The sequence below is a fragment of the Patagioenas fasciata genome, chromosome 1 (genome assembly GCF_037038585.1).
Source record: "Patagioenas fasciata isolate bPatFas1 chromosome 1, bPatFas1.hap1, whole genome shotgun sequence".
In the NCBI taxonomy this organism is placed as follows: Eukaryota; Metazoa; Chordata; class Aves; order Columbiformes; family Columbidae; genus Patagioenas; species Patagioenas fasciata.
Window position 1 is genome coordinate 65,455,001 of NC_092520.1, and position 105,212 is coordinate 65,560,212.

Here is a 105,212-nt window from a genome sequence, read left to right on the forward strand (position 1 = left end):
CATGATAACCCAGCTTGACACCTCCCTTTGCATGCAGAATTTGGTGGGAAAACATAAACCTTCCTCATACTGTGCTCTAATTACCTGATTTATTTTTTTTCTTAGAAAAAGCTGAACACTTAGCAGCTCTTGCTGAGGTCAGCTGGAAGTCGTGGTCACTGCCTGCCTTTGTAAATGAGGTTATAACAGTCAACAAGCTCTGTCAAAATATCAGAGGAAACAAATGACATAGTGAAATGGTACAGTGTCACTCAACTAAATGGTTAATCCAGCTGACTTGAACCATCTCAATGACATGAAAGAAGAAGAGAGTTTTTTACCCTAGTAGAGACCAATGCATTCAGAGTTCCTGTGGACTAAAAGCTACCCCTAATTTGCATTTAAACCCAGAATAGGAAACCACCCACAGTTGTAGTGAAATGCTGGCTACAGATTTTGCAGAAGGCAAGGAGCCAACTACACTCAAGTTTAGGAGCAGCCTCCACCTCTTGCCTCATGGAGAGCTGTCAAAGGAGGAGGTGCTTTATGGTGGCAGCTCTAAATCATCTCTGTCTTCAGTAAACAGCTGGAGTGCACATCCATCTCTATACAGAGAAATTATATTAGGAAGTACTTCAGGTTTCTTCTACAGAAAGCACAGTTGCAAGATCCTGAGGTTTGTAGAATTTAGCAAAATGTCTGGTAAATCTGCTACTGCTGTTCATATGCCCTGTGCCTATCTTTATAACTTTACATTAGTTTTGATACACATTTAGATGCCACTGTTAAGATTCAAGTGACTCCCTAAGTTGAAATATGATTTTTTTAACATTGAACAGCCCAGGATACATTTGCAGGGGAGGTTTTATATGACAGTACATTACGCTCACAAAGGCACTGATAACAAAACCTTAAAAATTTTATTTCTCTTTCATCAGAAATATTTACTGAAGAAATTATGTAAAAATGTATTACCTGTAGTACAGTAATTAATCAAGCATTCAGTGCCCAGTATTCAAGGTGATATTCTTACACGTGATGTTTACATGGAGCCATTCATATTTTCCAGGTAGAGAAGAGTGATCATTCATACTGGGTTTCTTGTGCAAGTATCTCTTCACAAATTGGCATTCGCTCTTCATACGCTTCTCTGGGATTTACCTTCCTCATGATCATTACAATCAGAGCATTTATTTGCTAGATTACTTAGGGAAAGAAAACAGAAAAAGGTCTTGAATCAGAGCACATTTTCTTTCATTTGCAGAAATGCTCACTATGTACCAGCTTTGTATTTAGAAAAAAAAGAAGTGTTTCTTTCTAGTGTGTTAATCTTCTCATTTTTATTCCCCATCCAAGAACCCAAATTATAACTTATAACTGGAAGGCCAGTTCATACTGTCTTACCCTTCTGTAATAATTCACCCGTCTACAAAAAATGATAATGTGGCCCAGCAGAACAGCATTTATACCTCATTTGTAGAGCATAAATTATATAGTCCAGGGTATTGCACATTAGGTTTTCAACCCCATAATTTAAAACTGAACATAATCAATAAAATTACAGAGTCTACAACTCTGTCTTTCCAGACCATATTTGCATATTGTCGGTGTTACTGTGTGTTGTAAAAATCTGCACACAGAAGAAATGCTGGTGCAAGAAGACAAGTCAGGTTGCTGTTCAGGAGCAACACCATCACAGGCTGTCTTAGGAAGTTATGCAACAAAAAAGTGGTAAGGCCATGTAATGTGATGTGTGTGACAGTGGGACTGAGACAGATTTAATCACTTTCATGCTGCCTGTTTATGCAAATGAATCAACCAAGGCCTGTAATATTAGCACTGTGGGCCAAACTACTATAAATATTTCTGACAAAATGAGCTGGGTAAAGAGATAAAGCTTTACTGCTTCCTGCTTTTACTTTGACTTCGATATGCTAATAAATGTTAATAATATGTTAAAATGCAGAGCTTGGAATAAAAAGGTGTCCCCTCAGCTCTCTAACAGACAGGAGAGGGACAGTTTCGCATCAAAGACTGTGACTTTTTAAGATGTGCTACTCAGATATATGTATATTAAGATGCCGATGATTTCCAGGCATATGAGGGAAGATGCAAAGGGGCAACCACATCCTTCACCACTGCAGAGTCTGGAGGCTGTAGACAGTGGCTAAAACAGATCTCAGGAGCTACTGTCACAAACCTTTAGAAACACAGATGAAAAGGAGACATTTCAAGCATGCAGCTATTCCAACCTTGTTTATGCTCATGCAGAAATCAGTACACATCTCTGAAGTGTTGACTGGGCACACCGGTGAGGCATTTCACCTAAAGCAAGTACCAGAACATAAAGCCTTAGCTGCGGTGAAGTGTTAAATAACCATCAATACTTCACAAGTGTTTGAAATACAAACCTATGCTGCCAAGTCCTGTCACTTTTGGTTGATTCTGGCAAAGGAGCTTCCACCTATCTTGGGAAAAGAGGTCTAAATATCTGAATTTCTTCCTGCAAAGGAAAAACAAGGTCCAGCACCTACAGGGAGGACTTTGTATGCCAAGTGGGGTTCAGTTTGAGTCTTTCTATTACCTATTTTCATTTCAGATGTCTGGCAGCTTTAGATCTGAAGGAAGCATCGGTCTCTGCTTCCACAAAAACATAGATTTGTGGTGGGTATTTTAACTATCTTGTGTGGCAAAAATGTAATAGAGAACAAGGGGGGTGGTCAGTAGATCGAGAGAGGTCCTCCTTCCCCTCTACTCCGCCCTGGTGAGACCCCATCTGGAATATTGTGTCCAGTTCTGGGCCCCTCAGTTCAAGAAGGACAGGGAACTGCTGGAGAGGGTCCAGCATAGGGCAACAAAGGTGATTAAGGGAGTGGAGCATCTCCCTTATGAAGAAAGGCTGAGGGAGCTGGGGCTCTTTAGTTTGGAGAAGAGGAGACTGAGGGGTGACCTTATTAATGTTTATAAATATATAAAGGGTGAGTGCCACAAGGATGGAGTCAGGCTCTTCTCAGTGGCAAACAATGATAGGACAAGGGGCAATGGGATCAAGCTGGAACACAAGAGGTTCCACTTAAATTTGAGAAAGAACTTCTTCTCAGTGAGGGTGACAGAGCACTGGAACAGGCTGCCCAGGGAGGTTGTGGAGTCTCCTTCCCTGAAGACATTCAAAGCCCGCCTGGACACATTCCTGTGCGACCTCACCTAGGCGTTCCTGCTCCAGCAGGGGGATTGGACTAGATGATCTTTTGAGGTCCCTTCCAATCCCAAACATACTGTGATACTGTGATACTGTGATACTGTGATACTGTGATACTGTGATACTGTGATACTGTGAATCAAGTGCCAAGAAAAATAAAAAAGAAGAAAGGCCAGCAGCAGTCTAATCTGCTTTTGCTAAATCAACAGCTTAAGCAACATTGTCTGCCACTCCTTTGGAGGCTTACCCCTGCAAAAAACACTGTAAACAGCATACAACCTGTTCCCACAATGGTGAAAAAGAGGATATTTCGCAACGTGTTCTCAGTACCTTGAATAAATGCCCTGCTATGAGGGATACGGTCCATCATTCAGTGTGCTTGTGTACCCCTGTGAGCAGCTGGTACCCTGCCTGGTATTGGCAGAAGCAGATGCCTGGCTCCAGAACAGACTTTTTCCACAACACATACACAAACACACAGACATTTATGCCTGCTGTTAGTTATTTCTCCATTGTCCTCTTAACTGCACCCTTAACCCTTCAGGCTACCTGCACATCTTCATGGACCTGTTGGAGAAGGTCCAGGCGAGGCCACAACAATGCTCAGAGGGATGGAAACACCTCTCCTACGAGGACAGGCTGAGTTGGAGTTGTGCAGCCTGGAGAAGTCTCTGGAGAGACCTTATTATGGCGTTTCACTACTCTAAATGAGTCTAAAAGAAAGACGGGGATGGACATTTTAGCAGGACTTGTTGTGATAAGACAAGGGGTAGTGGTTTTAAATTAAAGGAGGGAAGATTCAGGCTAGACACAAGGAAGAAACTTTTTACAATGAGGGTGGTCAAGCACTGGCCCAGGTTTCCCAGGGAGGTGGTAGATGCCCCATCCCTGGAGACATTCCAGGTCAAGCTGAACAGGGCTCTGAGCAACTTGATCCAGTTGCAGACGTCCCTGCTCATTGCAGGGGTCTTGGACTAGATGACCTTTGAAGGTCCTTCCAACCCAAACTATTCTATGATCTACCACTGCCCTCATCTACCACTGCACCACAAGAGTGTGCTCCAAAAATAACTCGCCATAGCTGTCCCATGGTAACATCTGCTCCATAAGCACCAACCCACAGGCTGATCTGTAGATACGATTCACAAGGAGGTACTGATAGTACAGCACACATTGGCCCTTCCACCTAGGTAGTGCTACAGAGCTGTGTGAAGAGGTTGGTGTACTAATGGTTGAGAGAAAAGCAGATTTTCAATGCTTTTTTCTATGTTTTCATAGGATCTAATGAAGTGAATGTGAAGATAATAATGCAATAGACCTTCTGAAAAAGACATTATGTATTCACCCAGTATACTTTTTAACAGAATGAGCTGCATTCTGCCTCAGAAAATAAGTAGGAGGTTTTTGCAATGGCTTTGTAGGAGACTTGTAAGGGCTGTCTGTCACTTGCTGAAAGGAGCTCTCAGAGATCAGTAACATTTTAGGGTAAACCACCCTGTACAAAAAGAGAAGTGAGTCTTTTTTGAAACTTTGCATAAAAAGGAACTACCATCACACCGAGAGACTGAAACAGCTTTATTATTTGACTCCTCAAAGCAAAATCTGCCAAGATTTCTAAATGGCAGACAAAAGGAGGGGAGCATCTGCCAGGGAGAAGAGCACAGCACAGTGCAGGTGGGATCTCTTCCCACAGCCCCAGCAAAACAGGTAGACATGTGGTTAGAGAGATTGCTTTGTCAAAAGCAATTTTTCAGGAGTAAGCCTCAGTACAAAGAATGGGGAAAATGGGGATGTACAAGTTCAGATGCATCGTGTCCCAGGAAAACACATGACACAACCAGCAGTGCAAAAATCAGCAGGTGACAGAACTGTCATTTCTTAGGTGTTGTGGGTACACCTGGGTTTCAGGGCCTGGTGGTTCTCAGGAAGGGGAAATGGGTGCATTTGTCAGCACACCATGGGGCTATATGCAGGCAGGGTGATATCCCTGGTAGCAATCCCCCATGTGGTGAGGACTAAGTTCCCTGGTAGGCTAGAAGTTTTCTTTAAGAACCAGTTAGACAAATACCTGTTGGGAATGACATAAATACAGGCCATCCTGTCTCAGGCACAGTGATGGACTAGAGCACCTCCCAAGGCCCAGTCTGGTCTTATTTTCTGTGGTTTCTGTGTTAGTACCCAGCTAAAAAATGAAGTGGTAGAATTTGGAAAGTTTATAATATCTACAGCTCTATGGAGAATACAAGGGAAATAGATGAAGGCATAACAGAGGAATAATTCCCAGAGAAAAATGAAGAAAACAAGTGTGGTTTTGCACTATTAGAGAAAAAGACAAGTAGAAATAAAAAGACAATGTTCTGCCATTGTACTGCCTTTAAGAGATCTGTTTACCATGAGGAACTCAAAGGTGCAAAAATCCCCCTGTGCTGCCAGAGCCATAACAAAGTGGCTGGAAATGGCCCTATCTCAGTTTCCTGAGCTGCAAGACTGGTTTGCACAGAGAGACTGAGCCTGCAAGCCTGGATATGTTCCAGTCCAGGTGATGCTGGAGCCAGAGCCAGCAGCTGAGTGAGGCTGCCTGTGGGGATGGGATGGGTGGCTTCAGAGCCAGCCAGGTAGCTCCAGGGATGCTCAGAGCATGGGTGGGTACTGCTGGGGGCTCAAGGGGACATCCCGTAGCTGTCTGGCACCTTCATATCCGGAAGTGGTTTGAGGAACCTCTGTAATGTACTGTAATTTCTATCCTCCAAAGGGATAGAAAAAGTATGTTTTTGTGAATTAGAGCATTTTCTCAGCTAACTACAGAACATCTTAGAAAGTTTCTAACTGCATTATGTTGTCACTTAATCATCAATGTGTTTTGTTCTGTTGTGTAAGAATATAACTGTGCTTTGATGGGGAAGGAAGAGAGAAATGAAGTAATTCCGGTTGGTGGGGACAGGACTCTCTGTGTGGGATGAAAAACCATTTCATAACAGTAGCAAATGCTACTTGTTTTGGGCATCATTTTGAGTCAGGGAAGTTAAATCATAGAAGTATCTTTTCTGGGGGAAAAGAAATTAAAAAAAAAAAAAAAGTCTTTTTCTGATAGATCATATGGTGCTGTTGAAAATAGTGAGGCTGAAGACAGGCATTTTCCATTGGGTAGCAACCCAGCAGCACCGAAGCACTGAGTCAGAGTGACATTTTTTACAGACTTTCAGACAAAATCCATGGAAATTGCTCCAGAAATTGCAGAACTCCAAGCTTATCAATGCCCAGAGCACTTGGGAGATGGACACAGCCCATGGCTGAAGACCAGCTTCCTTACAGTGGCAGCAAATCAGTGTTTTATGTCAGTAGTGTTTGCTTTCTAAGGTAACCGACGCCCATAAATTCAAGCTTGTGAAAAAGGGTACTGAATGAGTTGGGAGCCTACCACTTTGCGTTGACTTTAGATCTTGATCTACGCCCCTGACTCTGGGGTTGTTTTTGTCTCTCCTCTCTCACATTTGTACAGGCGGAGGAGCACAGGGCTGCAGGGGATCTGCTGGATTGCTGAAACCAGTCCCCATTGACTGCGACAGAGGCTTTGATTGAAGGGCCATTTCCCATGCCCTCCACACACAAATGTCCTGTTGCAAGCTTGAGACCTGCAGGGGAAGACCAATCGTGATACCTTTAATGCAGCAGAGGAAAAATTAGGAGAAACTGAGAACATTTTCAGTTCCTGCAGTCACAGGATATCTGATGGATACTTCAGGATAGATCATACCCTGTATTGTGAATGAGGAACACAGTCTGCCCTTCCCTGTCAAACTGTTCAGCAGGATAACACCTTTCTGACCCCAGACCACAAGCTGCCTTAACTCTTGGTATGTGAACTGGACACACTATGTCTGCCTCAGCAAGTAACAAACTCAATAAACGTGGGTTTGTAGAGTAACACCATTGATGCTGAGGACCTATCATTGACAAGACATAATTCAGGGGGTAAAAGTGCTAGTCTGATCCCCAGGACCACATGGGGGCACGTTAAGGTGTGCAGCTGAGACACATCAGGTTTAATGTCCTTTGGGGAACTCCATTCACACTCCCTGAGGCTTTACCGTGATGTAACCCACACTGCAGTGAGTGGGGACCACCAGGACCACCACTACAAATGGCCATCAAGAGCACCCATCTGTGCAGTCTCTCCTACACCCTCAGAGAAAAGTGTGTGTGCAGGAAACAGCTGGTGGGAAATTATGCCTTTAGATGGTAGAAAGGAGTTTCTCTTTTGCCTTACAGGTCATCAGAAAGGAATATTAGGTGAAAGGTTGGTACAAAGAAGCAGCAGAATAACATCAGCTCCTTTTGCAGGTATCAGCACATCAGAGACCTTCTGTCTCCAGCAATTCTCCCTTTATTTTTGCAGCCCTTGCCATGAAAAGTGGCTAGGAGGGACAAGGAGCTCTTTGATGAAGAACAAACCTGAAAGCTCAGAGCAGTTAAAAAAGTCTCTCACTACTCATAAGAGCTGAGTCTTGACAAGCCCTTCTTCCTTCAGACTCAGAAGACTTCATCAGACACCAAACTTCAGGGAAACGAACCTGTATAGGTCTCCTTCATTTTATTTTTAGAGAAGAGAAATAGGCCACACATCTTTTAGAGATGTGCTTAGTGTCTGTCACTTACTGAGACCACAGTCTTGCAAAAGGAACATGCTTTAGACTGAGGTAAGCCACACTCAGCCAGTGTGGACTGGAGCCTGGAAACTGTGATGCCCTCTCCAGCCCTGGCTTTTAGAAAGAAAGAAATTCCTGACACACTTATAATAGAAATATTATAATAATAGAAATAATAGAATATCATAATAATTTTTAATAGATAATAATAAAAATAAAATAAATAATAGAAAATAGCTGACTGTTCCGTCTCCTCTTAAGTAGGAGTCAGTGCTCAGATTATTCCTTATTTATATAAATACACCATGTGGTAGGATTACACAGCATCTAAAAGTGCAGACACAGATGCTGATGAAAAGAGTGACTGAGTTTGTATGAGAGAACTGTGTTTGTCAGGAGACTTCAGACTGACTCAAGTTCAAGGAACTAACATTAAAGAAAGAAAAAGGAACCATTTTTTCTGCCAAACTCAAAAGGAACATATGTGTACAGTTTTTAGTGCTGTTCTTACATCCAGTACTAGAAACCTTCCTTTATTCATTCATTAAATCAGTGCCTATTTACCACCACAACTGATTGAAATGATCCTAATGATAAATGGCTTGTTACACAAAAAGTGATTGCGGGAGAACTAGTGACATTAAGAACATTTCAAAATTTAAATTATAATAAGTCTTCTTTCCTGTAAAGTTATTTCTTTCAGTAATCCCTTCTGACTTCAGTATCCCCTGAACTAGAATTATTGACATTAATACATTTTTTACTATTCAAATTATGGTCCACATTTTTTCATAGCTGGGTACTTAATTTAGTAAAGGAGACTAAATTAACATCCATACAAGATAATATTCAAAATTTACAAGAAATCTTTCCATGGTTGGATGAGGCAATAAAAAAGCTTAATTGTTGAAAGTTACTGGTTGAAACAACAATAACAACAAACAAACAACAATGAAAAACACACACACACAAAACCAAACCTTGATGAAAAATATGCCTTTTATGAGAATCCGGAAACTTCTGTACTTTTCTATTCAAAAGCCTGTCACTCTCTTTTTCATATCTTCTGGTTATTCTAAAAATCCTGGATTTCATCAAGAAGAGAGGAATCATAACATTATCTGAAGAATGTAGAATTTGTACATCTAGTTTCCTATTTTATCATTCACAGGCTCACATAGGCAAAATTAATAAACTCATTGATGTCTTTTTAAAAACTAATGGCTTCAGAAGACTTGGATCTATTTGATTTATGGGAGACAATGAAGGTTTATTTAAGAGAACTAATTATACCTTATTATCTGTAATGAGTGCCTTCCCAATTAATATTTTAAGTGCAGAAATTGCAAGGTAAAAGAATTTAAGCACAGAAGGAACGTGGTTCTGAGTGGCAGCCCTAGTCCATGGCTGCTACTGAGCAGGTAGAGAGGGCCAGACCCAGCAAGTCCTTACTGAAGCTACCTTTGCAAATTATATCGCTGTCTATCTCTCCATATCTGATATGTAATGCTAGCTTTATGGGAAATGTAATGAGACTTGTAGTGGACTTCACCTGCCTTTTAATAACACTGTGCTCAGGAAAAAGTCATTATGAAAGGCAAAACCATTATTATGATGGGTTTTACATAGGCAGGTGCTGAAAGACAGTAATCTAGGTAATACAGCTATTTATTAAAATTGAAAAAAAAAAAATGTTAACCTGGAGGAAATGTACTTTCAAGGCCTAATCCTAGAGATTTTTTCATCCTGCACAGAATCTACTAAAGTCAAGCTATCCGTGATATTCAGAAATAGGTCACTTGGTGATGTTTTAGTCAAGCATCACAAAAACAAATGCAATGAAAGAACATGACTGTGTGCTTCCACACCCACCTCTTACACTATTTTTTTTTAAATGGCAATTAATCCATTTCCTTCCCAAAAGAGATGCTGAGAAAGGATCACAAGCAGCTACCAAGCCTGTGGTATGGACCCAAATCTTACACTCCATCGTGGCCCAGAAATATGGTATGTCCCAAGCAGTCCATGTGAACTGTGGAATAGCAGCTCCGTATTCCCTCCTTTGGGCCATAGGAAAGGTTTAGATGGGCCACCAAGCTACTTCGCCCCTTATTATTGAAGAATGTAGCACAATACCGCTGCCTTCTCCAAGTATATCTCTTTTCTTCATTTTATTTGGTTAATAACGAGATGGTCTGAATTATGAGTTTGAGAGCTAGGCCAAGATTCAGCTTTTGGCAGAGCAATTTCAAACCATCTCTGCACTGATAGAACCAGTTTGTATAAAAATGTAGTGCTTGAAAAACACAGCATTGCTGGACTGTAGCAGTATGGTGGGTATGTTCTGGTAAAAGAAAACAGCTGAAAGGCCACCAGAGGGGGAAAGCTGCATTTGAACACCAGCAGCAATTCACCTTCCTGTATCACCTTTTGTGCATGGAAGTGTCTTGGCAACATCAGGGGAGATACAGCTCATGTTGTGCTGGAGAGGATCGCTGGTTTGACCCTCACACACAGGACAACTTCTCAGGTGACAAGGTTTGGAGGATAGCACAGCATCCACGGCATGTATCCACACCATTCCTTCCTATAACTCCAAAATCGTCTAGCTCAGGGTTTTAGACAGTTGGTTCAACCAAAAAGGCTTCCCTTACTCCTGCTCCACATCTCTTACCATTCTGCAGGCACTGTGCAAGATGTGTGAGGACAGATCTAGCAGTTTTAAGATTGCTTATACAACCTTCATCAACGATTTATTTATCTGAAGTTCTTTATCAGTCATTTTAGCACCAGAGATGAAGCCAGTTCTCCTGTGGGCAAACTTCAGTTGAAGATTCACTGAAGTATTTATGGGATGAGATATTTACTTCATTTCTGGAATATGCAAAAATATGCCTCCCGTAGTATGGAAAATCAGCAGATACTCCAAGTGCCTGATTTGATCAAATGCACTGAACATTTATTTAAACCACACAGATTGGCATAGTATCTATGGTTGTAGTCGCAATAGCTGCATCTGTAGCATGCTTACAGATATCACAAATTATTCAGGATGAGAATGAAGTAGAAACATTTATTTTAAAAATTTTGTAATTATAATGACACACCTTGTGCATTTTTGGCCTGTATTTACTGCGTTTCCTATAAACTCAACATGTATTTTCTGGTTTTCTTTGCTAGCTGCTTCTTCTGTCTCTGGCCTAGACATAACTGGCTTGCTCAGCTGCAGAAATAGCTTGTGTTCTCAGGTTTCTAGGATCTTTTCCCTCAAACAAATGCACCTAAGCTTTGCCTTTTAACAACAAAAAAGGAAAGAGGAGGCCTGAGGCAAAAGTAATCTACAGAAGATCAGAAGTGCCCAAAAGAGTGCTAAGATACAATTTTTTTTTTCAATAGACAAATCCTTTTTTTCCCCAACATTTTCATTGTGGCTCTTTATCAAGTCAAAAAGTTACATAAGGTGATAGATTTCAGTATTATTATTTTTCTTGACAGTTCCAGAAGAAAGCAAAAACTCTGAGAGGCAGCGAGGGGAGGACTCTCTAGTTTCACCTAAGCATTATTGAAAATTACTTTAACCAGATCCAGTTTTAAAGGTTTTATTGCACAGTTCTGTCACTCTTCATGAGAAAGGAGAAATAAAGGAGCAGACTGACTTGCAGCCAGATGGCTCCTGATCACATTATGGGAGCCATCGGACATTGATTTGACATAGGTAGGTACAAAATAGACTCTGTGAAACGACTGTGTCAGGACACAACAGCGCAAGTTAAGGCCCAGTACCCTACCACATTAAGAAATCATGCTCCTTGTGCTTTACTCAGTATAGATCTGTTGTATTTGATACCAGAAATAAATAGATTTTAGTGGAGAGACATGAAAATAAATAGCAGGCACTCTGTTGGGAAATGTCGCATCCCTGGCAGTGGCCCTTAAGGAAGATTTCACACAGAGGCAGAAAGGGAGAGGTTGTACCTTCAAAAGCTGCATTGAACAGTGGTAATGAGTAACACACATTTTCTCCATACTCTACTGAGACAATTTCTTCCTACCAGGAAAAGACATTTTATAAATACATTTAGACTTTTTTTCTTTTAAATACAGTTGTAAAGATAAATCCAGCATAGCTGGAGACACGAGGAACAACGGGATCTCCCGACACCATCCAGAGAAAGCTATCCAACTTGATGTTCCAGCAGGGAAAACACTGTGTACTTAACGCACATTCCCTCACTTGCTGTTATTGCAAGCCATTATTAGCTTTGAGAGAGAAAGTGGTTTGGCTGCATATTTCACAGTACAGTGACTCCAGTCAATTGGATTCTTGAAGCAGGCTTTCTAAAAAGTATCATTACTTCCTCTTGATTTTTTTTTTTTGTGTCTGTACTCATTAACAAAATATATGAATAAGTACCCTGGGATGAAGAGAGGGGGAGCTGCAACAACAACAATTTGCAGAACACCACAAGGTTCAAACATCACTGCTACCTTTTTCAAAATCAGTAGAGACATGCCTTTGGAAAGAGGCCAAAACTGAAGGTATATAACAGACCTTCCCAAAGCCTTTGGTATGTTCCAAGTGCAGTAGGCATGTCTCAAGCTCACACATAGAGGTACACCTGGATTAAACCATGCCAGGAGAGAATTGCCCTCACTGTGTAAATCAGATCCATCTTCTCATGAGCCCACTCCACTCATCTGGCCATTCTGCAAGCAGGGTGACCATCAATGTCCCCATGCTGCAATGAGGTACATAAGGCACAATGAAGTCCAACTGGAGACAGGTAATTGGATACCATATAGCAGTGGTAGGGTTTGAATGTTGAAATGAAGGGTGTGGGTGGTGCCAGTCTCTTGCCTACCATAGGTAAAATAGAAAACTTCCTGAGCCCATCCTGCATGACATGTAGCGACTGCTTGGTCTGGTTGGAAAATGTTAGCATAAACAAAGGGCTGTAGGCCAAGGAAGACTGATAATACTTCTCCATAGTCTCTCCACCTTCATAATTAAAAGGGGAAATGAAAAAAGGATTTAGATTGTATTGAAAGAAAAGGCACTGGGGAGCAGATTCAATTTTTGAGTCATCACAGAAATTCTCTAAAATTCAATTACAGTGATGTAGATGTGACATAGGATGTACTATTATAGTACCCCAGAGAAGGTCAATAAAGTATATTGTAAGGTCTCCATGAGATTTCATCATGACTATAATATAGGTGAGTCTCATTATTTCATGTGTTTTGCAGCTGCTCTAACTGAATTTTCAGGGGTACCATCATATAATTATCAAAGATGATTACATTTTATGCCCCCAGATCTTGCAGGTTATGTCTACAGGGAAAGAGTTCAAACCTATTATATAATAGCAAAGATATAATTAGACTCTGGAGAGTGAATAAATAAATCACACTAAGCAAAAAAGAGCAACATATCTATCAACAGACCAACACATTTATAGCTGAAGTTAATGTCATATGATGAAAAGACCAATTTAAAGTACTGCAAATTTGCAGATATTTCACAGAACCTTGACTCTTAACCACTTACCAGTAAAATATCTCCATTCCTTTAGATACAAAATCTGTCTGGACTGACTGATGTTTTCATTTTCTGTACAAATACAGATGGGCCATAATGACTTAATATTTCACGTGTGGGCTAGATTTTACCTCCAGCGCTTACTGTGGATTTGCAAGTGTACAAAATGTATTTATGTTTAAATTCACAGTAAGTTCACAATGAAAAAAAAAAAATGAGAGAGACTGGCGGTAGGATTATTTTGTCTAGCCACGGGTGCTTACTGCCATCTGATATGCCCTAGGTGTCCAGGGCACCTGAATGGGATTGTCAGATAAGACACAGGAATTGAGAGAGGTCTGCTCCCTTGTGAAACAGCAACTCCAGGGTGTGTGGGGAGCATGGTGAAATCTAAAATGGCTCTAGATGTCATGATGTTTTAGCACCTTTATTTTTTCCTGAGATGTTATTTAGCTGGGGAGTTTGAGCCAGTGCCTGCCAAAGGACCCAGGTGTTTTGGCCGCTGGGACAGGTCCAGAGAAAATTTTAATCATCAGCCTCTGTGGGTCAGGGATTTTATCTGGAACTGTCCATTTATCCATTTATAGCTTTTGTGTGATAAGGGAATAAATTTAGTATCGTTGATTGTGGTAATCTTGTCTTGAGAAGACATGGCGGGAACAGGAGGGACAAGGAAGAACATGCAGAAACTGAAAAGACCTACCGATCAGTGAGTGGAGAGAAATGTGGGTGATGCTAGTTGTCCCTTCTGACAGCTTGACAATAAAGGGGCCAGTTGATATCAATTTGTGATGTTAGGCAAGGGAAGGATGGTTAGAGTTTCTGTAGCAAATTCAAGGAACCTTATAGAAAATGCATCTTTTGTGATGAGACGTAGATTCCTTTGTGAGTTTAAGGGGAGTACAGCTGGTGCTGCTTGGATGAGGCATTTCTGAGAAAACTACTAATTAATCATTGCTAGTTACATCCAGACTGTTTACATTTCAGCTTGTACTACAGGATAACTCTGTTAAAGTAGAGATGTTAAGGGCAGTTCAAACCATTTGCACTATAAGCTTGAACTACTGGGGTTTTTATGTCTCAGAACACCACTTTTGCCTCTGGTACTACTAATATGTGGATAAAACCTACACAGGAATATCCATTCTTTTGTGAAGTGTGTAGTGATGCTGGGCCAACTTTAAGGTTCCCAGTGCCACCTCACTACTCCCTCTTTTGGCACTGGTTGTGGTCATTATTGGAATTATGTATTTTACTTCACCACTCTGCAGAGCCACCTGCGCTGCTTCCCAAGCCCACGCACTGCCCTGGTTCCCCACCTTTCAATCACCTCTCACCACGGTGGGGACCTGCATCTTATGACTCCTCCCCATGTTCTCTCCACTAAAATCTCATCCAGTCTCCATTTTTCTTCCCATTCCTAGTCTTGCTGCCCAGCTCTCAGTCCCAGTTTTTCTGTCTCTCCTCAGTCTTCAATGTTTCCTCACCAGGTTTTTCTGTAATCTCCTTTGCATGTCCACCCCTTGCCCACTCTGAATTCAAATCGTCCTTCTTCTAGGCTTCCTGAGCACTGGCAAAGTTGTTGAAACTGTTGAGTGTGGTCTTCAAGTGCCAAAACACTATTATCCTTATTGCCTACCGAGAGAACAGAACTTGAAGCGTGGTGCACCAGAGGGGATGGAAATGCCTACTTTAGCCCAAAACAAGAGGGTAGAAGAACATACAGGAAGACCCAAAAGCACAAGAGCAAAGAATGTTTCTCATTTTTTTAGGAAATTAACAGGCTGGAAGTGATTCGTAACTCTGAAAGAGGAATAATCCTCCTAGTATTCCTAGAATGGCTTTCCAGCAAGAATTTCAAAATATGCCAGTCGTTAACTAAGCCTAACAGGGCTGCTGCAAGGAAAACATAGGCTTCACCAAGCCAGCAGATCACAAGTTGCAGACATAGGTGCAGAACCCAGAGTTCTTGTTTCGTGGGGTACTCTAAAGGACTAACTCAGAAAAAATACAGTGCAATATTTAGCATTTTTATTCATGTCAAAGAAGCATAGAAAATTGCCTGTAATGTTTACTTGGGTATCATATTACATGTTCCCTTAGTGTGAAAATAACGTGTGTATGTGTTTAAATTAAATGATGTATTTGTGCATGCAAATCAGGTTTCTTACACGTAGGCAGAAGTCTGCTCAGATGTTGTATGTGCAATTTAAGAAGAGCTTTGAACATTTTGCCCTGTATTTGCCTGAAGGAATGAAATCCAGTACATTAAGATTACATTCCTCTGTGCCCAGCCTTAGCAGTGCACAGAGCATGTTGGGTCACTGACTCTGTAAAGCATTTAAATTAACTTTTCTTAACAATTACAGTCATTAAGTCTCTCCTAAATTACAAATTAAGATCATCTGGATGCATTATAGAAGCAAAGGTGGTGTTAGCGGGGGGAGGGAACAAGAAGTTTAGCAACTCTTCAATTATTCATAATTTTACAGACAAGTTCGTGTTTCTGAGGACTAGGCTGTACTGTTGCAGTGGGTGTGTAGGGTGAGGCATCTCTGCAGTACGTTCTGACCTTCGATTCTGCTCCCGCTGCTCTCCCTGCTTGTTATGTAGCCTCTTCAGCTGTCTGTCGGTCTTTGTTAGGTGCACCAAAGTGCTGGTGTGAGTTTGCCGTGGCTTAAGCCTCTTGTATCTATACCATTTGTTGATGGCCTCTACCTTGCTGCCTCTCAGGGCACTTGGCTGACTGGTGAACAGGTAGATTGCTCCAGATGTGAGTCATGACATGGACCAGTATATAAAGCATTACTGTAAGGAGGGAATTTGGCCTTAAATACAAGCTTGAGCCTCAGATATAGATACAGCCATTAGGAAAATAATTTTTGTGTGTCCAACATATACCATAAATACAGTCCAGATATCCTCTGAACTTCTCAACTAGACTTACATAGTATTTGGCCAGCAAAGAATTAATTCGACCTGATGGGTTTTGTGATTAACAGAGTAAAGCTTCTGAGTAGTATTGTGATAGGAAGGACAAGGACATGGGAACATTGTGAAGGGAGTGAGGGAAAGAGAGAAAACGGCATATTGCAGACAGAGAATTACATTTCAGATCATTAACAGCAAAAAACTGCTTTCTGCCTTTGAAGGATATAAAAACAAGGGAAGAATTTCAGACCCTGGATAAACTGTAGAAAGAAAATGTCCGAAGGAGACCCATGGAAGAATTTAACCAGTATTTACATTGTGAGAAGTCAGGAAGAAAGTAAATCAGCTAGCGTGGGCACCGCATGAGGGACACAAGTGACATTTGTCAGTCCAGCCTACATTACTGTGCTCCAGGCAGGACCTCATGACTCTCAATCTCCCTTTCCAGGTATAACATTTTGTGAACAGGTTTTCAAAGTCAATTCAAGATACAAGCAGAGGAACGGACTGGCTCGTATATCTTCAGGCACAAGACCTTAAGACATCTGTGCAGGCTGCCAACACAGAGCTGTTTTCTGCTGTCATTGAACAGTAGCCGCTTCAACAGTAGCTCATTGACTTCATGGATACTATTTACATGCTCACTAATGGTACTGAGGAGTCTTCCCCAGAGCAATCAAGACCATGGGCCAGAGAAAGCATACAAAAATGCATTGGTTTAAAACAAAATATTTGGCTGCTGCCAACACCTCAATGCAGTTTTCTCTGTCTCCATCCATTAGTTTAAATGAAAAAATAAAAAATATAAAAGACTTTAACAAGCAAGCAGTGAAAATCCTTGGAAGAGGCTATAGTGTAAGCCCCCTGTTTAACTCAGGCCCTATATACCAAGGGAATACTTCAAATACTGTTTCGTTGGCTGTGTTGGAAAGGGAAATAAACATAGATGCTTCTCACACACCTACATACACCTTCTATCCTGAGGGTTTTTTTCCAGGAATTAGCTTTTAAAATAATCCTGTAAAAAGCTTTGGATTCTTTTTGGGAAAGGATCCCAAGCAGCTCAGTTGGTATGTTGTGAGAACTAAATGCAAGGTTGGTTGTTGTAGGTTCTTGTGGGTTCTGGTCTAAGAGAGGTAACAAACTGCTTCAGGACAAACAGAACTGGGACCCTTCCTCTGAGCAAGCACATAGTCTTACAGTTCAGCTTTAAAATGAAAACAAGAAGAGTATTTGGAGAACAGCTTCTCAGTGGGTAGTGAATGGTGCAGGTGATGGAGTCAGCTTGGCCTCCAGACTTCCCGCTAACCTGGAATCATCAGCACTCATACAGAAGTATTATCACACAACTGGGTTTGGTCTTTTTAACCAGCTGACATTTAGAATTTATTATCTATGTTGAAGGTAATATACCACAGTCATACATTGCAGGTGATACAATACCATATTAAAATATTAATCAAATCTGCAAACCATCTACATTCGTGAAGGCAAGTAATAAGCCAAGGAAGAAGTTATAAACAAAATGGAAATTCATTGCAATATCTTTGAAAAATATCCTGTGAGCCAAAATATACTGTACTTGGAAAGGTATCCTAAATATTTCCTCTTAATACAAGCTTCCTAATTAAAAGATGTATTACATATATTAAGAGTAATGAAAGTGCAATTGATTTTAAGGGATGTGAATTTAAACTCTCCTGTCACTCTGAGAAAGAGCATGGACACCAGCTGGGTAATGAATGGAATATGATATTCTGCTAGACCTAGAAATTTGTTTTGGCCAAACTTATGAGCTAAGCCTCTTTGATTTTTTCCACCATATAAATGAAAATTTGTGACATCATTTTGGTCAGTTTTACCCCTAAATTTATGATCCAAATTTCTGTTAGACTTTGAGTTTGAACCAATGGCTCAAATCACCACCAATTTAGAAACTTAATTTTACAAGGTACATATAATGTTAGAGCTGTTCGTTCCCTGTTTATAGTTTTTTATTAAATTGAAGTGATTATTGCATATCAGAAAACTCTATTAGCATCCAAATGATAATAAATGCTTAAAATAAAGCTCTGGTTACCCTTTCTAGTTACCTTTCTAAGTAGTTTCTCGAAGTCAGATGACTCCAGTGTTTTATTCAACACATACATACAACAATCACACTCCAAGATGAGACTCCCCAAGTTTATACCAAAAGCAAGGCATTTACTGACTCAGGGCATGCTTGAAATACCTGTCAATAAGTCTCAGAACTTAATTAATTTTCTGAGGGGCTAAATGACCATAGTATCCTACAGCTGTTTGAAGAGGACAATTAAATAAAGAATTCCCTCACGTAGCTCCCCATAAGCGTAACAGTGAAATACATGCTTTAGTATGGTGGTGACTACTGCTCTTGCCAGGTGTCAGGGCTTGCTGTGGCCAGTTTAAGTTCCAGACAAATCCTGAGATAAGGTCTGATCCATCAAAGGTGGAGGCTTCCAGATAGGATGGCCCATCATTCAGGCACCTCCAATGCCTACTGCTTCTTGGCTTTCCATTCAGATCTTGTAAATTTTAGTGGTATAACAAACACACTCTTTGTACTGCTTAAAAGCACCAGATAAGTGCTCCTTGGCAATAAAGTGTGAAGCTTTTGGATTCCTGGGTGTGCTGCAGGGCTTTGGTTACCTGTTTGGACAGGACATCTTATGACTCTTGCTGAAGTTAATCAGGAGTGAAGTGGTTTTGAGTAGTTTTGGTCTTATATCCTTATTGGTGTATTTTCATGTGCAAACTGAGTATAGAAAGTCACCAGATGAGTGTGACAGTTCTGGAGACTGATAGGAGTTACTGACTCCTACTGACTGGTAGGAGTTACACAAGATAAGACAAAACTGGGCATCTGGGGCTGAATGTAATGAGTTACTCAAATCACTTTGCAAGTGAAAACCACAGTATACTGTTTAATTATATGCTAATGTACTGTGTTTTTTACTAGATTTGGCTTCATTTGCCATAATCCCTGAACAAGTGAAGCTCCTAATCACAGGAGTTGTCAAAGGTGGAGGCAAAGGGACGCAGGAGGAGAAGGAGAATTCTCACACTTCAGGCAGCTGAATACTGTCTTGGAAACACTGCCTCTGACACAAACTTGTCCCAAGGGTCCCTGCCTTCTTATCCTGCTTCCCATAAGATGCACAATACAGACCTGACGGAGCGATAAGCTCTTGTGCTGGCTACCACTGAAGTGACTGCAAGACATTCTGGAATGCATCAAGTGTTGTATGCAGTGATGTAGCCTGAAAAATGAGTCCTGAGGCATTTGAAATCAAACATCTGAAATTGTCGGGCATATTTGGTCATCTTTTCTTCTCTGTTTCCCTCCTTTTTCTATTAAATCAGGCTAACACCAACCATTTTAGAGAGAAATTGAAGATACAATCAATATTGATTGTAAAGCTCTGGAATATTGAATGTTTTACAAGAAACATCCATAATATCTTGGCAACATCCATAAGAAAGTTAATACAGGTGTAGCAGGGCTTGATGTTGTGTCATTAATAATGTTCGTGCTTACACATTGCATAAGGAAGAAAAAAAGGAACTGGTAAAAGTGCTACTTGTTCAATGTATGTTGGCTAAGGTGCGTAAATATCCAGTATGTGAGGATGGAGGTTGCACAGCCTTCATCGGGGCAATTCCCTGAATTCTGGCTTTGCAGCTTTAGTGTTGGTCTCGTACTGTGTCCCCTCTTCCCTTCACAGGGATGCACATGGGTACCTAGATGTCCAGCCGTGGATATGGACATAAGACGTCTGCAAATTTTAATTTCAGATAACCAAAAAAAAAAAAAAAAAAAACAACAACAAAACAACCAACCAAAAAAACAAACTAAAACCAAACAAAAAGAAAAGCACCAAAAAAAAAACCCCAACCATCATTTAAAATGATACTATCCTTTGTGTCCTTTGGTCATTCCCAATTTTAGCTCTCCCTCTCTCCTTCTGAAAGTTTTCCCTCATCTTGCTCTTCTTGCTAATTCTCATTGCCTTCTTCTCCTTTTGACAGAATCATAGAACAGTAGTTTGGGATGGAAGGGACCTTCGAAGGCCATCTGGTTCAACTCCCTGCAATGAGCAGGGACATCTGTAACTAGATCAGGTTGCTCAGAACCCCATCCAGCCTGGCCTGGAATGTCTCCAGGAATGGCTGAGTCTTGTTTTGAAACAAAGGCAGAACCTTATGTCCACAGACAGCCTAGGGAGAAAATCCAGATGTCAGGAAGTCAATGGCCTTGTTGACTGCAGCAAGTTAAAGTCCAAGACATTTTAGCATATGCAGAACAGCAAAGTTCACTTGTAATTTTAGATTATTTCCCGATGGAGCAAGAAGTGAAAGAGACAGATTTATTCATTAGCATCTACTGAAATAGAAGATGCAAGTTCAATCCCAGCTCTTCTTGAGTGTCCTACCTCAATTCAGTAGCGATTTCATATTTCCCTAGGAGAATCAGCAAAGTGCTTAAGCTTCCCATGTATCACGAAGTCCATCTTTCCATGGCATTTTGTCAGTGAAGTAGCAGACAAAAAGCAAGATATACATGTACTGATGAATTTTATCTGATCAGCCAGTCAACTTTCAGGATCACATACACATAACACCTATTTATACATGTGAAAATGAATTGGGAACTCTAATATGCTAATTAGCTCAGTTATACAAGCATCACCACTTTATATATTCTTTCTACACTTTCGAACACTTTCTACACCTTCAAACAAATTCAAAACATGCAAGGCATGAGCAAAGCATCAAAGTGAAAGGTGTTAGTTAGTTGGACTGAAAGTTAGTTTACCTAGAAGTGTTTTTTTGTTTGGTTGGTTGGTTTGGTTTGGGGTTATGCTGTCCCATCCGTTTAACCTGTCATTATCCCTTCCTTTGTTCCCTCCAACCTAACCATTGCCCTATGCCTTCCTATCTCTCTTTCCTTCTTTCCTCTCCTCCCTCCACTCACATTCACATTCATACCTCTTGTATTCTCCCTGTGCACCAGAGATGTGTCATTAAAACACAGGAGGAAGATTTCTCTTCCTTTCAAATCAGCACTACAGTGCAAATAACATTTACAAGAAATAATTACAGGGAAAGAATTTTGTCAATTTTCCACACCATTGGAGCATATTTAAAACAGGAAGAATGTTTGGAAAATTGAATAACTTACTTTCCATTGTGGAAATGCAAACAGCAGTTTACAGAGACTTGTACCTCTCTCAGATTGGGATGAATAGTAGCAAAATGCAAACTACCATTTTTCCTTTCTCCAAAATTTGAATCCTTAAGTCAAAATCTGGGTTATGTTAAGGTTTTCTAATGAAAGACTTTGCTAAATATTAGCATAGGCAAAATTGTTCCCTTTCTTCTGTTAGTAAGGAACTTGTAGTTTGACTTTTCAGAACTGCTATTGTCTCTGACAATTTGATACCAAAGGTAGATGCATTGATAAAGTTGGACTGTTTTGAAAAGACAGAGAAAATACAAGGTCAGCTGAGGTTGTCATCTTAATTTCAGACAGAACATCAGCATGTGTGTAAGTATGTACAATTTATATTTAGTATATACACATCCTAAGGGCTTCCCTAAAAGTTAGGATAATAAAGAAACTGTCTGACATGGGCATCTTATGTGCTGGATGATTTCAGCAGACAAATACTGAAATTAAGTAAGAAAGGCAAGAACATCAAAGGTGAAGATGGAACAAATCTCTCATAGCATTGCAAAAGTTTGGAACTACAAATAACAAATCCAGAAGCATCAGAGATTAATGTTCTTTAATACCCACAGTTCTCCCTTCTCCCCAAATAATATAACCTCACAAAATTTGACAAAGTTTTAGAAATACGAGTATGACAAGAAAAAGAAACAAACTGTTTGAGAAATGACTTGTCTAGAGAATATGCATCAAGGAACAGAACAAAACAAAACTATATGGAAAGACTTTGGTAAAGCAAATAATTTTACTATGGTAAGTATGAAAAAGAAGTAAATGCATAGAAAAGGACAACATATATGAAAAACTGAAAAATACAATGCAAAACAATACCTGCAAACAAAGATACTGTGGAGAATGAAGCTAAAAATCCAGATAGAAATGTAGTGGAACACATCAAATATCTACTCATCCCTGGTTTAAAACTTTATATCCAAAATCTAGCTCAAAAGGGCTTGAACTGCTGACTGTCCTGGCATCCAATCTTTTTATTAAATCAATATCAAAACTTCAACGAACATTTATAATGCAGGAAAAGGACTCTTAAGAGTACTCTTAATACATGCTCCTACAGCAATGTATCGCAAGTGTCCTGCACTCCAGCTGTTCCTGGCCCTTCAGCTTAACTCTTTCCTAGCATCTTCTCTTCTCTTGGCTTTTTGGACATTTGAGGAAGGATTGTACTTGGATCCATCCTTCTGTGTTCTTCAAAACCTCTCTGAGTTTTTGAAAGACCATGAAGAATGTCTTGTGTAGCATATAAAGCGTTCTTTCTCAGCAACAAGACAAAAGGTAGTTTAATTTGGTTATGGTTTAACTACTTCTACAGTAGTTGGTATGAGATCTTCCTTCTAGGAAAGGGGTCATGATTAATACATTTGGTAATTACATACATTCTAGAAGGCACAGAAATATGTATTTAATTATTTATTACAAACACAAGAGCATGGTTACTGTTGATGTTCGATCTAAGCTAACTGCTTTGTAATTTTCAGACTTTTGCTGCCTTCCTTGTAGAAAGACATAATTCTGAAAAATTAGAAAAATATTTAGACAAGCTAGCCTGGAATAGTCTGCCTAATGATTTGGAAGAAGGTCTCCAAATGCGACATAGGATTTTGTGACTATTGGTAAGCAGCTTCAGTTCCCAGATACCTCTGAGGATGGGGACTTGTAATGACTCAACTGGAGAAGTGAGTCAGGAGGATGTGAAGAATCTCTGAGAGATACCTTTTGGAATCAAACAAACTTTTCTGGCTGGAGGAAGACTTTTTCTGATTAGTTTATACACAAACCAGCACCCACACGTGTTTTCTCTGTCCTGATGAAAAACAAAACAAACCAAAAACCAAAAACCAAAACAAACAAACAAACCAACAACTAAAAAGGAACATAGTGCTTCACAGATAGAGGAGGCAACCGGTGAAGAACAGAACCTATATGCCAACCACACGGGGGCAGAAAGTGTTGGGAGAGAAGTGCTGGGGGTGGTGGTAGGTGCTGCAACAAACCTGACTGAGGAGACTGGGTGGATTAAGAAGGCAAGGAAGAGAGTTAAAAGCCCTGAATGAGCATACTCAGAGGTAGTCATCAGTTTAACATCAGTGAGTTCAGCCTTTGAAGCAAGTGGGATAGTAATGGAAGATGGAAGACCTTTGCAGGTATGTGCTTGCAATTTTGTGTTTTAGCAAATAAATATAAGCTCTGGGAAAGGAGCTCTTGGTCAAACACATCCTCAGAAGTGTTGCCTTTTCATTCCTAGGATGTCCTGTTCAGTTATTTTACTTTTCCTTTTTACACTACTTTCTCTCTGAGCCCTTAATTTTGAAACCAGGTGAATATCACGACTTCTGGGAGACAAAAGAGGTCTCTAGACTACTCCATTTTCGATATAAAGCAGATGATTTTCTGCCACAAAAGGAGAAAGGATCTCCAAGAACGAAAGTGTCCAATAATCCTCTCTCCTTTCCCTCCTCATGTCACCATTTCTGGATGCAAGTGTCTTGCAGCACAGCTGGACAAGAGAATTCCAGACCCTGCAGTAAAGGGAGAGGATGCAAGATGTAAAAGGGAGAATCCTGTCAGCCTTATTTAGTTGATGACAGCAATAAGAATGCACACAAGGCAAACACACTGTCTTTTTTAGATGCATAATGCAGGCAGTTTTCATACCGCCCTACCTCACCCGTGACTTGAGGGAAGACAGAGGCCTTCTGGATGAACCTAAGAGGTACCACAATCAAGTCCTCTGTCATGATACTGCCTCTGACACGACTGAAGGTAGGGTGGAAGGATGATTATGTGACAAAAGGTATTCATGTGCCACAGAGCCCTCCATCCTGATAGAAAAGGTAAGCAGTAAGAAGCCTCGTAAGTCGAGATGGTCGAGATCACAGGTTCTCACAGTCTACCCTTCCTTTCCTTCCTTGTGGTCACATACACTTATTTTGGCACTGTTGCTTGCAAGTCCCCTCGTTCCAGCTAGGTGCTCAGGGCAGGAATTTCAGATGTGTCAGAGAGGGTAGATGAATGATAATTGATGCCAGGCTTCAATGTGACAATAAAAAATTTTCATTTTGGAGGCCCTTTGACAAATGTAGGTCTTCTTTTTCTTTCATACTTACTTTTCCACTGTTACTGAGTCACTTAAGGATGAGCTTCTCTTTTTTTCTACACATCTCTTCACCACTGCAAAGGGTACATACTCAGCATCCCTGCTGAGCAGTTCCAATGGGTCAGCTGTCAGTCCTGGTAGGATGTGGACTACCAGACCAAACCACAGGGAGCCCACTCAGAGGTAGGACCTTAGGCACCTGTGCTACACTGTGATTGTAACCTACATATGTCCTGGGTGACCTGAGATCAGCAGGGCTGCTAAACAGCTGAGAACATATTCTTGTTGTTGCTTTTGATTGTCCTCTGCTTAGAAGACTGGGAGAAATGGAAGAATGAAAAATAACCTAATTTTGGCTAAAAATATAAACCATAAAATCCTGCGGTACCTCTCTGATCCATGATGAAAAACCATCCTCAGAAAAACATCTTGCTTCAGAAGTACTAGAACTAATGAATCCTAATTTCCTACAGATTTGTGTCCAGTGGGTCGACTGACTTGTGTGGTCTAAGAAGATGCATGCTTTTTGGGTGGCTGAAGAACATGTGAGGTCTCCCTCTGTGTGGATTTGTTGCTTTCTCAAAAGGTGTGTTCACATTGTGTTTTCCTCAAATCTGGGCAACAAATTAGGAATGACTGTTTTTACCCAGCTGTTAACTGTTAGAGACTTCTGAGGATGTATCTTTGTTGGCCAGTAGATTCAAAAGTTGTTGGGAAGGAACACAAGCATCACATGAGCCTTGTTTCCACAGGAAATGGGGCTAAAAACCTATTGTTCTCCTTTCTACTCCACACTTTCTTCTGTCTTTCATGGCCCTACTACCTTTGTCTGGGAACACTAAGTACGTACTGGAATACCAAGTAAGTTCGCAAATGACACTCAGCTGGGAGGTGCTGTTGACCCTCTTGAGGGCAGAGAGGCCCTGCAGCGGTACCTGGGCAAACTGGAGAACTGGGCAATCACCAACCACATGAAGTTCAACAAGAGCAAGTGTCATATTTTGCACCTGAGACACAGCAACCCAGGTTGTACATACAGACTGGGGAATGAGATGCTGGAAAGCAGCTCCACGGAGAGGGATCTGGGGGTTCTGGTCGACAGCAAGTTGAACATGAGCCATCAGTGTGCTGTGGCAGCCAAGAGGGCCACCGGTGTCCTCGGTCCATCCAGCACAGCATTGCTAGCCAGGCGGGAGAGGTGATTGTCCCGCTCTGCTCTGCACTGGTGCAGCCTCACCTGGAGCACTGTGTGCAGTTCTGGGCAACACAGGATAAAAAGGATATAAAGCTACTGGAGAGTGTCCAGAAGAGGGCTACGAAGCTAGTGAAGGGTTTGGAGGGGAAGCCATATGAGGAGTGGCTAAAGTCACTTGGTTTGTTCAGCCTGGAGGAAACTGAGGGGAGACCTCATTGTGGTCTACAGCTTCCTCACAATGGGCGGAGAAGAGACAGGCACCAAACTCTTCTCTTTAGTGATCAGTGACAGAACCCAAGGCAATGTCAGGAAGATGTGCCAGGGGAGGTTTAGGTTGGACATTAGGAAAAGGTTCTTCCCCCAGAGGGTGGTTGAGCACTGGAACAGGCTCCACAGGGAGGTGTCACAGCCCCAAGTCTGACAGTGTTCAGGAAGAGACTGGACATCGCCCTCAGACACATGGTGTGAACTGTGGGGTTGTCATATGCAGGGACAGGAGTTGGACTCAATGATCTTAGTGGGTCCATTCCAACTCAAGACATTCTATGGTTCTATGATCTCTTCTCAGGAACAGATGCACCCGTAGGCTGTAGGGAGATAACCTCATTCCCAGTTTATTCCATCATTTCACTTGTCATCTATTCCTACCTTCGTCCTTGTCTTTCATATAACCTAATCTCAGCAAGGAACTAAATTAAAGAACAATTCACTTGCTGCTAAGAGAAGCAGCCACTTTGGAAGGTCAGACAGGCTTTTGTCTGTCGTGATACCAACCATAACCTTTTCTTCTCTGCAGGTATGAAGGAAGCAACTTTCTATGTAGCTCCAGGGTCAGTCTTTGATAACTGGAACTATTGAATTTAATATTTTAGTAAAATGAAATTATGCCCAATTACAATATAATGCTCATTCATAACATGGATTTTGTTATGTGTTGATAAGAACAAATGCACCCCTGTTTCCAATGCACACATTTGCCAAACAGCATGGTGATAGTCAGGTCAGCTGTGGACTTACAAGAATACAGATTTTATGAATCTTGTATCCTAACAAGGCTGAAAGGTCTCATTTGAGAATTATTTTCCGTTGATCTACCAAGCACTATCAACTTTTCATAGTAGATGTTGGATGCTCACAAAAATAGATGTAATGTTGATATCTTTCTCCTTTATGACCTCTGAGTTAGCTAGTGTTAGTTGTACTCAGGCCATTTTCAGGTGTGTTGTTTTTTTCACAATTCATTTATTTTTGCTTCAGTGTTAAATAATGCTATTTGAATAGGTTATTTCACATTTTCCAATTTTATGGAACACTGTCTTTGCAGAAATAGTGCCATTTGCCTCAAGAACAGCTAGTTGACAGCCAGAATTTGCAACCTTTAGAAATTTCAACAGTATGAGAATATTTGTGCGTTGCCTTGGAAGAAAAGAATCAGTAGTTCAGAAAGGTAGCTATGGTATTTTCCATTTGACACACATTGAAGTTATTTCTTTAGAATTTGCCTGGCCTGCCCATAGGTCCTTGAGACTCAATGATTCTTGGGGTCTCTCATGTGGTCCTTCCCTGATGGAGTCCTGCAGGAGGTCTGGGGCTTCCCCAAACCTGATTCGGAGTGGTAGGAAAGTGAGGCAGGCTTCAGAGGCAAATGTGTGGGGATTCACCTCAAATTCCCTTAAAACCTAGGCATATGTGAAAAGAACTGTTTGATTTGTCATCTTCCCCCTTGCCTCGTCTACTCCCAGGAGCTTCCCAGAAGTGTTTCCCTGCTCCCCAGTACAGGGTCCGGTGCCCCTTCTCCGTACCAAACCTGCTGAAACCTTCTTTCAGTTCACCAGCAAAATCCGAATTCAGCAGGAGCAGGGAAGGGATGCGGGGCTCCTCCTCATCCTGTGGTGCACCTCTAGGTGGGGTAGGCGAGTTTCAGCAGCGAGCGGAGCCCGCTCCGGGGCTTGATGAAACTTCCCCGGCAGAGAGCGGGCGGGAAGAAGTTGTTGGAAGCCTCTCCGAGCTTGCGAAGGAAACCGGCAGCTCGGGGCTTTGGTGTGTTTGGATTCTCTGGGACCGAGTTTGGGACATTCATGACAAGCTCTGAGAGAACAGGAGACGCACGCTGGCTGTGCCTGAGTCTCGGCACCTGTGAGAGTCCGACCAAGGGGTTATCCTGAGCCCTGTACCCAGGGGTGGACCTCTTCTCCAGGCTTCAGTGGTGGTGAGTCCATCTGAGCAAGGTAGGCTGGTGTCAAGCGTCTTTGCTGCCTCTATCCAAAGCTGGCGTGGCACTGGTGCAGGAGCTGCTCCGTCCTGGGGATGTCACTGAGGGCTGTGGCTGGAAATCATGTCGGGTTTAGGTTTCGTTTGAACAAGATCTATCATTCAGTGGGTTTCTCTGCTCCTGATATCAGATTAATAATCCCTTTTTAAAATCTGAATGTGAGAAAGCAGCTACAGTTTCTGGTAGCATCTGTGATTAAAAGCTCACATTGAACGTGCTTCAGACTTTTTTATTATTAAAAGTACTGATGTTCTGATCAGTTCACAAACTCTAGAGGATCCAGCAGGATTTTTTTATTTGAGTGGATGTACATAATTCTCCAGAGGATAGTGAGGCTGCTGGTTTGGGGTTTGTGTTAGCATTGCAAACTAATTTGCCTGTACATTTGGGACTGTTACTATATTTTTGAAATTACTACTAATGCTGTGAGATATTGTGGTGTCGGTAGAGTTGAGGCTGACTGCATGCACATGTGAATATGTTTGTAGTGTGCCGATTTTTATTTCTCGTTTCCACAACCTCACCGAAAAAGGGTGCTGTGAGACTGAGGTGTGGAGATGAAAGCAAGGTGCTGCCCACACTAGGGAGCACCTGGGCAGCAATGGCATCTTATACCTGATCCAAGCACAGTGCACTGCAGCTTACGTAGTGCCAGACCAGCTCTGAAATGCCGAGTTCAGCTACGTCTGAGGGAACAGACAGCTCATCCAGGGCTGTAAAACCTACTCCAACAGTAAAGTGTCCTGTGTTAGCCTTGTACAACTGTGAAAGATGGTCACTGATACTCAGCTGAGTGTTTTTAGGTGTTGCTGCCATGGCTATAGAACTGATACAGTGGATTAGAAAAAAGTACAGTTAGACACTTGTAGGCCTAAGAGAAAAAGTGTTTTCATGTTTGCAACCTGTGGAGCTTTAGGTAGTACATGAAGGGGCTCTGGATAGCACTTCAGATCTGTCCCCCATGGGATAAGGGGTGAGATCCTCATTTAGTGCAATGAGCTTAGTGATCAACACTTCCTTGGGGTACCACCCAAAACCTCGTTATATGCCTCAAGCTACAAGGAAAACTTTCGCACCTAGGGCTGCTGGAATAGACGAGGCACATGGCTGCTGCTCTCACTTCTCTACAGTAGAGGAATGTAATCTTGTACACTGCAGTTTCAAAGGCTAGCTCTTGGAATGTTTTGGACAAATAGTGGAAATCTCTGGCAGGTCTATAAGAAAAAATATGGGAGATCCCAGATTTTAAAAGGATTGTACAAAATGTGATTATACAAAATGGAGTCAAACAGCATGACTATGATCAGGATTACTCAGTTCTTTGTTATTCTCAGTCAGAAATGTCTGAGACATAGAAAGTGAAAAGAATACAAATGAAACTAAAGGCAACACAGTTAAGAAATTAATTTTGAAATTACACAAAACAAGGACAACCAAATGAAAGAAATAAATTACATTCATCAGCAGCCAGTTTGGCTCTGCACCACTCAGTGGGAACAATTTCACTTTCAGGTAAACTACTGTGGACACGATTTCGCTAGAGATGTCTGACAAGCATGAAACTGTTACTAAAGCTTGACCCAGCTCTTTTGGTTGGCAGGGTACAGCACAGTTGTGTTGCTGTTTGCAGTAATATAGTCTGACCACAACAAAGATCTCAGATGAGAACGTGTCCAGAAAAAGCCAGCATGCCTTTTTTTTTTTTTTTTTTTTTGTATCGATAGCATTTACAGAAAAGTGCTGCCATAAATAGGTGGTTTATTTTTTCACATCAGATTGTGAGATGGTCTTTTTCAAGGGATTGTACTGAATTGTATGCAGTGGAAATCACCTCACTGAAAATGTTGAACTAAATGCATGACTGTGTCACAAAGGTGTTTAGAATTCCTCTGAAAATGGCTTCATGCAAACCATGTCAACTTTGCATGTAAGGGTGACATTTCTTGGAGGGCTGGAATATTTTGACAGAGTCTACAATTTCTAATTGAACCAACATAGCCGTGCTAGATAAATAGTCTAAGTTTCAGTTTTCAAAAAATAGCAGCATAATCTTTTGAAGATAAGATTAATATTAAGATAATGTTTTTCTCATGTTGTCATCAGTGGAGGAATTCCCCTCTAATATCCTCAACAGAGTTGTTTCCTTTGACCATGCTAGGATGGAACTGGGTTTCAGATTGTATCTACGCTGCTGCTCTTCTCAGCTTAAAGGGTAGATAAATTGCAACATGAGCTCCTGCCTATAGCAGAATAACTTGAGGGTTCCAGCATGACCACACCCTGCATGAGTCATTTATGAGGAGCTGGGGATAGATCAGCCTTTCCATTCACACCTGTTAAAGGCATCCCATTTCTCCCTCTGGTTATCCTCCAGACCAGGCCTTTGCTGTCTTCTGGTGCCCCCCTGACTCTGAAGACCTACAGTATTCTTTATGATGCAACCAGAAGATAACAGGTGCCCCTTTTTATGCAACAGCTCCTGGAGCAGCAGCTCTTGTTGGAGAAAAGCCTTTCTCCCTAATATGTAGAAAAGTTCTGGTCAGTGCGTTGGTAGGACAAGAACCTGTTTGCAAAACCAGAGACACTTTATTGTCATGTATTTTCCGAGAAGGTAAGTCCCTGTAAAGGATTAGATATTACTGAACAAAGATGGAATTGTGACATTTATGACTGGCCACCTTGACAAGTATTATTAACCTGTACCGATGATCGCTGTGTGGACTGTGCTTGGCCGTACTTTTTCCAGAAAACTAAAACCTGGCTTTATACAGCAAAAGACTAGGACATCCGAATACTATGTGAAGGCCAAGTAACTTGTTGTTCTTTTGTTTGATTTGTTATTCATCCAATTCTACAACAAACGAACTGAGATCCTGCGCTCACTCAGTCCATGGCAGAGCTCCCACAAGGGTGATGTGCCCAGCTCTTGCTGGCTCCGTGGCAATATTTAGTGATCAAACACAGCCTCCTGAACCATGTTAGCTTTGCACTCATTTCTTCTGACTTGGCGTAGCTTGGATCTTTTGGTTTCTTCCCAGTAGGGAAATCAGAACAAAAGTAGAGAGGAAGTTATTTTCAAATTCAGAATGAGACCATTAGAAACAAAAGAATAAAAGATAAATACTGTTTTGAAGCATTATCTGCTGTTGTCTTTTGAAGAAGTTAAAGCTTTGCCAGTGGATTTTCAAATCTCTGTGCAGATGGAGTCAAGGACAAATCTTCCTGATCTGACACTATCGAGTGCTGGTTTTGGACTATCAGAAGAGGCATCCTATGAAGTTAATCCACAATGCTTTAGCTGAATCACCTGCCATGAATCTAGCAACAGGTTTTACACTACCGCATTACCATATTGTCTGACCGTCTGCAGTGCAGAATGAATAGCAAAGTCCCTAGTGGATTTCATAGAGTTTATGGCATTTATTCTTTTTCAGATTTAGTTCTACAGAACTGAGCCTTTTTTTTTGACTCAGTGCCTTAAATTCTGCTTGTTTCCTTTTTGGGAGGGGAGAGCTGGTAAGATTTGATGTGGCAGAAGTGGCTGCCAGAGCTCTGTCAGTTTTATAGCAGAAAGGCTTTTTCAAGAAGTTAATGTTGCCCCATTCCCTGCCCCATAAGAAGCCTCTCCAGCAGTTTGTGGTATTTCAGCTGCCCCTTGCCTGACTTGCTGTGCACACGAGGCTTGGAGGGTCTTGATGAACCGACAATCCAGGGGCTTGCTCTGACAATAAATATGCGAGGGTTAAACTATGTTTTGGGAAGATTACTTAGGTATGGTATGGCCAGTGGTCACTATGGAGGAAAAACAAGAGTTCATAATGCTTAGTTTGACTATGCTTGTGGCATCCTGAAATGTTGATAGACCTGAGACCCTTTTGATCTTAAAGGCCAAGATCAACCTAGCTGCAAACCTCCAGCATCCAGCCCTTCCCAACCAACCTTCTGTGAGATGTTTGCTTCCCTACTGGAGCCTGGCATAGAAAGATATTTGAGCTCTGGTTAATGAGACTCTGGGTCATTAGGCTTTATGGTCAGGACATGGTGCTGCAAAACTTGGCTGAATCCAAGTCCAAGCCAGCTCTTTGGTAAGAAGAAACCCCAGAAAGATTTGCTTTTTTCCCCACTTTCCCCTGAGGTTGTGTTGTATATGAAACTCTGTTAGACCAGCGTTTATCCTCTGTTCAGCACTGTAGCAGGCTGGGGACCAAAGCAGAAACATATGGCCAAGTACTGAGAGAGCTTTTAATTCTGACAGAGCATCCATCTCTTCCTTTGAATATATCACAAAGAAAAACTACTGAAGTGCCAGTTAAGCAGCATGCAATTATTTGCAGATTGAGTGTCAGGATTTTTCTTTTCATTTTAAGCAAGAACCGTTTTAATAGTTCAGGATTAGATATTTACAATTATCTGGACTCACAACTGTATACACACTCCACGGCTTGAGAGATGGACCGAGGAGGGAAGCAGATCTGTATACTAAGAGCTGACCAACTGAGGCTTTATAGAAATTGGCTTCTGTCACTAAAAAGAAGGAGACAAAAAGGCCCTGTGCATTCAGATCACGCATCTTGGAAGAGAAAAACTGGGACTGCAAAAATATGAGGAACAGACAAGATCAAAGGCTAAAAATGGCAGAATCTGTTAAAATACCTGGTGCTGGTTTATAGCCTGCTATAGTTAGGAACTAAGAAACAGACAGCATTCTCAAACATGGGACTTAAATTTACCACTTATAACAAAAAGGGGTTTGAAATTACCATCCTAAAGTAAAACTTCTCTTCCTATCAAAGTCACCAAAAAAGATTTGTGATAGACCTCAAAGGAGCAGAGTTTAATCAGTGCCGAGCACAGTTTAATTCTGTCCCTGAAGGGCAGCTGCAAAAGAAAAAAATCAACAACAACAACAGAAAAGGCTGGGGAGATGTTCTCTTTTTGTCACTTGATATTTTGCAATTTCTTTCCTTGGTGGGTAGCTGATGACAATGGGTCCCCTGAGTCAGATGTACATGTATTTCCTAAAATAGCTGAGAATGATCTGTGTGCTGCTGCCCACTCCGTGGCCTGTGACAGGGGGGCAAGCGAAGCAGCACCACTTTCAGCTGGACACCCCCTTTCTTTTGGATCCTTTCCCACCTGCACAGTAGGTACTGCTCAAGCCTCACAGAATCACCTCCAAGCCACAGGAGTTTACGGGCCAGTGAATCCACATGAGCCGTGGCTGGTGTGAAGTCTGGCAGTCTGAAACCAGATTCACGAAGCGTTGAGTTGTGCCAGCTGCAGGAGGGCAGTAATTTCCAAAAGGGCAGGATGCATAGCTGAGGGCAGTAACTATCTCAGCTGTCATTGTTTAATCCATCACCAAGTCTGAGTGTCAGCACCCTCCAAGAGAGACAAAAGCAGAGCCAAGTATCCAAGCACTATGGGGCACAGATTTATTTCATTACATTAAAATACTTCCCCATGATGATCTTTGTCTCTTTAAATTTTCCATACAGAAAAAGCATGTGCTAACTTATTGCCAATTTGAGGGGTATGTTTTTGTGTTCATGTGTAGATCCTGTTGGTTTCCTTAGGATGTAAAATACAAAGGAAAAAAACATGGTTCTTGCCTTGCTCTCAATTTTCAAAAATTATTAGTTCCCATAAGCAGACCAAAACAGATAACAGATGAGATTGGCTAGAAACAAGGAAACCTAGATGCAAATACAATACGATATTTGAAGAACGTCTCTGATGTGGCAGGGTTATGTTTTCTATCATGGTTTCTAGCTGGTTGTGAGAAAGAAATACAGAACTAGCAGCTTATGTCATTTAATTGCATGAGAAAGGTGCAAATAATCCAGCTGGTGACCAAATGACAAAATTGGTAATAAATAAATATATAAGTAAACGAACCTACAGGGGCTTGGTCCACATCCTCATGAAGCCACCAGGAGACTCCCCAGTAATGTCAGCAGCTATTTGAATGGGACCTGCATGCCCAGTTCTGATTTTCATCCAAGGCCCAGATGTACACATGTGGCACTACAAAAGAGAAATAAAAGGTGCCTGTCTGTGAATGCTTTCCTGGCCCAGGCAAGGGGCCACCAGTTTTCATTGATCTCAAAATTGGCAAATGTGCAAGGTCACTCAGAGAAGGCAGCAGGTTCAGCGCACATCAGCCACACAGGTCCCAAGTAGCCCTTGCACCCCTGTTCCTCCCAGCCTGGAGAACTTTTCAATGAACTAGAAGCCACAGCTGGGCTGAACTACAGGGATTTGTTCATAGCTGTTCAGTACAGGTCTCCCAGAGCTTGTAGAAGGTTGTTTTTAACTTGCCTTAGGTGGAAGCCAGACTAAACAAACAAACGGTTATCTCTGGAGTGAGTTATCTCTGCATGGGGAAACAGCAGGAGCCCTTTGAGGAGGCAGTGAAGGGTGTCCTCAGGGGTACAGCGTATGGGTGAGGCATGTCCACATGTAGATGTGACATTTGGTTGCAGTTTGGTGACTGTACACATTTTCCACTCTCTCCTGCCCACCATGTCACCTGTGCCTCAGCTTTTAAATTTCAGTCTCCAGAGCAGGGAAAGATAACACAGGTTAAAAGAAACTAAAATCGCACCAGCTTGTCTTTCCACCAAGAGTGAATCTCTTCTTGTAGCAGATGGATTTCAGGTCCATGCCCAGGAATGAACAACAGAAGTCTGAGCAGCTGGGAAGCTGAGGTCTGATGTCTTGGTCGAGTGAGACTACAATTGCATGGTTTCTTCCTCTAGAAATGGGTGCTTGCCAAATCTCTTGTGTCATACAGAACACTTGTTTTTTTTGCTGCAGAGCCCAAAGATATCAGGCCTTCAATGTAAGGCAACAGACAGACAAATGCACTCAAAATGACAGAGAGATTTCTAATATTTACTCTCTTTGCGTCTACCCTCAGTGCTTGTATGGGCAGATCCATGGCATTGAGCACAGCCTTACATTGTTGGCAGAAGGATGTGGTTAAAAGCTCACTGTTTTTTCTAGAAAATGAGTATGTTGATGTGGTGCCAGCCAAATACTAGCAGAAATTTGAGAGTCTGTGCAGCTCACTTGTTTGTTGATACTCTACTTGTGAGCCATGTGCCTGTCCCATGTCTTTACTCTAGCCTTTCTCCCATACAATACTGAATCTGTCCCTATAGAGAGCATCAACAGTTTGCCACATTATATGAGAAATGTATAAAATTTCATTTTTCTTTGAAGTACTTCTTAACACTCCTCTGCGTTCAAGTAAAGCTGTCACTGAGTTCACTGAGGTTTGCCCACGCAAGGAGCAAAGGCTCCGTCCCCTAGGGAGTACGCAAGCCATTTTCTAGTAATTTGTCTGCTAAGATGACAGATTTCCTTATTATAGCACTGAAAACAGGAACTTCACTGTCTTCTAACAGAAATGACTTTACATGCTTTATGAAGCTGAGCCAAAGGCACTGCTCTTGTTAGCAGGAGTTGGTGGCTGTTTGGTTGGTCTGGACATGAGAATTATCTACTTCCCCTTCCTCTTTTTTTGTTTTTGTTAATGAAGACTTTCTACCTGACTAAAATACATAGCTGTATTTTTACCTTCAGGTCATGTTATCGGAAGCTTTGAGTCGGGGGTGGGAGTGAAAAAGTTCACTTACTAAGTAAGATTAAAGCAATTAAAGGCTAAGGCTCATATTTAATTTTCCCTCGTAGATGCAATTTTTCATGCAGTGACAGCATCAAAACCTTTTCAAGTTTTATAGCTATTTCACATTTGGCAGAAACAACAGGAAACCATCTGTAGCAAAGCAGGATTGTTGTAAGCATAATATTCAGTAATGAAAAAAAGATTAAAAGAAAACACTGTTATCTTTACGTGATAGCTTTGAAGGCACAAGGAGCAGGATGCTTGTGTTTGCCCGTCTATCTAGTAGCATCATAAAAATGTTCTAGATGAGGCAACTATGGAGAAAGTTGATTATTTCAGCAGAAGGAAGAAATCCAATAGGAAATTTGACTTTTGGTTTCTTGTTGAGATTTCCATGATCAATGTAAAGATGCCTGTGCAGAGGAGGCTGTATATGACTTCTTTTTTAAAATATTATAACTGATATGCCAGAGCCTATATGAACACACAGAACTTCAAACAGGGTAGTTTTTCTAGAGAAGGCGAGTAAGCCATTCGTGTTCTTAAACTTTAACTTCATGCTTGAAAGTCTTTTCTGGACCACAGAAATAAAAATAAATTGTGAGAAGTCAAATATCTTGTATTGACCTGTGTTACCTTACGGAAAAGTGTATTTATTCTTGCTTTCCTGTGTTTTATGGACTGGAAAGGAAACATCCAGACTGAGAGTGCAAAGTCATCAGTTGTGGATGAAAAATACCTTTTGCTGAAACTTAGTTTGTTAATTGGAGTGTCACATCCTAAGGCTGCAGTTTTAGGGGTGTTCATGGTAGCCACTGCATACCTCTGAAGTCCATGGTCAGTCCTGTAAAGTTGTTACAGTACTATAAGTATGCTAAAATTTATGGTAATGCAAAAATATTTGTCAGTATGTTTGTCTGACAAAGGGAAATAACCATTTTTTGAGACGCGCTCTAAAATTTTACCTGGGCTCTTTACTCAAAATATGTTGAAATTTTGACTAGTGAATGAGAAACAAATCAACCTGACTGTAATTTCTTTGTCACTGACAGTGTTTCACGTATTAATAATCACACCTAGTTTTAAGATAGCATTTCGCTGTGCAGAAGTCAAAATATGTCAGGGAACTGCAATATCTTCTTGTTATTAATGTCTTAAATTATAGTTAGACACCCTGTTTTTCCAGTTTTCAAGGCAAGTTATGAAGGCTTTTTTTTTTCAAGTGCTGAGCTGATGAGACATTAAAGGTTTCTTTTTCAAATAGTTTGGCTGTTGGGTTGCTCCTTTCACTCACACCTGCCCCTTGACTTAGAAATCGTCTCCGCCTCTTCAGCATCAAACACTGAATTTACATAGGCACAAAGAAAGCGTGGAAGGCCAACAGCTCACACGCCGTCATTAAGATGGGAATGCAAGACGAACAAAGCAGCACAACGGTAAGAGAAATATCACAATACCCTACCTTTCTGTGAGGGGCTGACTAACCAGGGCTTTCCCACAGGAGGGAAGGGTGCTGAGGATACCACAGGATTAGCAGATGCATGTAGGGCTGCTGGCAATGACTAAGCTGGCAACAGTGAGTGAGGCAAAGTTCTAGACATGAGTCAGGTTTGGAACTTGTTGTGGTTTGTAGAGGCTCAAAAAAGGCTTTGTACGACATCACTGCACAAGGCTGCCACTGTGAAGTAGCTGGTAGAACCGCTGTCTGCTTTGGAAGGGAATGCTTGCTTTCAGCAAAACGTTGTAGTGGAGCTCAGCTCCACGCGTTGCTCACCCACAGCACAGCCTTGGGTGTGCCTCCTACTTACATTATTTTAACGCCTTTGCAAAGTACTCTGGCTTATTAATTCAGTAAGTTCTTCTTAATCATCCAGGCATCCCTGAAGAATTTCAGAGGTGCACATAAGAAATGTGGCAAAGTTATTTCTTACAATTACGTGAGAAAAATAAGAAAAAAAAAAACCCAACCAACTAACAGTTGAATGATGTATGTGGTTACCACCTAAAGGAAGTAATTTTTTGTTTGTGCTTGTGGCTTTTTCTTCTGGAATTCTAAAACACAGAAGCAAAGAAAACGAGGGGGAGGCATGGTGTCTGGATTTGTTTTGTTCCTTCAGAACTTTCTGTTCATCCTTTTTAAAAGAAGTTTGGTGGAAAGACTTAGGTGGAAAGATTTGAGATGCTCCCTCAGTCCTGATGTCATGTTTTTGCTGTGTCTTTTAACAAACTGCAGATGTGCTTTTATTTGCTATTGCCCATGCCTATGACTGAACCGGACAAAAATTTAAAGAAAAGGTATAATTGCTGCATAAGCTGCCAAAACTGTATTAGTTTAATCAAAATGAAGGAAAGAGAAAAGCATCTGCTTTCCTCCTTGCAAAGCCAAGTGCAAAAGTGGTGCTAGCAGCTCAAGTTCCCCAGAAATACATACAGAAGGAAACCTGATATCTGTGGTATTTCCTCTATCATCACAGATTCTAGCTGGATTAATTTAACAAGTGATGCACACAGACCTTTGCTTAGCTTCATAAACATGACCATTTTTGCAGAACAGGTGAAAGTTCATAAACAGTCGTGTTTAGCTTTGCAACATTTCTCTTCTAGAGTTTTCACCCATTTTCGTGTATACAGATGAAACACTTTTCCTTAATCACAGAAGAGCATTTAGCAATGGGTGTGTGAAAAGTGCGTGGAACAGCAGGCACTCTTCGAATCTTTGATTCGGGAGCACTCTGAGGTGGGAAGCAGACACTTTCTATTAGATCATCTTCAGGAACTTAATCTGATGGAGGAACTCTGGTGTCTAGTGGATGTGTCACATGCTAAGTCTAAAATATATATCTTAAGAAACTTGCTCCCTTGCCCCTTCACCCCAGAGGTGCCTACATTCCTTAACACCCACGTTTCCATCCACTGAGTTCCTTGCGTGTCTGAACGTGTGCTTCTGGACATGCTTTACCTGGCCTGGCCTGTGCTGGATGAGCAGACCCACATACCACATCTAAGTCTTGCTGATGAGAATGGTTGCACTTTTACATTTAGCCCATGCTTATGGAGCTCAGTTTGGACATCTGGACTTGATGTGGTCCTCTACCTGGGGAGACCTGCTGTTTCTCCCACAATGGTGCCTCCAACCCTGGTTCTTGTGTGTTCTGGAAGAGGCATTTGTCCATCCCTTTTTTTTTTTTTTTTCATTGTTACATTTTCCTAGGCATTAGCGACTACTTGGAGAGCAAAAGCAAAATAATACTGCTGACTGGTGGCTAGGGTACTTGGCAGGATGTGTGGAGAAGTGGGTTCTGGGGAATACTCAATATAAGATATTCAAATTTTTGTCAGAGTAAGAACTGGAGCTCAGTTTCCAAACCCAATCCCAGGTGATACCCCAGTTGCTAGGTTTGGGAGTCATGTGTCTGAGTGAAAAAGAGAAAAATACTGTTTCATGCAAAGCAGAAACGTATCAACAGGAGGTAGCTGGACAGCCCTGTGAGGAACCCCATGCAGCTGCCTGCCTGGGGGCTTGGGGCTGTTCCCTCTCCTGGGAACCCACCCTTCCCGTCCTCAGCCTCTGAAGAGAAAGATTTCCAAACTGATGTTCAAACAAAGGAGGATGCTTTCTGTAGGCAGGCAGAGGTGTTGGCTTTGCGTCACCTCGTGGATAACGGGATTATTAAGGGCAATGAGATGAAGCAGCACTAGTGCTGTATTTTGTGACAGAGAAGTGGCCTGAAGGAGACATTCTGTAGACTGGATTTTGTGGGGAGCTTTGAGGACTGAATCACACAGCCCTGCCAGATTCCTAAGCCTTGCCAGGGTCATGGCCAAGGCATATCTACTGGCTTTTGAGGATCTCTGTTTTGAGGTATCTCACTCTCCCCAGGCCCTGGTTGTAGCAAGTATGCTGCCACCTCCCGTGGCTTCCACAGAGCACTGAGTCCATCAAGGCACTGCTTCTGTTGTGAACCTGGCCTGATGCCTGCTGAAACACAGAGCTTTCTCAGCCAAAAATGTGCTAGAGATTAGCACAAATTAGTTTAAAGCAGGGATGGCTAAGAGGCAAGTAGCTCCATAAGCACCAGCATGGATCAAGGTTTATTTCTGATGGATCAGTGTTTTGTGGCTGATTGCCAGCTGCAGTTCTCCCCATTGGGACATTTGCAAAGACTTTGCTGCCATGGGCATCTGTTGGTGGCTCACAAGGCAACCTCCTCCCACGCTGAAATGCACCAGGCAGCCCAGCCCAGCCACCTGCATCATGAAACCTCCAGGGAGTGGGTTCCTCCCTGCCCCATACTGGTAGTCAAGACTTCTGGGACAGGGGCTGGGGGTGCACAAGTATGCCAGGGAGAGTGGGTGGGAAATTGCATTATGACCACACAAGCACCATTTGCTTTGGAATCCAGCTAAAATTGGGTGAAACAATTTAAATAATTTTTTTAAAAATAGCACCATCCTGCAAATATCCAATAACCCTGTGGTTTTGGCACTCTCTCGAGAGACAGGAGTTCGAAGTTCAGCTCCCTGTTCCAAATTAAACAGAGGGAGTATTTGATGTTGTCCCATTTTACACAGTGTGTCGTACTACTCCACTAATAAATTTATCTGTGGAAACCTCTGAAATGTGCTAACCATACCCTATATGCAAGCCTTCAGTGCTTTTTGAAAAGAGTAGCAATGCTTTTTAACCTGTTCAAGAATAGCTATTCAGAGTGCAAGTAGAGAGCACTGCAGAGATTTAGGAACAAGATGTTGCAGGGGCAAATTTCAGTGAAGGGGTAATAGGTGATATGAATGTGGTCATCTTAGGTTTTCATTTCCAGGCTTTTGACTGGCTTTGAAATAAAAACGGCCTACAGCAACTATAACATTTTCTGAACACTGAAGGCAGACTTCAAAAAAATGCTTTTATTGTAAAGTATTTGTTTTTTATTTAGGAGACTTGCCTAACTGTGCTAATACACTTTTCTCTTAGTAGGCCCACTGATTTCAGCTGCTTATGCTGCTCCACTAGCAGGGGCAGCAGGATCTGGTCTTTATGTTTTGAAGACTAAAGATATTCCCTTTTGGAGAAGTTTTTTTTACGAGGCACATAAAGCAGGGAGAGCCATTTTGTAGCTCTGTATCCAGCTTTGGCTTCTTCCTACAAGAAGAGCGGATATATGGGAGATAAACAGGACCTCAAGGATTCAGATGAGGAGCTTTATATGTGCAACAGTCTGAGCAAGGAAAATGTACAGAACTGACACCACGTGCACAGGCAAACTCAGTCATTGTTTCCTTAAGGCTTTAGACTTACATCACCATGAGGTGTCAAGAGACACGGCAGTCCTATGGCTTTTTTTTTTTTAACAGATCTGTATGGCCAGTATGTCATGACGTAACAACAAAAAAGAAATTGGTTTGACATATAATGTATGAGGATTTGGGTCACTTTTCACTACATGTCAATGCTGCAGAGGAAAAGTAACGAACACAGCTTATTAGTATCAAACAAAAATGCTACCCTTTCCCTTTCACACTGGTGGGTCAAGCTTCAATGTAATTAAGCATAATGTAAAAATAATTCATCTGTCAATACCATCACTTATCATGAAAGGACAAATTCTCTGTAACGTATTGTTTTAATTAACTGTCACTTGCTCTCAAAGTTGAGATGCACTATAGACATTTGGCACTTAGGCACATACATAAGTTTTTGGAGATGTTTTAGAAAGCAGAGCCAAGACAAAAAACAACCCTGAAAGCAACCTGAGCGCACATGTGAACACAAGCACTTGTTATTCATTGAAAGCTTTGTCTTTTAAACAAATTTCCTGCTTGCATCCTTTTTGGGAGAAGAATTAGTTTTCGCTGTTCACCATTTAAAGCACATCACTAAAACATGCCCCCAGGTCTCGGCACAGTGTGACATTTTAGACAAGCTGTAAAGAAATGTAGTTCCTCAGTTGTTGTTGTGCACTTGATAGTTGTGTCTTCCAGAAATTCTATAACCCTTTACTTATGTCAAGCAAACAGTCATGGAAATAAATCATTTTCTGTTATAGAGTTTTGCTATAGAATACGTTGCTACAGCTATAAGCGTGGGGTTTTTTGCTGCTTGCACAGGGCAATGCATTTAGTCAGGCTAAGCCATTTTCAAAGAGCTACCCCAGACCAGGGCCTGGGGGCTCCAGGGGACTGCCTGGAACACGCAAGCTGTCCTCAACTCTTGGAGAGGAGCGCCTGTGCCAGGTGGCAGGAAGGGGCTCGTCGCACAGCCCTCTCAAGTCAATGACATAATTGTGTTGTTACCTTTCACTTTGCAAGATAATCTTGTCATTACCCACTCCGTCACGGGCAGAGGCTGATGATGGATGATGCCACATTGCCCTGGTGGCACTGGACCACAAGCAGGTGAGAGTGAGTTGCCTGGAATTTCACTCCAGGTGGCATCATTCCAATGCAGAGGTAGCATGTGCCCAGCATGCCTTTGTTGCCTTAAGTTTATGAGGGAGTTGAATGGCTACAAAAAATGGCTGCATGATGGAGGCAGGTAGATTAGAGGATCAGGATGCAGCCCCCATGAGGCTTGAGGGACAGATGCTCAAATCCTGTTTTGCCTCCCAGATGAGTGAAGAGCAGTGGGGACATGAGTGGTGGCTGCGGGAACAACACAGGGTGTGGGCAGGGGTAAGGGGTACCAGCTGCTTTCCACCAAGGCACTGCTTCAGCTGGAGCAGAGTGAGGAAAGGCAGTGAAAGGGGTAATGCAGAGCTAAGGTGAAGTCATTGGCACCACAAAGCACACAGGCAGAAGCTGAATGATTATGAAGCAGAGGACTGAATGGGCACAAAGAAAGTAAATGTTACGAGGAGGAGGAGAAATGTGGCATCTCTCTGGGGGTTTGAGAAGGAATTGCTGGGCAATCCAGGGCATTTGCTGCCTAATTCATTGCTGGTACTCTCATTAGGCCAGGGGGCCCTGATAGTGCCTGTCACTGCTTCTTGAAAATTGCAAGTTATTTTTAAGAGTCACACAGAAAGGGAACAGCTGCCTAAAGCCACGTATTTCTGCTTCCCTGTCTCGACTCCCTGTGAGATAGGCCAAGCTGAACTGGCCTTGCTTACATTTCTTTTTTTTGCAAAGCTGTGCTCCGTTCATTGCATTTGACTTTGGGTTCAAGCAGCATTCTGTAGCAGGCTGTCAAGAGCTGAAATGTCAGAATGAAATACTGAATGCTATTTCCTCAGATGCTCGGTGTCAGAAATTATGGAGGCTCCAGGCTAAGTGTCCGCAACAGATTCCCATGGTTGCTGCCATGGAGCCATGCTTGATTTTTCAATACATTGGTCATGGGCTGATGAAACAGATTTCTCTGAGAACCTCCTGCTGGCACCAGATAGAGGACATGATCCCCAAGGAAAAAAAAAAAAAAAACAACAAACAAAACCAACTAAACACAAAAACAAATTAAACAAAAAAACCCCACAAAACACCAAGAAACAACAAAACATCCCAGAGAAAAAAAGTATAAGTGGTAAATCTTTCAAACAGAACAGGATATTTGTGGCCAAACTCAGACTGATGCTGCAGCTTCACAGGCAGTTGTGTCAGTTCAGCTCAGGTGTAGATGTTTCTCCTCCCATTCTAGTGAGTAGATGTTGAACAATGTTGTATGGGCTCTCTTCCCACCCTCCCTTTTGCCCTATTTTAAATCTACTGCAAACTTAACCTGCTTTATTCAGATTTTAATGGCATGAGGTTTATGTGCTAGCTGGGACATGCAAGTACCTGGAGTCCTAGAAATGCTTATAATTTGCATTCTTAATAAAACATAATTTAAAATCCTAAATATAGAAAGTGCTCCATAGCTGAAATGGATTAAACCAGCTTTTTTTTCCCAGATCTCAACATCCCAAACATCCCTGTGAACACACAAATTTTGGAAGAAGTCCCCTAAAGGCCCGGCCCTGAGCTGCTTGAAAAAAGGAGAATCAGAAACCCAAATCTAGAGCTTTCTATTGAGTTAAATCCAGAACATGCTGATGGGTCCTCCCCAGTGGCAGAGCCAATCTGTGATCCTCAAACAGCCCTTAAAGATCCTGAGTCTTGTTGTTAATCCCATATTGCTTTCTGTTCCTGTGATCAAAGATAGGGATTATGAAATGCTTGAGAAGCGCAAATTTTATATTAGCCACCTTCTTTTTTCTATCAGTCTGATTTCAGAACATCTCTTCACAAATGTTTTTGAGTGCCATGAATTAATACAACATTATTCCAAATACCATGGTAATTCTTCACTCTGGAAAATGCTCCTTAGCTTACTCTGCTCCATGAATGGCATGGCCAAATTTATTTGTCCTTTGAATGATTCAATAAAACAAACAATAAATATCTTTGCAAATTGCCAGGCATTATTCTCTCTTTATGACAGACCTTTTCTGCTTGTGTCACTTCAAAGCCTTTCATAATTAGCAAAACACCTGCTAATGCTAAAGTTTCAGCAGCCTGAGGTCTGGGATATACAGTTGTGTTTCTCTGTCCTGACACCATCCTGAGCACTCTCTTCTTTCCCTCCTGTTGTTCACTTTGTATATCTCAGTGCTCTATGGCTTTGCCTCTCATCAGACAGGTTCAGTGTCAAATTAAGTCTTTACTACCAAGGATTTTCTTCCAGAGGAATTTAAGAGGCTAAATGAAAGTGTCTAACCACAGCTGGCTTAGAGAGAGGATGAATACACCTAAAATGAGGAAACCAGGCTTGTCTCAGAAACCACAGGCACAACACGAGCTGATGCCACAGTCCTTCTCGTCACCTCCCACCGAGTCAAAAACACCTCCTTTCAGTCCTCCACAAGCAGCCAGCATGCTCCCGCTTCCCCAGCAGCGGCGGCGGTGCCGGCACCCATCCCTGTGCCTGGTCCTGCAGCCTGGCTGCCGCAGGCAAGGGGAGGCTGTGAAGAAAACACAGGTGCCCGCACAGGCGGCCAAACCCATTTCACACTTGCACCCCATGCTGCAGACAGTCGGCCATCCCCAGCTCCCTCCCTGGGCACGCCCCCACGCACGTCTTTGTGCCCCTCTGTTTTTCCCATAAAGTGTCTGATTTTTTTTCTTTTCTGCTTTTTTTTTTTTTTTCACCTCAAAGTGATAGCAATTCCTGGTGCGTTTATCTTAGATGATGTGGTCGTTGTAAGATGAAGTACCTGCAGCAGCCAGTCTGCGGTTGATTTGAACGCAGGCGAGTCTCAACAATGAGCTTAAAGGAGGGTGTCAGGTATAAATCTTGCCTTCAAACAGCCAGGGTGCATTCCAGACTTCAGAGACACCTCTTTGTGTGGAGAGGTTGTTTTTTTTTTATACCTCCTCTTTCTTTTTCTTGGACCTGGAAGAGGATGAAAGTGGCGGGGTGTGTGCATTCGTTTAGGCTGATAATGAGAGTGGGGCTCACGGGCATGGTAATTTGGCAGCCTCTTCACTTCCTGTAACAGTTTAAAAAAAAATCATCCAAGGGCTGCTTAAAGACAAACATTTTTTTGTTTAACTACTGGGGGTTCATTTTCTGAACAGCCATGCGATTAATCTTATTTGTGTTAAAGAGGCAGGCTGCTTTTTGTAAGCGTTTCTGAGCTATAATTAATGAAGATCAAAAATGTTACAGAGACATAGTATTTAACTTTTCCTAGGTGCAACTACACAACATCTGCAGCAATTAGAGAAGCGAAAGAATAAGGCATTGTGTTAGGTTGTTTTTCCCTTCAAAGTGTCTTTGTTAAGCCTCTTTCCTGTGCACAACTCTTTAGTGCTCTGGCTGTGAACATAATTTTTGTTGAGGAGGCTAATCAATACTAAAACCAGAGCTTTTTTCTTTTTTTTTAACTGCACTGAGAGATAAACACATTGTTCAAAAATGTTATCAGCCAGGTTAGACTTGTGAGGGCTGAGCCCACAAAGTTAAGCACAGAACTACTTGTGTTGTCCTTTGAAGGACGAGACACAAACAAGAGTGTTTATTGCTTGCGTAGCAGATTTCGAGCAAATTCCTGTGCTTGTTAAAACTTCAAATGCATCACAGCAGTTTAATGATTTTGCATGTAGAAAATCCTGGATGTCTTTACAAGTAGGAATTCTGTAGCACAGATAATCTTCTAGCTATGCTGTTTAAAAAACAATTAGTTTTTAATAAGTAGTATTTTTTTTATCTCTGGCTGATTAAATGAAGAGCAACTCTGGAATGTATCACTTGAAGACATATGACAAGAAAGGTGCATTATTTTACCTTGGCACTAGCTGCCTGCTGCTCCATCAATCTTTCAGGTACTCTAGCAAAAGGAAAATCTGTTTTTCACTGTCCTGAATTTAAAACACTAATCACTCTAAGTGTGTCACTCAGATTTGTGAAACAATGGCGTGCTTTGCCTTTACGTACAAACAACAGGTGCATGACTTCATTACACTCAAGATCACTCACTTCCAACGCATGTGACATTTTACTAACACTTTGCGAAGAGAAGCTGCAGCTACATCGTTCCTATTGGTATCAGAACTGTTCTGGCATTGCTAAGGCAAAGCCAGATCTGTCATCTATGTGATCTGGGATAAGTCTGATCTCAAACATTGTTTGACGAACATGCAATCCTGGTGTGACCCCAAAATCAACAGAGGCACCATCTGATGTGTACTAAACCATGTTAAGAATTAAAGAGGATTTAAACTTTGTCCTTTCTTTGTGGGATGCAAGTGTCACCTGGGAGGTGATCTACAAAGAAGAAGTTACAACCTGGGGACCTCCACCACACCATATCTCTACCCTAGAAAAGTTTGTGCTACCTGATGCCAAGTGCCTCTGTCTCTGGTAACAATAAACTCTGTTTCTAGGAACTTGGAGACAAAAATGAGCAAGAGGTGCAAGGCAGCACTGAGTAACCTGCTGCTGTTTCCCACCAGTCTCCTTCTCAGTTACTCCTTCCCAGGGAAAGAGCAGACTGCTGCCCTTGTGACCAAGGGGTCCTTGCATTTAACCCGTGATTGATGTCTGAAGGTAGATAGGTTCAGTTTGGAGAAATGTTTGCAAAACTGAATCATGGAAAGTTTCACATGCTGATTACATCATATTTATTTCTGTTTACTTTCTGACTCATATCTTTCCTAAGTATGTGCAAGCAAAAAAAGTCTAACAATGTATAACATTTAAATGAACAGTCTTCCACCATATACTAGAGACTTCTAGTCACTAAAGCTCTCCCCCTAATCTGTCTCAAGATTAAAGCCAACAAGTTGTTTGTGGGAAGAGATGTCAGGATGCTGATATGAGAGTGTTTCCATGAGAGCAGGACCACTGGTTTGAGTGAGAACATTTGGCTTTTTGCAGGGACCGGCTGTGGCAGAGTAGCACAATGCCCGGCTTGGGGGTGTCACGAGAATTAGCAGCAATGCTTTACCCAAGTCCTAAAGAAAACAAGCACAAGCAAATGTCAACAGCTTCACCTTCTTTTCTTAATTGCAAAACTATTATAGATAAAAAAATACACACTTTCAGTACCAAAATCCATATGTTCTTTGAGTGACTTCCAGGTTTTTACGTTTTAACTGAGGTGAACCCCTCCCACAGTCCTCTCGGTTACTCATCTTCCCAAGCACTCTTTCATCTTCTTATCTTTCAGACTGTAAGATCTTTGAGAAAGAGACAGTCTTTGTGTACTGTACAACACCCAGCATATTTAACACTAAACTCACATGTTTGCCTACACTGTAAAACAGTTGCCAAAAAACATGGTTTAAGAGGGTGTCAAGGGTGTTCATTTCTAACTATTAAGAAGGGAGTGAGAACTTGTGTGGACATAAGGTAGTTTTTGTTCAAAACGAAATGATAGAATGTGGAGCCATCTGAAGATTTCGTTCGGAGAGCCCTAAGCACAGTGTTGGTCAGCACACGATTGAGGTTGCCAGTGCAATCAGTTTTGCTCCTCAGCTTTTTTCTGCCTGATGCAACCTGTACATTAATTGCAGCAACCATCATGAAAAAGTTTTGATAAGGACATTTTCAGAAAGAGTTAGAAAGGTCTAAAAAGTTATGGTCACTGTGCTCACACTTAATAGGCTCCCCTTGCTCAGGCAAATGAGGCATTTTGGGGTTTGTCTTTGCCTTTTCAGCCTGTCCCCTTTTGCCCAACAGATCTGCTGTGTAAGGCCCCAGATTTTTTATCCTGCTCTCAAGATGCAGGCCTGCTTTAAAGCTGGAGGAACAGTGTCTTTGATGACTTTTATTTATTATACCGTATAATCCCTACACATATGTTCAGTTTATAGGTAAGAACATGGCTAGTTTGACTCTGTATGGCACTTTCTCACATGACGTGATTATTTTCTCTGGTGACCTGAAAGAGTACATAGTCAGAGAAATGGTATTTTCACTCTCAGTTCATGTAGGAATAAGTAATTGTGTGGGCACCATCCACTGGAAGTTTATATCTGTTTTCTTTCCCTGACTACTATCATAACCTGAAATCTAAAAAATCAACCTGCATCTTGCTTTTAAGTGGTCTTACAGATGAGGTCCTTCAGTGCTGCTTCTTTTTCTGCCTGTGATTTTAAACAAGTTAAAGATCCTTCTGAAGGCTTGCATTCATTCGCCTGCCTGTGTGTGGTTACTGCTATTTAAGATGTGCCATGTAAACTGTCCATGTGAGGCTGGCAGGTCTAACACAGAACCCAGAGGGGACCTAAAGTGTTTTGGAGTCAGGCAGGGTGTCATAGGACACAGAATCATAGAATGTCCTGAGTTGGAAGGGACCCACAAGCATCATTGAGTCCAACTCCTGTCCCTGCATGCGACAACCCCACAGTTCACACCATGTGTCTGAGGGTTGTGTCCAATCTTTTCCTGAACACTGTCAGGCTTGGGGCCGTGACACCTCCCTGGGGAGCCTGTTCCAGTGCTCCACCACCCTCTGGGGGAAGAAGCTTTTCCTAATGTCCAACCTAAACCTCCACTGGCACATCTTCCTGCCATTCCCTCAGGTTCTGCCATTGCTCTCCAGAGAGAAGGGATCAGTGCTTGCCCCTTCTCCTCCCCTTGGGAGGAAGCTGTAACCATGATGAGGTCTGCCCTCAGTCTCTTCTTTAGGCTGAACAAACGAGGTGACTTTAGCCGCTCATCTCAGATGGCAGCAGGCATTTGTGCATGGCAGCTGTGTTGAGCCCTTGTTGAATCCAGCAACCAGAAGAATTGCTTAGCTGGAAGCTCCAGAAAATTCCTTATCATCTCCCTCATCATCAGATGACTTCTTTCTCCCTAAATGCGTTGAGCGTTTCTTCTTTCTTGCTTTCATGGTGGCCCTCGGACCTCCAAGTAACCACAACTTTTATACTCATTACTGCATATAATGTATTCCTAGCTTGAATATAGATATGATCACTTTACAATGTCCTAGTAAGGCTTCAAAATTATGTCGATAATTTAATATCACAAATATGAACTGATTATTAACTCTTAACAAGCTTCTAAGAAAATCACAGCGAGAACAGAACACCAAAAAATTGGTTGAGGGACAAGATCAAAGCAAGAGTTTTTTTGAGTTCTAGTTCCAAAAACATCGAACATCCAAAAAGTGAGCTCACTCTACTTCTTAAAAATTATTACTATAAATTTCCTATGCCTTGTGCAGCTCAGCCTTGTGTTTCCAAAAAAGCCTGGAACAAGATCAGGCCTGTGACATTACTGAACAAGTAATATGAGATTTACTTCAACACGTACTACAACTGCTAGATAAAGAAAGTGCACCTAACTGGGAATGCAAAATGCTTTTTTCAAGCCTGATCTATTGCAGTGTCTAGAGATCTAATCTGAAACTTTTTCCTAACCTTCAATTCGGTGTTATCATGGAGAGGAAAATCATCAGGAATTTCAGAAAAGCCTGACCTCTCCTTTTAGTCAGAACTTGCTTTTCTCTGTATCCATTTCTTTATTAAAGACACATGACAAAGTGAAGTTAAGGTATATCTGTATCTAGGGCAGGTCACAGATTTGTCTCTTACAGTGATAGTAAGCTGGTGAGGATCAACATACGATATTGCTTGTGAGGAATAATCACATTTAAAAGTCTGCAGAGAATTACACCTCCTACATGCCTCCATGCCCTTAACCCCAAATTCCCAGTACTCTATAGAAACCCTCTTTGTCCCTATTACATTGAATTTGGGAAAAGTAAATTTGAGTGTGTGGTGACATTGATCTGTAGTAATGAAGTGTTTGTAAAAAATCTTACTTACTTTACCTTGCACTCGAAGTTAGAGGGTATAACACAAGAGATGTCTTGAACCAATATTCCTGGTGCCACTGAGCCTTGGAGATCCCACGTTCATAAGTCAGAGCCATCAGACGTCAGAGCAGAGTTGTCACATCAGGGTTTCAATGCTTTTTTCTAAATATGTTTAGGCTGGCTGGGAGTTCAGAGTAAGTTGTATAAGGGATGAAGTCTGGCACATCTGAGGACTGACTGTACACTGATCTCAGCTCCCTGAGTGTGTCAAGATGAGTACTGGTCACATTAGCCCTGTGTCTACCACCACAGAGTTCTCCAGGCCACTTTTGTGGAGAATTTTGCATTAATGTTAATAAAGGTTACACATAGAAAGGGTCAGTCTTTTCAGCCGGTATTTTGTTCACACAAATGCGCAAACCCTGCCAATGCCGTTTCTAAGCAACTGAAACCATTTATAAATTCAAATCTAATTCGTAGAAGAGTTTTAGACAATAAAACTGGGAAAAAGCTTTGGAAAATACAAACTGATTCAAATGTAGAGTTTGCTATGTGAAACAGTATATATGCTTATGGTACTTTACCTGAGAAAATTGCTTATTTACTTTAATGGAAGCTAAAATCTTTCCCAAGACCACGGGGAAACACTTTTAGCCAGGCCTGCTTTATATGTGATGTTTTACCCCCTCTGAACCCAGTCTTGGGTTTGCCCAGTACAGGTCCCTGGAAGTGACCCCTCCAGTCATGCCAGGAAAGCTTTAGCTGTCCCAGAGGCACAGACTGCCAGACCTGGAGCAGCAGCAGGGAGCCATCCCTATTGCCAAAGCTTGATCCAAGCGCTGAGGAAATTTTCCCCTCCCAGAGGAGATGATTGCTTGGCTTAGTGGCTTCCACATCCTTCCTAAATGGAAAGGTATTTTCTTTTCTCACCCCAAAGCAAAAAGAAAGGAGAAAAGCAGCCCAAAATACACCACTGTAGGCTTAGAGCTCAGAGTGTTGCAAGCCCGATGTTCAGTGTGACACACAGTATGAGACACGTGACAGCAGCGAGGTGCCCCCAGGGGTGTCCCTGCTTAAGAGCTCTGTGAGGTGCCCTGGGGACCATCTCTGATCCCTTGAGCTGCATGGGTTGAGCAGGAGGGGGAAACGCAGAGCATTGCCTGCCTGCTCACTGACACGTTTGGGATATAGTGCTCAGGGGGAAATATGGGCTTCATCAGGATTATTGCTCAATACCATAATGGATGGCTAATTATAGGTCTTGCAGTGAAAGAAGCAGCCCGACAGAGATCTTAAGCTACCAGAATTTGAGTAGAGATGTTATTTCTGGGGTATTAGTCCCAGAGGCCAAAGTACAATTACAGTGGTGTTTTATGTTTCATCACCAGAAAAAAAAAAAAAAAGACCAAAGTGTATGGTTTTAAATTAATCCTCTTATCAAGGAGATACTTAGATGCACTACTTCCTCTTTTGCTTTCTCCTTGTAATACCATTGATATCTTTGCACAGGTGAAGGTAAAGGCTGTGAGCAGGCACAGCCTGGCAAGCTTGATCATGTAAGCTTGGGTACGTTTTTTGAAATCGCCAGAAAACTTGATCTTGTATACCAAACAAACATGCCCTTTGCTATCCAGTACTTCTCCAAAACAGCCAAGGGAAAATAATGTTACTCCCTCTACATAGAGGAGAAAAAGTTCTTGAAACAAGTCAGAGGTCTCCTTTGTTCCTAATGGGAGCCTAGAAATATGGTTAGCTACACCTAACCACTTCAGGTGAGCTATTGCAACACAGCTCTTCCATGTATCCTAATAATGGCCAAGAAAAAGGTTTCCACAATTGTCTGTACTTGATCTCTCCCCGAAAGGTAAACTGTATGAAGAAAAGATTGGGAAAATGAGCTCTCAGATTTCCACGTAGGCGAGAAGCCATTTTGCCCTCTCTAAACTGTCACTTCCTTGCACAAAGTGACAGAAAGATGGATGAAGTTTGAAAGCTTGGAGTTGGCATGGAAACAGTCTTTGCTGGGAGTGTGCACTTTTCTGACTTGAAAATAAAAATGGTCAGAGTATGACAAGTTTAGAAGCATTTGCAATCTGTGTCTTGGGAACAGGCAGTGGAAGATAAGAAGAATTAACCCACCAGAACAGAGGACCATGCCTTTACTTGCTTTCTGATGTGTCTGCCTGGGATATTTTCATGGTCAGGGTACTGTCTAGAGGTTTCTAGGAGTTTACTCAGGATGTCACTAAAGTACAGAAGTCCAAAATTTGTACAGGTCCAACACACCATGTTGTACTACTAAGAAACAGCATGCAGTTGGGTGGTGAGAGGTTATTGGAATGGGGGAAAGGCAATAGATAGGACTGTCTTTTCAGTCTTGTTCATATAATAACTTCAATCCCAAAACACCTGGAAGGATTTTACAGAAGGATATACAAATTGTACATGAGAGTCAGCCTGTTCATACCAGCATGCTACTGGTTTCATGATGCAGGGTGGAAAACACAGCACAGCAATACTTTCCATGTCCATTTGGAGTGTATGAGTTTGAAGCATGTGAATGGAAAGATGGTGTTTTAGGTGTTACAGGAAAATGACAGCTGGTGAAATGTACTTACAAAAATGGGCTCTGCGTTGTGCAACATGGAGGTGGCTCAGGTACCAAATCTAGAAAGAGTAGCAGGACTTTGATTGTATGGCCACTCTGCAGAAAGTGAGTCGATCCTTTGCGGTCCTATGCTCCACAAACTCTAGCTTGTTAACAGCACCTTTCCCAAGCACCAAGGATCCTTCTATAACCGTGGTTTAAATAGGATGTCTGTTTACTGATCTTAAATAGCACTGTCAGCAGCTTGACACTTCAAAGATCTTGCTGGGTTGCTGGTTGGGTGCCAGCACCCTGAGGGAAGGGTGCCCACACCACTTGGCACGGCAACCAACGTTCCTCTTTGTCTCACCTCCAGTCACCAGTGTCAAACCTGCCCCTTTAGTGAAGCCCAGGATCTCTCCTAAAGCTGTGCCTGATGACCACACACCACACATACAATAGCCTTTGTAAACACAATTAATTGGCTCTGAGATGTGCAACAGCTGGGGAGTAGCTCCATCTTTAGCAGAGAAAACCTGTTTCCTGAGATGCAGGTATATGTGAACAAAGAATGGATGTGGGCACTTTAATTACCAAGCCAGGCAGACTGTTGCAGAGCTATCCCAACTCCCTGTTCTCTGAACACATTTAAAGGATGAAAGTGAGTGATTCATGAGCAAAAGAGGGATCTAGTCATAACCTAATATCCCAGTCCTTGAGTAAGGTGAGTATTGTTCTTAAGGCCTGTTGGCTTTCCAAAGATTTCAATTTGTGTGACAGGATGCTAGATGTACTGCCCAAATGGTCTGTCAAATCTATCACAGTGACAAGGAAATATTGTGCTCTCCTCCTTCCCTCTGAAATTCCTTGAATACCTGGTGCCAGCAGTTCAGCTGATAATGCAAAGAAGGATGAAAGCAGACTGCCTTGTCTAGAAGCAGTGACTTTTCAAATGGGCTGTGACAGGCTCCCTTCATCTTTCTGTAACATGTCATTTTGATGCAAGCAACAGACTACAAATAAGCCCTTTGGTACAGAAAAGGCTACAGCACTTTTCATATTTTCACTGATTGTGAATTATTACTCATTAATGTGCTAGTTACTATTCCATTACTCAGAATATAGAGAATGTTGCATTTCAGGCTCTGAGCTAAGATTTGGCTATTTTCAAGAGAATTTTAAGGTTTCTGATCAGCCTTCTAAGTACGGGTTTATGTTAGGGTAAGTCCGTGGTGCTTGTAGTGGTATTGTTTTCACAAAGTAATTATATGACTACTTCCTTTGAGCACAGTGAACACACCGTTTTTATCTACATGATCCTCTTTTATTAATTCTGTCAACTACCATACTGAGTGTGCTCTCTGTGCATTGTGGCTCAAATCCAGATGCCGCCAGGATCACTCAGAATTTCACCGCAGACTTCAGTGGGATTTCACCTGGGCAGCTGTGCCTGATGCTCCACCTCAGGGAGGGAGCAGTCTTGTTCTTCCCTGAACTGCACGTTCTTCCTTTGAACCAGGGCTGTTTAGACAACGTGTGTACTTTTGAGTGTCTCAGCCCCTCCTAGTCTAGGAACTGTGGTCTCTACCCCCACAGGTCTGGATGCAGGGACCTCTGTGACTACCACCCTACCCTACCAGACTGAAGCAAATGCCATCATGCAGGGTGTGTGGGACTGTATGCAGAGATGCAGCCATGACCCTCTGCCTCTGATGGAGATGACAGGTTTTAGATCTCTAATACAACGGAAAATCTCTAAAGGGCACAGAAAAAAAGTCTTCCTAGAAAACAGGACAGGGCTGACAGAGTTGCCTTTTCTTACAGCAGACATGCACCCTGCAAGGTGTGACCAGGAGTTACTGCATGCACACCATGGAGTTAGCACAGCAGAAGAAATATATCTGTGTGGCAAAGCTGGTCTCAGCACACAGGCTGATGTATGCTTTGTGATTTGCGTCTCCTGACTTAGCCCCAGTGTTAAAGTAGCCTGAAGGCTACTTTAACTTGTATCCAACTGTAAGAGCTCCAGTGAACCACTGAAGTGCACAGGCAGGGTATAAGAATGGTTAGAGGTTTTCTAAATCATTTGAAGCACCTATGGCAACTTGTCAGGCTGATCTGTAAGAAGATAACTAAGGTCTACTCAGCTGCACATGAGCTCACCCTTCTGAGACAGGTCCAAGGCCTTAAAAAAATAATTACGTTTACCTAAGAGATCAAATGTTTCCCATATTTACTGCTTCCAAACTGATCTACCGCAGTCAGTCTATCGTAGGAATTATCCTTCTGTGTTTCAGCCGCTCACTTTAAAGCATGACAAACAAAATTCTCCTAGATCACTCACCTGTGCAGACCAAGCTCCGTGCTTTCAGGATAACCTCCATTCCCTCCAAAATGGCTTAATGGATTACTTTCAGTAATGTGAGGCTGAGAACAGCAGCAGCAGCAGCAGCACTGTGCAATAGGGTTGGCATGCTGTGTTCGAGCTACCTAAGAATACACATCCAAGGTCTGCCTCTGCCTCATACAAGTTAGAAAATTAGTATTAGTCCTTTCTGACACAGTAATGTCTAATATACCCATGGAGAAATGTTGTCTTTCCCCATGATGGGGGACTCTTGTTTTCCAGCTGTAGCAGACAGCGAGTTTTGTATTCACACATCTCAGATAAAGATACAAGCACTGCCAACATGCGGGACTTATGCACAGAACGTCAGCAGCAAATACGTGTAGCATAACAGAACAACTACACTTGCTGCCCTCAGACTGCTTGTTTAGCTGCTCAATGATTTAACTCTTAGACCATTCCAGGTTTTTCCATGCTGTATGTTAAGTTAGCTAAGTAAGCAGACTGAGAACGCTGCAGCAGCCGTGTTCAGAAGAAGTCTTCCAGGTTTAATGTGCTTTAACTTCATGGATTTAGTTCATTCCCCCACTCCAGTTCCTTTCCCAGACTCCCTCTGTGTTTACAAGCCTTTAGTGTTATTTTAGCTTCTCGCTCTTGCATTCATCATAATCTGTGAAAATCAGAGTTGACATGATGACAGAAGTTGTCACATTGAATACATTGTTTACTTGGCTCAAACAGTTATTTTTATAGTCTCTCCAGAGAAAGTTTTGTATTCAAATTTGCTAGAGATACTCAACAACTTTAACTACAAACTTAGCATTTCCTCTTCCAAAAATTCTTCGAATGATATTCTCCAGCAACAGACTAATTGACAACATCTTGCTTTACAGAGGCACACATCCTTCGGCATTAGATTTTCTCAACACATTCAGACTTGAGTTTGAGGATCGGCAGTTCGGCACAGCATCATGCAGCCAATAAATGGCTCACCTAGGAGACACGCTGATTAGTCCTCAAAATTCAGTTTTGTGCAAATGAGGGATAAAAATCCTGTCAATTCATTATGAGAGTGATTCTTCACATCCAGACTGAGATTTCTCCGCTGTTCTGTGCTGTATATTTCACATACTGAATCTCTCATCTATTTAATTTTCCCCAAGGCTTTCATATTGTTCTAAGTGAAACAAGAGCTAAGATCTTTTCCAAACCAGTGGAACAAGACATTGTGTTTGACAGGAAAGATCTGAAATTTATGTTTTGCTTGCTTCATGCTTAGACTTGAATTTACCAAAACAACTTCTCCAAGAGGAGCTAGTACCTTGTTATTTATATCTACTGAACACCGCAGTCACTGTGTGATCTAGGACTGTCTGTCTGGGTTATTTCTTTATCAATACCTGCAGATATTTTAACCTGGAGGATGATGGTTAGACTACTTTAAAGTTTATTTGTGACCAATAAGGAATATTCACCACCCCTGAATTTTTTTGCTTAGAATTATACCTCCCAAAAAACTTCAACTAGGTACAATAGATTCACTAACACCTTAAAGTACTTTATGATATATGCTTTTGGCCTCCAGATAACCATGCAACAGTTTGCAAGATCTCTGAAGCAATCATTATTAGATGTCTATAAGACTGCAAAATAGTATTTCCAGGTATAATCAATTGGCATAAATAAGTGCGATTTGCCATCTACAGTGTAGTTAAGGTAGAAGGAAGTAAGAAGACATGGTAATCCATGAGCAGCAGCCATGATTTCAGGGCAGTCAAGAGATCTTGTCATGAAAAAGGACCTGAGTTCCGCGCCCTAGAAACATGTTTATTTGTATTAAGAAAAATTCAAGGTGAGATCGCCACTAACGTCTGACCCAGCCCTAGGGCAAACAAAAGAAATGGCTGGAGAAGGTTAGTGGCTGGATGTCCTGCCAGCCACCAGGAAGCAAAGAAAGATGTTTATAAAAGAAAATGAAAGAAAAATCAAACTCTGTCATTCTGCTAGGTCTCATCTATTCTGTTTCTAATTTGTACAACATTTTAGGCTTTAAGGAGTAAACAATGTTTTTCTGCTTCTGGCTCTTTGAACAGTTTTTTCATTTACCTTTCTCAGCTCTAAGACTGTGGGTTTACTGCCTGTCCTGCCTTGCTTCCTGCCTCCTCCCAGTACCTGGATGCTGAGCTGTGCAGGCAGCAGCACCAGCTCCTCCTGAGCCTGCACGGTGCCTTGGAGCAGAGGACACCCAGCATTAGTGTTGTGTCCCATGTGGGCTGTTCATCTTGCTAAGCCACCTATGCCCTACCTGCACCACTCTTCTCCTGTCCCTGCTGTTGTAAATGTCTGCCCCTTTGTAGATCACACCCCAGATGTGAAGGTATTGCTTTGCTGGACATAAGGGTTTTCTCCAACTTGCCCTGCAGAAGCAACACACATGTATTTAGCACAAGATTTAACTGATTAAAATATCTCAAACTGATTTGGGAGGTGGATCTCACAATCTGTCCTTCTCAGGAAGGCAGGTTATCCCATTACATCTAAATAACACCTCAGGGTCCTCCAGGAAGTATTAAAGGAGGTGTTGCCAGTATAAAATAGTTTTACCTGAGCTGATCCAGCAAAACAGTAGGCTTCCTCCCTTTCAGATGAATCCAGCAGACCAGACCAAGCTTTGATATACATGTTAGCTTTCTATTCAGGATAAACTCAAAACTACATGATCCCATCCCAACAGCTATGACTGAGAATAGCTGACAGACAGATCAGGCCCACAGTCTTTTCCCCTTACTGTATTTCTCAAATAACATTCAGCTAACACTGGCTAACTCATGTGATAGTGTAAGTAGAGCTTTGACCCGTTTGTTAGACTCCTTTCAAAGCAGATACTTGACTCCAGCAATTGCTTTCTCTGGGTGCAAACTCGAACAAGCAATAATACACCTAAAAGCACTCCAATCCATTTTTAATGCGCTGTTGTCTGAGGTGACTGAAAAAAGGTAAAAAGCTAAATCCAGATAATTTCATCATCAGGGTCATTTCTCCTTGGGGCTTGATAACCCTGCAATCCGTAAAATGGGGTCCTTTAAACTTCTCTACCACAGCAATGTGGAAATTTCCTTCTCTGAATGTCTTAATTTTCCATTTAGTAGGGATTACATAGTGTTAACAATGGGAAAATTTGAGTGTTTGTATGAAACTGAGGCTTCCTTTGTCTCTTCTAAGTTGTTGGTCTTAAAAATACAGACGAGTCGTCTCCGCGGCAGCAGTCATTGCTTTATACAAACCAAATCTTCTGAGAAGTTCACTGTCTCCATCTGAAAGCCATCCTTCAGTCTTTCACACGGAAGAAAGTATGTGCAATGCTAAGCCATTGCAAGTGTACCCCAAAGAGATAAGACATAAGCGTCCCTGTGACATCTTCAAGACCCTACACATTACTTATAACTCTGCTTTGCTTTTCTGCTTCCGAACAGCAGTTAAATGCACGAGGAACAAGTCCAGTTTTTCTACAGGCCACTCAAGGCATCAACTTTAACATGATTGACCAAAGAGCAATTGAATATCTGAAATATGTATTTGCTGAGGTCAATAGTTTTGTGTTGTTTTATTGAAGTAGAGGTCATCTATTAAGGCATCCTCCAGTAGTTTGAGCTCAGGGTTTGCCATCAAGAGACATAAAAGATACTCAGAGAGGTTAATAGACAAGGGGAGCAATTTCTATGCTCTGTTTAAAGCAGAACTGTTCTTGCCAGCCCTCACAATTGGATTCCCTTCTGACCACACAAGTGTGTTTGTCCATAATACATTCAGTCCTCAAAAAGAGACATTAGAATTTGAGGATGAAAGCAGATTTTTGTAGTGGAAATATTGCAAAGATGTTCTGCCAGAAAAATCTTTTTTTTTACCAACTTCAGCATCCAACTCAAAATAGCATCTCATGATGCTGGAGTCATTGCTTTCATCCAGCATCACAGTGAAAAGATTCGAGTTGGCATGGCTCAGCAGTCTGCAGGAGATACGATGACAGCTTTCTGAGGGTGCAGATTGCTTTTGTTCTCCAGATGAAAACACTCTTACCATGGCATTCTCAACATGCCCTCCATCAACCTGGCAAAGCAAGGAGCATGGAGAACGAGAAAGTGTTGCTATGGCATTGCTGGCAAAACAACAAATTTGGTGGAGTTTACTCCAGCAGAATGAAAAACCCAGGGTAGTCATTAGGCACAAAAGAAATGTAGTTGCTGGTATATAAGTAGCAACACTACAAAACTGATATATGTCTTACAAATATAAGATATGTTTTCACATCTTGGTGGAAATGACAACATAGATTACAGGGAAGGAAGCAGAAGAACAAGTCAAAAACCTCATCAGCTTCAAACACGTAGTAGCTCAACAGATGAGATTTTATGGTCTCCAGTAAACCCCTTGCTGACTACAGGACCTTTATCACAGGATCACAGGATCACAGAATCACAGAATGTTAGGGATTAGAAGGGACCTTGAAAGATCACCTAGTCCAATCCCCCTGCTGGAGCAGGAACACCTAGATGAGGTTACACAGGAATGTGTCTAGGTGGGTTTTGAATGTCTCCAGAGTAGGAGACTCCACAACCTCCCTGGGCAGCCTGTTGCAGTGCTCTGTCACCCCAACTTCATCCTCAGGTGTGTGAAAAAGAGACCAGTGAAGTACAAGATTGGATGAGTTAGGACAGTTTTGCATAAAATATGACCAAGCTGAGAAATCAGATCAGACTCAAATACTATAGAGCTGGAGGGAATAACCTGTTCTTCACATCTGTGGTGGATAAGATAAATGGAAGCAGCTTAAGTGAATGAAGAGAGATGTAGATCAGACATTAAGAGAAACTGCCTAACGCCAGGAATGGCAGAGTACTGAATTAAATAGATGAGGGAAGAATTGTGTAATCTCTGTCACTGGAGGTTCCCAAAAATCAGTTAGATAAACGTTTGCTGGTGGTGGAGAATGATTTTGTCTTAGTGTGAAACAGAGGGGTAGATTAGATAACTTCTTAAGATGCCATTCGGTCCTTTTTTTAATGATTGAATTATTTGATAACTGATAAATACACAATAAGCACAGATCTCAGAATCACCATTTTTTCTTCAGACAGGATGCATTTTACTATACTGATAGATTGAATTGGCAAAGGTATATATAATTCTCTGTAAAAATCTATAGTCTGGTGGTTTTGGCACTCAATATGTCTCGGAGATACACAGGCTTTTAAAGAAAGTATAGCTGAGAAGATGCAAGAGTCTTATTTTAATTAGTCTAAATTAATGTAGCTCTGAGATTTGTTTCAGTATAAGCTTTATTTTATTACAATTACTTCATCATCAAAATCACTCCTTCAAAAATAGGGAGATGAAATATAGGAAAAACATCCATGCTAGCCTTGCAAAAGGAATTTTTGTGTCAAAAAACTTGGCCATAAATGTTGCGCACACAGACACAAACCAGAAAGCTGTCAGAGGTGATAGAAATTAAATATAGGGAGAATTAATTTTTTTCCATGTTTAGTAATAAACTTCATGAAGGCCATCAGATGGAAATGCAATATCCAAACTAGTAGGCATCTATGATCCAAGTTTTCAAATATAGGTCCATGTGATCTGGAGAAGTGTTTGCAGTATCCTCTGAATTGCAGGCAAGTTTAATCCAAGAAGAGCCTTCAGCATTTCATTGCTGCAATTACGGTGAGTACTTAAATGCTTAGAAAGTAAAAATGTACTTGAATTTACAGCTGTAAGCTATTCTTCTTTCTTATAATCCTGATAAACATGAATTATCCATTAATTACCAAAAATTATTTTTAATCTTCTTAGAATTATCTTAGTTTTAGCTAGCTCCGCTTTCTGCTTTGCACTTCTCTTCTGCCCACAAGCTGAGTGGAATGACATACCCTCAACTAGACCTGTAGCATTTCTCCTCTGTCAGGAACCTACTGCACTACTTCTCAACAGCCCACCTCCTCTATCCAGAGTCAAACGTATCCAACTTCACCCTTCATCCTCCCATGGCCATAATATAGTTTATCAGCTGCGTGGGACCTAGTAAGGCCATTTCTTTGAGTGCCTCCTCTGCCTCCTCCTCCTCATGCTTCAGAAGTCTTTTCCTTACAAAGTCCAGATGTGTTCCACCAACCTGTGGAACAAGGTAAATCTGTGTTCTTGGCCGCAAGGCTCTCGGACAAAGCCATCCATGGCATGTTCAGCCCTGAAAAACAAACCAAAACAAAGTAAAACAAAACAAAACCAAACCCACAAAGCACAGTGAGAACCTCCTCCACAACCTCCCAAATCCAGGGACTGATGAGTCAGCATGAACTTCCAGCAAGTTCTGCCTCTTCCTAGCCTAGGGGGATCCTAAATAGCTCTAACACTTCTGCCCAGCTCTGCTCCAGAACCTATATTAATGTACCCAAACACGGACAAGAGCAATGATCTGGAGTAGCTCAAATCATCAGACATGGGTACAGTCCTGGTGCAGGTATCTAATATGTACCTCACTTTCTCTACAGCTTGACACAAGACACAGAGTGATACGTGTTTCATCTATAAGGGTACAGCCATGCAACTGCAGAAACACTGTGAGGGCCCCAGAGAGAACAAACTAAGGCGCTGGTGAGAGGCAGTGCTCTCTCCACAGCACATGTCCCTGTCAGGTTAGTCACAGAATCATCAAATCATAGAATCATTTTGGTTTGAAATGACCTTTAAGATCATCAAGTCCAATGGTTAACTTAACATTGCCAAGTCCACCTCTAAACCATGTCCCTAAGAACCTCATCTACACATCTTTTAAACACCTCCAGGGATGGTGACTCCATCACTTCCCTGGGCAGTCTGTTCCAGTGCCTGACAACTCTTTCTGCGAAGAAATTTTTCCCAATATCCAATTTAAATCTCCTCTGGTGCAACTTGGGGCCATTTCCTCTCATCCTATTGTTTGCTGCTTGGTAGAAGAGACCAACTCTCTCCATGCTACAACCTCCTTTCAGGTAGTTGTAGATAGTGATAAGGTCTCCCCTCTGCCTCTTTTTCTCCAGGGTAAACAACTCCAGTTCTCTCAACTGGTCCTCATAGGATTGGTTCTCCAGACCTTTCACCAGCTTTGTTGTCCTTCTCTAAACTCACCTCAATGTCTTTCTTGCAGTGAGGGGCCCAAAACTGAACACAGAATTTGAGGTGGGGCCTCACCAGCACCAAGTACAATGGAACAATCCCTAGTCCTGCTGGCCACACTATTTCTGATACAAGCCAGGGTGCTCTTGGCCTTCTTGGTCACCTGGGCACACTGCTGGCTCATGTTCAGCCAGCTGTCGATCAACACCCCCAGATCCTTTTCTACCAGGCAGCTTTCCAGCTGCTCTTCCCCAAGTCTGTGGCACTGCCTGGGATTGCTGTGACTCAAGTATAGGACCCGGAACTTGGCCTTGTTGAACTTCATATAGTTGGCCTCAGCCCATCAATCAAGCCAGTCCCTCTGTAGTGCCTCCTATCCTCCAACAGATCAACACGGGCATCCAGCTTGGTGTCATCTGCAAACTCACTGAGGGCGCACTTGATCCCCTCATCCAGATCATTGATAAAGAGATTAAACAGAACTGGTCCCAATACTGAGCCCTGGGGAACACCACTTGTGACTGCAAGCTGGATTTGACTCCATTCACCATAACTCCTTGGGCCCGGCCACCTGGCAGTTTTTTATCTAGTGAAGAGTACACCCGTCCAAGTCATGAGCTGCTAGTTTCTTCAGGAGAATGCTGTGGGATATGGTGTCACAGGCTTCACTAAAGTCCAGGCAGACAACGTCCATAGCCTTTCCTTGATCCACTAAGTGGGTTACCTTTTCATAGAAGGAGATCAGGTTGGTCACGCAGGACCTGCCTTTCATAAACCCATGCTGACTGGGCCTGATCACTTGGTTGTCCTGTATGTGCCTTGTGATGACACTCAGGATGATCTACTTCATACCCTTCCCTGTCACTATCAGACTGACAGGCCTGTAATTCCCTATATCTGCCTTCCAGCCCTTCTTGTAGATAGGCATCACATGGCTGATCTCCAGTCAACAGGTACCTGCCCGCTTAGCCAGGTCTTTCCATAAATGGTGGAAAATGTCTTGGTGAGCACCTCCACCAACTCCCTCAGAAGCCTTGGGTGGCAGTCCTGCCAGCATAGGCTTCTTGATGTTAAGCAGTTCCCCCACTTGCACTACTCAGGCCAAGGCCTCTGCTTGGAAAGGCACAACACCCGCACAAAACTTGCCCAAGTGTTTTCCCTGCTGTGGTGCAATTCCACTGTTTCACCTATGGTAGCTGTTCCATGTATATGTATCCCTCAGCTATCCAGTTCCTGGGTTCAGGCCAAAATAATTATGTGTCTCCTTCCATGGTGGTGTGTAACCAAAGTTTTTTCCTACCAACTAATTCTTCACTCTAATTCTTGTCACCATCCCAAAATGCTTGGCATGGCACAGCAGAGCATTGCTGTGGGAAGTGCGAGCAGCTCTCCGCACTGCCATGGGGCAGACATCCCTGCTCTCCCATGCTGTTTTCTCCCATGTCTTCAAGTAGCAGCTTGAATCTCATCACAAGAGTGCTTTAAGGCTCATCCTCTTACCCATCCCACCACTCAGCACAGGGTGGATCTAGTTCTGCATCCTGAAGCTTTGCCAACCCCTACCTTTCCCTCGTGTTGCAATGGCTTCCAACCCTGTAGGCACCATGCATTGTGATTGCCTCTAACCCTAGGGGGCCCATGACATTTTGTGAAGTCATGTTACACAGACCCCATCACACAACTGTCCTTACAGCTTGCTGTGGAGCTACCAGATGGTGGCACCCCACCAAAGGTCAGCCACAGCCTGTGCTTGCCTCTGCTTGCCTTCCATTTATGTCATGTTTCCCACTTCTGTTCTCACCCTTGATGCAATTTCTCCAGCCCAGGACTCCTGATCTGGACACCAGTCTCCATGCTTCTTCCAACTCCATGCCTAGACTTCTGCCCTGGTTCGTGCTTCCACCCAGCTTCATCCTGCCTCCCCAGCTGCCCTCTGGTCTTCATTTTTCTCCTAACCAGAGAACTGGGAGCCCTGTCCCACCCAAACCCGGGTATATAGGTGTGGTAGCACCTTGTGGGTTTTAAAGCTTAGGTGGTGTTTGGAATAATTAAGGGGCCAAATGGATTCCTCCTACAGCTTGGCTGCCTCAGGAGAGCAGGGATGTGCATATATTACCCCTGCAATCCTGCACAAGGCATTCTGACACCACATGGCTCCTGTTTTCATATCATTCCAAGCAGCCTTTGACGGAAACAGGTCTGCAGCATGCAGACAGGACCTTTGCCATGTTGAAATGCCTCCAAGCAACAACCACCCATGTTGGCAGGCTATTAAGTTTCTATAGAATTTTGACAAGACTCCAGATGAACATCAAACCATCACAAATTTCCTGAGGGGCTAAGAATTAAAGAAAAAAGAAAAAAAAAACAAAAAAACCAACAACCCACTGACTTCACATGTCATTTTTCCCTGCAGCTTTGTAGCTAATTTAGAATCTGTTGATCCTGGTGCCAATAAATAGTTTATCTTTAAACTGCCTCTTTACTCAGGCTTGGTTTCATTCTCGGGTTAGTGTTAGTCGTTTAGCTAGCAAATCAGTAATCTAACAGCATGTATAAGAGAGATATTCACCACAGATATTTGCCTGATCATATTTTCTTCATTAAGCAGAACCTCGCATGATAGGTAAATATTTATCTGGGAAAACTTGCTTTCTCAGGAGAAGGTGAGTACAGAATTGATACGCGTGCTAATGCACTGCCCCCCAGTGGAGTCAGGGTCTGGTTTAGGGGACCCAACTTTTCAGGCCTTTTCTTGTAAGGTGTGTAAAGAAAACACTCACAGGACACACATTAAATCAAAACATTAAATTGACCATCAGTGGGGTATTATAAAATCTATTCAAAGGTGTTTTATGGAGAGGATAATTCACATCTGATTTTAAATTTGCAGTACAAAATAGCGCTGTCCCAGAATACCTCCTTTCTCAGCAAGTACTGCAGTCAGAAGGAGTGGAAGGTCTTCAACTGCTTGTGGATGACACTTTACATTTCAGAGCTGCTAAAGGGAGCTATAGGAAGTTCTCCTTTTTAAAGAATAGCCAAATCCAAAATTTCTCAAGGCTGACAAGGTTTTACAAACAACTATTAAAACAGCTGGAAGGAGCTGCATTTATTCACTACAACATCCCTTATCATCCACTAGGAAAATGTGTCACCTTCTGGTTTGTAACAGAAAATATTATATTTATTTGATCATATTAAATGTTTCTAGAGATAACTTTAAATCCTCTCACTGACTTCTTGTCTTCCAGACTTCTTAGGACTGTTATTGCTTCCCAGAGGTCCCTTTCCTATCATTATTTAGTTTTCCCTACAGCAAAACAGAATATTATAAAACCTTAGATCTGGTTCACAGTTATAGTAAGACTCTTGACATGTCTAAAGGCTCTTTTATCAAAAAGCAGCTTTAAACGAACACACATTTTAAAAATTCATGCAACTAAATGTCTAGATGCTAGAAACCAAGACCAAAAGACCATGATGTTCACCATCGTTTCAACTATTTTCTGGTGTTATCCTTTTCATTTTTCCCACAGTGCTCTGTTACATTTCCGCCACATCACCTTTGTGTTAGGACAGGGTAATGCTTCTGAAACCGCATCTTGGTGTTTTCTTGTGCTTGTGTCACTGGAATGGGATGAGGCAATAGATGTGCGTTGGGATAACAAAAATATCCGTTTCTGCTCACAGCATAGTCGGGTTGTAGCACCATAAAAGGCATGTGAATTGGCTAAAAGATCAGTTAAGTGGGGAAGGGGAGGTAATATAAAGCCAATGTGAAATACAGTATGTTAGAAGAGGACATGTAGTCTGGGGTTAGTGGTACTCAGGTCAGAAGCAAGCAGCAGCCTTCCCGGGGTGACGTGGGGAGACAGTCATGAATACCCTTGTAGCATACGTGGGAAAAGCAGTGTGGCATAGCACAAGCAGAAGGGATATAGCTTCCTTTCTATACCGATATTTTCCAAACACCCTACACCTGGCTTTCCAAACACCCTATGCACCCAAACACCTGGTTTGCCTTCCAGGCCATTAGTTTGCCTGCCTGAACTCCACAATTTGCCCATGCCTTCTGCAGTTTTTGCTGTCAGGTCAGCATGTGGCAAAACCTGACCCTCAGACATTATAGGAGGAACAGTAGTTTGTGCATGGTTTCCAGTTACCCCAGTTCCCAGGCATCAGGCATCCAGGCTGAAACACCAGCAGAGTCCACAGGAGACAGCCCCCCACCTGCCCCAGGGTGGCCATGCAGGCAGGAATCTCACTGAGCTACCTGCAGTGAGCAACCCCTGGACCTTGCTGGCCCCTTTTCTCAAGATGGATCATACCCTGTTTCCTCCAAAATAAGACGAGGTTGGTATTAATTTTTGCTCCAAAAGATGCTTACTTGTTTGCATGTATAGCTGCCTGGGCACTATTTAAATTAACTTTTTTTATGAACTGTAACTACGGCTTATTTTTGCAGTAGGGCTTATATTTTGAGCATCCTCAAAAATCCTGAAAAATCATGCTAGGGCTTATTTTCAGGGTAGGGCTTATTTTCAGGTTGCTACCCTGTTTCCCACTCACCTCAGCAAGCTCTTCTCCCCTGTTTCACACCCCTTGCAGCTAGGGAGGATTTGGCATGGTTGTACCCACAGTTGTTCAATCTTCTCATGCCGTGCCTTGCTGCTTGCCTCATGTGGTTTCAGCAGTCTACTGTTGTGCTTCCAGGGTCGAGGGAGTTGGTTTTTGTAACACTTTTAGCTGGCGGTTCCCTAATCCTGAAAATATTCTCCCCTCCCCATCTACACTTGGGGTCAATAGCTCCAGCTGCTTCAGTAGTGTTTTTTGCACAAGAAATGCGCTTACGTCTGCTGTAGATCATGGAAGAAATAGAGACTTCCTTTGGATGTGTGATACCAGGCTCCTAATTTATCCTTGACAGGAAGATTTTATTTCTAATAGAGCAGGTACCATGGGCTGTCTGGACTTCAATAAAACATTTGACACTGATATGCATAAGGAATACGGGATAGGTCCAACAGGTAAAACATGAGCAAGCAGAGAGCTTTGGATGGATCGTGTCAAAAGATCAGTTGCTGAATTGAAGGCTCCTGCCTGGTCTCTCAAAACCAGTCTGATTTAAGTGTCCTGGGCTGCAAGTTGCAATCAGAATTAGCTGAGCTCACCAAGCTGCAAGGCAATACCCATGCTGAAATGGCCAGGATGCAGCCACAAGGTTGCTGCTTCGTGGGAAGGAAGCTGAGTGGTTAGTCACACAAGCTTACACCTTGCATGGCACTGCTGGCGGTGTTGTCTCAAAGTTCTCATGATGTGCATGACAGTGCTGGTGGTGGGAGAATAGACATGGTGAGAGAAATTATGTATTTTATTAGACCAGCCAATAGATCTAGAGAAAAGAAACATCTCAGGTCTAGTCCCTTCAGCAGATCCAAAAAGCAGTAGTAAAAGCCGTACTAACTGTAAGGCAGAGGTACTCACTCTTGGATCAATCTCACTATGCTAATCAATCCCACCACATAAGAGAAAAAAGGTGGTTAACACCTGTGGAGTTGGGGGGAGGGGGTGTTACCTGGGAGCGAAGTGACAGGCTTTAAAATCCTACAGAAGGAAAAAAAAGGAGGTGGGAAAGAAAGGGAAAAAAATAGGATCATTAGCACCTGTGTTATATTTTAAATACATGATTACATTTCTGGTATTTTGTAATTAACCCAAGTTAATTGCAAGCTCTTGGCTTGTGCATTTCCAGCCCAGGGGATAACTCAGCTTGACATAGCCTTGTAACAGGTTTATCAGATAAGGTACCACTAGGCTTAATGCACTCCTTAATTAGGAATGTAAACACCTTCATTAAAAAAAAAGAAAAAATGAGGGCCTCAGAGAAATTATGAAGAGATTTTATGATTATTGACTCAAAAGAGAAAGTATTCCAACAGACAAAGACATTTCTTCCTCCTTCCCTAGGAATGGAGGCAACCTACTTCCTAATTGTAACCCTACGCAGCACGTTAAGCAACAGAGATCCCCCTCCATGAGGACATTGTCTGATATTGGGCAGATCCAGGCTGAACAGAGATCTGAGGGACAGTCAGTCTCTCTGAGGGGATGTAGGTATGAATAGATGTGTTTGAATCCACCTGTGTGCCTGTAAACACATAATTTCTATGGGTATGTCCATATAGTGGGCTGTGACTTCAGCTGCTATTAGCAAAAGTGGTGGTTGTTCCTCCTCTCACTTCTACGTGTGGTGGTTGGCATAAATAGCAGCCCCAGCAGGTTGCAGCTCGCAACTACCCACAAATATGGAGGGTTTGGTTGTTGGGGCATGTTCTTTTGCCTGGCCTTGAACTAGGAGCTGTGTTTTGGCCTCTACGCCCCATTCTCTCTCTATCCCCCCTGGGGGACCCACACCCACGAGGTGGGTGGGTGGATGGGGCACATGAGGGAACTGCTCCCATGTACCACCCTGCAATTCCCTGCTCAGGCTACAGGAGCCCACAAGCCCTGGCTGGTGCTGCAGGGGTCCCATGCCATGCCCCCCAGCAGCCTCTCCCCTCGGGCACCCCCTGGCACAGCACCCACTTGCTGTGTGGCCCCTGTTCCCTGCAGAGAGCTTCCCCTCCCCATGCTCCTTCTCCCTGCTCTTCCCAACAATGGTGGCCCAGGCAGCTTGGGATGTAGTTTTTAAATTTAAATGAAGCCAGCCTTTAGTTTACAAAAATAATAAATCCTCTTCAAACAGAGTTGTGTAAAAAGTAGAATAATTAAAAAACCCTAATGTTTGTTGGCAGCGTATGTATCCTTTTGTCTGCAAGACAGAGGCCTGTTGACAAACAAGAGGCTTTTCTGGGACTCGAAAATCAAGTACCAAAGTATAAATGGCCACCACCTAATACTGACTTCATTACATTTGCCAAACACAGTGTAATTGCTGCACTGTTGCTTCCAGGCACTTGTAGAGGGAAAGAAAACTTGTGGCTGGAACCCTCCCAATGACATCCTCCTCCATGCAGCGACCTGCTCAGGGGAGGTTCACCCTCCAAAGGGACCCCCATGCTCTGCTGTAGCCCCTTCCCACAGTACCCCCGCTGCTATTCACTGTGCCTGCAAGACGCAGTAATTCTGATGTTTTCATGTAAACCATGGAAAAAAGCAGAACTGCGTGTTAGCTTCTCTAACAATTTTCTGGCTTAGAGCTGAGAGCAGGCATTATTTATTGATGGTCACCATGTTATTTCTATTCTATTTACAGTTTCTGTAAGTTCTATTGTTGGTCACTGTAGGATTTCACCTCAATTTCTTCATGTAAAGTATTTCTAAATTTCTCTACTTCCGTCCTGCCCATCAACCATTATTGTATAAAAAATATGTCAGTCTCTGCACAATATGAAAAATCCTGCCCTTCCCAAATACTGTGAGATTTGAAAGTATTCAGCAGCTCACAGAATCAGACCCTGAGAAACGGAAGCAAAGTGTGAGCTCAAATCCTTATCAATCTTAATAACACAAGCCAAGACTTAGACTGTTCTTATTAGGTTATCTGTCATCTAGAAAGCATAAAGCCCAGTAAAAAAGGAAAATATGTTAGAAAAACATCATCATTGCTTCAGTGGTTTCTATTTTCCTAATAAGCTTTTAATTTTCTGCTCCAAATAGAAAGTAATACTTGTCTTAGGAATTAAGGAGAGCTACTGAATCTAAAATGAGTTGTTTTCAAATCAGCAATTTTACCTTGCTCCCAGAAGCAAATGCCAAAAACAAGCTTCCTCTCAGATGAGGAAACTTCTTAGGAAGCAGTGATGGAGAAAGCAGAGAGCTGATGCAGCCCTGGGACAACCTCTTAGACAGTGAACGACTATACTGTTGCTCATTAATTCTCACCTTAGAAGTATTAGGCTTGGGAGTCTAATGTGCTCATTTGCAGCTTTTTGTGATGATGTAAGATCCTTCTTGCAGCTATTTCCATGGAAAACTCGGGTGCCCTCCAGCAGTTGTGAGCTGGCAGCGGGGCGAGCTTACCTGGGCTGGGGAGCAGGAGTTCTCTGGGGGAAAATGGAGTGCAGCCCTGGTGTGCCTCCAGCACACTGCTCCCACCGCTGCCATTGCCAACGTTTCTGAAAAGAAAAGCCTAAGCACTTCTAAAAGAAACAAGTAAGCAAACAAGCAAGGGAACCAGGAATAATTGTGTCAATTGTAGTACTTCCTGGCAGACATTAGGAGGGGCTGAAAATAACTGGGAAATCTTCATGTAAATCACCTTAGAAAAATTTTAGTTTTGGAGACATGGAAAGCAAGCCTCTCCCATTAAGGAAAATCCTCATGGGGACTGGCCAAAAAAGTCAAAATTTGTTTCCCCATTACAAATATGATGTTTCTGATTTTTTTTTTTAATTGTGCATCAGAACAAATCCTAGATTTTTTTTTTTTTAATTATAGAAAACAAAAGAAATCATGTGACTCAGCCTAAGGGACAGGGCAGCCTTTTGACTGGAGGACATACAAGTCCCTGCTCATGTTTTTCCCTAATGAGTATTTGCTTCTTTGTATAAAGCAGCACCAACAGGAGATCTACCTCAGCAGCCTCCGTGGCAGAAGGTCATGAGTGCCTTTTCCCTACACTATCACTTCCCCACCAAAATATCAGCCTTTCTAGTGGAAACATCACTGAAGCTGATGTGTTGCAGTGGCAAGTTGCAATATCAACAAATTACCATTTTTCTGCCCAAAAAGCCATCACATGCTCACTCCCTGCTGACCTCCCTGAGCACCTCAGGTTGCTGGGGCAGCAGGGATTGGGGTTTGCCTGTGAGCCACCTGCCCTGGGAGGACTTTGGAGTGCGGATGGAGACCACCATGTTCCTTGGGTAGCCCTGCTTTGGTGCGGTTGGGTTTTTGAGGAATGCTGCTGGCAGATGAGGCCACCATCGTAGAATCATAGAATAGTTTGGGTTGGAAGGGACCTCCAAAGGTCATCTAGACCAATCTCCCTGCAATGAGCAGGGACATCTTCAGGTTGCTTAAAGCCCCATCCAGCCTGGCCTTGAATGTCTCCATCAATCTGGAGGAGGACGAATCAGGGCCATGCCAGTAATAAGGGGGCCAGGGGGCAGCTGGCTCAGTGTCAGGCAGCTGTGGGTGCCTTGGGGCCAGGTAGGGTGACCCCAGGGTCCCATCAGCCCCCATATCTCATTAGTGCCCTTGTTTCTTCAGAAACATATATCAGCCATGCAAAGTTTGTTGAAAAGAGTATCTTTTTTTTTTATTTTCCTGAAAATTTTTCAGAAAGCTGGTGGCCCATCTACATAAGAGCCAACACGTGCCTGTATGTAAGGTGAGAAAGCGAGTTTGAATACAGACATCCAGATGAATCTTCCAGATAAGTGAGTCTGTAAGAGAAAGATAACTCTCATTATGCTTGATTGCCCCCACGTCCTCAGCACACGGTGCCCCCAAATTAAAGACCCTTTTATGTCCCCTCTCGTCAACACAGCTCCCACTGGAAAAATCTTGTTTCTGTGCCTGAACAATGAATTAGTCTTGTGACAGAGTTGACAGATCACAGAGTCAATCAAAGTTTCATGTGTAGCTTGAGCTGTTCTCACTTCCTTTTGATGTTTCAGGTAAAAGGAAGAGAGTTACATCATTTTAACACTTTTTACATCTCTCTCTGAGATAATTTTTAAGGTGTATTTCTGAGGTCAAAGCGCTAAAAAATAGATGTGAGGAACAGTGTGGTTTGTGTTGTCCTACAAATGTAATATTATTCTTTGTAATATTTTTTCTCAACAATACAAACTGTAACCAAGGCTACAGATAGTTTTCTTCATCATCTCTATGTTTCCATTTGCTAATACTTCTCTAACTTTTTTCTCTCATTGTCGTTTGGTGCTGGGCTCAGGGAACCCTCTTTCCTCCTGAAACAAAAACTCAGACCCCATCTTTTCACATAATGCTGGAGCCAGACTGAACTCTACTGCTGAACTCTGAAGCCCGTGAGGCCCTGCAGTGAGGATTATACGCTTATCACAGCTAAAAAGGATCTAGCAGCATCAGGAACATGCAGAGATTATCTACTGAGCCCACACACACAAACTGTAATAATCTGTGGAAAAGGCCAGTTGCAAAGTTCCTTTCATAAACCTAAAGGTTTTTTTGGTGGCACCTGTGAAGTACATACAACCTGCCCATGTTTATTTATACGAAGCCTTTTGTCTTGCATTCTGCTGTCCATTGCTGTTGCTGCTAGTTGTGGAGATCTTGGATATGGACTTGTGATTGATACCAATTTGCCAGCTACTCAGGAATTACATTCGTAATCACAGACCTGCTAACCAAACTGCTTCTTAGAAAATGCCAAAATAGAAATGCATATAGAAATATCAAAGCGGTGAGAGCAGTTGTGCTTTTCCCTCTTGCAAAGTAGTCTTGTGTCCTTGAAGTATATCTACATCAGTGATGAAACTAAAGAAGTGCAGAGGCACCCCAAAAACCCTCCTCTCTACAATATTAAGAAACACATTTTTCTGTATTTCAGTCCATGAGTTTGTTTTCCTCCTTTTTTCAACTGTATTTTTAAAAATAAAAAGGTCTATGGTAGGAAATTAGCTTTTGCACTGTGTTAATTATGGAATCCACAGAATTAAAATAACAGCTAAGATCATCCATCGAAAGCTGTAAGCTTTAGCTTAGACCACCAGCTGTGATAACCTCATGATTTGCACTTTCGCTATATTTATTCTGTTTACTCAAAGACACTCTAAACATTGTGGCAATGCTACCTAAGCATCTAGGTAAACTATCAAATTCAAAAGCTGACTACTGCAAAAGATGTTTATTCTCTTTTGGATAGCATGAACTAGGCATTTGGGGATTTTTTAATTGATTTATTTGTATCAGCTGCAAAGACGATATAAAAGGGCCTTCCACCTGGGAGGGGAAGTATTTGAGCAACTGGGTTCCAGGCGTCTCTTTTCTTATTCCCCTGGGCCAAATTTGTGCCTTGCAGTCTACAGGGGAGAAGCTGAGACAAGGAGTCTCTAGCATTTCTTACTGTGGTTGCCACTGGGAAAACAGTCTTCCTTTTCCTGTCAGCTTATGTGTATATTCTTAACAGCTATTAACGAATATGCCCCGAAAGGCAAATATGGCTGTAATTAGCAACCCCCCTCTAGTCATGACGAGGCTTGTTGTGTGTTGCACACCTGATCCACAAAGACACAAGTCTGTGTTTTACACCTCCTCCCTGGAGACACCCGTACAGCCTGGAAACAAAAAACACCAATCAAGGTCTGCAGAGGGCTCAGCAGATGAGCTGCTGGAGACCCCAAATTGCCTAGGAGTGATCATGTGGTCCCAGTGAAAACACATCTTCAGCCCCCGCCTGCTCGTCTTTGCCTGCCATCCCACCAGAGAGAGACATTTGCTTTAGTCAAAGCACAGCAGAATGTGAAGGAACAGCGCAGCGTCTGTTTACTCATTAAGAACTAATGACTTTCATTGATTAGGCACCATAACAACTGGTCACTCTTTTTCCTGCTTCTTGGCAGTGCAGGCTCACCATCCAAGCTTTGTGTGTCTTCACAGACAAAAGCAACCTTAGCACTAGAAGATTCCTTGTTGTGTGGATGGGATTAACGAGTGACAGATAGTATGGTATAAGTGTAAGTTAACATGCCCGAAAATTGGCAGCAAGCACAAGAGCAGCCTGGCATGTCGCGATAGATACCATCTATCATTCCAGCTGAGGAGCTACCTATGGCCCTACTACCAGCAACCTCATGCATCTTTATAAAAATAAAGTGAGCATTTGGGTTTTTAACTTCAAAGGAGGGGGGGGGAAAAAAAAAAAAAAGAAACTCCCCAAACCAGAAAATAACACTTCCAGTTTAGAGCAGTGTACTAGAATAGGGGGGAAGAATAATTAAAATTAAATTTAACTTTCTGGTATTCCAGTTTGCGGCTAAAGTCCGCCCTAGAGTTCTAATCTGGCCGTATTCAGCACTTTGAACTGGCTTTTTCCAGTTAAAGAAGTATTTTCCATATGCTTAACATATTGCTATGTATAATGATAGAATGCAGGGAAAAAAATCCATGTTTACATACAAAACATAACCCCACATGCATATTTATATTGAGAGACAGAAAAATATTCTACGTATGTTAAGATTCTCAACATTTTATGTAAATAAATGCCAAATGGATGGATAATATTGTACTATACATTAATGGGCTACACTTCTTCATTTCCAATTTTTAAATCTGGCTATGATTGCATATAAGTACCTCAAACAGCAAACATCTGGGTGGCTTGAAAGCAACTAAAACATGTTTTTACTGTAAGACATATTGTTACTGTAAAGCTACATATTCAGAGTTTACCAGAGAAATTTTTGTTCCTGAGCAGCCTCAGACTCAATTTATAATAAATGCAATCATTTTGCTGTATCAGTAGGGACACAGCCTTAATAATATTCATATTTAAAATCTAACAAGCTCCCTTATAATTAGGGTTCAGTTTAACAGACATACGCAGTAAGACTTTACATCCTCGGAACCTTTCCAAGTAACTGTACTGTCATAGCCAAAGCCTTTGTCCAACTTAAATGTTTGACAGTTTATACAATTGCATGACTATTTTCCATCTCTTACCTCCAGATTTAGGACAATTTATCTCCGATTCTCTTTTGTTTCTAGGTTTCAAAGTGCAATTTCCTGCAGAAACGAATATACTCATAATTCAGGTTGTCCACCCACCCACCCAGTTGCCTGTCTCAGCTAGCCCAATTGCTGGAAGGAACATATACAGCAAGTTCACAGCTTGATGCTCGAGTGATATAATCTTTGCTTAATCTACTCAGTGTTTAAAAATGTAAATGTTAGTGGCTATCTGAAATACTAGAGTGCTGCTCTCATGTAGGTTTTATGCTCGAATGTGGCACAAAGCAGTAATTGTATTCTAGGATACTAAAAGTCTTACACTGTCTGAGATCTGGAAAATTTAAAGAGTAGTTTACATCTGCTAGGACCAATGTGTTGCAACTGTATCTCAAACATTTGCAATTTGAAGCTGTAAAATCCCTAGGGCAGTTTATGTGCTGTAACAATACCATGAAATATGTTGTATCATGCTAATGAAACAATTTGTGCCTCCTTTTCCTGTCTCTTATTTCCCCTTAGAAAGAAATACAGTACATGAATATGTAACATTAGCTCTTATTCATTTGAAAAAATGAAATAAATTAGCATGCATGTTTATAATAGAGATTGCAGCTTTTATTTTTCCCAACTATTGTAATAGCACTTCAGATATAAAGTTTGGCTTCTTCCTTGAGTTACACTTCTTAAATCTAAAGTTTGCTTATCAAGAACAAAAAGCAGCCTACACTTCCAACCAAAGGTAGCTCAGGGCTTTCTTGGCGGATCTGCAGGAGCTGGTGAGGAAGGTGCAGCTCCAAAATGCCAGCTCCCCATGCTGCTTGATGCCGGTTCACTCCCTGGCTCTGCTTTTGGCTGCTCCATCTAGATCTTTCCTAGACAAATGCAATCGAGCAGGGTCTAGCACTAGGCGGTGGGAACACAAGCCAGCCTACTGATCCCCGTTCCTCTTTCGTTCAGCAGTCAAGACGTAGCCCTCAGTTCCTCTGTGGGAGGATTTCTCAGAGAGCCATGAAGCGCTGGGGCTCAGACTTGGTTCCTTGTCTTTCACACATTTTTGTAAAGGTTGCAAGACCAGGCTCCCTTATGCCGTCCGTCTTCCCAAAGAGAGGAAAGAGGTGTGCAGTGAGAGTGTGTAGCAGGTGTGTGAGCACACTTGCACGTCTCCCCTTCTCTCTGTTTAGACCTCCGGGCATCGCTCCCTTGTAACCTTTGTTCTGCTTATGAGCCCTTCTGTTCTTATTTTGGCAACACACACAAATATTTACTCATGTTCATAAACAATCTCCGATTCTGTCTTTTCAGGTAAAATATCAAGAGAGCATGGCTCACCTGGGTGAATGTAAATGGACTCATGTCTTCCCTTTTCTGGTGGTAGGTATTCATGTACGTACAGGTCTCTCCAGCATGCAAAGATAACTGGGTTCTGCTTGGGTCTTTGCAAATATCTGTGAATTGTCATGGTTCAGCTCTGGATGTAGATTGAAGACCAATGCAGTTATCCATTTCCATTCAATAAAACACCCAGGCATGTGCTGCTTGGACTGAGGTTTTCAGGAAGGAGGGGGAAGGGGAAAGACCCAGGGAGGAGGAGCGATAGAAGGCACTGGAAGAGCCAATTAGTCTGGGTGTCACATGAAACTACAGCTTTATCATGGTTGAGGCCCGAGGCAGCTCATTATCTCAGGTTGTTATAGTTGTCCCTTGCAGTCACATTTATGAAGTCTCATTAGAGCTGGAAGGGCTGGAGTTGCAAATTCAGGCATTTACTGCACAAGAAAGAGTGAGAATTAATAGGTCAGGAATTATATAGTCAGTATTTTGAGGAGCATCTGTGCCAACAAGCATGAACATCACTGCTCTGAGAAACTCTCAGCAGAACCAGGTTGCTGAAAACCATATGCACCTCCATCCCATGTAGTGGCACCACTTCTCTTTCTGAGCTTTACGGGCATTTCATGCTGTAATGCTGGACCTGCCACCTTCTGAGCTGGGAAAGGGTGGGAGATGAGGCATGGGGGACGAAGGCAGTGGAAGTAACAGTGCTCTGGGATGCTCTCTGGTGACAGGTCTCCCTGGTGTACTCCGCCAGTGCTGAATATTCCAACTGCGGCGAGAACGAATACTACAACCAGACCACCGGCATGTGCCATGACTGCCCCAAGTGCGAGCCAGGAGAAGAGCCTTACATGGTAATTTCAGCTTCCTCTGCTGGCGGGGGGACACACATCAAACACCACACACACACACACACAAAAGAAAGCTTTGTTACATGGCAGTAATATATGGATAGGAGAGAAAATGGGGAACGACAGAGATGCTTAATCAGGAGGGTGCTGTGGTACCAAGGCACGACATGTGTGCACACCGATGTACCATATCCCAAGAGCAGCCTGTTAGAAGTGATAATGTATAAGTTTAAATGTAGAAGTTTCACACACAGCCTCTGCTCATCTCAATAGTTATTTAATATATGACGCTCTTGTTCTGGCGCGGTGTGATAAATCAGTTAGTCTGGCATGCTCGCTGGCCCCCACACCAAGAATTTAATTTTGCGTTCTCACTAAGATATTTTGGCACTGGAGAAACTTGGATGTTTCTTCAACATTTTAAATTATGGTTCCTAAGTAACCATTTGATTTACAGCAGATAATTGTTGCTTATTAAAAAATAAATTACTGAAATCCTGTTTGGTTTTAATGGCATAAACATCCTATTGCAAGAATTTCACACAGTTGGTAGTCCTGAACAAGTTTGTTTGAATAATAACCAGTTTGGTTTAGTTTTATTTAATCTAAATGTAATGTTCCACTGGGACATGTGAGTTCAGGGGTTACGAAATCTCACACAAACATTGCCTTTTGTGATGTTACCTCTGGCCTCTCCTAGCATGAAAGCAAGATTGCTGATGTCCCTGCTACAGCCGTATTTCCCTTATAATCTTCTTTTCGGTGTTCAGTTCACTTTCTATGTGAGCAGCAGCTGGAATTCACTTCCGTGACTTGCTGGAATAAGATATAAATAGCTATGGAGGGCCACTTTCAAGGAGTCTGATGCTCTGGTTCCCATTTTCCCTCCTTATAGCCCTCCATGGCCTTTTCAGGACAGCCACTAAGGGACCAAACAACAAATTGTTTTCCTGTGGTATGACATTGTGCTACAAAGCCAACGGGACACACTATGAATACTCCCTTTAGCTAGAAGCCGAGGTGCAGGGTGAGCCTGTTTTTCAGTGACTTATTGTTCTTGTAGACATGCGGATATGGCACCAAAGATGAGGACTATGGCTGCATCCCCTGCCCTTCAGAGAAGTTTTCCAGAGGAGGTTACCAGATATGCAGGCGGCACAAAGACTGTGAGGGTTTTTTTCGAGCCACAGTCATGACACCTGGTGATCAGGAGAATGATGCAGAGTGTGGGCCTTGTCTTCCAGGGTAAGGATATAACCGCAGACCCAAGGAACTGCAAAATCATTTTTTAATGTGAAAATCTCTGACAATCTCTCTTCAGGTCCTAGCTGACTGTAGGTACAGTGCTGGTGAATTATGTTTTTCAGTCTCTGCTAAATCAATACATATAAATGTTTCAAAAGCGTAAGTGAATTTAGTAAATCAGAAAATGTTGATTTTACTGAAATCTCACTGAAGAAGCAACTGTTGGGAACACCAGAAAAACCACAAATTCTCCTTTTATTAGAAGTGGAAAGGGAACAGCTCGCGTACCCAAGCACGAGTCTGCAGGGACATTTTAGATGCTGTAAGAAATCCCGCTTGGCCTCCAGCTGCAGCTTCAGAAGACCACCTTGTCAGTCCTGCGTCATATGAATGAGCTCCATGAGGATGTTTTGGACACCCTGTAGGGTCCATGCTCCCACTGCAGCATATCTAGGAACATATAATGTCTCCTCTCCAGATGTGACCAGCTGGCAAATTTTTCAGCCGTTGACAGCATTAGCTAACATAGCTGTTAGGTGAGATTTGCCAAGGCGTTTTAGTCCCTCAGGGTCCTTTTTATCCTACAAAAAGGGGTCTAAGGAGCTGCTAATGTGTTGTGTGTGTTGTTATTCAGAGTCAAAATAATTTCTGGAGCCAGCTAAAGGGGCTAAATAGATGCTGTTTATTAAGTCCATCTTTTTAATGGTCTCTTACACTCAGTATAATTCTGAGGGTAATAGTGAGAAAGCAGTTGCTACATTGAATACGTTAACAATATATTCTTGACTATATTGCCTTTTAAAGTCTGGAAACCCAAAAATACACTTGCTTTCTCAACATTTTCTTTGTAGAGTGGGTAAACACTCTAAAACACAACCTCACCTTACATACCTTTTCAGTTTCTGCTAGTGTGCCTCTTTGGTTTAGAAACCTAATTCCTACTGACATTTGGCTTTTGTGCAGTTTGCAGATGCAATATAACCCACACTACTTACAGTGCAGGAAACCCTGTTAAAGAGGCCCCACAAGCTTCCAGGTTTATTCTATCAGTTAGTCTGTGTGAAATTTTCACAGTTTACAAATAAAAGGAAGGACTTGTCTAGCTGCCAGCCAAGCAAACTGATGACATGATTTGAAAGGAGCTCCCTCTTGACTTCCCCTCATGCATCATAAAGAGCAAGAAAGTTAAATAGTGGCCACAGTTACTGTTTTGCAATTTTTTGTCAGGACTAATGAGGTCACCCAGGTGGGAGCGGAGTGCTAGGTGAAAATAATAAGCTTGCACAGCTGGTGCTTGGGGAGTAATCTCAAAACACTGTGTTTGCACAGGTGTAACCTGAAGCAGAAACTGGCCTGCTGGAGTCTGGCTGTGAGCTGCTCCATGTGTGACTCTCAGGTCCTGGGATAGTTTGACAAGGACAGCAGATATGGAAAAACACCCTCTTACTCCAAGCTTGAAGAAATGAAGTTTTCAAGATAAATTAAATATGGGCTAAAACAAGCTCTGAGGATAACTTGGTGACTCACGCAACTTAGAGATCCCAGATCCTGTGTGATGGTGGGGGAAATGCATAGCCTTTGTGTCAGAGCAGAGAGCTGGTGAGCGGTGCTGACCAACCAGCCACCCTTCCACTTGGCCCTGGTGGCACAGGGACAGCCAGGTATGGGTGAGTGGCCTCAATGGGAGTGATTAAGTCTGCATTTTCAGAGGACTGTTCTTCTGTAATACGCTGCAGACCTTCCCAAAGCAACAGCCCACATGCTGCCATCTATATTTGGTGGCATCTCATCCCTTACATCCCTGACCAGCTCAGTAAAGCATCCTGAGGAAAAGATGAGTGTGTGGCACATTCTGACCAAAACGTTTTTAGAGAAAACACCATTGAACTGGCAGCCTTTTCCCAGGCACTACAACTGCCTTAAAATGTGCTGGATAATTATATTTTTCCTTCTTTTTTTTTTTTTTTTTTTTTTTTGTTATTATTGATGATTAGTCTTAGGGAAGAAGGAGACTTTTTGTACAAGAGCATGGGTCACCCACTGTTTCTCTGTGTCCAAGTTCTCTTTCATATAAATAGGAATAACACTATCTGTCAAGCTCTCAAAAAGGTTGCAAGACTGTCACCATGGGGGAGCTTAAAGTCTTAGCTCTGAAACTGTGATCCTCAAAACCAAAGTTCAGCTGCCAGTGAACTTTGGAGGTACTTAGACATAATGTTCTGGGACATTGCAGGCTTCATCCTCTGCTCCTGCTCAGAAGCTCTTCCATCACAGTAAACAGGACAGATCAAGAATGTGGAAAGTAGGTGCAACTCAGAGTATTTCCCTCAATGAGGTGATCCACTAGGTGTTTATGGGGTGTGACTCAGATCACAGCCAACTAGGAGCAGCCACAGAGGGTCAGAGCAAGAGTGACTCTAGCCTAGGCTCTCTTCAGTAGCAGCCAAAAGTGGAAACCCACAGAGGAGTAAGAACAGGCCCAGTGTGCATGATACATATGCCTCATGCTGACCCAGCACCTACTTTCAGCTCTGAGTAAGCCCCTGGTCACCTCACAAGCTAGAATTGCAAAGAGTTTCTTTTTTTCTGAAATGTAGCCAGAGACAGCTCCACTACTAGCGCTTCCTCTTTTCAAGTGCTTATCCATGGTTACAGCAAATGCAGCTCCTCTCCTCCTCTCCTCCTCTCCTCCTCTCCTCTCCTCTCCTCTCCTCTCCTCTCCTCTCCTCTCCTCTCCTCTCCTCTCCTCTCCTCTCCTCTCCTCTCCTCTCCTCTCCTCTCCTCTCCTCTCCTCTCCTCTCCTCTCCTCTCCTCTCCTCTCCTCTCCTCTCCTCTCCTCTCCTGTTTTGAGAAAAGGAATGGGCTCATTCCTCTGTTTTCTGAATGAAAAGGTGTAGCCAGTTAATTTCTAACAAAATAATGCACCCCCTGCAGTTCTGGATAAGGCAGAGGATGCCTCCACCTATGTGCTCATCATCTCCCTATTGTGTCTCTGCAGACTGTTCCCAGCTGAGAACAGAGCAGCCCCTGGTCCCGGGTGGCCTGGTCTCTGCAGCAGGGTAGACTTAAACCTGGGGCCAAGTCCCTGAGTGTGACATGACACCACCAAGGTTAGCCCAAGATAAACCACCATGGTGTTAAGCAGGAAAGCACATCCATTTTTCAGTCTAGCCTTTACTCTTGGATTTTGCCTATGACACTTCAAAATCTGAGCCTAGAAGGTGCTAAGGAAAATGAAATAATGAACCTCATAGTGGAAGAGTAACAGCATGAAAATTCATTACTTTATTCCTGGGCCACTTCTTCTCTATAGTTAGCTATATAAGGGGATCAGATATTTCCAACATAGCCTGTAATATTTGGTGCATTGCAAAGCAGCCAGAAACATAAATCTGTTGCTGGAACTTCATAAGGGTGAATCATTAGTGTTTGCAGCTGCAAAGCTTCCTACTCAATTGGGTGAACAGTTGCTTGTCATGGGTATCCTCTTCAGTTTTCTTTACGCATCCTTCACCATTCTGCATTGTGGCAAAACCCAATAAATATTCCACCAGATTGATTTAACTAACTGTCAGAAGGGCTATTTGTCTTTCCTAACCACTGTGGCTATTAGACTGGGTCCTAACTGTCCTGTATTTTGCTCTATAGATGTTTATGTATCTCTGGCCTGCTACTCTCCTTTTTTTTTTTTTCTTTTTTTTTTTTTTTTTTAAGGTTTGACATTCATTTCCGGCTTATTTATTAGCTGCTTCATAAGCTGAAGTAATGCAGGCCCCCATAAGAGAGAAAAGATGAAGTTTTTTGCCTGACAGAAGGATAGAGTGTCAGAGGACCTCAAGAGACATTCAAAGGGAAGAGTGATAGTTAGTTTTTTAAAACCATTAAGAAAGGAGGAACCACTTTGAGTTTACGTGCTCTCTGAGGTACCTCAGATCCCTGTCCCCAGCTTTCATCTCTGCACACTCAATTTCCGGGACCTATAACCCTTATTTGTAAGCTGGGTCATTCATTAATGACCAACTGATTCTGATAGGCAGCTCCAGGAGTAATTTCTTAACATACATTTTACAGAAAAAACTTACTGTACATGCACAGACAAGTACATAAGAGCAGAAAACAGATTCTCCATTGCATGAAGTGTTTGTTATGTTAAGTACCTGTCTACACAGAATGGATTATGAATTCTTTAGTTTCTTCATTAAAATTTGTAGTGATTTACAAGTGATTTGTAAAGACATATCCATATCACCAACTGTGTATGATTTTGGTGTAATTTACTGATTAGGTTACCTGTGGATCCAGTTCTTGCATAACCAATTATCTTATTTCAACACTAACGTTATTAGCAGCCCAGAAGTTCAAATCATTAAAACCTTGCCTTCATGCTGTAATTCCACTGTCAAGCACTAATTTATAAACTATGCAGCAAGGAAGTAAAAAAACACAACCCTGTAAAACCTCATCTGCCTTTCTCTGTAACTACGGTGTTTACCTATACCTTTTATTTTGATTTGGCTCAGATTTGACTCTAATGTTAAGGAGGTTATTCTTATGGCACTAGTGAAGAAAATCAGCCAATCATATCCAACTGGTGGTCTTGTCTGAAAGATTACTGCTTCAAAAAATAACATTCCCTTATTTTGAAAAATTTTACTTCTGGGCATGCTGTAAACTGCAGCTTGAACTCAGCAGGGAGAATAATGTTGTTTTAGGCAACGATGCTACTTCTTGTCATGTAGGCTTGATGGTTGACTAATTAACTTTTAGGGGGAAAGGAAGTAACACTGTCTCTATTCAGACTGTTTGGAAAAAAAATATAATAATCTTTGCATCAAATTGCTTATAAAAGTTGTTTTTTAAAATGATTTTATCTCAGTATAATTGGTTGCTGCTGATCCATGCTCAGTTGTAGGATATTAATTTACACTGTTTTGCCTCATCTTGCCCTTCAGTTACTACATGCTGGAAAACAGACCTCGAAACATATATGGGATGGTTTGCTACTCATGCTTGCTGGCGCCTCCTAACACCAAGGAATGTAAGTGTTCTGCAATTTCTATGCATTTCATCTGGTTTTGACTTGGAATCATCTGGAAGCTCCATATGAAGTCTTTCAGTGCTGATTATTGCATTCAAACAATAAGTCTGTCTCCAGTGAAACAATTTCTTGTTCCAACTTGCCTTGCCAGCGAAGGGAGAAAATGCTGAACATTTGGGGATGGATCAGAACCCCTGATTTTAGGACCTGCTGTTGTTCAGTTGTGCTCCAGTTTTCATCTGTTAAGTCATCCCGTACAGGACTTATTATGGTTACTTCATCAGAAGGTACAGGAAGTCACAAATCTTCATATTGTTTTTTAAATTCAGTTTCAGTTCAGCTATGGAAAAAACGGGGGACACTTTGTAGATCCTGGTAAAACTGCATCACACCTTTTTATATCCTTTGGTTTCAAAGTGATACAAGGGTTGACACTGGTATGTGGTAGTCAGCACTGTTAAGAGAACTAATTCTGAAGGTTTCATTGATGAAAGAATCTGTAGTTTGCTAATTGAATGAAAAAATTGTACATGTATGTGTGACACCCTAGCAGCATCTGATTGCTTGCATGCCGCATGTGTGCAATGGCTACCCATCCTCGTGCTATGGAGAGGGTGGACAGACACAAACCAGCACTGTAGTGCAGAGGTAACTCCCAGAAGACTGGTTTTTCCTCTGGGGGATAAAGAAAGTGAGAAAAAGAAAAAGGAATTACTTTTACACTGCCTCAGAGAATCTGATACAGATCAGGAAAAAAAAATCTTTAAAAAAAAGTAAATAAAATGAGCAGTCCCTGAGAGAAACTTGATGCATCTAAACCCAAAATCCTGCCCATGTTCTGTTCTTTTAAAAAAGTCTTTATCATTAAGAAGAGTTGCAATATTTTGCCTGCTTGATTTGAAAGCAGAGGTTGACACAAAGGTCTCTAAGCATTTATTTGTCTACATAAATAGCATTTACCGAGTTCAGATGCTGCTGCACTGTGTATCATTGCTGCTCAGTGAGCCACTTCGAAGGAGGATAGGTCATTAACAGCCACCACCTTTCCTAAAGTGCAAGAGCTCAGACAAGCCAGGCTATAATTACCATCTCACAAAGCTCCTGGTGAGTGATAACAACCCGGACGGCAGCATCTCCCTGACCTGTCTGCATGCAAAGTGGCTGGTCCCTTGTAAAGCCGCTCATCCAGCTCAGCTGCAGAAACCCACCCGGTCCTGAGCCATTCCCTTCTGCCTGTGAAAGTGGGAGCGAGGACAGGGGGAGTGTGATTCTGGTGTGGTAAGGTCTGCATTAGGAGGTAAGGGGGTTAGGAAGGACCCAAATGTGAGATGTGGGAAGAAGGTGGAGAGAGAACTGAAAACATGAGGTTAGGAGTCTTGGTGGGAGATCACAGACTGGTTGGGGTTGGAAGGGACTTCTGGATATCATTTAGTCCAACCCACCTGCTAACGCAGGTTCACCCAAAGCAGATTGCACAGGAATGTGTCCAGGGAGTTTTTTAATGAAAGAGACTCCACAACCTCCCTGGACAGCCTATTCCAGTGCTCTGGCACCCTCAAAGTAAAGAAGTTTCTCCTCATATTCAGATGGAACCTCCACTGCTTCAGTCTGTGTCTGTTGCCCCTCATCCTATCACTGGGCACCACCGAAAAGAGCTTGGCCCCATCCCACCAGATGAGGGTATCATCTGGTAAGATGAAAGGATGTGGAGACACCTTCTCCTGCATGCACATGCAGACTGGATGCCCTGTTGATGGGAACCCAACCATGCCTGCTGCTGATAGCCAGAAATGAATTATTGCCTCAGCTCTGAGGGTCTGTCTCCAACACATGCTGAAATGGGTTTGATAAGGAACTACTAGAAGATCTTGTGGCTTCTGGTACTCAATTCAAAAAACACATTTTGGCTTTTATAGGAAATCTGGCACATAACGTGCTTATTTCTGTGAGGAAAATATGAATTGCACAACTGATTAACTACAAGCAAGTTTTGACTTGACAAACACAAGGATAAGTATATATTATCTTTGTGATGTATTTAGGCAGGTGCATAAACCAACAAATTGACTGGGTACTAATGTAGGAGAAAACATTAGTCCTAGAAAGAGTAAACATTACCATTTTAATCAAGTCTGTGAAACCAATCATTTGATTACAAGTATTCAAAAAATGGGAAAGCTTCTTAAACTCCAAATCCCTCAAATCACTAAGCTTGGATAGTTTCGTTTATGATGTCTAAACCTCTGGACCCTGTTTGGAATGGCAACTCCCTAATTCATGGGCAATAATTCGTACTCCAGATAGAAAATCAGCCTTTCTTCAGGAACCTCTTGAAAGTCTCACTGTTGTTGTGGCAGGCAGCATAAATTCTGGTATTAGCAAATGATCTTTATCACATGCTTCACTGTCATCAGATTATGCCTGTCAGAGCAAAGGTGACATGTCAGTGCTGCACAACTGCATAATTTTTTGAGGTTCACAAATTCTGAACTCTTCTAAATGCTGCGCCCTGAGCACATAACCTTATTGTGAGCATGCAGTTTCTGTCATATGAAGGATAATATGAACTCTTTGGTAGGAGTGGTTCTTCTGAACAGAATAAACTTTGTTTATTGACCTGCTGTTATGAAAGAGGACCCAAAATGAGAACTCCTTGTAGTCCCAGGAGTCTTCTGTTCCTTTCCTGACACTTCAAAAATAGCACTGAACAGCATTCAGAAGCCTAAACCACACACTAAAGGGGCGCTTCTCCCCTAGAGATCCATTTCTTCAAATACTCCTGTGTACAGCACACAGACGGAAAAAGGTGACCCAGTGGGTTGCAAGGAAACAAGGGTGGCAAAGTACTTAAAAACAGGAAAACAGGAGGCAGATAAATGTCTTTTCAGCCCTTCATTAGGTTTGAGACAGGGCTGGAGGACAGTGGTGCTCTCCTTAGTGGCCAAAATACCTTGCTGGGAAAGGGCCTGGCCTGGCTGCTTCAGAGGGCCAGAAGGAGAGCAAAGTCTCGTTTGTGTGCTGCTGCATGGAAACCTGCTCAAGGCATTTGCCTGACGATACATTTTATCTGGCAGAAAAGTATTAGGTTTTGATCAAAGGGTAAACAAATAGCTTTCAACTCCAAGAACCTGCTGTGCAACTTTCATCTCCTGTGCAGCCAATAAACCTTGAAATGGCTGAGGAAACAAGATGAACACCCTGTGTCCCAGCGTCTGGAAATACTAGTGTAAAAAGGTCTGGAACTGAGAAAGAATTCCCTGTTGGCCATGTATCACCTTTACTTGAGACAGAAATAGCACAAAGTAACACAGAAAAGAGGGGGTAGAGAGGGAGACATTTCCCAGAGGTTAGAGATTTGAGGCAAACGTATCACCATGTTGTGGTGTTGAAACTCTCTCTTTGGACTGAAGGATGGAAGAACTAGTGTTCTGCAGTCTGGGAGGGATATCAGGCTTCAGCAGCAGCTGGTGGGCACTGGGCACATAGGGGAAGGGGCTGTGTAGATGTGAGCATAAGGATGTGTGTTGTGCACTAGCAAACAGTTCTCTTACTGGGAAAAGGGTAAATGTCACCCTAAAAACTGAAGGTTTTCATATCTCATGCACTGTGGAACACCTCTGTCAGATTCTGGGCTCTCAGCATGCAGCCTCCTCATGTCTACTGTGTAGGAGCCTCAGGGCTGTTCTGCTAAGCACAGAGGAGCACAGTGCCAAAACGTCAAAGATGTGAGACCTTCAGCTGCGCATGAAGCAGACCATGAGCCACCAGTGCCCCTTGCTGATCCTAAACTAGGCTATGATACAGGTTTGCTATGCAAATCAAAGAATGAAAGTAATGAACATCAAACCACTTTAAGATGTGGTTTCCCATAGTTAATTGTGCTGGATTTTCTGTCAGCACCTCTGGAATTGGAATCACTTGAGGCCTCTGACTACATAGGGTGTTTTTGTTGTGTTCTGTTTTCTTTTATCCAATTTAGAAGTATATGTGAAAGACATGGAGTTTCTCTGGCAGAGAGGTACAGTTACTGCTGGAAGAGATTGTGCCTTTTAGCAGCTGTGATTCTCTATCAGTTTATGTGTATGAACTCCACCCTTCATGCTTTGATATTTGCCATTCCAGTCCAAAAATAATGGAGGACAACAAAATCAAATCCCACTACAAAAACTCAAAGAACACTTACCCTGAAGTTTTATTTACATAATTGTATCAAATATGCAAATCCTTTTGCACTCACAAATTATTGATCTAGAGAACTTTGGCAGCTGATTGAAGGTTTTCTTTTTAATCTACTGTATCTATTCATAAGTGTGCATGGGCACGAAATACTGTTATTTCTTTTCACCTTTTTTGCTGGTTGTATATATGAAACAGATGCAATAATCAACCTGATGTAAGGTTTTAAGTCTAATACCTACCAATGATGGTTTAACAAAAAAAAAAAAAAAGAAAAAGAAAAACAACAAAGGAAAACAAATGTAGTCAAGTTATTTTTTAATTACCACAACGTGAATGGCATCTAGAAAAATAAAAGATCGCTTTTATTGTTGTAACATTAAAATTTGAAAAACAGCTAAACAGAGGAGACGGAACAAATGACTAACAGGCTGATGGCTTCATGTGACGAACTGTAATCAGGGGGTCACTTCCATACTGATGTACTGAAGGCTGAGCACTCAATCTTCTTAACTGCAATGCTTAACACAAACAAGTCTAATGCCAAAACCACTTGTACTCGTGAAAAGTAATTTTTTCAGATATTTTTATTTTAACTGTCCATTCTTTGTTATATCACTAATTTTCTTTCCTTGCCAGTTTTGTCCTTTTGTAATATGATCAACATCAGGACTTTTTTTGCCCTTCTGTTTCAAATTATGCTTGCAAATGAATAGGCTTGTTAGCTGGAGCTAACAAACTTTTCTTTTTTTGGGGGGGATAGGGGGGCATGGTGTTTGATCTCTGAACACCCCATTCCCCTTCACATGTGGAACGGGAGAAATGCTGAAAGCAGTGTTTTATTGTTCACTGGTGGTATGGCCTAATTCTCATTCCCTTAGGGATGGAAAGGGATCTAATCTTAGGACAGAACTGGCCAGCCTTAGCCATAAACCTTTAAGGGGAGGTGTCTGAGAAGCAAATATGGGAGTTGCTGCCTTTGCCGGCTTGGAAAGCTGGGCCCACGTACCACTCAAGAGGGCATCTGGTCCCAGTGCAGCTCTCCTGAAAGAAAACTCCAGTGACTTGGGTGCTCCCATGGTGAGCATCACCTGCCCATGGGAAAGGTTGCAGGTTTCTGCAGCATTGTTCTGCCCAGGCACAGGAACTGCAAACCCTGCAGAGCTGCAAGTTTCCACCACCTGTACAACCTGGCCACTACGGCACAGGGGAGATGGGAGAGCAGCTCCTTGCAGGTCCAATCTCTTTTTTCCAATGCTCTGAAGTCACTGTAGTAGGGTTTAAACAGTGATTATCCCCCCACTTCATGTTGCACAAAGAGGTGATAACACTGAATTCCTGGGGACAGGCTGAACTCACGAAGCACGTGCCTCTGACCTTTCAGTACTGTGCAATGATCAGAGCTCCCAGTGAATCCTAAACAAAACTTTAACAGATGCAAATAAACTGCATCTGTTGCAATTTAGTGCCACACAGCCTATAGTCATCACTACTTCCCTGCCCTGGCAAAATAAGAGAGAAAGAGAACAGTCAAAGATATTAACATATTCACAATAGCATAAAATATTTCATTTCATGTGTCTGAACAGTAGTGGTTACTTACAGTGAGAATGACCAGATCTAAAATAGAAGTCCAGGGCAACTTTGCTATCAACGTTTTTTACAAGTTTCCATCCCAGGAATTCATTTACTTCACACTCTTCCTGTTTTAATAACTACCTACACTAACTGAAGTATCTACATGTGGCTCCAGGGAAGAGAGTAACCTGCCTTACAGTATTCTGTATGTCTCCTGAAAAGGCAGAAAAATAAAAAGTAGTCAGGCAATCCTCCATTGTCTAGGATAATCTCTTTTGTTAGATATATTTATGCAATTAATATACAGTATTTTCAGAGCTGGTTAATGTTTGATTACTGAAGTCATACATAGACACCTTAGAGAGTGGTTCAGGTTTGACTGCTGCTTCAGCTTCCATGACTTTCTGAGTGTACAGGGTTTCCATATAAACTGTTGTTTCCTCAAATTTGAAACCAAACCTTTCATGTAAGTACCTGAATGCAGATTTACATTAATCTGAAAATTCTGACCTGTGCTTTGTAAACATCTAGGTCATTATTTATGACTGGGTTTAGTTATAATCCAGTTTTCAATTACTTTGTCAGCTATAAACTGTCAACCTTTATTGAATTTCAACTCAATATGATTTATTTTTCATCTCATATTCCAGGCTGCTAGCTATATATTTGCATGTGTGCTTGATCTTACTTTGCTCCCATAAAACACTCTCAATGATAGCACTGGCAGCTCTGCTGGCAGTAACGAGTGTGCATTGTCATTCCGAAAAGGACCATGGTTATGAGAAGGGGGATGCATCAGGAGGGAGCAAGATGCACTCGATGGCAAGAATAGATACATATATACACAAAAGCATCTTTAAAAGGCTTCTTATATCAGGGTCACTTTGATAGTCTGCTATATACAAACTTTGGTTACTTTTATAAGAAGTTATTAAGTATTAAATAAACTTTAAAAAAAGCTCCTGCTAGCTGTGGTCAGCAGTGCTTTGCATGGACCAGTAAGATGACACCCAAAGCAACATATGTCAGGAGTACACATGGTCTCCTACTGCACCAGATTTTATTCATTCACAAACACTTGCCAGGGGGCATGTTGCTAAAACATGAGTTGGTGAAGGGTTTGGAGGGGAAGCCATGTGAAGAGGTGCTAAAGTCACTTGGTCTGTTCAGCCTGGAGAAGAAGAGACTGAGGGGAGACCTCCTGGCTACAGCTTCCTCACAAGGGGAGGAGGAGGGGCAGGTGCTGAAGTCTTCTCTCTGGTGATCAATGACAGAACCCAAGGGAATGGCAGGAAGATGTGCCAGGGGAGGTTTAGGTTGGACATTAAGAAAAGTTCCTTCCCCAGGAGGGTGGTGGAGCACTGGAACAGAATCCCCAGGGAGGTGTCACAGCCCCAAGCCTGACAGTGTTCAAGGAGAGACTGGACAATGCCCTCAGACACATGGTGTGAACTGTGGGGTTGTCCTGTGCAGGGACAGGAGCTGGACTCGATGATCCTTGTGGATCCCCTCCAACTCAGGACATTCTATGATTCTATGAATACCACCCCTTCTGTCATAAACCTAGGAGTTTAGTTCATAATTTCTTTTTGTAAATCTGTCTTGAAACACGTAAACAATTGTAATCATCCTGTTGGATAAAGCAGAAAGTTTTTTTAAATGAAGAAAAAATTATTTTATTGCCCAGCATTTGTTCACTATGGGGACAAAAGGCTGATTGCATGGCAATTTAAGTTAGAGCTATCTTTTGAGTAAAAAGCCCCAGACATTCAAATGTGACTGCAAGTTCAATTGTTCTTTTAAACAATAAGTATGTGTTTTAAATGAACTCCAAGAAAGTTAGAACTAAATTACAATGTTTGAATAAAAACATTTATAATGCAACAGCTGACCAAACTTCAGTAATAAACTTCTTTCCTAACGTCTTCATGACATTCCTACAATATTACTTACAGGTGTGTAGGAATATAAGCCACTCTTTTGCACAGCTATATTACAGCCATCAGTCTTTTTTTGGTCTTAAAATAAAGTTGTTTCCATATGTTGTACTGTAGCACTTTAGGATGTCTCTGCCTGAACTAAATCTTCACAGATTGTCTAAGTGTCATGTATATTGGAACCACAATTAATAATGTGATCAGGGTGCAAAAGTGGATGTGCGCAGGAACAACAGACGTGGCAGTCAGGGTGTACTGCTGGACTGGGAAAAAGCAGCAACTACGAGTTCTGTTTCTTTTTCCTTGCACAAGAGTGATATGAACTGAACTTCTGCAGAAGCTGGTATTTTTGGTTCCTCTTGTAGTGCAGGTGCATTAATTGGCACTTTCTTCTAAGCCACATCTAAAGAAAAATCTTGGCTCACAGTGAATGTGCCAAATTATTAAATTTGATAATAGGCTTAAAATATGCATAACAACTAACTCCCACCTAGGCATATGTAAAAGACCATCTCGTTCTATCACCAGCCTCGATTTTGCCACGACAGGCACTACAGAACAAACGAGGTGGCCCCGTTCCCATGCAAAGAAAATTCTGCACGTAGGCTCTGGAGCTGAAGGTGCTCACTCTTGTGCATGGGAGAGGCTCATACGTGTGTGTGTGTGTGTGTGTGTGTGTGTGCATGGTGTGGGCAACACACCTTATCTTGATGTGGGGTAGAGCTGGGTGAAGCTTGATGATGATGCTGAATGAAGAATGGATGACCTTTCTCCTTACTGTTCCTTGTGCTACCTGCTGCTGCGTGACTTCCCACCTTGGAAGGCTCTACTTCCCTTCACAGACAGGTGAAAAACATGAGCTTAACAATAGAAAATGACTGAAAGATTGATTAGGCAGAAATACTTCAATGACTTCATATTTCAGATGAAGGAAAAGAGAGAGAGAGAGGAGAGTTTGATAAAACTTGCTTACGGAGTAGATGAGCTGAAGCTTGTTAGATAAGCTCCAAGCAGACCAAGGAGCAGAGCTTGTCGGTGTTCACGGAGAGGCAGGGTAAGAAAAGCTGTTGTTGGCTTGTTGCAGCTTGCAAGAACTGCACAGAACTACAATCAGCTGTAACTGGATTTGCCGGGGGGGCTGCAACAAGAGGCATAAGCCTGGTAGCTGTGGACTTGAAGGGAAGTATCAGGCTGCGGCTGCCATTTATTAAACCTCCTCTGTTGTCCAGCCATGATGAGTAAATATGTAAGTCAAGATCAAGGGTGATTCACTTCAGTTTGGTGAAGCACCTTAATCTACTGATACCAAGGTGCTCTACTGCTATATTGCAGTTTCTGGAACTCATAACTAATTCTTAGAAGGAAGTTTGTCACAGAGAAGGGACCAGGGGCAAGACTTATGCAATCTGCCTGTCATTTTCATAATATGAAAAAGCATCTGAATTAACAAATTGGTATATTTAAAACTTTATGAAAACACTTCTTCAGTTTGAAAAAAAATACAACTATAATAAATGAATCTGCTTCCTTCTAACAAATGAGGTTTGAAAGAAGTTTTACTATTGTTAAAGAAAATTTATTTTGAAGACATCTGCAACTCATACTTTGTGGCCACTTTAAGAGTCTACATTTCTCATTCACTACATGCAGCCACATTTTATGTCAGGTAATACTTTTTTTTTTTTTTCTTGTTAGAAAACATTTCTCTTAATTTGAAGAGCATGTATATTACTTTGTTCTCCACCATGGAGCATTTCTCAGACCATTCCAGACCACCTAATTTCCTGTCAAGTTTACCTGGTGTATTTCATTTCTTGTAATATTTACTAGGCCAAAAGAATGGCACAGTTAGTTCTCAGCTACTCTAGCTGCCAAACCAGCTTGTGGAGCCATGTGCCGCATGTACCTCGCCAGATGACGAGGACAGTCGTTTTCCTTTAGGTCTGCTGAATTTAATGATCACTGGACTTTTTCCATAGGCAGCTACTGCAAAGCAGGAGGGATTTCATACACCCTCCAAGCCAGAAGATGTTTTTCTGTGTCTGTTGACAGTAGTTGTTTGTGCAACCTGCCTACCAATTATACTAAAATTTATTTGAGAATGAAGAAAATGTTTTCTCCCAACTCTAATGTTTTTATTTTGTTTTGGAATGCTATGCCAACACCATCCTGTAGGAAAGCATTCCCATCAAGAGCCTTATTCCAAATAATATCCAATATCGTCTGGTATTGTCAAATTATATTAATGACTTTGTTTACTGCTTTGAAAACTTGGTGTATGACACCATCTGAAAGAATAGTATTCACTTTTAAACTTAACTGCAGAATTTAGACATGGAAATCCCTGTTGGACAATCTCACCCCTCTGCCAGTATTAAATATTCCTTTCAGTTCTTCATTTCACTGTTTTTGTGGATTTCCCCCCTCCCCAGAATATAGATTTGGACTAACAGGGGGAATCACAAGAAACATATCACCCAGATAGATTGCAGGAAATTCTAATATTCCCTTTTATGATAATACAACTCCATGGAACAGAAAAGCATACAACAGTAGTATTTGTGACTTTTCCTAGGTTTTCTTGTGGCATCATGAAGGTTTGCATGCCATCAGAGTTTCACAATGATCCTGCTAGTGAAGGGTGCTTGTGAGAAGCACTAATTTGATGAATCTACCAGTTGGGACTTGGGGTCTGCAGTTGCAAATAATGGAGGGGGCATTGTAAATGGTTTGAGACATCAACTGGATCCTGGAAAACTTTCTGCTACCCAACATAGATTTGTAATGCAGGAATCTGTACATAACAGGTGGCCCTGCCTGTGTCTGAAGATGCTGGGGTTTCTTCTAAGCTCACAACTGTTCAGGAACTTTGACTTCTTCCACTCCCTCTAGATGCTGAGCAAAATATGTAGTCTGTAATGCAATTTTCAACATGATAGAAATGCAATCAAGCTAAGTAAAAGCTCTTTTTACTTGGGCCAAGCTATTGCTTTGGCTGGACAAAGTACCCGTGGAAGTTCATGGCATTTCTCTTTATGTTGCAGGTGCAGGGGTTGCCTCTGGCATTTCAGCCATTTTCCCGAGTACCTCTGGCACAAGCACTTTCTCACCCTACCAGCATGCTCACAAAGGTAAGAATGCTGGTTTTGAAAATAACATGCAAAAACTGCAACTCAACTGAAAATAGCTATTGTGGATTTAATTGCTAAAACTGCCATTTAAAATAATTCCAAATTAATTTTTATTTCTTGGTTAATCAACGCCACTGGTTTAGTCAGACTTAAAGTGGATTGGAACTGTGCTCAGTAATGCTAGCAATGAATTTAACTCATTATTTGTAGCCATACATAAATGGCACTATACCTCAGCAAAGCTTAGCTTAGACAGATGAAAATAATGTAATGTACGAATATAGCCAGTCTCTTATTGACTTAACATAAACAGTTCTCCAGCATTATTATTAGGTTTTTAAAAATATGCGAACCTGAGAAGACACAACAGGAAAGACGAACTTAATGAGGTACCAACAATACTCGTCTTCCCAGTATTATCTGGAAACATGATGATGAGGATCATGTTTCCAGAAAAATCAAAGTTTTCATGCATTTTAGCATAGCTGTTATTTTCTGCATATTTTTTTGGCTTTTCAGTTCTAATTTGTTGCATTCAAATTCTGCTTCTGAATATCTTTTCGTATACTTTATTTTAAATTCATTTTCTAGCCGTACTGGTTTGTCTCTATTAGAAAAATATCAGTGCTTCCACATGGGTATTGTGTGCTCTTTTTTACTGCAGCCATAGTTATCAACAATCATTTTATCATTTTATCTCTAATCACAGTTGCATGTTGCTTTTGTTTGGTTGGTTTTATTTGGTTTGGGGTAGTGGGGGCAGTGTTTTGGCTGGTTGGTTGGTTGGTTGGTTGGGCTTGTTTGAGGGTTTTTTTCTTCCCTGTGCTATTTCTCAGAATACAGCATTAGGAAAGCTGCTCCTCTTGCCTACATATAGCTTCCAGTAACATTAGCAGATAACATGTTTTCCTGCATCTTTGTATCTGATGGATGATGTCATCAAATATTTTTTATGAATACTGTTAACTGGTTATTGCGGCATAAACGTCACAATTTTGAAAAACTGTTGATTAGTTTGCCATTGAGATTCAACACTAAGTTTTTCAATGCTTAACAAGTAACCAAAATTCAGATCAGCTAAATGAGTATGCAAATGTAAGTGCACAGCAGACTGCGAACTGTTAACTATTCTCTCATCCTAAGAGACACTCCTTTATGAAAAATTTTTTTGTTGTTTCTTCCAGCAGATCTTTCAGGACAAGGACATCTGGCTACAGCTCTTATAATTGCAATGTCTACGATCTTCATAATGGCTATTGCCATTGTCCTTATCATCATGTTTTACATTGTGAAAACAAAACCTTCTGCTCAAGGTAATTATTTAGCACATAAAATTTTGGCTGCAGATGTTATTTTTAGATAGTTTCTGAGAATAATTAGTGTCGTATTTTATATTCTAGCATGTTGCAAGAGCCACTCAGTGAAAAATGTTGAAGCCCAGGCTAACACACAAGAAGAGAAGAAAGAAGTGCAAGGTATAAGTTGCTTTAGTTTTGTTTTTTCTGTCCAAGACAACATTTGGCTTAAATAGTCTAAGTGCATTTCTCTTAATTACAAGTTCTCCTTTGAATTGTATAAAAATCACATCAGTTTACTGAAGAATTGTGTATTATAGGTTTTGTGCTTCCAGAGTGTCACTCAATCCTCTGATAGTAATTTAAAAGGTAGCAGAGATTTACGTTTGCAGTAAGGTCACCAGCAGAAGCAGCTCCTGAGACAAAACATTGGTTTGGAAACATATTGCAAATTTAAATTTCTCTAACTGTTGTTCTGCAGATAATGTTGTAATATTCTCTGAGAAGGAGGAGTTTGAAAAACTTACAGCAACTCCAGCTAAAGCTGTTAAAAGGTGAGTGAAAAATAATCATACTTCCAGTTTGACTGAAGTGGGGAAGGGACATCATCACTGTTCATGCAGGTGCAGAGCAACATGTGAAGAACAAATTAAATGGGTGTGCAGGCAGTTTGCTGCAGCAGGGAGAAGACGAGGTGCCTCAATCAGGTTTTCCCTCTCTGATTTCTGAGAGGATGATAGATGTTACCAAAGAGAAACCTGTGTCCTCCCTACTCCCTTCATGACCACTTTCTCAGCTCTTGGGGTTCCATCTCCTCTTTTGAGATATCCATTTTTGGGACCTCAGTGCTGCTGTCACATACATATCATTAGTAAGGTTCCCCTTCATTTTAGCAGGAAGAGTAAAAATAGCCACTCCAGGCCTCAAGGAAACTCCTTGTCTGTAGCACCATCTGTGTGGCACAGTGTGATAGTTTTTCTCACCTTACATCTGCCTGGTTGCCAAACCTGGCTGAGTAACATGATTAAGGTGGGCTACACACTGTCCTCACTTGGAAAATCCCTCTACAAAAGGATTCTTGCACGCTATGCATGGCTGTGTGACTTGGTGGGCATTGTACTTATACCCTGGGCAGGGGAATGCAGTTACATTCACAGGATTTTGGAGTATTTCATTACTCTAAGATTGCAAAAGGCAGATGATCAGAGTCAACTCCTGAGAGGCTTCACTAAGATAATTGCATCCTTCATTTTACAGTGAAAACGATGCATCTTCTGAGAATGAAAGACTTCTAAGTCGTAGTATGGATAGTGATGAGGAAGCTGCAGTTGACAAGCAAGGGACTCCAGAGAGATGCTTGTTATCTTTAGTGCATTTGGCCAGAGATAAATCTTCTACAAGCAATAAATCAACTGGGGTAAGGCTATTTTGAGATTTAAAAATGAAGTGCATTTTTCTGTGGTGGTTTTTTTTCCATGTGTTTTTGTTGTTGGTTGGGTGGGTTGGGTTTTTTGGGTTTGGTTTTGTTTTTTTAAGAGAACAATATACAAACGCTCACCTCCCAAAATGCATAATAGTGGAAACCAGATTAATTTACAAGAGCTTCTCCAGACAAACTTATTACCGAATCTCTTTCGCATAGTGACATATACGTAGATATATATACTGTTCAGGACTGAAAAAACAGATTTCCTACAAAAGTAATAACTTTGCTTTTTTGGGTATTATATTTTATATTTTAAACAACTTTGCTTTTTGAGTATTATATTTATAGTCTAAAGAAAGAAATCACAAATAACAGCAAACTCTCAATATAGCTAATGCTAATATGACTAACCCAAATGCTACATTTACCACAGAAAATCCAAGACAATAAAATAATAAGACACCATAACATTGGAGCACCTTGACCCAGTAGCATCGGTATTTCCATGGCACAGATTTTTCAATAATATCCGGTGTTGTTCTTGGTTTTCGTGTATAATTTTGCAAAAACCGCACGTGCTTTGAAGGTCACTCCTGTATTCTGAAGGACACTGTAAATCCACTGCTTGTTTTGCTGTGGGAGGCCTTCAGCCTTTGCTTCTTCCTGCTGAGCATGTACTGCTCAGGGTGTTTTATCTCACTTGTAGTATTCCAAGGTATAGTTAAGGACACAAATCACCCACACAACTCTGTAGTTTATTTTAACATGAAACTATCCTTAAAAGGAAAGTGTCTGCTCAGATATTTTTAATGGCTTTCGTGCTTCAAAAATAATTAAAAAATGGCAATAGCTAGGACAAAATCACATCATTAATATCAAACATAATTTTTCTTTTAAGAAACTTTTAAAGTTTTAAATTGTCGAGATGTTTCAGATCATACTTTCTAAAATAGCTCGTTTTTCAGCTGAGACCAGACACAAAAAGTCTCAACAGCAGATGAGCGTTTTTCTAATTGTAGGCAGTTATGACTATCTGAAAAGAACTGACTACTTCAACGCTCACATTTTAAAATGTATTTTTCTAAGGTCTCTCTAAATACCAACTGTTACTATCTTCTGTATATATTTGTTTGAAACTGGGAAATCCAAATTGGGTAGGCACGAAATCAGAACATCTAATGAGAAGTGGGTTACCTTCTGAAGACCATGTAGATACATTCTCCATAGTCTTTTAGCTAGATAGCTCATAAGCACATCTGAAGCATGAACTACGTCTTCCAGACTTTCTGTTCTAACACATTCCTCATGGGCTGAAGCCTGCTGACAAGGTTGAAGACAAAGTTTCCAAAGGGTGCAGCCTGCATCAATATCGTCTACCCAAATACCTAAGATTTCACAATTAAGGCAGTTGTCAGAAGTTAGAAGTAATTTTCTTCAAGCTGGAGATTAAGTAACATTTAAACTACATGAAATAGTATTAAGTAGCTGTTGGACAAGAAAGAAAATTGATCTTATTCAAGCCTGTTCCTTCCTAGTTAAAACAAAAACCATTATGCAATGAAAGATTGTCGGGCTCAACTTTACTTGTTTGCTCTCAGCATAAGTGTTACAAATCCCTCATCTTCTGGTTTTGGTAAAAAGAGCATCCTACATAATGCTTCATGGGCATGGAAGTATTTAACTTCCCTCCTTGCCCTAAAAATGAGAGGAGACTGAAAAGAAGTGTCCAATAGTTTGCTTAGGAGGAGTTTTAATAAAGTTCATTGAAAGAAAATTTCCTGTTTACAAGGTTCTGAAACAGCTAATCCAAGACTACAATAGCAACTCAACTGATTAAGCATAAGTAAATTACACCAAGAATATGTAAATGACAATCAGTGTTTGCATTGCATTGCGATACAACACAGCATCTGCACCTGTGAGATTTGCTTCATTCAGGACCAGCAGCCACTCTCTGGTCTCCAGCTGCAAGTCTGTTAATCCAAGCCATTGATGTGCCTTGCCCTTTAGAGCCCAAATAAAATGAGGAAAATCTTTCCACAAAACAAAGTGGTGAAAGCGGAGCTTTTTTTCCTAGCCTGGTTCACAGTGAAAAGTCACAAATTTGTGGAGATAATGCAGGGTCCTATCAAAAAGACAGCTTTTCAGAAAGCTCAGCCCTAATGAGAGCTGGCAGAGGGATGACAATTCCAGTCCCTGAGAATTCTTGACATTTTGACATTTGTTTTCACTTCAAATTGAATCCAAAGCCAAATCTTGAGAATATTTTTGCTAAATGAAATGATATCAAAATGTTCATGTTCGGCTTGGAAAATGTCAGGTTCTCAGTTCAAGTTTCTTTCTTGTCAAAAATGACTAGAGCAGCCTGGACCTCAGATTTTCCCTGTCCAAAGCGTCATTGATATTTTTTTTTAATCTATCTGTAAAATGTTTCAGATTCAACCAGGCAAAATATCACAGAAGAATACGCAGTTACTTAATAATACACTGAGCAGTTCTATGTCAAATGACAGAAATTAAGATCCCCCTCCTCTACAGTCCTTTTAGATTACTGGAAGAAGGCAATTTCAGTCTTAATTTAGCTCCCTGTGGCAAATCCCACCCGCTTAACCTGGACACCCCTGCATTAATTGCCTGCATGTGCAGTATTGAATTTGTCCTCATTGTTGTGGGTTTTCTTCAGTCTAAAAGAGAAATAAAATATACAAACACTTGGAGCAGAATAGTAATTGATCTTAAAAAAGGTTAGACGATGGAAAGAAAGATCTCTAGCAGTGGAAGGTGAAATGAGAAACAGGTTTATGCTTCCATGAATGCTGTGCCCTTTTCTTTGGGTCTTCAAAGGGCCCCTTGAGGATGTTACATGATGACCCCTAGCACCATGAAATGAGGAACTCCCACAGGTTTTCCACTGCTGTCTGCTAATTGCTTACTCCTGTGACTGAAAAATTAATGAAACAAAAATCTTCTCGTTTAGATTCAAAGTCGAAGGAAAAAGATACTTGACGTGTATGCTAACGTATGTGACGTTGCAGAAGGTGAGTATACAAAACTTGCACCTATAATAACAGCATAAAATTAGATCACAAGTCTTTACTATAAGAAAGGCTTCTGCTTTCCTGTGGAAAGTAGGAAGTCCCAATCCAGAAAAGACCTTCTGAAGGCAGATTTGAGGCAGCCAAGTCCAGGCTTGGGCTGGATCACACCATGGCTTCTCTCCAGGAGCATCTATGGGCTTCCTTCTGCCGTAGAGCAAGGACGGTGGTGCTGGGTCATGCTGGGACATGCACACAGACCAAGTTTTGGAGAAGCTCTCACATGCTCCATCTATAAGAAACCTGTTTGGTGCATTTGTCTAGTCCCTTGGACAACAGAGAGAAACTAGTTCCAAACATGAAAGTGTGATTTGGGGAGGGTCAGGACTGTATTTCAGACAAAAGTCTTGACCTACTCTGCTTCTCTAAACACTGTCCCACTTGTTCTGACAAAAAGAGTGGAGTTTCCAAGTAAGACAGTGTTTTAAGTGTTCTAAGCCTCTTTAACACTTGACTACCTGGACTGTTTTGGCAGAACAGACATGAATTAATTTCCCTGCACAAGACACAACTGCTTTTATGTCCCTCCACACACACACACACATACTTGGTGTGCCCATGTGTGCATGTACATACGAGCTTTCTGTGGCTCAGGGAGCTCTATCTCCCATCAAGTTAATGCTGTTGAGGCTGAAGCAGGGAAACTACAGAAACAGAAGTCTGTTTTTGGAAAAATGCTGTAGCTGATTCTCTCCTCTATTCTGTAACCATGAATACATAGAAAAAGAATGTCCAGGAAAAAAATAGCTTTTTCCCCACAGGATGAATGTTAAATTCTCTCTAGAGATTCAGTGATAGTAATGACAATTGAAGCACTTGCAGGGACTTCATGCTCGCAAGCATCTGGCATCATCGCTTCACCTCCCTCCTCACATTCCTTCAAGGGCAACTTTCAATTACAGAGAAGCTGCAGCAGCTGCTGGTGACAGACTCAGAGAAGGGTCAGAGCTGTCTCACGAGCTCACACACTGTGCCTGACGCGCAGAGGTGTATTAATGGAGCTGCTCACTAGGGATATGATTGCAATATACTTTTCCTAACAGCTAGTAAATTGTTGAAGGAAGGGGCAATGCCATGGGAATTTGCACAACCCATCTAATACTTCTTTCTTTGACAACTTTTTACTCTAATTATTGTAACCTACTGTCACTAGGAAGAATTAATTTGGTAATATAAAGCAATAACTTTAGAGCTAGACATACTTATCATGGACTATCGCTTAAAGGTTTTGGCTGTACTTATTGCTAATAGTGTATACTGTAGTACTTTAATAAAATGTCTTGAATAGTCAAGACTTGTGCACAGAGCTATCTGATAATAAGCACCTCGCTTTGCAGGTCTGAGCCCTACGGAGCTGCCATTTGATTGCCTGGAGAAGACCAGCCGAATGCTCAGCTCGACCTACAACACAGAAAAAGCCATAGTGAAAACGTGGCGCCACCTTGCTGAGAGCTTTGGACTGAAGAGAGATGAGATAGGTGGTATGACAGACGGCATGCAGCTCTTTGATCGCATCAGCACGGCAGGTTACAGCATCCCAGAACTGCTAACCAAACTGGTACAAATCGAGCGGTTGGATGCTGTCGAATCCTTGTGTGCGGATATTCTGGAGTGGGCGCAAGCGATGCCGGCTCCTGAACCAGCAGCGACGTCCTGACTCTCTCGCTTGGGACCTGTGCTTCCACATCACCCACAAGAACTGTGAGTCCAGCGAGCACCATGTAAAAGACTTTGGACAAAAGACCATTGATGTTTCTTCTACGTAATCGCTCCTGATGACTAACAGGAAGCTCTTCTCTTTAACTTCCAAAAAAATTGAAGTTACACATCTACCAAAACAAGGGCAGAAGTCTCCCAGGAAGCTTGGTATGAACCATGTCATTAGCAAAATGATCGTGTTAAACAGGTACTGATAATATGTGGACACACAAACACCCATTTTGTGGTCTGTGTATGAGCATATGTGCAGATAACCCTGCTGATACCCTTCCTGCCTGGCCTGCAAGAAAGCCATTGAATTGCTCTCTGAAAATATTGCTGTCTCTTAGGGCTTTGCTCAATGGTTTAATAGTCAGCCAAAAGCAGTACCACAGCTACAGTGCCAATCAATACACATTAGGCACGTACATTCCTTTTGGCTCTAACACATTTAATTTAATTTTCTATACTTAACGTGGGTTTGTTGAATCTAGAAGTGTGTGCATAGGTGTATATACAGAGTCCTCAGGTTAACTGTATTGTATGAAAAAAGAGTCAACATGATTTACAGATTGAAGTGCTTCAAAATGCTGTACATAATGCACATAAATGCACTCTTGGTCAACATGGACATTTCAGAAATTGTAAATTCAACCTGCCGACTTGCTGAGGACAAACTGGTTAGCAAGTGTGCAGTAGAAGTTGGTGGTCACTCCTTGTAAGTTGAGAGCAAGAAGTTCTTCCCTTCTGCGCTGATACCAAAAAAAAAAAGAGCAATGGAAACATCTTGTCCACTACCATGAAAAACGTATTTTTCCAGTAGTGACACCTATATATCAAATTCTATTATAAGCCTTATATTACAAGCAGTGGAATTTCAGCAGACAACAGTTGTACACATTTTCCACTAAGACCAAAAAGAGTACATTTATCTAGAGATACTTTAAATGCAGAAGAATAAGTGTTTTTTTTAAAAATGCTCCACTCTTGTAAATGTAGACTGTGAGCACAGAGTTCACAGGTGAAAATCAGCTCCCATGGAAGATAAATATTTTAAGCTTGTGTACAACAAAAATTGACCTTATTTTTTTTTCCCTTTTAACTAATCTATGATTTTCTTAGTTAAAAGTTCTCTAAAACTTGTACAGACCACAAACCAGTAGCTGTTACAAAACCTATTGCTTAATTTGTAGCTAAAATGCGCGATGACAGATTTCAACAAGTGCAACCACTAAATTAAGAGATGTGACAGTTACAAAGCAATACTTTTCAAATTCCAAAATGCATGACTGAACAAAATGCTATAAAAATATTAACTATAACCCCAAAGTTAACAAGCAGTATTCCATCTGTTAGTAACTAGATCTTATCGATGGTAGTATCAGAATTGTGCGGAACATTCAGTATCACCCTTTAACGTCTATATTTACTATCTTTTCAGCACTTGATCTGTATAGCAGAGGAAGTACAGACTGCAACATAAAACCTATCCTTCTCCTTATTCGTCTTCCACCATTTATTTCGTATCATAACACACTCTTCATTAATTTACATATGCCAAATCTGATGAGAATTTTGACTTTTCTTTAAAGGAATCAGCAAGCTGCATTTATTTGAACATTTAACTAACTGATTGGTGTTTAATTTAGGGGTGAAATGCTTGCTGTCTTGAAAGCAATGGCAAATTAATGCAGATTTCAACAGGCTTCAATAAGATTCCTAGATTTCCTGATGACTCAGCAATCTTCAACAAGATTTTCAAGACCCTGAATTTACAGTTTAGGACTATTGCTACTAAAACAAATGAACCAAACCAAACCAACCAACCAAAAATGGGAAGATTCTATTATTTCTTGTGTCAGTGTGTAACTACAGTGTTATTTAGTGGACTGCCTCCTAAATTTCATCTTTCATTTAATAGTACACACAGTTTATTCGTCTAAAAGAAGATACAGGAGTCCTCTTTTTTTATGTTTATTTGGCCTTGAAAAATTAGGGTCTTGAAATCAATGCTGCCAATGTGAATACAAACTATTTAACATTATTTTATTTAGTATACAGTATTTTTATTGTTACACAAAAGATTTACAGGAATGAAAATTTTTCCTGTAGATCTTGCCAAAGCTTACTTTCTAATAATTTTGTTTAATGCTGTATATATAACTTATTATATTGTAAAATATGAAAATAAGATATGCTAATAAAAGAAAGAAGTCAAAGACAGTTGTATTAGCCATTTATTTGATTAAATCACATATTCCTTTCTAAATCTGTAATTAAATGAGTTAGCCAGGGGCTAGCAGGCACATTCCTGTGGTATGGGAGTGTCTAGGTAACATACATGAAGGAATCTCTGTGTTCCTGTAGGATACTGCTTCTCCCTACTTTGGGAACTTTCAAAGTAGAAACCATTCTTCCTTTGTCAATATAGTTTTGGATCAATAATTCACCTTGCAGGTACTATGAAAATGCCAAACTGAGCAACTTCTAGCAGAAACTGTTTGTAAGTTGTTATGTATGTACTGAGAGCTGGTACAGACGGCAAGACTGGTGAGTAATCTCACAGTAGCAATATTCTCTCGTTAACGTGTGTTCCTAAATTAGCAGTACTATACCACATTATCGGCAATCTCAACTGGAAGCTTCCACTGCATGACAGGATAATGATGTTCATCCAGTCTCAGACTGCACTGGTGAGACTGTCAGCAGAACCACCAGCTTCTACAAAAAACAGAGCATCAACTTGCATTTCCCTCTGACCCTGGTGATTAAACTAAGACTTTCCAAGTATTTGATACAGATCAAGCTTTTTCTAAATGGAAGAAAAACTGTCCTACTTTGGGACAGTTTGGGACTTTGTTTATTCAGATTCATTTGTCGGTTTCAGCATGATGAATATGTTCTTGTTCCATCAACAATTAACGGATAGAAAGGCTCCAGAAACTGCAACAAAAGCTTTGAGTTTGCTGGATAGTTGGGAGGAGCTGATGTTCTGAGTTTCACTTTACTGTCTTTTTACTCCCTGTGCTGTATGTGCAGGAGTTAGCACGGAGTGAAGCTCACTCCAACAGGCATTGCTGCATCTAAAAACATCGCTGTCAGTGCTTCCAGCACACTGTGGTGTACCTGTGCAAATACAGGTGCCTGCAGTGAAATTCATTTTACACTAAATAATCGAGATGGGTTGTGTCCTCAAACTATAGGCTATAGTGTCTCTAGACTGTAAAGAGATCCTGGAGTGACAACCTTTGATGTAAACACATATTCTACAGATGTCAGTGGTTAGACAAGTTGAATCTTACCAAGTAACCAACTTATTACAGGTGTGTGACTGTATTTCAGCTCAGTAACACCTCTAAAATACCTGCAGCCAGCAAGTGTAGAATGCAGATGAACCATGGAACTGTTATATATTATGTAATTATGTTAATTAGTGTGCTGTTGTAGGGAATAATTGGAATAGATGAATGGTCAAGGTGTATTTAAGTTAATTTCTCTGGCACCGTGTTCCTAGTATGTACAGCAAATTGGCTCATATAAGATTAAAGATATTATTGACTCTGATATCCTAAATATGATAAGGAATTTGCAACAAGAAGTTAAACAGAAGTTTCTGAATTTTCACATAAGAGCATTAAAGATTTTAATCCGTTGCCGTGATGTT

The 105,212-nt window shown here is 41.7% G+C and overlaps 1 protein-coding gene across 4 annotated transcripts; it reads left to right on the plus strand.

Annotated features, from left to right (window-relative positions):
- The first annotated feature begins 27,811 nt into the window (after positions 1–27,811).
- EDAR (ectodysplasin A receptor) lies at positions 27,812–102,339 on the plus strand. 4 transcript variants are annotated; one of them, XM_071807739.1, is made up of 13 exons: positions 27,812–28,080; positions 37,022–37,193; positions 76,046–76,114; positions 76,810–76,932; positions 77,993–78,174; positions 83,127–83,212; positions 93,948–94,034; positions 95,219–95,347; positions 95,435–95,509; positions 95,811–95,883; positions 96,587–96,746; positions 99,733–99,793; positions 101,188–102,339. In XM_071807739.1, exons 2-13 carry the CDS (start codon positions 37,161–37,163, stop codon positions 101,505–101,507), a joined length of 1,398 nt encoding a protein of 465 aa, XP_071663840.1. In that variant the 5' UTR covers positions 27,812–28,080; positions 37,022–37,160; the 3' UTR covers positions 101,508–102,339. The 4 variants fall into 4 exon arrangements, with proteins under 4 accessions (XP_071663840.1, XP_071663844.1, XP_071663850.1 ...); XM_071807743.1 differs by having other exon boundaries at positions 95,222–95,347; XM_071807749.1 differs by lacking the exon at positions 37,022–37,193.
- The last annotated feature ends 2,873 nt before the right edge of the window (positions 102,340–105,212 follow it).

Bases quoted from the DNA above. Each gene is read 5' to 3' on its own strand.
- EDAR (XM_071807739.1), top strand. From the start codon at position 37,161: ATGGGAATGCAAGACGAACAAAGCAGCACAACG. The intron at 37,194-76,045 runs GTAAGAGAAATA...CTGTCTTTTCAG, and splicing joins ACGAACAAAGCAGCACAACG to GTAAAATATCAAGAGAGCAT. The intron at 83,213-93,947 runs GTAAGTGTTCTG...TTTATGTTGCAG, and splicing joins GCCTCCTAACACCAAGGAAT to GTGCAGGGGTTGCCTCTGGC.